Raw genomic sequence first — 144,179 nt, 5'->3', positions numbered from 1 at the left:
GAATAGCATCCAAAATCCAGCGAGAGAGGAAGAGGGCAATAGACAGTAACTTAGTAAGAAATGGGGCTTTTGTATTGAAAGTTGGAAATTAATGCTAATCAGGACAGATGAATTTTTTTAAAACATAACTTAATCCCAACATTGAGAAATACTTTAGTATGTATGAATACAAAGTCGTATGCAAACAAACTTAGCTGTATTATAATATATATATATATATATATATATATATATATATATATATATATATATATATATATATATCAGGGGCGGAGATGGGACTAAGCGCCACTCGTGCCCGGCACGACCAATAATTCGGTTAACGTTATTCAAAATGGATTAAAAAATCATACATTAATTTCAAGCAAACCTACTTAGTCTGATCTCAATTAAATTACATATCTATTCAAGTTTCGATAACTAAGTAGCAAAAAATTCATAAATATATCTGGGAATAATACAAGGATGCTGTTTTGAACGGGTTGTCTTTGTCCGGCCACCGCCAGATTCATTGAAAACTCCATAACAGCGGCTATGACGTTGAACGTCCGTAATTCGTGCCAAGCCAAACCTTTACTCGTAATAATCATAATGTTAGAGAAATCCAGATTTTTCTGTAATCACCCGCAAAGTGAAGCCCACTTATAGTGCCTAAAATATTTAGCACGATCGAGCCTGCTGATGTCTGTTTTAGGAAGAGGATGAGGGACCGAGAGAGAGAGGGGGAGAGAGAGATCTCTAGACACATATATACGCATAAACACATGAAGAACGATTACTACTACTGTTGCAATATGTAGTAGCACGAATAGTTCTGTGTAAACATAACCACGCGTGTATATCAGATTGTAAATAAATATCAGTGATGAAGTTATTGTTTCATTAATTAATAAAGAACAGGTTTTGAATAAGAGTGAATTTGTTTTTTTGAGGAATTCTTTTTTCGTGAATTTTGAATCATAGAAATCTACGAAAAATACGGGTTTTAAGTCATTTTATATTAATACTTAGAAACCCGTCAATCCAATAAACCTTCGTAGAATTCCGTAGTGATACGTAAATACTTTGTAATTTTTTTTCATAAAACCCCTGTATGTAACTTTTCTTGCTGCATCCATCATTTCACAGCTATTTAAACCCAACTTTATTCATCAATATTACCTTTTATTCTATGGGAAAATTTAATCGCCGTTTTTGGAGAACATTACTTCAGTTGCCGAAATATTTCAGTCGCTTCACTACATTCAATTTTACCACGGACTTTATTTACGAATTCTTTGTATCTATTGCTAACCTGGTTAGTTGTCATTGTCATCAATTTCTTTATTCTAATAAACATATTTTTCTACTCATAGTAATGAATATCACTTTTCTTCTATACTTTTGAAAGGGAATAAATATCTTATCTACTGTATCAACAAGACCACAAATTATATAGTATCTTGATTGTTCACAAAAAAACAAAAACAGACACCATGCAAGGTACGTTAGTCAATCTGTGCTATGCAATGGAGAATCACGCAATAGCAACTATGATTACTTATTTGGACCACGGATTGGGAACTAAAGTTGACAAAGGGCAGGGGGGCGGCACGACAAGCAATAATAGGCTAGAGTCGCCACTGATATATATATATATATATATATATATATATATATATATATATATAGGCATCCACATACAGTACTGTTTCGCTGTATCACAGCTCATTATTGCAGATAGACAGGCAACTACCTTAAGCCAGGGTTGAAACCCGACCGTCTGTACGACAGTCAAGGCTTCGAACCATTACGCCAATCAGCAGCTACTATACGGACAGTGAATTAACGATGTTGTGATATCGTCCGAATACCTAAGCTCGATTTGTTTACACAAAGAGCATCGCTTAATACGCCAATGGTAATTCGTGTATCACTTCCCAATATGCTTAACTCGAGATAAGGAGCATTATAGTCATCTCCATATAGTACTGTTTCGCTGTATCTCAGCTCACCAGTGCGGTTAGATAAGCAACTACCTCAAGCCAGGATCGAAACCCGTACGACAGTCAGGCTTTGAACCATTACGCCAATCAGCAGCTGCTGTGCGGACAGTGAATTAATAATGTTTTGACATCGTCCGAATACCTAAGATCGGTTTGTTTACGCAAAGAGCATCGCTTAATACGCCAATGGTATATCGTGTATCACTTCCCAATATGCTTAACTCGATATATATATATATATATATATATATATATATATATATATAATTAACTTGATAATAAAGAGCATTAGGTTGATATAAAATGTCGTGAAAATAACTTCGCAGAAAGAAATTCGTAATAGTTTCAACAGAAAACAATTTCGCACACAACCATTCTAAAAAACGTAAAGAACGTCTAGCAATGGAATTAGAAAAAAAAACAATAATAGAGTTTTGTAAAGCAGCCCAGTCCTAATAAACACACGCAAAACACAAAAACGTGGGAACATGAGAGAGACTTCAATTATCACCGTTTTATTCAACATGGTGACCGCCAGATTTAGTGGAAAGGAGAAAAACGAATATATCGTTTGAAAGCGTTTTTGAAGATTATCACGTAAGTAAAAAAAAATAATGAATCAGGTTAAGAAACGTCTGACTGATTAATGTTTGTAGCGATGAAAATCAGCTGATTTTTTTTTTTTTACTTTTGTGTAACCGCTTATTAAAATGAACAGTTATAACACGATCAGCTGGTCACTGGCATGTGACTAACTTCACGTGTTACACTAAATGTCTTAGAAACAGTCCCACGAAGATGCGAACACGGCCAGTCATCAGGGTCCGTATATCAAGAGGAAAATCATACCGGAGATGCTGGATGTGGGTGTGGCTCCCTCATTCTCCCAGATGACCTCTTCACCCTGGTGGCACTCTGGTTGGGATCTCATTTCTTCGCCCTCCGGACCGCTTCGTTGTTCAATGTCGGCATTCATGACACACACACACACACACACACACACACACACACACACACACACACACACACACACACACACACACAAACGGCACAATCGTAATATTTATTAAACATAATTAACTATTTATTTTACATTATGTATACACTATATATTACAAAAACAATTTACAATTTACGCTTAACTACGTGCTGAGGGGGAGAGGGTCGCCCCCCCTCTCGTTCACAAAGAGACAGAAACACGCGTGCTCTCTACATCAATGACGTCCCTAAACATATACTTAAATCATTCGTTGACATCTATGCTGATGACACGACCATCTACGGCAACACATCAAAGGCTGCAAACGACAAAGTTCTCTCTGATTCTCTCTCCTCTGATCTCGAGCGCGTGGTTTAGTGGGGGAAGATGTGGCTGGTTACCTTTAATGCATCCAAAACCAAACTCATATCCTTACATCATCAACGCTCTGATCCCCATCTGGCATCAATTGTGATCGATGGCTCTCGTCTGGGTGAGGCCCCGTGTTTTGACAAGCTTCTGGGGTTGACCTTTACTCCTGATCTGAAATGGAACACGTACATCAAGTCTGTTGCCAAGGTCACTGGAAAGATGGTGGGATCCTTCTACCGCTCCAGAAGATATCTCACTACTGATGCAATTCTCTATCTATATAAAAGCCAAGTACGTCCAAGGATGGAATACTGTTACCATATCTGGGCAGGAGCTGCTAAAAACAGCCTATCCTGCCTTGACAGAGTACAAAATAGAGTTCGTGGCTTAGTGGGGGATGCCCTTTTCTCTACCCTGCAACCTCTCTCCCACAGAAGAGACGTTGCGAGCCTATCCTTGTTTTATCGTTATTTCCATAGCAGGTGCTCGTCTGAACTCCAATCTCTGGTCCTCCTAGCCAATCTTTCACGAAAAACACCCGTCTAGCTGAATCCACTGTGAAAAATTTCCCCCACTCTATATCTGTGCCTAAATCAAAACGCGGATTCCATGAACAAAGCTTCTTTCTTAGAACTGCACGCCTGTGGAACTCTGTTCCGTCTGCCCGCTTCCCTCCGGACTACAACTTGGATGTGTTCAAGTCCAACGTTAACAAATTCCTAATGAACCGCCCCCTTAAGTAAACACTTCATCAAATCTCCACACTAACGTAATGTACTTGACATAACCCTTATCCCTGAGTGGCTTCCGGGCCTTGATAAGTGGTGATCACTGTGTAAAAAAAAAAAAGGTCGATAAAAGGGAAAGGAAATTGTAGGCTTCATTTCTGTGTATCTCTACGCTTATGGCCAAATCACCAATCGGCCATGTTGTAGAGTGTGTTAGCAACCGTAGCACTGAGATATAGTGCCACACAGTCACTCTAGGATAATCATTTATGAGATAGATGAATGGTTTAATAATAGTGAATATTGTAATAGGCTTGAAAATAATAGACATTGTTTCGACAATGTATAAGCCGCTAAAGCCCCGGTGATGTTTGTTATCTTGCTTATTACCATGTTATATATCAGATCCCTACGCTACGATTATGTAAACTAGTGTGAATTTCGGAGTTACATTAAGTACATATCAAGAAAACTTGGCGGAAAAGGGAAACAACTCTAGTGCACATAACGTGAGTGTGACGAGCGGGTAAAAAGTTAGCTCTCTCCACAAAATACGCTAGGAATGAGGTATCGAATTATATTGAATAAGAAATGATCACGTGTTTAAGAGACGGGACAGAATTTCGACTTTTTTTTTGCATTTTCATCCCGAATAAGACACGATGCAACTTTGATGTAGGGGACTTCTATCTGGAACATAATTCGCAGTGATACTATCTAGGAGATTTAGCAGCAGTCATCCGGAAAGGAATTCTAAAATTTAGTAGTCCGAGGGGAGAAACTATTAGATTAGGAGGCTTCCTTGCATCCAGCAATTTCTACTGTGTAGGGGTGGGATTTTGCTGCTTATAGAGTTTTCGTCGGACCACCTACCATGAAAACACTTGTAAAACAGGCAAAAGGATACAACATTTCGACGTAGTTCTAGTCGAGTAAGCGGCCAGACAAGACGTGCATTAGAATGTCGAAATCTAAGTGAATATTTTCTCGAAACCTGTCTGCTTGCCGACACTTTTAATTCTAAAAACATACCGTAAGAAGGAATGAATTTTAGCCTTTTTTTCTTAAATCATCGCACTCTCCATTATACCTTTATCCGCTTTGTCAACTGAACAATTCTAAGAAATATAATTACGGTCAACCTTCAAATTCCCCATCTCCTATATCTATGCGTAATATTCTCAATAAATAATTCCAAACATAGTTATGCGCAATATTCTCCATTAAATCTCCAAACATTTAAAAATATAATTATGAAACCTATGTAGTGGAAAATTTAAATGTCCAAAACTACTACAAAATCGCACTTTCCTAGAAATTCCACAGCTTTTAATATTCATCCTCTGATCACCTTTAACACTGCCCTGTATCTAACAACTCTATTCCCAATTATTTTCACAGCCCTTTTAAGTCTAGGCAAACTCAACACCGTTTTATTAGTTTTAAGCACCCCATTTATTCTTATTTTATTCATTTATTTGTTATTTATTTTTGTCTCTGTTTTCCCTACATTCTACTTCAATTCTAAAATCTAAAATCTATAACTTATTTCTCATCCAAAGAGATTTTATATAAGCTATATTGGACGCATCTGTTTACCGATTTGAACTGGACGCTTTTCAGCTCTTTCTGCGTACACTCACCACCGTCCTCGTAGATAATAGCTGACTTTCTAACTCCGTTTCGGCTTTACGACAGTGGCATGTTATAATCCAAAATCAAACAAACTTTTTTTTAGACACGCTCACTTATCTATTTCCCTTCTTTCTTTTCTCGTCGTCTTCCCATCTCTTGCTTTGCCTTATCTTCATAATTTTACAATTTTTTAAATTTAATTTTATTGCCTGTCCCCTCCTTTCCTTCCTTCTTTTTCTTTTTCCTCATTCTCTCCTTTCCTTCCTTTCTCTTGGTTTTTAATATCTATATGTAATCACTTAAAACCATAGCTTTTATTTTTATTTTTATTTTAATTTGAATCATCTACCGATATGGACAAATAATTTTTATCTTGTTTATTGAAACAATTTGTAACGAATTCATTTAACTCATGAAATAACCCTTTTCTCCACTCTATTCCCTCTGCTTCACTTTTTGTTATCAAGTAAGATCTTTGACTTACTTGCAGTTTTATCAAATACTTTTGCAAGCAAAATCCGATCCCGCATTTTGCTAATTCCTGCCCTCTTATGAGAAGTAAATTATTTCTTCGAAACTCCGCGTATTAAGGACTATCCACTTATTTAATGTTTCCTTTTCAAATTGAATATGTTTTTAACCAATTTTCAAAGTGTTTTTAACATGTTTTATTAACTATTTGCTCTTATTATATATATATATATATATATATATATATATATATATATATATACATACATATATATATATATACGGGGAGAATATGAAAATGAAACGATCTCTTGGTTTGAATGTGTGAAATAGTGGGTGAACGACTGGCATCCGGTAGGATGCCTCATTCCCAACAAAAACAAAATAATAAGAAAATTGAAGAAAGATAGAATGTATAAGAAATTAATGAAAGAGGAAATTTAAGTGTGAAAAAAATGGCACAAAAAATGTTATTTAAAAAAAAGCACGCCCAATTAATCTGCTCCATTAGCGATAAAATACCATTTTAAAAATATGATAAGCAAATAAAAACACTACTTCCAACTAAGATGTTACAGAGCAATGGATACGCGTTTTTACACTTATGCTTGACAGACTAATGAAATGCTATTTTCAAATCATTTTCAAGTATGATAAGCAACATATATGCCTTTTTAAAGCTTAATCTTGACAAACTAATAACATCGCTATTTTTTTATGGTATGTTTGACAGACTAATGCAATTTTATAATCAAGTAAAACTTAAATTACAAAAAACATTTATTAAATTTAACTCTGACAGATTAATAATTAGCATGGCACGTGGAACTCCACGCAATGAGAAATGGAACATCAACCTGAAACAAACAGTTGGGAATTACTATATATACCATACATTACGACCATGTAATTCCTACAGTCTCCTACCTTGAAAATGCTGCTGTGAAACCTGACATAGTTATATGGAATTAGTCAGAGAGAGTTGCAACCTTCCTTGAAGTGAGTGCCCCTAATGATGGAGGTCGAAACAGATCTGAAATGGAGAAACAGACCAAATATCAAGGTCTAATGTATGCTGTGAAAAGAAACTGGATTCTTTGAGAGATATCAATTATACCAGTTATCATAGGTGCCACAGGGCTTATGAAGAAAAACCTGAAGTCCTACCTAACTAATATTCCTGGTGAACCAAGTGCAAAAGAGATTCAGACAATTGCACTTAAGGATACTAAAAAGAGCTCTCGGTTGGTTTCAATAAAAAGCAGGGCAATATTGGGAGCTGGTTTGGTTGCCCCATACCCGGCGCTACAATTTTGAAAGGAAGAAAATTTAAAAAAAAAGAAAAGAAAAGAGAAATATATGTAATGAACACATATGTTTCAATAAGCTGATATCATTTTGGATATCACAAAAAATAGTTTTTGGACAGAAAAACCAATAACACAGAGCAATATGAGTTTATTAACATTTCTATGAGAATAGTGTTCATTGTATTTTAAATATAAAACTGACCCAAATGAGATAAATTAATAAGTACTAATAAATATTACAGAAAGTAATATTGTGCTACATAGTTCAATACGCATAATACAACTATATTGCAAGAGACAGTGACTTAATTTACTCTTTCAGTCCAGAGCCTTTTGGCAGACAATGTTATTTTTCCCCTGTTTCTTTCTAATTTTCCTTTTTTTACATAGCATTAAGGTTTATTCTTTCTTTGGCGAAGAGCCACTACACGGGTTCCTTTTTCACACCATACAACAATGATACTATATTATCATATATATTTTAAATCGAGGTTACACCGAAAGGGGGGGGGGGTCACTATTATATTCTTGTCAAGTGTTGTCAGAGATGCCTTTTTAAATACATTTTTTTTTTAATTTGACCTCTTTTTAAGCAGCTACACTTCAAAAATTATAGTCGGCCCTTGTCAAAGCGTAACGTACAGACTACCTAATGTGAAACTAGCAAAATAGTATATAGATGTTATTTTGAATACAAGATCGAAATGCTATTTGATATTTAAGTGTAACAACCGACATGCTGTTTGAAACTTACTCTTCACAGACCACTGCGAATGCTATTTTATATTCCAGCATGACAAACTAACAAAAATCAAATATCAAGTGTGAACGACCAACTAGAATGCTTTTTTTGAATTTAAGCTTGACAGAATTTCCAAAATCAAATTTAAGGATCAAGTGTGCCAGACGGACAAAAACATATCACTTCCGATGCAATCATGTACTTATTACGTCAAATACGTTATAAGATTGACTACTTATCCAGATCTACTTATGCCAACCTTTCCTGCTTTGGCAAAGTACAAATCCGGCTTCGAAATCTACTGGCCAATGTCCTTTTCTCTTTTTGCTTTCCTCTTCATCACAGAATCTTTTCGCTGTTCTATCGGTATTTTTTATAACAGATGCACGACTGAACTTCAATCCAGTAAATCCCTCACAACAAGCACTTGTGTTTTTAACATATGTTTTGTCGTATCTATGATCTGTCAAAAATGTCCAATAACCTTTATTTGTGCTTAAAACCAAACGAAAATTCAATTAGCAAAGCTTTTTCCACAGAGCAGCCCGTCTGTGGAACACTAACTATATAACGTGATCGATTTCAAGTTCAATATCACTATATAACGTGATCGTTTTCAAGTTCAATGTCAACAAGTTATTATTAGATCTAGGGCAACAGCATATTCTTTTCGTTGTTTTGACTCTCGAGTATATATCCGTTCATATATATTATATTATAATTATATATATATATATATTTTATATGCAGTGTTGTGGTCTTAGATGATTAACTGTGTCTGTGTCAGATGTATACTCAAGAGTCAGCAGGATGATGAGAATATTCTGTTCTCCTAGCCCTGATTATTATTAAATCGTCATCTGATTTATAGGTTAATTTCTTCAAATTGACGGACATAGCTATTTTAGAGGTGCGTGGTCGTAACTAAAATTTAAAAATAAAAACGAAGAACAATTTAAATGCTTTTCTTTATGGTTTAAAACACTGACAAAAATTTGGCAACCGTACAAGATCTTTTGGAGTAAGAAATGGAATTGGAATAAAAGGAGAGGAAAAACGTAAATAAAATTAATGTATTTCAAAAAAAAAAAAAAAGGGACGAACAGAAAAACACTTACATTATTTCATACATTTTAGGGGGAAAAAGGACAATGTAATATTATGAAAAAATAGAAACGTTGAGAATTGGAAGACAGACATTTTCATAAAAAAAAAATCTAAACATCAAGTGTTTGTTAAAGGATCATAAACATTTATATATAAGCAATATATAATGTTTCTTAATTTTTTAGATGAGCATTAATACATTGTATCAATTGGATCATTCGGATTACTGTTCTCATCTTGAGTGTCATTTTCACAACGTTTCAGTCGATGTAACCTCGAAGGAATTAGCTTTCTCCATTGCATTTTGTCACACTAACGAATCATAGACACGGCGAAACACATGTCTTGCATATTTTGCTTTATTATGATCATTTTGACAATTGTAAGCACCTTGAAATTTATTCTCATAACGTTTCGACCGATGTAACCTGCGACATTCTTCAGGAGTATGCTGTCGAACACGGCAATATTTGTGTCGGACTCGGGAAGTCGCACAGAATTAAATACTGGACCCTTTATTTTATCCACTGGTTACAAACACATACTTGTCAGGCGCGGAACTTATAATCAATAAAGTAAAACTGGCACCGTTACTTTTACGCCATTACCTTGAGTGTTCCCCAACATCGCAGTAAATCTTGTTGAGCTGTTGTACGCTTAGCGTTGACCAGGTAGATATCTTAAGCAATTTGCAATTGTATTTTTAGCATCGGTTGAATGTTTACCCCACAGTACCGGCGATACTAGGAATACAACTGCGAATTACTTAAAACTTCTACGCGGTCATGGCTGACGGGATAAAATCCCATGGATTAAATAACAGGTCCGGTTTTAAATTCTGTGCAGATTTCCGAGTTAGAAAGAAAGATTTCCAAATTCGACAAAATATATCTGATGAAAATTGTATATTACATCGAGCGTCGTGAAAAGAAAGCTGACGGTTACATAATGGAAATACGCGATATATTAATGCACATATGTTTTGTCGTATCTATGATTCATCAGTATGGTTAAATGTAACAGACTAAGCACTCCTTCTCCTGACGTAAACGATAAAAAAAAAAATAAGATAATAACCTGTGCAGTGCACGGAAATCTGAAAGGGAAGCTACTAATATCGTCCAGGCAAACTGATAAAAAAGAAAAGAGCTAAGAATAAATATCGAACAAACTGGAGAGCGATAGGAAAGGTGCATTTGTTTGCGTTGCTTTCTTGCGCTGCATCTGACGAGGTACGAAACCGGGATCCCGCAGTGGCAAATTCCTAGTGCTCTACAAATTATATCGCATATAACTGAAGCTATTCATTTATGCATTAGATCTGGTCTTTGATGATGAATCAAGTATTAAGTTGCTTCCCCACGAAAGAAAATGTGACACAAGGTCGTTTTTAATATGGGGTGAAAACTAGCTCTCCTAAAACAGGGGCAAAAAGGGGGCACTCTGGAAGTATTCCCCCAAAATAGTAATTGTCTCAGTATGAAGGGTTTAACCGACATTGACCAAGGACTAATTTACTTAATTTAAATATGATGCCTCCGTTGAGTCTCGAAAAAACAAAGGATACCCTCAATAGGGGCAGCTGCGCATGTAATTATGAGGCAAGTGTTGCGCAATCGCCAATCACAACTTTCCTGAATCGGCACTGCTTGAGTCCAGTGGCAAGGAGAAGTCCAGAACGGCTGGAAACAATGCCGAGATAAGCGGAGAGAACATACAGCATCTGGAAGTCCCAAATGGTCACCCATTTAGTACTGATCAGGTTCAATGTTGCTTAACTTCGGTCATCCAGCGGGAACTGGTGTGCCAACGTGATTATGCCGCATATTAACTTATCAGAAAGATACTGCACTTTGATCTTGGCCCGAAGGCCAATTGTTTTTGATGAGGATTTATTATCATTAATTAATGTTGGTTGGATTATTCGGACTACTATGTTCATCTTGGATAATATTCTCAAACCGTTTACATCGATGTAGCCTTCGACTTTCTTGAGGTGCATCTCAACGAACGGTAATTTTTAGGCCGTACTTCGTGATATGTATACATTTTTAAACAGAACCCTTCATTTAATCGATGAGAGTAAGTCTTCAATAATTCGTAATTTATTCTCAGTGTCGGCCGTGCTGAGCATTGAGAGTATTCGTTGCGCAAGGTATACAAGTGCTTGGTTATAATTTTAGAGATTGAATGTTTAAGGTTCGTGGCTCAACAGATATACATGGTAAGTATTAATAAGCTTTAAATTGAAGGTTCATGATTCAATCCTCAGTACAGACGATGCTAAGAATACAATTCTGAAATATTTATGGCTAGTTGAAAGAGAAGAAGCTATTTTGCATATTAAATAAAGGATTTCGTTCGAAATTAATCTATATGAATAGAATAGTAGACATTAGCGAAATCCGGGATCGGATTTTGCACACAAAAATATTTGATGAAACTGCAAGTAAATCAAAGATCTTACTTGATAACAAAAAGTTAAGCAGGGGGAATATTTAGTGCCCAGAAATAAAAAAGAGTCGAATTATAACTGATTCTAGGCCTCTTACGACGTAGACTGCATACAACTTGTGGGTCCCATGAGTAATACGTTGCATAAGTAATGCTTCATTATTTTCTTGCATGAAATAATAAATAAAATCTTATTGTGTCACTGTTTTGTAAAAATATATTAATTTATGAAATTATTTACTGCTTTCTTTATTTTTATTTTAGAAAAATAGAATAAAATGTTGGGGTTTTTTTTTCAAAAAAGAGAATAACATGTTTTTTTGAGAAAAATGGAATAAAATGTTTTTTTTTTTTTTTGCGTTAATGTATTTTTCGTATTACATGAAAACAAAATCTTTGACAAACATAATATACGCGAAACGGAACTGTCATATAAATGCGGATTTTTATCTGACACAGTTTGCTGCGGACATCGAGTCGCCTGTTTCTCTGATTCACCAGGCGACCCAACACTCCGGGGAGCAAAGGTTGGACGTTTGAGGGTTGATGTTTCTTCCCGACAAACCATTGACGTTAATTGCCATGTGAACACTTTCTCACTCGTATGCTATTCTTACACATCGATTCTCCGAGCGTTTTCACACTTTTAGACATCATGCGCCTGTGTTATTTTTTTTCTGTTCATTTTCTATCATTATTAATTTTAAAATGTTACGCTTTGGCTACATTAAAAAAAAGTCTCATGTTAACATACGGTTTTTTTTTCTGTGCGACAAGAAAAATTCTTCTTGTTTAATCTTATTAAGTTTTCTTGTAAATGTCACCATTTTTTCGACATTTTCTGTAAAACGTAAGTTGAAATAAAAAAAAAGACAATTTAAAAAACTAAATGTTAAAACAAGAAACGTGAAAAAATCGCAGGTTAATGGTAATAAACGAGAAAGCATGTAAAACATAAGCGCTATTCGAAAAAAATAAAATAATAATAATAATAATAATAATAATAATAATAATAATAATAATAATAATAATAAAATACGAAGAAGAAGAAGGAGACAAAGAAGAAGAAGAAGAAGCCAGAGGAAAGAATAAACAATAAAGAAGAAGTAAAAGAAGAAAGAGAACAGCAAGAATCAAGACAAGAAGAAGAAAAAGAAGAAAAAGAAGAAAAAGAAGAAAAAGAAGAAAAAGAAAAAGATAAAAAAGCAAAGCAAGAAGAACACAACAAAAAGAAGAAAAACAACAACAACAACAACAAAAAAGAAAACAAAACAAAAAAAAAGCAAACCGAGAGAAGAAAACAAGAGAAAAAACAAGAAAGAAGAAGAAGAAAAACGAGAAGAAGAAAAAGAAAAAAGCGACCAATTCTCGTGATCTTTTCAGAACTCAAAAGAAAACATTTCTTACTATTGTTGGAAACCTTGCCAATTTTTCAAATTTCTTTCGTGTTAAAAAAAAAGAAATTGATAAAATTTTCACAAAATAAAAAAAATAAAAAATGTTTAGTTCGTCTTTTAATAGAGTCATATGAAAAAAAAGTATTTGTTATGTAAATTTTTATGACAATTTGTCGCCAAAAATTGATTTCGAAAGACAGCGCGAACTAATCACACAACTTAATTAACACTGCGTTTTCTGTTGTCCGTGTAACACGAGCAAAATGAACAAGAAAACTTAATAATTTTAACATTTATCGTCAGAATCTATTTGTGAAATCTGTATCGTAATATTTCTGTCACATTTCGGAGATTTTTTTATTTATTCATTACTTTGTTGCTTCCTATTTTAATTATTTCTACTCTGAATTTGTTCTTATTCTTAGTGGTATATATATATATATATATATATATATATATATATATATATATATATATATACATATATATATATAGTGATTTAAAGGTTATGAGGGTTTCTTGAAGCATGAATAACGATGTTACTTTTTGTATTTAATATTTTTATTGTTATTTTTTATATTTCAAGCGGACATCCGCACTTGGTCACAAAAAAGTATCGAAATGAAAATGAAATTCGATACTTTTTTGTGACCATGAGCGAAGGCCCGCTTGAAATATAAAAAAATAACAATAAAATTACTAAATACAAAAAATAACACACATACACACACAAACACACACACAAACACACACACATATACATATATATATATATATGTATATATATATATATATATATATATATATATATATATATATATATATATATATATATATAGTAAGTTATGAAAATATATATGACAAATAAGGTACACAAAATATTCCACGTATAATTTTCGTGAAAATTTCTCAGGCTTATGCTTAATAAGCTTGGCGAATGAAACACGGAATATTCTGTGTAGCTGTATTGCAATATATATTTTCATAGCTTACTACCTAGCTCTACATATGTATTGAGCACTATGGAAGTGAATACTGAAAATTTACGCATCAAGTTATATATTCGTATATTTATTTAAGTGACTAAATAAAGTAGTCATTTATCGGGACCCCATGGTAAGAAGCCTAAGATCCTACCACTGGACTATCTCGAACGACTGTTTGGATATATCGTGATTCATGTAGATGTTATTTAGTTGTTTTTGCGATACGTTTTAAATGAATTCAATTATTTATACAAAAATGACTCTTTGCCTAAATGCTACTTGGGAGTAACTTTCCCTTGTACCAGTCTGGTGCACCCAAACGGTATATATATATATATATATATATATATATATATATATATATATATATATATATATATATATATATTGATTTTAAAATATCATTATCCACGGACGTGTGTTACGTCGTTCACGACTCATCAGAGTGGCGGAATATAGCGAGATTTGAAATCAGGACACCATGGTAAGAAGACTAAACTTCTACCACTGAAGCATCTTGCACAACTATATATATATATATATATATATATATATATATATATATATATATATATATATATATATATATATATAAAGCTGAATGTTTGTGTGTGTATGTGTCTTGTCACGAATAGGCTCATATATGGTTGACTATTTTAAAAAACTGATTACATATAATGAAAGAAAATGTATCGAGACACAGGAATGGATATGTTTGATCTGGCAGAACGGTGGTTCATTAAAATTATGGGGTCTGCATTCGCGCCTGGTCAACAAAGTATGGAAATGAAACATTTAAAAATTAAAAACAAAACGTTTACAAGTGTTTTTGATATAGATGTACATAACAATGCTTTGATAAATATGTTTTAACTTAAATAGTGATGGTATGATTAAATTGTGGGGTCTGCGTTCGCGCCTGACCTCCATAGAATGGAAATAGGCACAAACTTTAATAAAGCCTTTTCATATCTATCGGCGTAAGTATATTTGATAATTATGTTTCAGTTTGAAAAACTATGGTATAATAAAATTATGGTGTGTTCGTTCGCACCTGACCTTCATAGAATGAAAATATGCCACAAAGTTTAACAAGGTTTTTTAAATATAGATCCACAGAATATTGTGATAAGTGTTTCAGTGTGAACAGGTATGGTATAATAAATTATGGGGTTTATCTATTTTATTTTTATTTTCATTCTAGTTTGCTTTGGTTTTGATACTCCCAAATTCAACCCAAATTTACAACCCTTCCTTTAACCTATCATCTATATATATATAAAATCGAAAATCTTCCCACCCCCGGTTTCTTTTTATTTAAGAGCACACACACCTACAAACACCCGGAAAACGCCGGGTACCCCCGCTAGATTTTCATAAATCAGAGTCAATGTATGTATGTATGTTTGTATGTGTGTTTGTGTGTCCACTAAAATCTTTCGACAGACACAACGAAAATTCACAAACTCGTTATCATATTGAAGCTCCATCCTTCGCCCGAAAAATTGGCTAAAAACGTTAATTTTTCACCCCGAAATCGACAATTTTCGACGGGTGGAGGTCAACAAAAACGGTCCTCTCGTGACGACGACCGGTTCTACGCATGCTTCAGATGACGTCATGACCTGCTTTACTTTAAATAGTTGAAGAACTGACTAAATTTCATGTACGTCCTGTTAGCTTCGTTGGATCATTATCTAAACGTTTTGGGTTCGAATCGTGGTGTGAGATGTCTTTTTTTTTCGATTTTTTAAATTTAAACATTGAACCAGTGTTATTTAAGCCATTTTTAGGTAACCTTCGTTTTTCTGTTTTTTTTTTTTTTTTTTTTTTACTCCGCTTATACACCCCAAAACACACCCCAAAACACCCGGGTACCCACCGATTTTTTTAATTTTAATATCGAAACAGGCTTATTTAAGCCATTTTTCACGTGTTCGTTTTTCTGTTTTCTTTTTTTGCTTTTTCTAGTTTTACATTTAACATCGTTCGTTTGCCTTACGTTAGTTTGTTTGTGTTTTTTTTCGATGTTTTGATTACCCCCCTTAAGTTTTAACGTTCGTTTTTATGTTTTCTTTTTTTTACTTCGCTTATAACAAACACACCTGGTCATTGACCTCATTTGCTGAATAGCTATTGCTTACGTCGTCGTCGTCGTCGTCGTCGTAACGCTCTACAACTTCCGTGCGGGCACCTGTCAATTTTGTTCTTACTTAAATAAATTCAAACATCTTTCAGTTATTCATTCTGGTTGGCCGAACGGTTCATGTTTTTTTCACATTTCATTTTCCAACTTCGCCTCAGGGCTTCGGGTTCGATCCTACCAACTTCCCAACCCCGGTTTCTTTTTATTTAAGAGCACACACACCTACAAACACCCGGGCAACGCCGGGTACCCCCGCTAGTTTTTTCATAAATCAGAGTCAATTTTCTAAAGGCTGTTTTTGAACCCAGTCAACGACGTGTACTTTTGCTAGTATATATATATATATATATATATATATATATATATATATATATATGTATACATTATTCTTATAATATAATTATCCACTGATATATATATATATATATATATGTTGTGAATTACGTGGATGTTATGCATTTGTTTTTGCTTTTGCCGTACGTTTTAAATTGTTTATACGAAAGCGCACTTTGACCTTTGACCTTTGACCTAAATACTTTCCCTTTGTGCCAATTTTGTACCCTAAAATGGGGAGCGGCTTACATATATTAAACATATATATATTCATATATATATATATATTAATATATATATACATATATATATATTTAAAATATATATATATATATATATATATATATATATATATATATATATATATATATATATATATATATATATATGTAAATTTCTATATGTGGCGGGGTTGACCGTTTGGGAATTTCAAGTGCTATATGTGCTCTCCGCTTATCTCGACATTGTTTCGAGTCAGTCTTGAGCCTCTCCTTAACACTGGATTAAATCAGTGCCGATTCAGGAGAGGTACTTCAATGATATTGTGTTCACCGACTAGCGGCTCTGAGTAAGGAACTGTGCATCGAACTTTCGCTTAGATTTAGGCACAGATAGAGCGTAGGGGGAATTGCTGATAAATTAAGTATTTGCTTCACAAAACTTACCAGGGGCGGCCATGGGGTGAAGCTTAGTCGAGCGCCTTCTATAAAAATAAAGATATAGCAGAGTGCCTGGAAACGTCCCTTCCATACGACAGAGGCTTAAAAAATGAGAAAAGGATCTCAAACACCAGATGACAGACTCGGCGATTTCTCGAGAACAATGACCTTCCTTGACAGGTTACAAAACCACGCTGAGACTTTTGTACTCTGTCGAGAAAGGAGAGCCTGCGCTAAGCAGCTCCGCCCCAGATGATATAGGAGCAGTGTATCCTAGGACGTACTTTACCTGTATAAATCGAGAGGATTGTATCGGCAATGAGATATCTGCTGGAGCAGTAAAATAATCCGAAAACTTTCCAGGAGATCTTGGCTACCAATTTGGTGTAAGCATTATATTTCAGGTCAGGAATTAAAGTCAGTCCTAGAAGTTTGTCACTAATGTGCCGCGGCACACAGGTTGGGTATAACTGATCTAATGAGCCGAGATGCAAAAATATATTTCCTAATTCATGGCAGACGGAGTGAAAATGGAAAAGTTGGAGATTACATTAAGAATTGGCCATAAACGAGGGTGTAGCTACGAGATTGAATAATCGACAATTGGGACCGGAACTAATGATGAAAAAAATCCGGAAGTAGAGGGCACAAAAGCGGATGTCAAGAACACAGGATAGAGTAGCATTCTACTTGATCTTTTTTCAGTTTCATGTCAGACGGTTCGCGTATTGCTAATAATGAATTGTTGTTGTTTCTGTTATTCTTCAGACTCTGCATGGTGTATCTGCTTGCAAAGAACTACATGTTAGAAACAAAGTTCTGTGGACAAATTATCAGAAATGTAGAAGAAATAAAAAAGAAATGGTCTTTGTTACCAGTCGGAATATATATATATATATATATATATATATATATATATATATATATATATATATAGTGGATTCATCCAGAATAAGGCTTACAGTAAAGACGAAACGTTGATAGATATGTTACTATGTTTGTTCCTTTTTTTACTAAATATCTCGTCTGAATACTATTTCTATTACTCTCAACCTCTATTATATATATATATATATATATATATATATATATATATATATATATATATAATATATAGTAAATTAATGACATTATCTATTACACACACACACACACACATATATATAATATAATATATATAGTAAATTAATGACATCATCTATTACACACACACACACACACACACATATATATATATATATATATATATATATATATATATATATATATATATATATATATATAGTGACTGCATGACAAAAGTCTATATTCCAAAGTTTATGATACCTTATAATATGTTTCCATTACGCCATTTTCAATTGTTGAAATAAAGTCACTGAACCCATCTATTCATACTTACAAATTCTATTTATTTAGGAATATTCTGCCAAAATGTTCTATTTAATAATTATTAAATTTATTAATTAAATTATTAAATTAACATATTATAAGGTATTTACAGCTTCTTTTCAAATTTTAGGATTTTAATAATGTCAAAACGTACTTTATTTCCTTTTGACGAATTCATTGTTGCTATTTTTTTAGATGACTTTAGTGCTAAATAAATTCACTGATTGATATAATAATTAAGTGATTGAGTTTGCGCTACGAAACAGATACCGTCAAGAATAGAAAATGTAAACTGAATTAAAAGAATAAATTATGAGATGATCAACATCATGAACTTTGGAATATAGAAGTTTCTCATTCATTCACTATTTTGCTCTGTGATTACAGTGAGCTTCTTAAATAGGGATTGGTATATATTGTAAGGAAATAAAATATATTTCCACAGAAATATATATATATATGTGTGTATATATATATACATATTTAGTAGAAATGGTAATTAATAAAAACCTGAAGAAACTGCTCAATACTGTTGTAGAGCAAATATGCGTTTTATTTTTATCACCGTATTTTTCTGTTAAGTTACATTATTGTTTCGGCTACCCGGCTGTTTTTTTGGCCGTCATGTAGCTTCCTCAAACTTTTACAGAAAGCTACATGACGGCCAAAAAACGGTCGTGTAGCCGAAACAATAATGTAACTTAACAGAAAAATACGGTAATAAAAAATAAAACATATATATATATATATATATATATATATATATATATATATATATATATATATATATATATATATATATATATATACTGGCTGTACCCTGCCACGCGTTGCTGTGTCTTAATTTCGTGTAATGGAAAATTCTAATAAAAAGAGGAAATGCATGTTTCTGATATTCTTAGTACAGCAATCCACTCCAAAAAGTAAAAAAAAAAGGCGAAAATAAAAAAATATGGTACTCTTGCAGAATTGGATCCGGATCTTCGGGAGTTACCATCAATCATGGCTTGGGCTCGACCAACATTCAGTGGATTAAGCCGAAAGTTGCTAAACCATTGAAACGCTTAATAGTTTTCTTTTTTATTGTATTCAAAAATGTGAGTTTTTAATTAATATTTGGGTAAGGGGGGGTGTTACTATACACAGATTCGAAAAAGTTGTTCAAAAACGAATAAATGAAAGCAAAAGTAAGGTAAGTTACGTTTCTATCTAACTGGATAATTTTTTAGTGTTTTTATTTAATGTAAAATGTTTAATCGGCTGAAAAACGCAGTGTTTATCTATGTATTTGAAAAAGACGAATGGTCGCGGACTCTGTTGAATACGTTAAGTTTGGGAAAATCAGTTAAATACTATACAAAACAATGCCAGACACCTACTGATTATATGTTATTGTGACATAGGCTGACATATGCGGTGGGTTTCTGATAGTATTTTGTATAGTTTTTTAGTTTTAAATCATTTTCTCAAACTTAACATCATCAACAGTGTCCATCACCGTTTGTATTTTTCAAATACACTGATAAACACTGTTCTTCGAGCTGACTAAACGTTATAGTAAATAAAACGGGTTTGTTTTACTAACACAGAAACGAAAAAGTTGTTGAAAAATAAATATAACAAATAAATGTTATCAAAGGCAAGATAAGTTACTTTTCTACCTAACTGGATAAGATTTTAGTGTTTTTATTTAGTGTAAAATGTTTAATCGGTTTGAAAAAATGTAGTGTTTATCTGTATATTCGAAAAATACAAATGGCAGCAGACTGTTGAACACATTAACTTTGGGAAAATGAGTTAAAACTAAAAAACTATACAAAATACTGTCAGGAACTCACTCAATATATGTTACTGTGACATAGGCAGACATGTATTCAGTGGTTTTTAACAGTATTTTGTATAGTTTTTTTTAAAGTTTTAACTCATTTTCCCAAACCTAATGTGTTAACACAGTCTGCCGCCATTTGTAATTTTCAAATATAACATTAAACGCTGTGTTTTTTGAGCCGAATAAAAATTTTGCATTAAAAAAAAAAATCCATCTCGGTACTAAAGTAACATATCTTGCCTTTGATAATATTTGTTAATAAGGTCACGTGAGTCGATTAATGGGTGCTAATGCACTTACTGATCCGCGCTATTTTTTAAATCGTATTTCCAAGCTTAGTTAAAGTTTTATGTTTTTTTGGTATTTTTTTTAGATTAGGTCCACCTCCACAATAAGTAATTATCGAGATATAGATAGTTGTTTTATGCATTGTATTCTTTGGCGGCCATCTTTGTTACGCGCATAGATTTGTTTATGACGCGCAAGCAAGACGGCTGCCAGAGATTACAATGCATTATACAAATTTTTAATATCTCGATAACTACTTATTTCTGCAAAATTTCAATGCGATTTCCGTATTCAGCATAGTCGAAAACCTACAAAAGTCGTCATTTAAAAGAAAATTGTGGAGGTGGACCTAATCTAAAAAGTTACCGTTTTTTTTTCATTCAATTGTAAGGTTAAAGTACAGAATTGGTACAAAACACCCTCTTCTCCCAATGTTAAGAATGACTTTTTAAATAATAACGTTATTATTTCAGCATGGATCAATAAGTGCACGAGTACCCAATTTCTTTATAAGCATTAATATTTTCTTATATAAACAACTTCTGTAAAAAAAAGAAAAAACGTACACTTTCAATCTTTGTTAAAAAAAGGTTTTCTTGAAAAAGATACGGTAAAAAAGCAAAGAACAAAACGTTAATCGGTATTCATGTAGAGAGTGATCCTTGCTGAAATAATAACGTTATTATTTAAAAAGCCATTCTTAACATGGGAAGGGTTTTTTTTACCTATTCTGTACTTTAACCTTACAATTGAATAAAAACATATCATAAAACTTTAATTAAACGTGGAAATGCGATTTAAAAAATAGCGCAGATCACTCTCTGCATCAGCACCGAAAGTACAGAATAGTTAGAAAACATCCTCCCTCCCCATGTTAAGAATGGCTTTCTAAATAATTTTAATGATTCAGTACTGTTCCTTGTCTGCTTAAGTTTAACTTTTGTTTATTAAATTGTTAGGTGAAAGTCCATAATAGTTACAAAACACCCCTACCCCCATGTTAAGAATGGCTTTCTAAATAATAACGTCATTATTTCAGCGGGGTAGCTTCTCTGCATAAGTACCATGTTTTGTTTTTAAATTGTTAGGTGAAAGGACAGAATAGTTACAAAATACCATCCCCATGTTAAGAATGTCTTTCTAAATAACATTATTTAAGCACGGTATTTTCTATGCATACGTACTATCTGTTTTTGTTTATTAAGTTGTTAGGTGAAAGTATAGAATAGATGCAAAACTCCCTCTCCATGTTAAGAATAGCTTTCTAAATAACGGTATTATTTCAGCACGGTACCTTCTCTGCATAAGTACTATCTTTTGTTTATTAAATTGTTAGGTGAAAATATAAAATAGTTACAGAACACTCTCTCTTTCCCATGTTAAGAATGGCTTTCTTAATTGCGTTATTTCAGCACGGTACCTTCTCTGCATAAGTACCATCTTTTGTTTATTAAATTGTTAGGTGAAAGTATATAATAGTAACAAAACGTCCTCCCCATATTAAGAATGGCTTTCTAAATAACGTTATTATTCTATTATTATATTATTATAGTACTTTCTCTGCATAAGTACCATGTTTTGTGTATTAAATTGTTAGGTGAAAGTACAGTACTCATGCAGAGAGCGATCCGTGTTGTAATAATAACGTTAATATGTAAGAAGGCGTTCTTAACATGGGGAGGGGAGGGTGTATTTTAACCTTACAATTGAATAAAAAACATATAATAAAACTTTAATTAAACCAGGAAATACGATTTAAAAAATAGCGCGGACCACTTATTTAAGCAAGTTACCAATCCGTAAAAAAAAAACTGTACTTTTACCTACCAATCTTATATCGAAAAACAAAAAAAAAACCTCAAAAATCAAGCGACAAACTTTTTTGGGGGCCTTATATAATAAAGAAAAAATGTGCAAATTAAAAAATTTGGAAGATAAACAAATGAATTATGTTTTTTTTTTTTTTTTTTTTTTTTACTCATCGAGTAAACAGAAATTGAAATCTACTTCTTTTTCGTCAATTCGTGGCTGTGAAATGAATCGAAACAGAAGTTCAGTTTTATCAACAAAGCAGGTTCGCACTAACGGTTAAAAAATATATTTATTTTATTTAATATTTTAATAATTCGCGAGGTAAATTTATTTTAATAGCATAAAAACATCCCTCGACTCTAAAGATGGGTTGTCTGAAAATTTCAAATAAATTGGTAACGTAGAAATATGTTTTTATTCACTTGTAACAAACCAAGAATTACATTTTTATATATGTAGATATACGTTTTATTTTTTAACTCATTCAGTATATATATATATATATATATATATATATATATATATATATATATATATATATATATGCACTAAATGTGGGAAGGTTAATGTATCAGTACTTCATAAGGTAAAAAACACTGGAGGATAAGATTAGTTCGATTTCAATATAATGATGGAAAAGTATTGTGAAATGATTGACGATGTGACAGATATTTCGTTATATTTGAATTAAAATTCTGTTCTAAATAATGCTTTATTTTTCCGATAATATCAACTATGCGAATTCTTTAAGGTACAACCAATGCTTTCTATTCCCTTATAATATTACATGTTTTATCGTTATTTCCATGGCAGGTGCTCGTCTGACCTCCAATCTCTGGCCAATCTTTTACGAAAAACATCCGTCTAGCTGAATCCACTGTCAAAAACTTTCCCCACTCTTTATCTATGCCTAAATCAAAACGTAGATTCCATGAACAAAGTTTCTTTCTTAGAACTGCACGCCTGTGGAACTCTGTTCCGTCTGCCTGCTTCCCACCTGACTACAACCTGGATGTCTTCAAGTCCAACATAAACAAATTCCTGATGAACCGCCTCCTTAAGTAAACACTTTATTAAATCTCCACACTAACGTACTGTACTTAAAATAACCCTTATCCCTGAGTGGCTTCCGGGCCTTGATAAGTGGTGTCCACCTTGTAAAAAAATGTATATAAGCATGAACTAGTTGGATCACTTTTTTAAAATTGTTGTTCATGAGGTCGGGTTGTTATCAATTTCGATGAAATTGTTGTATATAGGGTGTGCGTTGTATTAACGTTATAATAATTGTTGCGTATTAGGTTGTGCTGTATTAATATCATTATAATTGTTGTGTATGAGGCTTGTTTTGTATTGTTATTACAGTTGTTGTGTATGAGGCATGTGTTACATTAACAACATAATAATTGTTGTGTATGAGACTTGTTTTTCATTAACTGCATTATAACTGTGGTGTAGAAGCTCGTGTTGTACTAAGTTCATTATAATTGTGTAGGAGGCTTATGCTACATTAACGGCATTATAATGATTGTGTATGCGACTTGTGTTATATTAACGGCATTATAATTGTTGCGTATGAGGCTTGTGTTGCATTAATGCCATTTTAATTGTTGTTTTAGTAATTTATAAACTATTAATATAGCATTTTCAACCCACCCTATTACTCCAGCAATAATTTATCCATTTAAGATTTCGTGAAATAGTTATAGTTGCTCGTAGGGTGTCTAATTATATAGCTTTATTGCTAAAATTTTTGCTCATATAAACCGCCTTATATTTTTTATATTAAATTTTAAAAGTTTATTATTTTTCGGCTGTAATCAAGTCTGTTGTCAAGGTCGCTGGAAAGATGGTGGGATCCTTCTACCGCTCCAGAAGATATCTCACTACTGATGCAATTCTCTATCTATATAAAAGCCAAGTACGTCCAAGGATGTAATACTGCTGCCATATCTGGGCAGGAGCTGCTAAAAACAGCCTATCCTGCCATGACAGAATACATAATAGACATCGTGGCTTAGTGAGGGATGCCCTTTTCTCTTCCCTGCAACTTCTCTCCCACAGAAGAGACGTTGCGAGCCTATCCTTGTTTTATCGTTATTTCCATGGCAGGTGCTCGTCTGAGCTCCAATCTTTGGTCCCCACTCGCCAATCTTTCACGAAAAACACCAGTCTAGCTGAATCCAGTGTCAAAAATGTTCCCCACTCTTTATCTGTGCCTAAATCAAAACGCGGATTCCATGAGCAGGGCTTCTTTCCTAGAACTGCACGCCTGTGGAACTCTGTTCCGTCTGCCTGCTTCCCACCTGACTACAACCTGGATGTCTTCAAGTCCAACGTAAACAAATTCCTAATGAACCGCCACCTCAAGTAAACACTTCAATAAATCTCCACACTAACGTACTGTACTTGCATTAACCCTTATCCTTGAGTGGCTTCCGGGCCTTGATAAGTGGTGACCACTGTGTAAAAAAAAAGAATGATTTAATTTAATTCTCATTTTACTCAAATCTATTTTTCCACATTTTCCATTTGCACTTTTTATCGCCACATATAAACTAACTTCCCTCTACTGCCTTTGACCGATTTATCTTTCACTTTAAGCAGTCTGTCGCGCTCAATTATATACTATCCTTACCCACGCGTTATACTAAAAACAACTTTCGTTATGGTTTTCTTTATTTATTTATTTCCTCCTTCCTTCTTATTAAAATACTTAATAATATGAGGCTTTAATTTTTTCTCTTCATTTTCTTTTTCTTCATTTCATTTGGAGCGCCGACAAATATACCGAAACGCTTTTTTGTAAAACATATTTTTTATTTGTTTAAAGTCTCTATTTTTTATTTTTGTTTTTATGTTTTTTTTAAGTTTTTTCTTTATTTTAAATCTACTTTTAAAATATTAGATTTGACCTCTTATAAATTTCAACTATCTTGATTTTATCAAGAATATTTACCTAATTGAAATATTCATTTTGAACGATTGGATTTTACTTTATAAAGAAGAACGTCTTTCTTTGGATGTTTTCTACGGATACCACACTACTAAAAGATGAGGCAGAATAAATCTAAACCTCTCAATTGCTTATTACTCTATATGCTACATCGAACTGAATTGAAATTTACATTCAATGGGGAATGTTTTAACCAATTTATAATCTATAATATCATCCTATTCCATGCAAGGGCTATTATCCCTTTCGGATACTAAAATCTCATATCTTTTTTTTTTTGTTGCAACCCTTATTTTCTTTCTTTATGTCCCTACAAAAATAATTAATCTTTAATATATTTTTTACGTATGTGCTGGATAGCAAAATTATATGAAACCATATTTATTATTTAGTTAATGACTTTCCTCTGAGGAAATGGACGTACATCAAAATTACTTTAAACATATTGTATTCTTTGTTTAAAGAATAACAGGTTTTTTGAAAATTATATTTTTCTGAATGAAATTTAAATATAAAAAAACTATAAATTATATATATATATATATATATATATATATATATTGGTGTGTGTGCGTTTGTTTGTGTGTGCCTGTGTGTGCATTTGTGTGTGTGTGTCTGTGTTTGTGTGTGTGTCTGTGTTTGTGTGTGTTTTCTTCTGCAAAACGAACTAAAAATATATTTATATATTTATTTATATATAACATATGTACATCGATATATCGATGCTGTAACTCAGATTATTGTCTTCGGTTGATTTACTTGTGTCTTGGTTCTCATCGTCTTAAAGGTTTTACAGAACCGGGACAATGACTGATGCGACGGATGTTGCGGAATAATTGAATCGATTTCATGTTAAACCAGAAAGGGAATATAGGAAACAATAGTTGTAACAACAGCGTAATTGTTTGGTTGCTTTGTTTTACTGCAGGTTAACCCCTTTCTGGCTATTTTATGTTGAATCCTGAAAAAAGAATTGGTTATGTTTGAGAATCAGAATTGTAACTGAGACAATTGTTCCGATTAGTTGTTTTTGTTTTACGGCATATCAACCATTTTTAGGGGGTTACATAATGCTGAGTCCAGTAATTTTGGGAAAAACATTGTATGTTTCAAGTCCTTTATATCTTCAAATATTTATTTATAGTGTTTTGTTTGGTTGTTTTGTAGCAGATCAGTGTTATTTTCGTTTTTGATTTTGCAGAACATGCTTGAGTTTTGCAAAGAGAAAAGACAAAAACAAGAACATCAATGTTTGGTGCATTTTTAGTTGCTAGCAAGCGACTCTATAAGTCACTCCGTCGTTCCGTCGGTCAGTCTGTCCGTAACACTTTTGTGCTTGGCCTTTTTGGTTAAGATCAAAGATCTGTCGTTAATAGATGATGTTCTTAGCTTTTTAAGCTTTTCTTGGCCTTTTGGCGAAGATCAAAGTGTGTGCCTAAGTTTTTTGTTCAGTGTTGATTTTCAATGTATTTTTAACATGAATAAAGGATTTAATATCTGAAAGTGTAGTATCTGTTCCGGCAGATACTGCTAGCAAAGACCATATGTGGGGGCGACCCCACATATAAGACCTTGGTCAATGTAGGGGCAACCCTTCATACCAATTGTCACTATCCAGCTCCCCTACTCCCCGGGGAGTTTGTCCCCATTTCCCCTTCACTCCTTACTTTAAAAATCGGCCTTGTGCCTAATTTGCTCAGTGGGGGAGCAAATGAATACCTCAAAGTGTAGTATCTGTCCCGGCAGATACTGCAAGCAAAGACTATATGTGGAGCAGCCCCACATATAAGACCGTGGTAAATGTAGAGGCAACCCTTCATACCAATTTTCACTATTCAGCTCCTTTACTCCCCAGGGAGTTGTTCCCCATTTTCCCTTCACTTCTCACATTAAAATCGGCCTTGTGCCTAATTTGCTCGGTGGGGAGCAAATAAATACCCTTTTCTTGGCCTTTTGGCCAAGATCAAAGTGTAGTATATGGTCTTACTACATGCTGTACTTATTGTGATTTTTCCACTTTTCGTAATTAATTTAATGTAAAATTGTCACCCACTTTACAACCAGTCAGTTTAAAAACCATTCAAGTCATTCTCCAGATCATTCAAGTTGTTTTTTAAGGATTCCAGTTGTTTTTTAAGCATTCAATTCATCCTTAAGTTCATTAAAGTTATTCTAAGTCATTTACTTTTTATTTATTTAAGTCATTTCAGCCCATTTTTCGGTCATTTTAGTTTTTCTTTAAGAATTTCATGTCATTCCTACATTCACGCATTCATTCATTACACGAGAGCATGCGACTAATGACTATCGGCCTTGTTAGTCAGGAAGCCAGTATATTCATGCAGCCTGATCTGGTAGCACCAGATGCCCTAACAGATATTATCACTTCAGGCGAAAGTGGACCTGGGAGTAGTGGCAACTACGGGGCAACTTTTTCCATAGTCCCCAAATGAGGTCTCACAATCGGATGCCTTTTTAAATCATACCAGGGCTATTCTCATTTCTGAAAACAGAACAATTTTACTAGGAACAAAATGTAGTATCTGTTCTAATTCTACGTTTCATTTTTTTGTTTTCTATCAATAAAGAACGCCTTCTAAACTGAGGTAGCTTTAATTTTTGTCCCATCACAGAGTGCCACTTCTTTATATCTTTAACTATTTATTTATAGTGTTTCGTTTGGTTGATTTGTTTTACCGCATATCAGTCTTTTTAGTGTTCAGTTATTTTGATTAAAGTTTTAAGGTTCAGCCGATTTTATATCTTCAAATATTTATACACGGTGTTTAGTCTAGTTATTTTGAAGATAAAATTGTTTTTGTCTTGTTTTCGGCTGTGTATAACATGACTGAGTTTTTCAAAGGGAAGTACCATAAACAATACAATCAATGTTTGGTGTATTTAAGTTAGGAAAGCTTTGGACAGCTTGATCAGTTACCGCCAGCGTAATAGAAAGACAATAGGAAAATGCCGTTAATAAGAGTAAAAAAACAAAACAATGATGTAAATAGCTCTGAGAGAGAGAGAGAGAGAGAGAGAGAGAGAGAAAGAGAGAAAGAGAGAAAGAGAGAGAGAGTACTAGAAGATGCTGGATGAAAAAATAGAGTAAAATGAAGTAAATAAATAAACGATGTAAATAAAGAAGAAATGATAACTAAACGTAGAAGCAATATATTAGAAAGAAAATAGTGGATAGGCTAAATTAAAGTACAACATCAAAAAAGAAAAATAATCCAACAATAATCATAATAACAGTAATATCAGCTTTACAGAGGGGGATTACAACGAAGAAGTAAATAAATAGACGATGTAAATAACGAAGAAAAGAAAATTTGAAATTTATATAAAATAAATAATATACAAAATTTGCAAAAACGGTTTAAACTCGGGAAACGACATATCGACCTTCTCGTATAAAATGCATATTGTCTTGAGTGCAAATTGTATTCACCTGACTAAATTTGACTTTGGTTTTCCTGCGACTATTGTTCGCGCCATAGATATTATTATTTGATTTATATTTCATCCGATGTGTGCTTCGGTATTCTCCAGGTTCATTGTTCATTTACGCTGATGTTTTCACCTTATTTTATATTAGTTTATCTTAAGTTTATTAAGAATTTCCACACGTTAAAACACGCACATACACACACAAATCTGTAACAAAAGCAATATCTCAATACGGAACTGAACATCACCGTGGATGATTTGCAAATAGATCGGAGAGTGCGTCGACCAAAATGGAAAAAACATAGAAATATAGTTACTGAGGACAATAGTACGAAAAGAAACTCAGAGAAGAATAAGTTAACTTTATTTAATGTATCTTCTCTTTGACTAGAAAATAGTATCGAGGTTGCATTTTATGGGCATTGTTTTATCCAGCATTCGTACTCAAATCAAAATATCTGATCTGAAGATGAGGTTATCATCACAGGCGTTATCATAATCTAATTCGTAAACGGTTAACTGTTGGTTGCCTTTCATCTTCAAAGCAAAGATTTTTTTTTCTCTCTAAAGATGAAAGAAGAAATTTCCACCCAGTCTATTTTTGCAATCGGACCAGAGTGCCTCGATTTTTACGGAGGGTGATTCCCACAGAACTAAACCCGGATTCTAAATAGAACGAAACTTTACTAACTGCCCGATTTTTTGTACCAGGCAGTATTTCCTCTATTTGTAATTAGGGTGGATTCATATATATATTTCTTCATCCGGTTGTGTCTGTCAGGCTGTTTCACATTTCCCCGATAACTACTGATCCAAAGTTTTGTATAAATGTTTTTTTTTTACTATGAGGTGCAGAGAACAAAGTATTATGGTATCTGTTCGATGCAGAGTAAGGTATTAATAGGGATTAGCATTTAATGCAATAATGAAGACAAATTTAACCTATTCAACGATAAATTTGGCATGAAGTACTATTTCTAAGTCAACGAACTATAACTTTTCCACGGTTTAATATACATGTACCGGTGACGCTCAGATCAGTGATTAGACGCCGACAACGTTCTACAACACTTCGCGAAGCCAGATATTACAAATCTCATCCATTCAGTTTTTACACACACACACACACACACACACACACACACACATATATATATATATATATATATATATATATATATATATATATATACTCGGGTTTTTTTATATTCAAAAGTAATGGACTAATGAATTCAACGAGGTTGTTAGATAGTGCTCAATAAAAAGACTTTTGAATAGTCAAATCGCTGCCTGATGATATCTGTTGTTTGATTGAAACAAGCGGCTATTTGTAGCAGCAGGATGTGAGCATGTTTATATAACAATAAACAAGTAATATATATATATATATGTATATATGTATATATATATATATATATATATATATATATATATATATATATATATATATATACCAGATTTACAATAAAGTTCTTGCGCTTTTAACTTTTTAATTTTAGATGAACGTATCTAGGCTCGACCAAAAAATAAGCACCGCTAGAATGAAAACACTTTTGCGAATGCAAAACAAATGTATTCATGTCAGTAACGTAAAATTCTTGCGTTCTAGTGGAGATGAAGTCGCTGAAGTGGTTTTTAATATCGCTTAGTTTTTTATAAGCATTTCTTACGCAGAAAGTTGTTAAAATGCTTGATAAAGTGGTAGTCGGTAGGTGAGTAGTCTGGAAATCATAGCGGATGAGGCAGAGTTTCGTAACCCAATTTGTTCAATGTCTGCTGGATCGGGTTACAAATAAGCGGTCGGGATTTGTCGTTAAAACAATTTGGTCATTTTCTGTTGACTTATGTTGGATGTTGTTGCCGAAGTTTCTGGTGCATTTCGTCCATTTGTTGATAGTACTTCTATATGGTAATGGCTTCATCTGCATTAAAAAAAAAAAAAAACTGAATAGATGAGACCTGTCCCAGACAGCTCAATCATAGACCTACTGTGACACACTTAAGAAAAGCTTCAGATGTCCCCCCCTAGTAACATACTCTACAATATAGTGTACATTGCACTGTAGAGAACTTGCTGTTGATTCTATGGAATGTTTTTTTTTAATCTTATAACTTAAATTCAAGTTTCGAAAGCAAAAATATAGTATCGTGGCTCAGTTGTGCTGTAAACAAAAATATTAATTTTGAATGCGCTCTTGTCTTATCGAAGATCATGCTGTTTATTTAATATAGCGGACCTTTCTTCTTGTGATTAAACTTCTTAAATACACATGTGATGCAACATTGCATAAGGCTGTAATCGAAATTAGACTTCTCCTTTTAAGATCGGGCTTTTTTCTATTATCGATTTTCGATTCTTATCGGAAACATTGTGATACATAACTTAGCTAATAATACTTCTAGACACACGAAGTACATTTGTGAGAAAGTAAAAAAAAAACAAAAAACATTGGCCGAGCTGGTTTTCGTTCATGATGAATGAACTCACACACATACAGAGTGTCTTCTGTATATATATATATATATATATATATATATATATATATATATATATATAAATGTATATATGTGTGTGTGTGTGTGTGTGTGTGTGTGTGTGTCCAGTTGAGGGTAAAGGAATTTATTTTTTAGCCAATTCTTCAATATTTGTCGTCCAAAGGGTTGGGCTTTAATACGATACTGATCTCGTGAAAATCCGTCGCCTATGTGGAAAATTTATGGCATACATACATACATACACACATACATACATACATACATACATACATACACACATTTAAAGAGACAGGTGAGATTTATATTATAGTTTATATTGCACCCACTATATAGTAGTGATTTAAAAAAAAATGACTCATGCGCCACCATCGAGAATCGAAACCAAAACATTTAGCGTACGATTTACTTTTTCTTTTGGCGTTAATACCTGAGCTGTTAAGCCATTTTTGCTGCAAGGCTAAAAATTAAAACAGGAACCAATAGCAATTACGTTACGCATACATATTTTATAATGCCATCATTCTACCTGCACTTTCCGAATTCCATTCTTTTTAATTTTCACAAGTTTGCAACAATTTCGCCAACTAAAACCAAAATATAAATTTTTACATGGGTCTGAATATTTATATAATAAGTTTCATGTCTGTAGATTTAAAAATGACAGAGACGTTTTGTAATCAAACTTTTAAAACAAATATGTATACGCATATATAATTATATATAGAAAAAGATTTATGTTTATAAAATATTACGCAAGTATAAATCATGTAGAATATCTGCATGAATATGATTACACATAATAGTTAACTAAACATGATCCTCCCATAAGAAGGCTGAAAATCTAATAGGGTATTAATTAAAACGAATGTTGAACAGAATTTGCAAATTAGCTAGATCTTTTGCAGATAAATGTAATTCCACGACTCATATATAACAAAGTTGTATTTTGTTTTTAAATAAATAGAAAAAATAGTTGTTTTTGTTTAAATATGAATATTAATACACAAAATAAAACAAAAAATTCATAGGAGTATAGATAGATAGATAGATAGATAGATAGATATACTACTAATCTTGAATACCCATTCTTAGCAAAAACTACCTTGTGTCTAACTTGCTCATTGCGATCGAGTATTCGTTGTGGCGACAGCCATGTTTGTTTTCACGGCAAACGTTTACTACTTTTTGATAGTAATCGGGAACAATTAACACAAGAGGAATCCATGGGTAATGTGAGGATCGTTGCAGCATAAAAGATGAAGTTCTATGAAGTAAAGAACTTATCGTCGCTCTTCGATTTATTTTTTTAAAAATTTCAGCATTCCTGTACTTAAAAAACAACAACAACAGCTATAATTATAGATTAAGTTAACGTACATTTATAGCATATTTATTAGATATTTGTTTGTTCTTTCTTCTGGACATGCATTTAAGTAGTTATTTCGTTTTTATCCTTTATAGATATTACGTCTTTTTTTTTTTTTGCTGTTTTATTATCTATATGTGTTTTCCCGTAGATAAGGGATGGATTTCGTTCTTGAACACATAAAAGAAAGTAAAAAAAAAAATACTCACTAAAAGAACACATTATGATAGAACTTCTGGCTTATTCCCCCATTTTATCTCTTGTGTAATACTATGCTTATTTTTTCTCTGACTTCCAAATGGTAATTAGAACAACGTTCCCCAAACAACAGTGCAAATATAAGATGAAGATAAGCTCGAATAAATAAAGCCAATAAAACATATAGGATAATATACAAACAAATAAACAACATACTGGAATAAGTATAGTGTATATATATATTCCTATATTTTTTTTTTTTTTTTTTTGGTTTTTAGTTTTTGGCGGGGCTTTGGCTTCGCAATATCCCTTGTCGCGTCTTATAAATGAGCCGCCATGTTTTTTTCTCTTCCGTTTGCCGCTCTTTTTATTTATTCATTTATTTATTGTAAGCGAGCAGAAGGAGGTGCTGATGCGATTATAGTACGCGCTCCTTATTGTCCGACTGACTCTTAAGAATTACGAATGTTATTTTCTCCCCCCCCCCCCCTTAACTTTTTTTTTTTTTTCATTTTTTAGGAAAATGGTGAACACAATGACCGGCCCTTTTAAAGGGGCTATTTGTTGACAGTAATAAAAAGCAAAGAAAATGTAGCGAGAGCGTTCAGAAGCTGAGAGATAAAAGGGACGACAGGGGAAAACAAGGAAAGGAAAGAGAATACGTGGAAAACAGAAAAGTAAAAAGAAAAGAGATAGAGTGAGAAGAAAGTGAATGGAAAAAGGTGACGAAAAAGAAGAGGAAGAAATAAAACGCAACAAAAAATACGAAGTAAATGATTAAGACGAGAAATGTGTAAAATATAAATTAAAACAGAAAAGGACAAAGAAGGAAACGACAAAGGAAGAAAAGAAAAAAGGAGAAGGATTGGAAACATAAGAATTATGTATATAAATATATATATAAATATATATATATATATATCTGTAGAAATATGCTTTATTTCCTTATATTATATACAAATCCTTACTTAAAAAGTTCAATGTAATTACAGAGCAATATAATGAATGAATTGTGCTACGAAACAGATACTGTCAAGAATTTTAAATGTCAACTGATTTAAAAGAATAAACTGTAAGATAGTCACATCATGAACTTTGGAATATAGACTGTTGTCAATCATTCACTATATATATATATACATATATATATATATATATATATATATAATCATTCACTATATATATATATATAATCATTCACTATATATATATATATATATATATATATATATATATATATATATATATATACTAGAAGATGGGGCCGAGGTTGCCCGGCATAAAATGATGACTTAGGAGTGCTTCACACTCCCATATATTTATTGCCATCAATATCGGTGAAATGGACAATTCTTCTATCAAATCGATTAATTCCCTGCTTTAGTTTAGGAGACATCGCGGTACACAGGGAAGAAACCTCACATGCCCATTGCAGTGATTTAGTCCACAAGACATTGTAATTTAATTTGCACTGTAGAGAACCTACTGTTGATTTCAGTAAATTATTTTTATTTATAATGGCTTGAATTTTAGTTTAATGCAAAAGTTACGCATCATAGTTCAATTCTACTCTAAACAGAAATATTCATTTCGAAAGCGCCCCTATTATATTAATGAACCTACTTTTGATTTTATATGCCTTGTTCTACCGCTTGCGCCGTGATAATGGCTTGGATTTAAGATTATAATGAAAAAGCCAAGTATATTCATTTCGAACGCCCCCTGTCATATCAAGGAATCTACTGTTGATTTTATATCTTAGGCTTTTCAGCTTTTCTCAAATATACTTGTGATGTTAGGCTGTGTAGGGTGTTAACTTTGGTCAAAATCACCTGTTCCTTTTTTCATCGCATTAATTCGATTAGCGATTAGCGATACTTATCGAAGATATTCCGATACACAGGAACACTGCCAGGCGCATGAAATACCTTTCTGTTACATTTCATAAAAATCTGCCTAGTTGTTTTCTGAGTCTATCGGGGACGAACTCTTTCACATGCATACATACACAGACACCCACATTGAAAAGTTATATATATATATATATATATATATATATATATATATATATATATATATATATATATATATCTGAAGATGACGCTTCATAAAACGTCTGAAACGCGTTAAAAACTATTTCAATGATTTAAAAAACATTATTATAATGATTTAAATATGATACCTTTTTTAAAATGGAAAATCCAGACACGGAATAATAAAATAAAGTTAAAAAATACATACCAATTGTTAGTGACCATTCTCATTTACACACACACACACACACATATATATATATATATACATATATATATATATATATATATATATATATATATATATATATATATAAGTAGTATTTGGATCATTCAAACTATGTTTCCGACATTGACTGTCATACTAACAACGTTTCGGCCAATCTATCATATGACTTTTTCAAGTGTACACTTTTCCGCAAAAGCAGGTCGTGTAGCAGATAATGTACTAGGTAAAATTCATACCTAAGTGCAACTCGTCTGAAGGTTGAAGGTTTAATCTTCAGTGCTGGCGATACTAAGAATAAAATTACGAGTCACCTGAGGTTTTTTCAAACTCATGGCTGTCAGAACTTAATCATGCTATCCCCATGAATTAAATAAAGAGCCATGTTCGAAAGTTCGTGTAGACTGACGAATTCGACGAACCTTCGCTACAAAGGGCTGCTGTTTGCATCATCCGACTCGGTGTGAGAATTAGAATCCAGATAAGAACGGTTGTCTGAATAATCGAAATAATACAAAACGTTGAATTCTCATCTAAAATTTAAAAAAAAAAGTGACGGCTAATAAGAATACTAAATTTTTAAAAAGACGAAAATAAATCATTAGATTAAATGAGTCAAGAAGAAATACAACAAAACACATTAGAATAAACAAAAAACAAGAAAAATAGATTTAAAAAAGAACAGAATAAGGAGGAGGAGGAGGAGGAGGAGAAGGTGTGAATATGTAAGAAAATGAAATAAAAATGAAAAACATCTATATATCTATATGAGCGAAATTGGGCGTGTGACTCAATTTTTAGTCTACAGACTCGAGATTTAATATAAAAGGCAGTGAGATTAAGGAAAACATTTTTAATTGGTTTTCGGCCAGAAATTTGCCTGTTGAGGGGTCAAAGTTCAACGATGTGACCTGTGAAGACTCTACCAAACTCCTCCGCGAATGCGGGGCCCTAACACTTTGAATTTTAGATGTAGGTCACCTGGACATGGATCAAACATTTAATTTGATTTGAGCCCAAAACACTAAATTTTAAGGGGTCAAAATTGAGGTCAAATGTATATAATAAAAATGACCTCAGCGGTGTCTACCAAATGACTCAGCCAATGCTTAGTCTATAGATATTTGAAATATTACAAAAATGTATTCAGAAACAGAGCAAGATTTTAGTCGCCTTTTGGCCGAAAATTTGGCTGCCAATGATTTGGCCTTTGCAGTCTCTAGCAAACTATTCAACAAATTTTGGATCTAAACATTTTAAATTTTACATAAAGCGTATTCAGACATGCAACAAAATTTGGCTGCAAGAGATCAAAGTTGAAAAAATTGACCTTTGCACATTCTACCATACTCCTCCGCCAATTTTGCACATTCTACCATACTCCTCCGCCAATTTTGAGTCTAAATACTTGAAATTTTAGATGTAGGTTATCTGGACATGAGTCAAACATTTTAATAAATATATGCATGCGCACAGGAAGCGAGCAAAGCCGGACTGAACTGTTTGTAATAATAAAGATAAATATGCGAGAAGAAAAAGTGATTAAAAATGAAAAATATTACACAATGAAGAAAATAATTGAAGATAAGACGTAAAAAACAAATGAGAACACAATAAAAATAAGATAAAAGAGGGGACGAAGAAAAAGAAATAGACAAATAAAGTAAAAAAGAAATAGAACGATGTAAAGAAAAACATAATGTTGAGCAACAATAGCAAATCAAAAGAATATAACAAAAAAATGTTGAGCAACAATAGCAAATCAAAAACATATAATAAAAAAATAAAAAAAAATGTTGAGCAACAATAGAATATCAAAAGCATATAATAAAAAAATAAAAAACAATGTTGAGCAACAATAGCAAATCAAAAACATATAATAAAAAAAATAAAAAAGAATGTTGAGCAACAATAGCAAATCAAAAGCATATAATAAAAAATAAAAAAAGAATGTTGAGCAACAATAGCAAATCAAAAACATATAATAAAAAAATAAAAAAAGAATGTTGAGCAACAATAGCAAATCAAAAAGCATATAATAAAAAAATAAAAAAAGAATGTTGAGCAACAATAGCAAATCAAAAACATATAATAAAAAAATAAAAAAAGAATGTTGAGCAACAATAGCAAATAAAAAACATATAATGAAAAAATAAAAAAAGAATGTTGAGCAACAATAGCAAATCAAAAACATATAATAAAAAAATAAAAAAAGAATGTCGAGCAACAATAGCAAATCAAAAACATATAACTCAATATTTTTATTGAAAAAAATGTTGAGCAACAATAGCAAATCAATAAAATATTTAAAAAAAAAATGTTGTGCAATAATAGCAAATCAAATGAATATAATAAAAAAATAAAAAATGTTGAGCAACAATAGTAAATCTAAAACATACACCAAAAAAATAAAAAGAATGCTGAGCAAAAATAGCAAATCAAAAACATATAATAAAAAAATAAAAAAGAATGTTGAGCAACAATAGTAAATAAAAAACATATAATGAAAAAATAAAAAAAGAATGTTGAGCAACAATAGCAAATCAAAAACATATAATAAAAAAATAAAAAAAGAATGTTGAACAACAATAGTAAATAAAAAACATATAATGAAAAAATCAAAAAAGAATGTTGAGCAAAAATAGCAAATCAAAAACATATAATAAAAAATAAAAAAAGATGTTGAGCAACAATAGTAAATAAAAAACATATGATAAAAAAAAGAATGTTGAGCAACAATAGTAAATAAAAACATATAATGAAAAAATAAAAAAAGAATGTTGAACAACAATAGTAAATCAAAAACATATAATAAAAAAATAAAAAAGAATGTTAAACAACAATAGCAAATCAAAAACATATAATAAAAAAATTAAAAAAAGAATGTTGAGCAACAATAGCAAATAAAAACCATATAATAAAAAATAAAAAAAGAATGTTGATCAACAATAGCAAATCAAAAACATATAATAAAAAATAAAAAAAGAATGTTGAGCAACAATAGCAAATTAAAAACATATAATAAAAAAATAAAAAAGAATGTTGAGCAACAATAGCAAATGAAAAACATATAATAAAAAATAAAAAAAGAATGTTGAACAACAATAGCAAATCAAAAACATATAATAAAAAAATAAAAAAAGAATGTTGAGCAACAATAGCAAATCAAAACCATATAATAAAAAATAAAAAAAGAATGTTGAGCAACAATAGCAAATCAAAACCATATAATAAAAAATAAAAAAAGAATGTTGAGCAACAATAGCAAATCAAAAACATATAATAAAAAAATAAAAAAAGAATGTTGAGCAACAATAGCAAATCAAAAACATATAATAAAAAATAAAAAAAGAATGTTGATCAACAATAGCAAATCAAAAACATATAATAAAAAATAAAAAAAGAATGTTGAGCAACAATAGCAAATCAAAAACATATAATAAAAAAATAAAAAAGAATGTTGAGCAACAATAGCAAATCAAAAACATATAACTCAACATTTTTATTGAAAAAAATGTTGAGCAAATCAATAAAATATTTTTTAAAAAATGTTGTGCAATAATAGCAAATCAAATGACTATAATAAAAAATTAAAAAATGTTGAGCAACAATAGTGAATCGAAAACATACACCAAATAAATAAAAAGAATGCTGAGCAAAAATAGCAAATCAAAAACATATAATAAAAAATAAAACAAGAATGTTGAACAACAATAGTAAATAAAAAACATATAATGAAAAAATAAAAAAAGAATGTTGAACAACAATAGTAAATAAAAAACATATAATGAAAAAATAAAAAAAGAATGTTGAGCAACAATAGCAAATCAAAAACATATAATAAAAAATAAAAAAAAGAATGTTGAGCAACAATAGTAAATCTAAAACATATAACAAAAAAATAAAAAAGAATGCTGAGCAAAAATAGCAAATAAAAATATAACAAAAATGTTGACCCAAAACAATAGCAAATACAAAACATTTAAACAAAAAAATAAAAAAAGAATGCTGAGCAACTATAGCAAATAAAAAACATATCACAAAAAAATAAAAAAATGTGTAGCAAAACAACACCAAATCCAAAATATATGACTAAAAAATAAAATAAAATGTTGAGCACTAATAGTAAATAAAAAATATAATAAAAAATAAAAAATATGTTTAGGAATAATAGTAAATAAAAACATATAACAAAAAAATATAAAAGAATTTTGAGCAACAGTAGCAAATCAAAACATATACCACAAAATATGTTGAGCAAAAAATAGTAAATCGAAAACATGTAAGAATAAAAACTGAAAAAGAATGTTGAGCAACAATAGCCAATCATATAACAAAAAATGTTGAGAAAAACAATAGCAAATTAATAAATACAACAAAAAATAAAAAAGAATGTTGGACAACAATAGCGAATCAAAAAATATAATAAAAAATAGAAAATGTTGAGCAAAACAATATCAAATCAAAAACATATAACAAAAAATAAAAAAACATGGTCAGCAACAATAGCAAATCCAAACCATATGACAAAAACAAAAAAATGTTGAGCAACAATAACAAATCAAAAACATATAACAAAAAGAAATAAAAAAATGTTCAGCAAAAATAGCCAATCAAAAACATATAACAAACAAAATAAAAAAAAGAATGTTGAACAACAATAGCAAATCAAAAACATATAACAAACAAAAAATGTTGAGCAAAACAATAACAAATCAAAAACATATAACAAAAAAATAAAAAGAATGTTGAGCAACAATAGTAAATCAAAAACATATAATACAAAATAAAAAGAATGTTGAGCAACAATAGCAAATCAAAAAATTTAACACAAAACATAAAAGAGAAGGTTGAGCCACAATAGCAAATCAAAAACATATAACAAACAAAAAATGTTGAGCAAAACAATAACAAATCAAAAACATATAACAACAAAATGTAATGTACTTGCAATAACCCTTATCCCTGAGTGGCTTCCGGGCCTTGATAAGTGGTGATCACTGTGTAAAAAAAAAATAATAAATAAAAAATAAAAAATAAAAAGAATGTTGAGCAACAATAGGAAATAAAAAACATCTAACAAAAAATTTGGTACTTGTGCATTAAACGAACCAAATGTAACTCAGCATTTGCTCAGCTTTGTCCGGCGCATGACGTCAACAGCCGGATAAAACCGAGCGTTGGCGATAAAATAAAAACAACGCTACATGAAAATAACTGTACAATGAAATTGTAAAATGTAGAAACAAAAAAATTAAATAAATAAAAAAGCAAAAACCTACCGTTCATTCATGTTTTTTTTTAAATTATTGTTTGGAATTGTTTTCTGTTTTCAAAATAAATACATATAAGACAAGTTTTTTTTTTTTGTTAACTTTTTTGTCTGAACTGTTTTTTTTCCAATTTTTTACGTAAAAAAGGATGGGGCAGGAACAAGGATATACAACAAAAAATAAAAAAGAATGTACATTTTTTTCGCCAGAAACAAGGATTTGTAGAAAAGTTTGATAGAAAAGTAACTTATCTTGCCTTTGATAATATTTGTTATATATTTGTTTTTTGACAACTTTTTCGAATCTATGTGTACAGTAATACACCCCCCTTTTTATTTATATGTGGAAGGTGGGTTTCGGCCTTCCTATTTGGTACAGTGACCAAGAAACCCTCCTTTTCGGCGGGGTCGTATCCACCGAAGACCCAGACCGGTGTCACAAGTCTGCCGGCGGTTAAAAACGGACTCGTCGATTTCTACCGTATGGCCTGGGCCTCCAATCTGCCGGGGATTCCTAAGAAAATAGTCCCTGCATATATCACGCAGCAAATTTTCCAATCCACGATTGTGTGGCGAGAACGTAACCCACATTCGCGATGGAGATTTTTTGTAGATGCCATTTCGAACGCCCATAAGTATATTATTTTTATGATACACGCGATGGTTAGTCGGGATTTTGAGAAGGTCCCAATCCTAATGGAGGTCCATCGACGACATGTTACACTTCTACACCTCCAACCGTAACCGTCGGAAAGGCTTGTTCTCTTTGCAAGTACACAATCCTGGCCAAAATGTAAATAAACACCTTTTCTCTTCTGCCAACAATTTCCGTTACTGGCAAAAGTTTAGTGCAGCCTCTGGGGTCTGGAGCTAGTCCGCAAGGTTTGTAATATTCATTATTATTTCGTCAGTTATCTTTTTAAAACAAATTTTTTTAAAACTCTTCAAATAAGCGTTTCTTGAGTTGTGGCACTCTTCCAATTGATAGCGAAATTCTCGTCTGCTTAATCGGCAACGCTCGGTTGTATCCGGCTGTTGACGTCATGCGTCGGACAAAGCAAAGAAAATGCTGAGTTACGTCTGGTTCGTTAAATGTACAACTACCAAAAAAATTTTTTAAAAAATGTTGAGCAATAGCAAATCAAAAAAAAAAGTCACAAAATATGTTGAACAACAATAGCAAATCAAAAAATATAACAAAAAATGTTGAGGAACAATAGCAAATCTAAAAATATAACAAAAAATGCTGATCAACAATAACAAATAAAAAAAATATAACAAAAAATGTTGAGCAACTACAGCCAATCAAAAAAAATCAACAAAAAAAATGTTGAGCCACAATAGAAAATCAAAAAAAATAACAAAAAAATGTTGAGCAACAATAGCAAATCAAAAAATATAACAAAAAATGTTGAGCAACAATAGCAAATCAAGAAATATAACAAAAAAATATTGAGCAACAATAGCAAATCAAAAAAATCACTAAAAATGTTGAGCAACAATAGCAAATAAAAAAATATAACAAAAAAATGTTGAGCAACAATATCAAATCAAAAAATATAACAAAAAATGTTGAGCAACAATAGCAAATCAAAAAATATAACAAAAAATGTTGAGCAACAATAGCAAATCAAAAAATATAACAAAAAAATGTTGAGCAACAATAGCCAATCACAAACATATAAAAAATAAAACAATGTTAAGCAACAAAAGCAAATCAAAAACATATAACAAAAAATAAAACAAAGTTAAGTAACAATAGCACATCCAAAACATATAATAAAAAATAAAACAATGTTAAGCAACAATAGCAAATCAAAAACATATAACAAAAAAATAAAAAAAGAATGTTGAGAAACTATAGCAAATCAAAAACCTATAAAAAATAAAGAAATACGTTGAGAAAACAATAGCAAATCCAAAATATAGAACAAAAAATATAAAATGTTGAGCAACAATAGCAAATCAAAAAAATATAATAAAAAAATAAAACAGAATGTTGAACAACAATAGCAAATCAAAAACCTATAACAAAAATAAAAAATAATTTTTAGCTATAATAGCAAATCAAAAACATATAACAAAAAAATAAAAAATAATGTTAGGCAAAAATAGCCTATCGCATAGCCAAAAGCATATAACAAAAAAATAAAAAGAAATATTGAACAACAATAGCAAATCAAAAACATATAACAAAAAAATAAAAAATAATGTTGAGCAAAAATAGCCAATCGCATAGCCAAAAGCATATAACAAAAAAATAAAAAGAAATATTGAACAACAATAGCAAATCAAAAACATATAACAAAAAAATAAAAAAATAATGTTGAGCAAAAATAGCCTATCGCATAGCCAAAAGCATATAACAAAAATAAAAATAAAAAGAAATATTGAACAATAGCAAATCAAAAACATATAACAAAAAAATAAAAAATAATGTTGAGCAAAAATAGCCTATCGCATAGCCAAAAGCATATAACAAAAAAATAAAAATAAATATTGAACAACAATAGCAAATCAAAAACATATAACAAAAAATAAAAAAAGAATTTTGATCAACAATAACAAATCAAAAACATATAACAAAAATAAAAAGAATGTTGAGCAACAATAGCAAACCAAAAACATACAACAAAAAAACAAAAAAATGTTGAGCAACAATAACAAATCAAAAACATATAACAAAAAAAAAAATGTTGGGCAAAACAATAGCAAATCAAAAACATAACAAAAAAGGAAAATAAAAAGAATATGTAATGAAAGAAAATATACAACGGAAAATAAAAACAAGGCGAAAGCAATTAGTCGCGTGCTCTCCTGTAATGATGTTACATGATAAGGGCTGTCCCCTTTTCATGTAAGTATAAAAATAGAGAGATTTAGTTAAAATGAAAATGAAATAGAATAGACGACATTCGAACCTCGTAGTTTAGGTTTAGAAATAGATTGCGAGAGAGAATTAGCAAATGGAATGTAAAACCAAACATTGTTAAGCTTAGAGATAAAATAGTTTTAAGAAAAGAATATGCATTGTCAATTCTGTTATGAAATTAAATTGAAGGAATGCAAATATAGGATAATTTAATAAACATGTTTTTAACATATTAGAAATATATGTTACTGGGAATATAGGTTAAAATTCCTTTTGTAAACAAAGGAAAAAGTTTTGGACACGCATTTCCAGAACACGTGAAAGAAGACACATGCTTTAACATGTGTATGACGTCATGTAAAATGGGAAATTCTCGATATAGTTAGAAACTTTAGAGTTAAGGAGAAAGAAACTGGGAGAGTTTGAGAGAGAGAGAGAGAGAGAGAGAGCCTGAGGACGAGAGACCTCAGTCTGGGGTCCAGACATGGGATTCGAACGTCTAGAAGCGAGACGGTCACCTTTGAAACTTAGAATGTGAAACTTGAATTCTTGACTATGAAAACCACGACCGGTTGGAAGAAGAAATAAACCCATCATGTGTTTTTATAAACGTCGTCTTTGTGTTGTAATTCTACCAAAAAGGTAAAGTGAAATTGTAATTATACGTGTTATAAAATGTCTTTACGTAAACAATGTCTCCTCACTCAAAGAGCTTCTACACTTCTAAGTATGAACATTTAATATATATGAATCTCTTATAACACGATCAATCTCTCTTACAACATCTCTCTCTCTAAGACACAACAACAAACTCTTAATAAGACTCTCTAAGACTCTAAGACTCACACTTATAATAAGACGTCCTAACAACGAACAATAAATATAACAACAAGAACAATAAGAATAATGATAATAATAAGACTCCTATATATAACAATGAATGAATGCGTTAATGTAGGGTTGACATGAAATTCTTCCAGATAAACTAAAAAGACCGAAAAATGGGCTGAAATGACTGAAATAAATAAAAAGTAAATGACTTTGTATGACTTTAATGAACTTTAGGATGAATTGAATGACCTTAAGAATGAATTGAATGCTTGAAAAATTACTGGAATCTTCCAAAACAACTTGAATGATCTGGAGAATGACTTGAATGGCTTTGAGACTGACGCCTGTAAAATGAATTATCATTTTACATTAAATTAATACAGAAAAGTGATACCCCACTTTATATCACAAGTTACAAACATAAGTACATAATGTAGTAAGACAGATACTACATTTTGATCTTGGCCAAAAGCCAAGAAAAGGGTATTTATTTGCTCCCCCACCGAGCAAATTAGGCAGAAGGCCGCTTTTTAATGTGAGGAGTGAAAGGGGAATGGGGGCCAACTCCCCAGGGAGTAGGGGAGCTGGATGGTGACAATTGGTATGAAGGGTTGTCCCTACATTGACCAAGGTCTTATATGTGGGGTTGGCCCCACATATGGTCTTTGCTTGCAGTATTTGCCGGAACAGATGGTATTTATTTGCTCCCCCACCGAGCAAATTAGGCACAAGGACAATTTTTAATGTGAGGATTGAAGGGAGGGGGAAGGGAAAAAGGGGACCAGCTCCCGAGAGGTGGGAAATAGGAGCTGGTTAAAGGTCAGGCATGTGGGGTTGCCCCCACATCTGTCTTTGCTAGTCATAGCTGGTCTTTGCTAGTCATAGCTTGTAGCATCTGAAGAACAGATACTACACTTTGATCTTGTCCCGAAGGCCAAGTGTATCTGCCGGAACAGATGGTATTTATTTGCTCCCCCACCGAGCAAATTAGGCACAAGGCCGATTTTTAAAGTGAGGAGTGAAGGGGGAATGGGGACCAACTCCCCGGGGAGTAGGGGAGCTGGGTAGTGACAATTGGTATGAAGGGTTGCCCCTACATTGACCAAGGTCTTATATGTGGGGTCGCCCCCACATATGGTCTTTGCTTGCAGTATCTGCCGGAACAGATGGTATTTATTTGCTCCCCCACCGAGCAAATTAGGCACAAGGCCGATTTTTAATGTGAGGAGTGAAGGGGAAATGGGGACCAGCTCCCCGGGGAGTAGGGGAGCTGGATAGTGACAATTGGTATGAAGGGTTGCCCCCACATTGACCAAGGTCTTATATGTGGGGTCGCCCCCACATATGGTCTTTGCTTGCAGTATCTGCCGGAACAGATGGTATTTATTTGCTCCCCCACCGAGCAAATAAGGCACAAGGCCGATTTTTAATGTGAGGAGTGAAGGGAGGGGGAAGGGGAGAAGGGGGCCAGCTCTCAAGAGGTGGGAAATGGGAGCTGGTTAAAGGTCAGGCATGTGGGGTTGCCCCCACATCTGGTCTTTGCTAGTCATAGCTTGCAGTATCTGCCGGAACAGATGGTATTTATTTGCTCCCCCACTGATCAAATTAGGCACGAGGCCGATTTTTAATGTGAGGAGTGAAAGGGAAATGGGGACCAGCTCCCCGGGGAGTAGGGGAGCTGGATAGTGACAATTGGTATGAAGGGTTTCCCCTACATTGTCCAAGGTCTTATATGTAGGGTTGCCCCCACATATGGTCTTTGCTTGCAGTATCTGCCGGAACAGATGGTATTTATTTGCTCCCCCACCGAGCAAATTAGGCACAAGGCCGATTTTTAATGTGAGGAGTGAAGGGAGGGGGAAGGGAAAAAGGGGACCAGCTCCCGAGAGGTGGGAAATGGGAGCTGGTTAATGGTCAGGCATCTGGGGTTGCCCCCACATCTGGTCTTTGCTAGTCATAGCTAGTCATAGCTTGAAGCATCTGCCGGAACAGATGGTATTTATTTGCTTCCCCACCGAGCAAATTAGGCACAAGGCCGATTTTTAATGTGAGGAGTGAAGGGAGGGGGAAGGGGACCAGCTCCCGAGAGATGGGAAATGGGAGCTGGTTAAAGGTCAGGCATGTGGGGTTGCCCCCACATCTGGTCTTTGCTAGTCATAGCTAGTCATTGCTTGCAGTATCTGCCGGAACAGATGGTGTTTATTTGCTCCCCCACTGTGCAAATTAGGCACAAGGCCGTTTTTAATGTGAGGTAAAAACCAGCTCCCCTAAAAGTAGCCAAAAAGGGGGCACTCTGGTTACCAAAAATAATAATTGTCCCAGTATAGAGGGTTTCCCCTCCATTGACTGGTACAAATTATCTTAAGTGCAGCATCTGCCGGAACAGATGGTATTTATTTGCTCCCCCACTGAGCAAATTAGGCACAAGGCCGTTTTTAATGTGAGGTAAAAACCAGCTCCCCTAAAAGTACGCAAAAAGGGGGCACTCTAGTTAACAAAAATAATAATTGTCCCAGTATAGAGGGTTTCCCCTCCATTGACTGGTACAAATTATCTTAGGTGCAGCATCTGCCGGAACAGATGGTGCTTATTTGCTCCCCCACTGAGCAAATTAGGCACAAGGCCGTTTTTAATGTGAGGTAAAAACCAGCTCCCCTAAAAGTAGGCAAAAAGGGGTCACTCTGGTTACCAAAAATAATAATTGTCCCAGTATAGAGGGTTTCCCCTCCATTGACTGGTACAAATTATCTTAAGTGCAGCATCTGCCGGAACAGATGGTATTTATTTGCTCCCCCACTGAGCAAATTAGGCACAAGGCCGTTTTTAATGTGAGGTAAAAACCAGCTCCCCTAAAAGGGGTCACTCTGGTTACCAAAAATAATAATTGTCCCAGTATAGAGGGTTTCCCCTCCATTGACTGGTACAAATTATCTTAAGTGCAGCATCTGCCGGAACAGATGGTATTTATTTGCTCCCCCACCGAGCAAATTAGGCACAAGGCCGATTTTTAATGTGAGGAGTGAAGGGAGGGGCAAGGGAAAAAGGGGACCAGCTCCCGAGAGGTGGGAAATGGGAGCTGGCTAAAGGTCAGGCATGTGGGGTTGCCCCCACATCTGGTCTTTGCTAGTCATAGCTTGCAGCATCTGCCGGAACAGATGGTATTTATTTGCTCCCCCACCGAGCAAATTAGGCACAAGGCCAATTTTTAATGTGAGGAGTGAAGGGAGGGGGAAGGGAAAGGGGGGACCAGCTCCCGAGAGGTGGGAAATGGGAGCTGGTTAAAGGTCAGGCATGTGGGGTTGCCCCCACATCTGGTCTTTGCTAGTCATAGCTAGTCATAGCTTGCAGCATCTGCCGGAACAGATGCTACACTTTGATCCCGCTCCGAAGGCCAAGGAAAGCTTAAAAAGATAAGAACAGCATGTATTAACAACATACCTTTGATCTTAATCAAAAAGGCCAAGCACAAAAGTTTACGGACAGACCGACCGACCGACCGACCGACGGAGTTATTTATAGAGTCACTTGCACGCGACTAAAAATCGAGCCCACTTATCAATAAAATCACCCCTCTTCACTGAAGAGGTTCCAGATGCCGGGATGCCTTCCACTCGGACAGAAGTTGGAAATTCCTTCATGCTGCCTGCTTCCCTCACTGTACGGATATGCAGAAGTTTAAAGGTAACGTAAACCAACGTCTTGCTCATATCCCCTAAATATGGTCCGAAATACAAGTCCAGTTGCGATATGCCTTGTTTGAGATGAACGTGATAAAAAAAAGAAGCGCCATGAAAGCATTAAGCGAGGCACAGAGGAGAATGACGAGAAAAAGAAGTATAATTATTGGAACAAAAAGAAAATTAGAAGTTGAAAAGAAGAAATAGTATATATATGTATAAAGTTGAGTTTTTCCCGCTCTTACATTGATATTAAAAGACTTCTTTTTTTCTATTCAAACATTTTTAAAACGGAGAGTTTTAATATATTCAGTCATGAATATGCGAGCGACTACATGAAGGTTAACCAATTTTAAATTCTTTTTAAAGAAAAGTTGAAGAGAAGAAATAGCGGAAGATAAAAAAAAAATGAGGAAAAAGAAAAAAATGACGACGAAAAGAATAGTAGATTAAATAGAACAAGTTGAAAAAAGAAGATAATGAATACGTAATAAATGGAGAAGAAAAATAAGAATGCGGGGGAAGAGTGTAGAATGTAAGAGGTAAGTAAATAGATGAAGAAAGACAAGTCTAGAATTGTAAGCCATGTTTAGTTTCAGAACAGTCGTTTTTCTACACAAGTCCTGGGAGGTAACTGGTTTGCAGTAGACAGAACAGTTTCCGATGGTTCGTTGTTCTACACGAGTCCTGGGAATTGACTGGTTTGCAGTAGACAGTTCTCGAGTTGCAATCCACAGAGCAAAAGATTCTTCCTCTGTTGACAGGAAGAAGAAAACATGTGCGAGATTGCTAGAGAAAGGTTTAATATTTATGGAGCAATTCTGGTTTCTGATTGGTTGGTAGCTGGACATGAATTAATTCGATTCGCCAGTTCCTAGCAACATCGTTTGTAAATAGAATCTCTCCGACCGTGCGAGATCATATCCCATTATAGTAAAAAATATTGTAACAACAAGAGAATAAGATATGACAAAAATCGAAAGGATAAGAACAAGAAAGAGAAAGGAAAAAGGACACGAAGAAAAACATAAAATGGAGGAGACAAAAGAAATAAATAAATTTGTTAGAGAATGAGAAATAGCGAAAAGTTTCCTCCGGAAAGGTTAAACAATAAAACTAAAAAAAAAACCTATCGAAGGCACAAAATAGAGTGGAATAAGTATATATATATATATATATATATATATATATATATATATATATATATATATATATATATATATATATATATATATATATACATATATATATATATATATATATATATATATATATACATATATATATATATATATATATACATATATATATATATATATATAAAAGTGAACGTGTCTGTCTGTGTGTCTGTCTGTCTGTGTGTCTGTCTGTCTGTGTACATTTCCCTACGCAATAACTCTGTCAATTTTTAGTCTATAGACTCGAAATTTGAAATACCGGGAACTGAGATTTGGGAAAATCGATGTGACGGGTGTCAGCCAGAAATTTGGCTGTTAAGGGGTCAAATTTCAACGATTTTACCTTTAAGAACTCTACCAAACTCCTCCGACAATTTTTGGGTCTAGACACTTGAAATTTTAGATATAGGTTCCTTGAACATGGATCTAACTTAATAAAGTGATTTGAGCCCGAAACAATAAATTTTACGGGGTCATAATGGGGGTCAAAGTTTTAAAAAATTAAGCATTTTTTTTGTTTTTTTTTTGCTTTTTTTGCACAGCATACACCTCCAAACACCCGAGCAACGCCGGGCACCCCTGCTAGTATATAAATATATATATATATATATATATATATATATATATATATATATATATATATAAACCCAGACGACACTACATGAAATATAACAAAAACAAAATACCAAAACTAAGCAGAATGTAATTGTTCTCCGTAAATACTAAGGTTCTGATGACTCCGATATTCCGTCAGTTTTGAAATCTCGTCTGCCTGTGAATGTTGTCATCTTGTCACCATGCTACTTTACAGGTACACAGAAAAAATCTCATTTGTCCAAATATATTCAAGTATTCGTCTTTTACATTACGTCACGTCGAGAAAGAAGCAAAAACAAATGTTATAAAACAACCGTTGACCCTTGAAGTGAGAGCAGGAGAGATCTAGACATGTTGCACATTTGGGTCGAAAGTGACAAGAAAAGACGCGTCCTGAATAAGGCCAGACAAAGAAAGAGTGCCACGTGTGATATATAATATACTAGCAAAAGTACCCGTCGTTGACTGGGCTCAAAAACAGCCTACAGAAAATGAACTCTGATTTATGAAAGTACTAGCGAGGGGTACCCGGCGTTGCCCGCGTGTTTGGAGGTGTGTGTGGAAACTCCGGGGGTGGGGGTGGGGTTAAAAATGTTTTGGTAGGACAATATGAGGATCGAACCCGAACCGTTGAGGCAAAGTTGGAAATTAAAGTGTGAAAAACAGAGTCCGATGGTTTTAACCATTGAGCCACCGCGAGATGCTACGGAAACACGTTTGAATTTATTTAATTACTTGGATTTGGTAGGTGCACGTTTTAATGACTTAATGAGGTCAAGTTTGACTGCGGGATGGTATTTCATTTACTGCGGGAACGCTTCCCAAGATGTTATAGGAAAAAGACTAACCCACATGCGGCGAGCGACAAATGTTGAATATTTATCTTCCCGAAGTCGAGCAAATTAAAAAGACAGGCGAGCTTCGTTGTTAACTGTGAGATATTACGATTTATATGTGATATAAAAAGTTTTCAAAAGTTGTGAACCGACCGACCGCTTCTCTGAAAAAAGCCTTTTGTAGACATACAGAGAAAGTGAACACACATACAAATATACATACATTTTCGCTTTTATATTTATAGATACCGGGTTCCGCCGACATATCGGAAATTGTGAGTTGCTTTGCAGTTTGGTTAGTGCAAAAAGAGTTCAAATTGTTAAGAATGTATGTCAAACGCGGTAGCAAGGTGAAGCAGTGACGCCTGTGGTGTTATTCAGTTCGTGTGAAAGAAAACGCTGCATGAAAAAGAAAGAGAGAAAGATATATTTCGACTCGCATGCAAATGCAGTTTGCCTTCCGATTTTGGATGAGATAAGCGTGTCGATGAATGCAGAATGGGTCGAAAACGAAACGGAAGAAAGCTTAAATCACAATGCGGGTGCTTCTCCCTGTTCACTCGTAAAACGAATAAAAAAAATCCATGCCAAAACCTCAGCGTTATGTTTTCGTGAGATGTTCCTTTCCAGCATCGACCAGTGACGGGAAGAATTGCATCCCCTAAAAGAAGAACAAGAGGGAGAAAGAGAGAGAGAGAGAGAGAGAGAGAGAGAGAGACAGAGAGAGAGAAGGTATGGTTACTTTATCGCAATATATATAGGCATACTAGAAGTGACACGACCACATCAATAATGAATACATAGACAGACGATCATGGCTGCACACATACATACTTAGAGACACGTAATAATAATGTAAATAATAATAATAATAATAATAATAATAATAATAATAATAATAATAATAATAATAATAATAATAATAAAAATAATAACCGAACAGACGAAAACCTCCTCCCCCTCCGAAATACTACCCTTGTTCAACACGGTAGAATCTTGTTTAGCACATTTGAACCAGCGAGGAGGCGTTATTCTGTAAAGTACGTGTAAATTAATGTGCGTTGGTTAAACTTAAAAAAGAGAGTCAAATTCTTTCCTTGTTTTGTTTCCATGCGAATGTCTGCATACAATGAGTGGCTCCTGAATGTGGACATTCACGACTAGTTTACATTCGAATTAACGTTGAATTTCTCTTCGAGGATTCCATACTGTAAGTTATTATCTACGTTTTTGGAGGTGGGCAGAAGTAAATTGTCTTTCGTCTATTTTCTAAAGCAGGGTGGCTTTTATATCATCATAACGAGAAATTGATTATAAAAGTGACAAGGCTGTATTTTAACACATGAGCCCACTCTCTTTACGCACTATAAACGGCTCGAGTCTTACTTTTCTAGCGGAAGATGACAGAGAAATGAATCGATTTCTCTGCACTTAGAAGAGATATGTAACCTGCCCATCACCAAACAAAACGTACAAAACGTTAACGAAAAGAAAAGAAAAAAAAACATATGAACATTGTGGGTAGTTTTAAACGTTTTATTGGGGAGATACAGTGTCAGCAAAAAGAAATTCCGCACTTGTATTTTTTTTTTTTTTTCAAAAACTGAAAATTTAAGTTAAATTAAATGTAACAGTTTAAACGACCTATACCTCATTCAATCACGATTAAAGATGATTTGTTGCATGTTTGTGGATATTTTAAACTGATTTAGAGGCGAAGATTTAATCTGGCTTTAAGCGAATTTGTTGCTGCGGACCTACTTTTTGCCTCCTCAATTTGAAGTTATTTTTTTTAAATTGATGTGAACACTAGAATATTTCAATTAAAAGTCAAATATGAACAGGTGAAATTATAGTAGAATAAAAGGCCAATCAAATGAGGGATAGTTTGTTTAACCAGTTACATTAAATTTAGCTTAAATTTGCAGATTTTGAAAAAAATTACAAGTGCGGACTTTCTTTTTGTCGCCTGTGTATGTACGTTCAAGACAAGGTTGGTTGGTTGTTTTTGTTTTACGGCATATCAACCCTTTTCGGGTTATTTAATGCCAAATCCAAAGATTTTGAAGAAAATTTTTTTTAATAGAATATACTTGTTGTTTTCACGTCGATTTCTATTCAACCCATAGTTGGGACCCTAACAGGTACTACCACTCCGGGTCAGAGTGGACCTGGGAGCAATGGTAATTAAAGGGTGGCTCCACACTCCCCAAAGCTCACAAGCTGGGGCCTCACCACTGGATATAGTTTAAGGTCATATCCAGGACCCCCATTGAGGGACTTTTACCCTCTGCAGGGGGGGGGCAGTCGGCGTATTCTAATGCCCTACCGACAGGGCCCGTTCAAGACAAGGAAAACCAAACTTAATTCCTTCTTAATGATAAGCTAAAATGAATTCCTTCTTATTTAATTGTCTTACTTAGCTTTATAAAATGGTCGGCGAACTCACAGTCTTGGGGACATTGACTAAGATCCTTACATTGCTTGGCACTTCTGGTATCGCCGCTTCTTCATTAAAGAAATTCCTTCGAAACTCTGTGTCGAACACGTGATGTAAGATCAAAGTGTAGTATCTCAAAGACCATTTGTGGGGGCGACCCCACATATAAGACCTTGGTCAATGTAGGGGCGACCCTTTATACCAATTGTCACTATCCAGCTCCCCTACTCCCCGGGGAGTTGGTCCCCATTTCCCCTTCACTCCTCACTTTAAAAATTGTCCTTGTGCCTAATTTGCTCAGTGGGGGAGCAAATAAATACCTCAAAGTGTAGTATCTGTTCTTCAGATAATACACTTCAATTTCTTGTTCTCTGTCAGTGGAGGAGAACTCCTTCAAGACTGAGACAATTTTTATTTTTGTTCCTTTTCTCCACGTTAAAAAATGACCCTGGTGTCTAACCCTGTCCCGTGGGGAGGCATTATAAATAGGAACACGTGATGTAATTTCTCGCTCATAATTCGACACATGCTTCAAGCGTGTTTTGTCTAGAGAACAAACTACTCGCAATATGTTATTGGTCTATTTCCGTTAGCTGCCAGGCCGTCGTGACATGCACTTCATGACACACTTCTGAAATTCATGATGAAGATGATCTCTACTTACTGGCGTAGGGTCCCAATATACCAGCGGTGTTCAAAAATGCCTCCAATATATTCATTTTGATCAGAGAGAATTCAACATTCCATTGTAATAATGACTACACTCATGCATTTATGATCTGAAATTACCATCTCTCTGTTGTAGATATTGATAGTGTGAGACTAAGTAAGCAACTCCTGTCAAAAACGTGTGTCAGAAGCATAGATGCGTCATTGAATTGTGGCAGAATGCATTTTGATGAATGGTGACAATGTAGAAAAGTAAATTCCGCTGAATAAAAAATCACTCGTTTAAACGGTACCACTCCCGTTTTCCTTATTCTTTAATGTTTTGCACCAAAGAGCAATAGAAGTCTTTACTTTTCGAACGAGACTTTTATGAGAGAGTGCGCTGCGGATTCCCATGCACAGTCATCGGCCACCACCAACAAAACTGCATTTACAAAGGTAGTAATTATATAAATAAATAAAAATTCTGGGACCTAAACAGTCGTTGGTTTTAATGGTACCACTCCCGTCTTCGTAGCTCTTCAACTTTTTGTCGTTAAAAATAAGAAACGTTACGTTTGGAACGACTCGTATATTTTATCATGCATGCGAACGATTTTTAAATAGTAAAAAGATTAGACATGTGTTTGTGAATCGAAATATCTCGGATTCACTGGTTTTGACAGATCTTTGAGCCAACCATCGGGTAAGAAAATTACGAACACGCACAGTTTTCACTAGTATTCTTACGTTGTTTAACATTTAAGTTTTGACTTTTAATATTTAATGACCTGGTCCGTGTTTCTTTACATTTTCTTTTGGCAACGATCGGCATTTTGTGATTAGTGAAAAGCAACATTGTCGTCTGCAGTCGAACGATATCATTGTTTTGAACATGGAGGGTTATTGAAATATTTATATCGAAACTGGGAAGATTACTTTCGCTCATTTGTACTGACTGCTCCCCACTGGGACCGTACTGCACTTTTAACCTGTATTCTCCTCTAATGGCGGCGGCCATACGCTTTTCAGAAAGAAAGTCGACGTATTCACGATAGTCAGTATGGGAATGTTATTAATTTTGCATTTGGCGATACTAATCAGGCAAAAATGATATAAATAGAGAAATGGAAAGAAAACATCCAGGGAAGAGGAATCATAAAATGTAGCAGGTATATATATATATATATATATATATATATATATATATATATATATATATATATATATATATATATATATATATACTAGCATGGGTGCCCGGCGTTACTGGGGTGTTTTGAGGTGTATGCTGATCAAAACAAAAAAAAAGGTCAATTTTTTAAACTTTGACGCCTATTATGACCCCTTAAAATGTATTGTTTAGGGCTCAAATCAAGTTATTAAGTTAGATCCATGTCCAAGGAATCTATATCTAAAATTTCACGTTTTTAGACCAAAAGTGTAGGAGGAGTTTGGTAGAGTTCTCAAAGGTCAAATCGTTGAACTTTGACCCTTAATCGCCAAATTTCTGTCCGAAAACAAATCACCTCGATTTTCCCAAATCTCAGTACACTGTATATCAAATTTCGAATCTGTAGGCTTAAAATTGACAGGTTTCTTGCGTAGGGAAATGTACACAGACACACACAGGCATTTTACTTATATATATATATATATATATATATATATATATATATATATATATATACATATATATATATATATATATTTCGGTAGGAATATATTTTCTTATAATATATACCAATCCTTACTTAAGATGCTCAATGTAATTACATATATATATATATATGTATACTAGCGGAGAGGAGTTGCCTGGTTTTTCCTGGCCATTAAATACGATTAAATGTGATATTTTGATTTGTCCAGATTTCGTATACATTATAATAGAGTCGTGAAATCAAAAGGGGGAAAATTGATTGCAATCAGCTAAAATCAAAACCAAAAGCCAAACTGTCGCATTCAAAGCTGGTGACGTTACCACTGTACCAATGTGACACGCATATGAACTGATTAAAAATCTATTATATCAAAGCCTATACGTCTGTTTGTCTGTCTCCGTATTTTTAAACTCTATCTGCTACGAAACTAAAAGTCGTTGAACTGCGCTAGAGGCCTCAAATGATTGGGGGGGGGTTACGAGCTGTGTCTATATGTTTCTATAATCGGTTAAAATAGGGGTTTAAAAGGTCAAATTTGGACAAATTTGTAAAAAAAAATCCTTATACATTGTCATTCATCCCAGTTTAACTTGAATTTTAATTTTTAAGCAGTTAATAATTGTGTCACGTTGGTACAGTGGTAACGTCACCAGTTTTGAATCCTATAGTTTTAGTTTCGATTCTAGCTGATGCCACTCAAATTCTTTTTTTTTTCTTTTTACGTTTGGAATCACGACTATAATAATATATACGAAATCTGGACGAATTAAAATATCATATTACTTATTTCACGCGCGGACAAAGCCGCATCTCCTTCACTAGTTAAAAATTATAAATAAATTAAGATGAATTTAAAAAAATGTTAAAGGATTTTTGAGACTTTGCCCCATTTTAGACCCCTATTTTAGTTGGCGAGCGATCCATAAAAGAGCGGTCCGTAAAAAAAAAATCCAATCATTTGAGACCCCTTGTACCGCTTTGCGATTTTTAGTATCGAAGGAAATAGAGTTTAAATATATGGATACAGACAAACAGACATATATCCTTTTATACATTAGAGTTATTTATTCATATATATTTATAAGTATGCGCGTATGTGTGTTCGTGCGTGTGTGTAGTAATATATGATACTAAATAGTGATATATAATGATAAGTAGTAAGAATGTGTATATAGAAGCAATATAGGTTTTTACGCGGGTAAAATTCATACTTGAATGGTTTGCAATGGCTCTTGGCCTAATGGATATACACTTGGTAATATTCAGTTGTAAATTTACACTCCTCTGGATGGTGAAGCGCCAATCCATAGTGCGGGTGACACTCAAAAATACAAATGCGGATTACTAAGAACTTCTACCCAGTCATGGCTGACAGAACGAAGGCATGCTACCCATGTGGATTAAATAAAGGTTCCGTTCGAAATTCCGTGCAGATTCACAAAGCCAACATTAAGATTCCCGAGTTTGACAAATTGCACATGAAGAAAATCGGAGATTACATAGGACGAAACGTTGTGAAAATAACACACAAGATGAAAACCGTAGTCCGAAGATTCTAATTAATACGTGTGTATTGTTGCATGAAACTGTATATAGTTTCAATATGCACGAAATTCGTCAATATATTCATTAATGTTTGTATACATTTGTTCATAGAGGAACTTATAATATACTCGACCAAGTTAACTCATGATAAAAAAGTTGTTTTGTATACAAAGAAATGATCTCATGGTAGATTTGTCCGTTCTTTCATGGATGGTTTAATGTATTGCAAATCATCCGAACCAATCTATCCCCGGGGAAAGAGCTAGGGTTGCGTTATTCATTGCAGATCTCCCTGGCTTCGTTTTCTTGTTCGTTTTATATTGCTGTATCTTCATTACCATCTGTTCACACACAAAAAGAAATGCTTCAACTTATTTTCATGTTTTTTTCCTCTTGCATACATTATCTATATATATAAAAGCGAAAATGTATGTATGTATGTATGTATGTACGTATGTATGTATGTGTGTTCGCTCTTTCTGTATGTAAAAAAAAGGCTTTTTTCAGAGAAGCGGTCGCTCGCTTCACAACTTTTTAAACCTTTTTATATCACATATAAATCGTAATATCTCACAGTTAACAACGAAGTTCCCCTGCCTATTTAATTTGCTTGATTTCGGGAAGATAAACATTCAACATTTGTCGCTCGCCGCATGTGGGTTAGTCTTTTTCCTATAACATCTTGGGAAAATAAAAATCCCGCAGTCAAACTTGACCCCATTAACTCATTAAAACGGGCACCTGCCAAATCCAAGTAATTAAATAAATTCAAACGTTTTTCCGTAAGCATCTCGCGGTGGGGCAATCGTTAACGTCGCACTTGTTTTTTCACACTTTTATTTACAACTTTGCCTCAAGGGTTCGGGTTCGATCCTCATACTTACTTTTTTTTACTCCACCCCCACCCCCGGACTTTCCACACTGCCCTCTTAACACCCGGTCAACGCCGGGTACCCCTCGCTAGTATATTATAAAACAACAATATCTTCTGTTATTTTTATACAAAATCTATCCATTTATAATTAGTTGGATACCCAGCGTTATCTGGTCGCACAATCCACTTAAACATGATATTTTTAATTTATGCAGATTGCGTATGTATTATTATTATTGAATCAATCCTCTACTGATTATTATACATTACGAGGAATAATATGTCCGGTGGACTAATTCGCGAAAAACTGAAATTAAAATTAATTAATAATAATGATAATGTCGTTCATCAAATTCGGTCTATGTTTGTTTATAATATAAGGTCAGCTGATATTTCGGCTAGACCTTGGATGCCCTGAAAAAGTCACTTTTGGTTAATGTTTACTTTTAAGATATGCAAACGAAGAAATGATTTGCGGCGATTTTAAATAGTACATCTTCTTTTTTTATCGTAAATTGAACTCATTAGTAAGGAAATTAAATGCTGAGGCAGACCCAGGCTTGAACAGAGGATCGTTCGATCTGTAGTCGAATGATCTACCACTAAACTATATTTCTAGAATATAATAAACTGCTTTTTTTAGAGGATATAATTTGCACGGATTTTTTTATTATCTCCCTTGGTCGGTGTAACATGAAATATTTCCCTTTAAAAAGTCTTTTTTATCTATAAGAGAGAAAAACTTATTTAAAGATCGGAGTTTTTTCGATTTTCGATACCTATTGGATTAATTTCTGTAGAAAACATATCCAAGAACACTGCCAGACATGTGAATTAGCTTTGTGTGAAATCTTCAAAAGATAGACTCAGCTATTTCGGGACTTATAAGGAATGGAACTCGACTTTTATGCAATAGTAGAGATAGAGGGGGAGAAAAGATAAAGATAGAGATGGGCATTCTATGTATGCGTATATATATATATATATATATATATATATATATATATATATATTCATCTAATTCATTTAACACACTTCTATATATATATATATATATATATATATATATATATATATATATATACCGATTAATCTGCGTGTCTGTGTATCTGTCAATTTATTTACTCATATATCTACTAATTTTTCCGTTTGCCTGTCTGTCTATCTATCTATTTATCTATCTATCTATCTATCTGTCTGTCTGTCTGTCTGTCTGTCTGTCTGTCTCTATCAATCTATCTATTTATTTATTCATCTTCTGTTGGTTGGTTGGTTGGTTGGTTGTTTTTGTTTTACGGCATATCAACACTTTTGGGTTATTTAATGCCAAATCCAGTGATTTTGAAGAACAATTTTTTAATAGAGTATATTCGTTTTTTTTTTTTTAAGTCGGTTTCTATTTGACCCATAGTTGGGACCCTAACAGGTACTACCACTCCGGATCAGAGTGGACCTGGGAGCAATGGCAATTAAAGGGTGGCTCCACACTCCCCAAAGCCCACAAGCTGGGGACTCACTATCCGATATAGTTTAAGGTCATATCCAGGACCGTTCATCTTCTGTCTGTCTGTATATACTTATATATCTTTATCACGCTATTTATTAATTCATCTATCGATTTATCTAGCAGTTTATTCTATTTATCCGTTTATCCATCTATAACTGTCTGTTGTCATGGGACTAAATGTTCCCCATGAAAGTATTAAGTTATTACAATGTCTTATAATATTAAAAATGTATATTTATTCCTATTAAAAATACATGAAAGTTATAATATAAAATTGTTCTCTTTAAGAGTTTATAGAGAGTTCGAAATATAGAATGTAAACTGTTCTTTTTTTGAGAGCTTCTGGAATGTGTGCTGTAGTTTTGCATGGAGCGTCTCTGGAACTTTCCATTCACTAAAACGATATAAAGAAGGCTGCTATCATTAGCTCTTTTAGTTAGTCAGCTAGTGAGTCAGTTTGAGTCGTCACACGGCTCCAGGTTGTCAGACGCTGACTAAATTAACGCCGGACGATATGTCCTGCGATCCAAATCCGGTCGAAAGGACTCATATAAAAAAATATTTCTCAAAGAAAACTGGACACATTTGTAATTACAAATATTTTCTGACCTTTCATTCTGACCTAAGAATATGGTTATTAATTCTCAAAACTCGGTTTTCTAAACGTAAACTAAACTGAATTTAGAACTTGCTTACATCCTTTCAGCCATTTGTGAATAGTTTCGTATTTGAAGTATGGCGTGGTTTGCTTGAAACATACTTAAATAATAAAAGGTATTTTGAAGGGTTACAATCCAGGAATTTACAGTCGTTATGAGCAGATAAAATGAAATAAGTGCCATCCACAGTTGAAAAAAAAATTCAGGTTTATATATAAATAAATAAATAAATAAATATATATAAAAATATAAAAATTAAAAAAAAATATATATTGAATTAGTTATCATTCATTTATTTTTATTTTATTTATCTGCTCATAACGATTGTACATTCCTGCATTGCAAGCATTCAAAAATACCTTTTAGTTCCGTGTTTCTTTGTTCTTATGTACAATACATACTTTCCTAAAATGTTTCTGGTCCTGGATATGACTTTAAACTATATCCATTGGTGAGGCCCCAGCTTGTGGGCTTTGGGGAGTGTGGAGCCACCCTTTAATTACCGTTGCTCCCAGGTCCACTCTGACTGGGAGTGGTAGTACCTGTTAGGGTCCCAACTATGGGTTAAATAGAAACCGACGTGAAAACAAAAAATATATTCTATTAAAAAAATTTTCCTCAAAATCTTTGGATTCGGCATTAAATAACCCGAAAAGGGTTGATATGCCGTAAAAAAACAAAAAAAAAAAACAACCAACCATCTAACCTAAAATGTTTCTTTAACTCTGAGTTTAAATTTATTCTTAATATGTGCTGCATGTTTAATACTCTTTGACTCAAACACATAACACTATTTGTTTTTTTTGTGTGTATATAATCATTTATATGTATATATTTCAAGGTGCATAGATACTACAAAAGAACTGTCTAGGAATTCGCGCCAGAAATTAAATTTTTCATCTCTCTTGCATAACATGTGCAAACGAAGAAGGCATTGAAGCGGGGAAATCTAATATTCAACCACTCTCTCCACAATAGTTCACTTCAATCTGCGCAGCTTCTTTTGCGCATGAGCTAAAAAGAAACTACTGCTTCAACTTCGAAAAGTTTGATGAAAATAGAACAACTATCTTATGAAAGAAATCGTTGCAAGGCTGGAGTAATAGCAGCTTAGTAAAAGTATCCCAAGTTGACCAGAAAACGCATTGGTTTACAAAAAATTAAGAACCCATGATTACATTTGTGTTGATAATCAACAAATCACTCATCTATTCACCCACCATGATGTCACATGCACGACATATACTAAAACTGAATTGCTTGCCCAGCGGTTCACCATGAACCCCACCTTGGATCCCGCTAATGTTTCAATCCCTTAACTTTCTACTGGTGACCAAAAACAAAATCCACCATCTGCTTATCACCCCTTCCCATGTCCGAAATATCATTTAAAAAAATAAACCTTTCACACCTCCAAAACATGTGAACCTGTTTTTATTCCTATTATTGTCTTAATAATAACTAGTGGGACCTGTGGAAATTCCACAGGGACTCATTCATATGTAATATATTGATGTTGGCATTCTGTAGATGTTCAGTGTAAATGGAGACACTCTGATATTATTGTAACTTTTTTGTTAAAACTGCAAAAGTGCTTATCTAATCTACTACGAACGCCCGTAAAGTACGCTTAAATATGCTATTTTAATTTTAGCATATTTCATATATATTATTATAAAGTTAATGTTCTATCGATTTTTATATGTTATAAAGTTGCGATTTCAAAAATGACATACATCCATATGACTTGGGTGCATTAGCTTGAATCGAAACCGAAATAAAAACTTATGATATATATATATATATATATATATATATATATATATATATATATATATATATATATACATAAAACTTGATTTCCCTCAGCCATAATCGAAATCGAAACCAAAACTTATGAAGAATTCGTGATAAATTTATTTATTTAAAAAAAAATAGATGATTTAAATGCTATGAGCTATAGTCGAAACCGAAAACAAAACTTATGAGAAATTCTTGTTAAAATTAATTATTACAAGAGATGGAAGAACATAATTAAACGACCCGGATATAAGCGTGACACACAAAAGAACACACATGCTATCGTATTAATATATAAATCTTCTGCTGAACGGGTTCCTGCTTTCTCTAAATTTTATAACAAATGTCTTGCCGAATCTTATTTCTCTCGTGGTTGAGAAATTACTCGTATGAAAGAATGGATTAGCAAAAGCATCGCCTTGCTAGTCTCTTCGAACCCTTCGTTATATCTTTGAGTTGCTAATCAATGCAGAGATACTTCACCACTTCGTTTATGCTAAAAATCTTCCTGACCAACGGAATAGATTTAGAGAAGCCAGTTCTGCTACCGATATCTTTAAATAGTCATTTCGGAAAACGTTTACGATCTACTGGAAAAAAGCCATTGAATCTATGGCAGTGGCGCTTTATATATTCAAGTCTTTTTTACACGGGAATCAACACTTATCAAGGCCCGGAGGCCACTTGAGGATAAGGAGTAATGGGTATACATTAGTCAATGTCATAATAGAGTAGTAAAAGTAAGTAGTGGGAATTTTGTAAATTGGATTACTTAGGGAGACGGTTCATCAAGAACTTGTTTACGTTGGACTTGAAGACAATCAGACTGTAATCAACTGGAAAGCAGGCAAACGGAAGAGAGTTCCACAGGCGTGCAGTTCTAAGAAAGAAACTTTGTTCATGGAATCTACATTTTGACAGGGTTTACTATAAAGGTCTTCACATGAAAATTCATTTGTACAATATTACCGGACGAATAGTAAGTATAACCAAACACTTTGCCAGAAGAAAAATCCAGATAACTTTTGATGATCGACCATTTAAATAACATGGCGGTATGTAACAGAGCGGCTATATTCAAATGCCGAGCGAAATGACATCACGGCAAGGAAAAAGAAAAATATTATAAAAAGGAGGGAGAGCACGATAGAGAAGACGATTATGTTAGAGATGTCACAGCCGTAGCGAGAAGTCACGCGTGGCGAATAATTAAGAATAAAATTCAGATGCAGGAGTTTACGTTCTTTCCTCTTTCCTATTATTTGTCTCCTTTGCGACTGAGTCTACAACGCTTGGGTCCCAGATGTCTACAGGTGAACGCGTGTATAAAACATGTGTACTACGTTACAAGTAATATGGTGTGTTCCAGAGGTCGATCCTTTGATCAAGTGTAAAATGCCCCACTTTATAGAAATTCATATTTCGGAATTAAATGCTTCGGATGTAGTTTTTTTTTTTTTTTCATAAGCTTTTAGGTTATATCGGTAACCTTAAGTGGGAAGAGTTTTAAATCTATCTTAAAAAAGGTTTCTTTTTAAATATTTTCACATGGTCTTAAATTTTATATCAAGAATATATATATATGAGAACAAGTAGTTAATAAAACATGTTAAAAACACTTTTAAAAAGAGTTTAAAACACATTTAATTTTAAAAACGAAGTACAAAATAAGTAGAGTGGGTGTATATATATATATATATATATATATATATATATATATATATATATATAGTCATTAACATACAGTACTATTTCGCTGTTTCTCAGCTCATCAGTGTGGCTAGACAGGGAACTACCTCAAACCAGGATTGAAACTCGACCGCCTGTACGACATTCAAGGCTCCTAACGGAAGTTGCTTGAGGAGTCTTGAGTTTAACGATGTTTTGACGTCGTCCGAAATAACTAAGTTCGATGATTTATTTATAAAAAGAGCATCGCTATATATATATATATATATATATATATATATATATATATATATATATATATATATATATATATATATATATATATGTATATATATATATATATATATATATATATATGAATTAGAAAATAAAGTAAACGAATGAAAGAGCAAAAAAAAAAAAAAAAACAACAAGTTAAGCGAAAGAAATTGAAAAAAAGAAAAAGAAAGACATTCAATAAGAAATCATTTTAATCATTTGCCCTTAATGAACTCAGATTGCTTCGAAATGATGCGCGTCGATAGATTTGGAGTCACCGAAAAAGAGAATTAATAGGAACTAGATCGATTTCAAATGATTTTAATTACCCGTTATTGTACTTGAAGACACGCATTCAGATGTGTACCGTTGTTAACTCGATTATATATATATATGTATATATATGTATATATATATGTACAATATCTATGTAAATATATATATATATATATATATATATATATATATATATATATATGTATTCAGAGAGAATGAGAGATAGACAGAGAAAGAAAATATTAATCCCTCAATGATAAAAAGATTTCTGTAGAAAATCCCAACTGAAAGAGCTCAATGCGTAGTAGAGTCTACATAAAAGTAAAAAAGAGAAAGCTCAACACGACTTTAGCTTAATTTTATCATAAATTTGTTTCAAATCGCGGTAGTTCTATCGAATAACTATATATTGTTTTTGAATTTTTGAGATGAGGATTGGTTACTCGTGTTATTTGGATTCATCGAAGTAATGTTCTCATCTTGAACATGGTTTTCACAACGTTTCTTCAGGTGTATCTTGTCGAACTCTGGAATGTTTCTGTCGAATTCGGGTATACATCTGAAGAAGGTCGGAAATTACATCGACCGAAACGTTCGAAAAACCACACTCAAGATGAGAACCGTAGTCCGATGAATCCAAATAACTATATATATTTATTGTATATACCTTGTATACTAACCTATTACATTATACATCTAATTATTGCATATATATATATATGTATATCATATTATTACATATGTATAACATATTAATCCATATATTTTATTATTGCATACATCCTCTATCCTAACATATTATTTTATATATCTTATTATTGTATATATATATATATATATATATATATATATATATATATATATATATATATATATATATATATATATATATATATAAAAGAGATTTCGAAGGCTGTCAGAGTGCGAGGAATGAATTATAGTCGCTGTTGGTAAGAGGAGACAAGAACAAGTGGCGATTTACAAATCAATAAGTACATGCATATATATATATATATATATATATATATATATATATATATATATATTAAATGTTTTTATATATATATATATTTATTCAGTTGTATGGTAAAATGTCTTACTTGTAAGCCTCTGCGACGTATTCCATTATTAATTTCGGAAAAATTTTCCATTTTCAAATGGTGTGCGCAACAGGTCGATTCAAAGCATGCTGGGTGAAGGACCGGAAGTTGTGTAGCTATGTGAGGCCTCGGGGCAAATGTGAGTAGGGGATTTATGTATGGTATGAGTAGGTAATTAACATGTTTATAAATATGCTATTTTTATTTATTTGCCTTTATTTGTTATTTTATTTATTTATTTATTTATTTTTTGGTTAATAACTTGTTTTGGCGTGAGCTTTTTTTTATTGTTCTCTGTTATGTTGTCTTTATCACCATTACTATTATTTATTTTTTTTTCTGCTGATGTGTGCGGTGTCTCTGCTTTTCTGGGTCACTTAAATCGCTACTGGGCTGCGTCCGGTCGACTACTGTACTACGTACAGACTAAGGTCTTTTCCATCAGTTTCTTATGCGTCATGAATTGCAACAACCTAATCGGTGAGAAATAATATGGCTTCCAGAGTGCGAGATCTAGAGCTGATAAGCACATGATCTTGGAATCTATTGACGTGACCCTCATTTCTAGTGTAATGTGCTCGTGACATAGCTAAAGCATTCAATAGGGTTTGGTATGAAAGAATTAATTCAGAAGTTTTCCCGCAACGGAATAGCTTGAAATATCGTTTCAACAATAAACTCCTTTTCTCTTTGTCCTTGATAAGCAGAAGTTTGAAACTCACAATATCACGCTGGCGTATCTCGAGGATCAATCCCAGGCCCGACTCTCTCCTGATCCTTATTAACGATTTTCCTAAATCATATTTTACAAACATTTGTCGACATTTATGCAGATGACACTCCCATATATGGCAGGACTTACAACGGCCGTCCAAGACTAAAATCTTTCTGATTTTTCCCCCAATCTTGAGCGCGTGGTACAATGAGATTTACATGGTTAGTTACTTCTAATACTTCAAAAAACAATCTTTTCACTACCTGCGCTCTGACATTTATTTGCCCCATTATTTAAAATGAACGGCTCTAGTTTTGATAAAGCGCTGTTTCTTGACAAACTTTTAGGATTGAATTTCATTCCTTAGCACTAGTTAGAAATAGCTAGATAGTCAGCTTATGATTTAAAATTAGTTGCTGATTGTTGTCATTTTATTTGTAAAATAATGTAATACATTTATGTCAAAAATGAAGATTTATATATGTATATTAAAATTGTGTTGCGTTGTATTTACAAGTTTTAACTTACGTGAACGTCACGTGATTTGGTCTACTCTGCTGACGTAATAGGTAGTTAGCAGATATCAAAGTAAAGAGATGGCGATAAAACGCGTTGGTGAATAGACGTGCAGACGAATCTGTTGGAAGCGGGCAAAGTACCAGGAAAATGTGGAAAGAGACCAAGCGAGCCAAACGCTTACAAGGGAATCCATAAGACAAATGGATAGCATGTAAATATAATTCTTTGTTATGGCGTTATTTCGGGGTTTAACCAAATAAAAAAAAAGTATGTGGTTCCTTTTTTCTGAGATGAGCAGACATTTATATATTGGTAACTAAAAATTTTCGACCAAACCGATTAAAACTTGCCCTATCTCTGAATACCCTTTATGTAAAATTTCAAATGTTTAGATCAGAAAGTGTCTGAGTAATTTGGTAGAGACCGCAGATGTCAATTTTTTTTTAATTTGACCCTTATTATGACCCCTTAAAATTTATTGTTTTGGGCGCAAATAAAGTTATTAAGTTAGATCGTAATTGTATCGGAATCGGTAAATATACTGGAATCGTCCCATCCCTAAACACACACACACACACACACACACACACACACACACACACACACACACACACATATATATACATATATACATATACATACATATATATGTATATATATATATATATATATATATATATATATATATATAGAGAGAGAGAGAGAGAGAATTGATATGTAGTTTGCTTGAAGCATTGTGTGGGATAGGTATGTAGTAGACATTTAGAAAGCTATCACAATGCGAGGGATGAGATACAGTCGGTGTTGGTGAGAGAAGACGAAAACAAATGGCGATTTACAAATCAATAAGTACATACATATATGTCTATATATACATATATTTATTTAGTTGTATTAAATACAAATGTCTTACTTGTTATGTCCGTGACAATATCCATAATATATTTCGGGGAAAAATTCCCCTTTTCAAACGGTGGATGTGACAGATCAATTCAAAACATGCAAGATGATGAAGCGGAACATTTTGAATCGATCTGTCACGTCCACCGTTTAAAAAGGGGAATTTTTCCCCGAAAGACAATTGAATAAATATATGTATATATAGACATGTATGTACTTATTGATTTGTAAATCTCAACTTGTTTTCTTCTTCTCTCACCAACAGCGACTATCGCATTGTGATAGCCTTCTAAATCTCTACTATATATATATATATATATATATATATATATATATATATATATATATATATATATATATATATATATATATATATATACTGTTTCTGTTACATGAAAAGATAATAAGAAAAAATCCCTTCGAATCTTCCGGCCTTAAAAAAAAAAATTAAAAGAAAAAACATCTGAATTTAAAATATATAAATACATATAATTATATACATGTTAATTTATCTAACAATTTCAGGTTAAAAAAATGACTCCTTTCAAATCTTTGGAATTTGCGACCATCAAATTCTTTCAGGAACTTTGTGCAATTAATATGGGTATTAATCTTTTTAATTCAGATTTTTATAAAAATAGGACTCTTTTTTGACACTTCATTTTACGAACTTTAAGAAGACAGTAAAAATATCTTTCTAATCCACAAACATTTAATTCTGAACTTGTTGGCATGTGTTCTTTTGCAGGTTAGACTGCCATTAACGCTGAAAAAAAATAGAGCTTTTGATTTGATAACATTTTTTCTTCTGCTGTCAAAAGATTTTTTGTATTGATTTTTTTTATCTGTTTGCAAAATGGTAGTGATAGAGTTTGGAAAAGGTATCTATTGGGAGAAACAGTTTGATTGAGAGATGTTGAGAAATTTGGTTGGCAATTTTCCATAGAAAAAAAAAATCACATGGTGACTTGATTCCACCCCCAGTGCACATGCGGGGGTTTCACTAAATGCCGTAGAGAACTTTTGAAAAAAATTAGGTGATTTAATTCAATGCAAAAATGTAAATAATATGAATGTTTTTAGGAGCGCCTCTCAAAATTGAACAGAAATAATTTTATTTATTTTATTATTTTATTTTTTTTAGCCCGTAGTTTTAAAAGTTGGGTTTCCGCCGCTATTAGCCGGAGTTTCACGCGTCTATCATTTTTTTAAACACTGGCGCAGACATGGGGCGGTAGTTGGATGGGTGAGAGTTAATCTCGCTATTGTTCGCTGACCTTGCGTAATGATGTTTGTGAGGAGATGGTAGGGGTGTAATAAAACCATGCTGCCTGTCTTGAACCTCTAGAACACTCTCTCTCTGTCTCTCTCTGTCTCTCTCTGTCTCTGCCTCTGTCTCTCTCTCTTTCTCTCTTTCTGTTAAACTTTTAGGTTTTTGAGGGCGAGAGAGAATTATGTTTAAAAATTATTGAATACTATTTTTATCGGATGGTAGTTGTTATCATGAGGTGATGGTGGGAAGTTGTAGTAAAAAGTCTCGCTCCCCCTTCTTTTTCTTGTATTTATGCTTGTGTTGAGTGTTCATAATGGCGGATTGCAAACAAAAAGGCACGATTTAACTTTGGTTTCTGAATTTTTACCAGGTTTTAAAGAAAAATAAAAAAATTACTTATGGAGTAAAGCTTAAACGGTGTCCTTGGTTCGTAGTAATTTTAAAGGATTGCGAACATGGTACTTAACATGTTCTCTGAATTTTTAATAATTTTTTAAATGAATGATTATTGAGCATGGTACATTCAATGTCTCCTGATTTTATATATATGCATATTTTTAAAGAACAAGTAAAGCATCTATGGTCCCCCGTGAATGCATTGAACGAGACATAAAAAATGACAAAGTTCAGCAAATCCCCCCCCCCCCAATTAACCGCAAATGTTCCCAGGCGACGTCAAATCCTGGTGAAAATGAACAGTGTAGTTTTAGGCCTTAACATATGTAAAATTAAGTCCTGTGCCATGCAAAAAAAAGAAGAAATGACTAAGTCTATCATTTGCCCCCCCCCCCATTTAACCCCAAAAGCCCCAAACTCTTAACATATTTAAATGAGTTTAGCACCATGCACAACTGCTTAATAGACAAACAGAAAACTTTGGACAAACCTCGTAAAATACTCCCAAAAATGAAGTGTTTTTATTAACCCTTAAAGAGTTCCTGGGGTACACCCAAGAGTTATCGCGAAGTATAGACAAAGAAGATTATGTAGAAATCAGTAAGTTAATATTTTCCAGAAAGTTTTATAAAAATCCAAGGCACCATTTTTTTTTAATAAGCACAAAATGTCAATTTTAGTCATCTTAACCCGAAAGGCACCCCCTACGGGGGCAAACGGAGTTTTCCCGGAAAATCAGTTCTGTTACATTTTACTCATGTCATATTTAATGGGGTGCAAACATTCAAAAAGATTCCAAGGCGTAGTTATTTAGAAAAGTGTGGACACACAAACGGACGAACGGACAAGAGTGAATTTACAGGTACATCCCCCTTTTGTTGGGGGGAACAAAAATTATTCGATTACGTAAATTCTCAGAGATTTGAAGACAAATTATTCGATTAAGCATAATGGCTGATATGTGTTTTGACTTTTTGATAATTTCATGAAACGAGAAATTATTCGATTGTAATGCTTGAAATGTTACAGGAGTTTTTCAAGATTTTTAAGAAAAAAATATTCGAATATAATGCTTTACATGTTACGGGAATTTTTAATAATTTTAAAGACAACATTATTTTAATAACTCTTGAAAGTTTACCGAATTTTTAAAAATAAATTTAAAGGAAAAATTATTCTACCAAGTACCTTAATTGAAGATTTATTTGAAATGAAACCGAATTATAAATGTTACTGAAATTGATTCTAGGAAAAGATTTTCTCAGTCTAGAAGGATTTCTCCATCATTGAACGACGACAGACTAGGTTAAGAGTAACAAGAGAACAGATGCTGCACAGTGATCTTAACAGAAGGGCCAATGTTAAATGGCTATTTTCTAAATATTTATTTTCTATACAAATAAATATAAATGAAGATTAACGATTGATTTGGACTGAATGGCGATCACACATAATAGAAATCAAATTTTCGCAAGCTATTATATTATACAGAATGAACCATTAACTAATTAAGCTTCCAGGTGTGGTGTGGATGAATTAATTCGAAATGATCTTTGTAATGATATTGTAAGAAGGAAATTGCTTTTAATTGTAAATGAAATACTTTGAAAAGAAGTTTATTAACTTGAAATGTTTTCTTAATTTGAAATGAACTTTAATGATCTTTTGAGAAAATAGTTATTTTGATAAAAAATTACATATTTTGAAATGTACTCTGAATTTTAAGAAAAGGTTTATTATAGATGAAATATCTTGGGATGTTTTCTTAATTTTATTATTAAGGGACAATTGATTCGAAATTATTTTCTGATGATCTTTTGGGAAGAAAATATATTTTAATAACACACCTTTGAGACGTTCTCTGGATTTTAAGAGAAAGCTAATTATGAAATTAAATTATTTAGTTTTTTTCTAAATTTCATTGTGAAAAGTGGATTAATTCGAAATGAATTTCTGATGTTTTTTTTGGGGGGGATGTTTGTAATAATAAATCAAATACACGAAATGTTCTCTAAATATTGAAAGAAAGTGGATTACGAATGACATAACTTGACATGTTTTTTTTTAATTTCATGAACTAAATCTAATTGTGAATGAACTAATTCTAATTGTGAATGAACTAATTCTAATTGTGAATGAACTAATTCTAATTGTGAATGAACTAATTCTAATTGTGAATGAACCAATTCTAATTGTGAATGAACTAATTCCAATTGTGAATGAACTAATTCCAATTGTGAATGAACTAATTCTAATTGTGAATGAACTAATTCCAATTGTGAATGAACTAATTCTAATTGTGAATGAACTAATTCTAATTGTGAATGAACCAATTCTAATTGTGAATGAACTAATTCCAATTGTGAATGAACTAATTCTAGTTGTGAATGAACTAATTCCAATTGTGAATGAACCAATTCTAATTGTGAATGCACTAATTCTAATTGTGAATGAACCAATTCTAATTGTGAATGAACTAATTCCAATTGTGAATGAACCAATTCTAATTGTGAATGAACTAATTCCAATTGTGAATGAACCAATTCTAATTGTGAATGAACTAATTCTAATTGTGAATGAACTAATTCTAGTTGTGAATGAACTAATTCTAATTGTGAATGAACCAATTCTAATTGTGAATGAACTAATTCTAATTGTGAATGAACTAATTCTAATTGTGAATGAACTAATTCTAATTGTGAATGAACTAATTCTAATTGTGAATGAACTAATTCTAATTGTGAATGAACCAATTCTAATTGTGAATGAACTAATTCCAATTGTGAATGAACTAATTCCAATTGTGAATGAACTAATTCTAATTGTGAATGAACTAATTCCAATTGTGAATGAACTAATTCTAATTGTGAATGAACTAATTCTAATTGTGAATGAACCAATTCTAATTGTGAATGAACTAATTCCAATTGTGAATGAACTAATTCTAGTTGTGAATGAACTAATTCCAATTGTGAATGAACCAATTCTAATTGTGAATGCACTAATTCTAATTGTGAATGAACCAATTCTAATTGTGAATGAACTAATTCCAATTGTGAATGAACCAATTCTAATTGTGAATGAACTAATTCCAATTGTGAATGAACCAATTCTAATTGTGAATGAACTAATTCTAATTGTGAATGAACTAATTCTAGTTGTGAATGAACTAATTCTAATTGTGAATGAACCAATTCTAATTGTGAATGAACTAATTCTAATTGTGAATGAACTAATTCTAATTGTGAATGAACTAATTCTAATTGTGACCGAATGCTTCAAAATGAGTATTTTGTGTTTAATAAACAAAAAACAAATCGTAAACACCATATTTGATTGATTTCGTGTATATCCGGGATCCTTAATTCATTCAGTTCATGAAAAAAATTGCCGTAATTTGATACACCGACTCATTGAATCTGAGTGCACTTCTTCTTAATTAATCCTTAAATCACTATTGATTAGACGTAAAGAGTATATTATTTAAAATAAGGATATATAATAAAACTTAACAATCATGAAATAGTTCGTGGTTGATGTTTTCTGTTTGTTGTTCAGCGGCGGACCTCTTGCTCTGTCAAATTTAAATCGGACTTAAGTCTCTGAAGACCGAAATATTGGTAGTTGAAAAACGTAAACCCAGCGAACAACACCCCAGCTAAACAGGAAGGAGTGGTGAGTGGTGATCTGTACCGAGGTTTTACTAAACCATGTTGATCGAAGTCATCATCTTACCCGATATGAAGTCACGTAACTCCGGCTGATTAAAAATAATAAACTGATTGCTGAAGGGGGCGTAATACCAGTGGTAATAGATGTGTAAAACCTTTTCTGTCTGTTACAGAAATAAACTGAAGTAAAATTAAACTGGTTGCCCAAAAGGAAGCGTAATTGTTGCAAAATAAATTGAAATATGTATAGGCCAGCGTGATCATCCCGCCACAGATAAAGTCACGTAACCCCAGTCTGATTTAAATAAATTATACTCGTAGCAACGAGTCGTAAATCCAGTAACTTAAATCGGTATTAGACCGGTGGTAAGGTCTGTCATGATAGAGGATGGTTGAAATTCCGCCATCTTTTTGTTTCTCTGCCTAGATGAAGGGCGAGGAAGATTATCCTCTCTGGTATTTGAAGCTGACAACAGGAGCTTGGTGGAAAAAAAGAATGTCTCATTGAGTTTCTGGCGAAACGATGTACATGAGAGCATTGATCACAGACGATTGGTTGAAGTACTATCCACGGAAAATTTACAGAATTCTGAAATTTATGAATCCTCATGAATTTCAGAGTTGGCATAGAGGAATGTGGCACTATTTTGTTCCAATGGTTATTGCTGTTGTGTTGTTTGCCACCGCTACAGCCAGGGGTGATTTGGTCGCGCGGAGCGATATACTGAAAAGGGGAACCGCAATGCAATTTCACGGTTCCCTTTCTATTGAATCGCTGGATGCCATGGCGTGAGCATGTTTTTTTGCCTCTCTGTAAAGGGAGATGGGGCACCCCTTCTCCTTGAGCACTAGTTAGGAGTAGCTAGGTAGTTAGCGTAAAGGGTGATAATTCCAAATTAAATGTTAATTGTTGTAATTTTTTAATTGTACAATATTGTAATATAAAATGTGTAAAATAAACTAGTTAAGATTTATATATCACAATTATGTTGCGTTGTTGATCTGTCTTAAATTATAAAATGTCAAAACTGTGCCTGAATACGATCAGTAAGAAGAACTCCAACATTAAGAACATTCGAGTCAGAAGGACTCCACGATGAAGACGTCATCCTTAGAGAATGAAGAACGCAACCACGCCCAAATCCCAGCTCTTACAAAAGGACGTCTAACCAACTAATACTCACATTCTCATATATAATCGTTACAATCTGCTACCGTTTCAATACATTTACATAACACGCGGGTCAGTCATACTATTGACCAGGCCATCGTGTTACACCTGTAGAAACCCATAGATACCCTAGTAGCTTATTCCCCCTAATTGTTAGACTTCAAAATTCAATCCCGGGTTTCTTGCTTTCCTGACTGTACAGATATGCAGAAGTTCAAGTATGTTCAACTCCATACATAGTGTCTCCGGAGATATGATCCCAAATAGTAGCACAATACGTCTAACTTGTATGGTTTAATGAGAATTAAAAAAAAAACGATATAAATAGAATTTAATTAAGGTGAAAAAAATAAATGAAAATATAATAGGGAATATGTTGTTATATAAATATATATATATATATATATATATATATATATATTACAAAACTTTGATGAAATTCAAACGCTTACATGTTTTCATTTGTTGTAACTTTTATTTATTTAATCTTGGATTTTTTCATCACAGCCGTTTCGTTAATTGGATGGCAATTTTATGATTTTATATGTTCATAAAAATTTCCTGATTCTCATCAACTCATCAAATACTGTTTCCATTCGATGTCACCAACAAAAGTTGATTTTGTATATATACACACACACCCACACACACACACGCACACACACACACGCACACACACGCACACACACGCACACACACACACATATATATATATATATACATATATATATATATATATATATATATATATATATATGAAAATGCTTATATACCCTTATTGAATAAATGAACCATCCTATATTTACCAATATATAGTTTTTGTGACTTCATTTTCCATCCTTATTGTTCTTCCTGTATAAGCTCTAACGAAACTTCTTGAGGTTTATATTATCCCGATAAGTATCCTCTTATAGAATTGAACTTACTCTCTTCTAACTCACTAAGCTCTCTCTCTCTCTCTCTCTTTATATATATATAATATTTTAGCAGAATCAAGACAACCAAATACTAAATAAGGACATCATATGGTGCATTTTCTTTATGCGTTACAATTATCTTATAACCATTTTGACAAATTCAAATATTATATCATTTAAAAATATTTCAAAATAGCTATTCTGCAGACGGCGAAATACATTTGTTATACATATATAAATACATTTATGATCCTTATTTTAAGAGATTTAGGAGTTGGACTCACCTTTATACCAATTTTTATATTTTATTTATTTTTTTTTCTATTGTCTTTAATAGATTATTAACCAGCTTTCGTATTTCTATTTTTATATGAAACTTCAATAATTTCCTATTTTTATATTCAATTAATCTTTTAATATAAAAAATATAATTATATTTCCCAATTTATTTATTTTATTGATTTATTTTCCAAATACTAATCTAAATAGCTTCAAATTCTAGTTTCTATTTATATGTTTTACTATTCTTTCAATTCGTATAAATTTTATTGACATGTTACGATGTATTAGTTGATGCTTTGTTTTCGTTATACATTATTTGCAAATAATAGCCCCAGGAACGCATCCACACACATAGTAACATTTATATAATGATAGATAGATTCGAAAATAAGGCTACATGAAAAGTGTCACTTTCATATTCGTGTCTATGGTTGCAAGATTTGCTTTTTCAAAGCAAAATTTCGTAGAACGTGCTCTTTTGAAGCAGTTGGGCTTTCAGAAATTGTATTTTGATTTTATCAAAGCGTAATGTACAGCATAACTAATGAATAAATAAGCAGATTATTATATTTACAAATTATCAATTTCCATTAAAAAAAATCTAAAACATTTCGTCTTCTCTTTCTTTTATATTAACGTTATTTTCTAACTAATTTACAAAGAATACATTATTTTATTCCTATACTATTTTAAACGGAGAATTATAAAACTTTATTTTATTTCTTTTGTGCTCTCTAAGAACGGATTTGGGAAATTTTTATTGGATTTAATGCCATTCAAGCACTGTCCTGTTAAATCCAATTATCTCCCGTTTACTTTATATTACTGTATCACTTGGATAAAATATTCTAAAAGTTGATTTTTAAAAAAAAAATATTTTGTCTTCCTATGTATCCTACGGTCAAAAATGAGTGTATTTGCTAGTTTGAAAGTAGCCTTTCTTTTCATAAGTTTTCAACACTTTTAAGCGATTAAAAAATATTCTATAAGTCTGAAGCGGCATAATATCGGTTTCTAAGATTTCCTCTTAAAATTAGGCTGATTATAATCGCAGACAAAGAAGAATGTAAGTAAAGAAAGTATTTTCGCTTAGAATTAGTATGTCGTGTAAAATGAGGAGGCACATGGTTGTTTCTGTTGTTGTTGTCGTGAATTCTTTTTGAATTTGCTAACAAGATTTATTAGTTCATTTATTCCCCATATAAATGGCCATACAAAAATTACTGTTCATGCTTTTTGTTGTTATTTTGTAAAACATGGAGATGTGACGACGCACATTTGAAAGCAAGGGGTGTGCGCACAGGCACATTCAAGATAAATTTTGATCTACATTTTTGTGTCCCATAAAATGACCGGAATTGTAATTATCACAAAAACAAATGTGTAAACACATTCCATTCAGGAGTTATGGATTGCACAATGCAAGTAAAAAGAAGAATGTAATATCTTAATATTTACATTTTCAGGAATGTCGACTGGTAGCTATATAAGAGATACCATAAACAACAGAACAGAAAAGAAAGCCGACCGACAACAGTGAGCTTGATCGACATCTTTGACACCTCTCCTTCGCTGACACACCAACCAACCCCTGAAACTAACATATCTCTCTTTGTTGATGAGCAAAAAGCTTAATTCTAAATAACATTTTATGTGTTGACAAATTCGTCTCTGTGTTGATTTTGGGAATAACAACAAAAGAATTGTCAGGTGTATATATGATTTTAGCTAGCATTTTAGTGCAAGCTAGAAAATGATGTATACATTCAACAACACAACATTTTTAAAAACATATGATCCTATAAAATTACTGATACGACATTTTCGCAAATAGTGTACACGTGATACTATAAATGTTCCTCCTTAAGTGTAAGGAAGTAAAAACTGACTGAAAAAATCCATATCAACAGAACAAAATTATAACAAATTGTTGACCAAAACACACTAAAGAATACTGAAACAGGTAACTCAAGGTGTTGCATGGATTGGTACAAATGAGGTCAGTATGTTCGGATTTAGTTAATGGTCACATTTACGAAGGCAGTGAGTTTGGAGATATTTTACGAGAGTTAGGGACATATGCGGACAGTTTTGTGTTTGCCACGTTTGACGACAGGATCCAGTTTGTGACACTTTGCGGCTCGGCAGTCTCTCTCTTGAGAATGATGAAATTGTAGTTGAAGCCGGGCGAGTTTAGATTGGACCAATGAAAAAATCGCTGAAGGCTGACGCTGGTAGACAGCTAGCGAGCGACAAGGTTTGGGGTTACTCTTTCTACACGACGTGACGGCATCACGCTCACAACCAGAGAGCTTAACTGAGATGCATCATGTTCTTGATTTGTGTTGATTCACGTAAAACACACAGAGAACTTAAATCCCTATGGAGAGAAATTGAATGCCTACATGAAAGAACTTGAATGCTTATTGGAGAGAAATTAAATGTCTACTGGAGAGAATTTGAATGTCTATATATAGAGAATTTTAACGTTTATATATAGAGAACTTGAATGTCGACCGTAGAGACTTTGAATGCCTGTGATGTACCGTCCAAAGTTCCCTATGGGTTGGAGGTCAAGGCTCCCGAAATTCTGGAGAAGCCGGACAGATATGTTTTGTTTTATTCTTTGATTATCATTAGTGTGCCCGGGTGACGGCAAAATACCTTGTTAAGAGAAAGATTGAATTTGTAGTTTTCATTGTTATGAAAATCGACGATAATATTATTATTTATTTTTTTGTAAATTGTATACCGAAAATGGAATGACTCAGGGCTGAAGACTAAGGATGTTTATAGTCTGGGTATAGTTTGATAGAACAGAGGGTCGTGGGGAATGACTTTTCAGGGATTGAGAACGCTTACAGATTCACAGGTGCACTCGAGGAGGATAGGACCTCCACTGGGGTACGTTACTGGATATGATTGGTCCTGGGACCAACCCCGGTTTCACCCCTCTCCTGAGTATATGAACGGGGTGCAGAGTCTAACCGGGCAGTTGAAGAATTTGCAATCCAAGTTGTTGAGAGTCTAAGACTGTATCTCAACTTGTAAAGAGTCGCCACACCCCCTCTTCCCGCATCAGCCCTTCCGTAATACCATGAAAAATTTACCTGTCGACTCAGTGGAATCTGTCAAAATCAACATTGAAATATGGACAATTGTATATAACTATATATTTGTGTATTTTTCTTGAATTTAATCAGTAGAATAGAGCACCGAGTTGTTTTCCTTTTATGTGCATGTAATTGCTTTTCTTCTAGTGCGGCAGATCGACGAAGCGGCGACATATCAACCCAATTGCGAAATTAAGATCAACCAAATTGATTGACGGGTCTTGCCACATTAAGACACGTTGCTGACCTGCGAAGGACGGGTCACACCCAATCAGGATAACTTGAATGCCTACTGGAAAGAACTTGCATGACTACTAGACACTATCATCGAATGTAACCCTCTCTCTGTACATGGGTTGCCGGAAAAAATCTGGCATGAGGATATTTTCCCAAGGAATATGCCACGGCTAAATATTCCAAATCATAGATCTCGCAGCCCAAATAAGATTTCGGCATCGCTAATCCGCACTAACTTTTACAGAAAAATGTTTCACTGTCTCCTAGTGATGTTACCTCAAGTAACAACACGAAGATGGATATTATATCAGACTACATGAATTTTTCTCCTAGAATCTGGTAAGACCAAGTGACCAAAGAAATATATACTATATCATATTAGAATGCTCAAATAATAAGAAGAAAGGGATTTTCTCAATTTCTTTACTGTCTGTTTGAGAGATAAGAATATCTATATACTTCATATCAAATTCAAGTGTTAAACTCAGGAAGAGAGCCTCCTTTATTTCTGAGAACACTGCACATCAGTTCGGTTAGACAGGCAACTGCCTCAAGCCAGGATCGAAACCCGACCGCCCAAATGACAGTCAAGACTTCTCACCATCACGACTGATGCTGTGTGGGTAATGAATTAACGATGTTTTGACATCGTCCAAATGCCTCCGCTCGATTTGTTTACACAAAGGACGTCGCTTAATACGCAAATGACAGTTTGTATATCATTTCCCGATATGCTTAACCCAAGATAGCGAGCATTATAGTCATCCACATACAGTACTGTTTCGCTGTTTCACAGCTTATCAGTGCGACTAGACAGGCAATAGTGTGTTTATTATACAAGCATTATTGATTAAATATATGCATACATGTTTCGGTGGAATCCTAATTCAAGGAGGCCACTTCATCTGACCCTAAAAAAGAAACAATAATGAAAAATTATTCATTTTTTTTGTTTGTTTGATGAAGTGGTCTCCTTGGATTAGGATTCCACTGAAACGTGTATGCACATATGTAGCCAATAATGCCTGTATAATAAACCGACTACATGCCACCTCTGTCTTACATTAAACACTCTTTAATAATCACACGGTTTCATTAGACTTACTTCTAGGAAATCAATATATTACAACTATTATTCATGCATATATATACTATTATGAAAATATACTAATGCTATATCCGTTACACTTAAACATATCCGTTGAATTACTCGGGGAAATACAGGCTAATTTCTAAGATCTGCAGTTTACGAATTTTTTTATATTAACATATTTTTATGTATGATTGAATCGAAACCCGTTGCTGAATTCGCTGAAAAAAATATCTGCAACGTTCTATTGCTTCAAGACATACTGCATTGTCGACGCAAGCCTATTCTTATCAAAACACACCATAAAGCAAAAAACACTGTTGCCAAATCTGCGGATATACCGCTCAGAGCAACCGTTCATGTTTTGAAAGAGTCCAAGACCGAATTCGAAATATAGTTCTTTTCTCTATCGTTACTATCAGCGAAAGCTGACTTCCAATTTATTGTCAACCTTTAAAACATTTTCAATCTACTTACAATCAATGTAAATCACGTCTTTTGTTGTTTTGTTTTTACCTGGGGATCACCACTTATCAAGGCCCGAAGTAGTAGTAGTAGTAGTAGTAGTAGAAGAGAATAACAACAGAAGTAATTGTAGTATTAGTTTATTATGACTATACTAAATTCGGTTAATTCTTTAATTCTTTCTATCACCAGTAAATTATAATGAACTTTAAATTTGTAGCCCGCATGTTTTTTTTTGTTTTTCTATATGGATACAAACTTTACTCTCCTTTTTCTGTCTTTTTCAGATATAATAAAGACCAGTATGTCTGTATTTTTGAGATGAGGTGTTTTCATTTATTGAGATTGTCGGACTGATTTCCTCATCTTGCTTGTTATAGTCACAACGTTTCGGCCGTTTTGCCCTCCGGCCCTCATCAGGTGTTGATACAACGTCTAGGACCACTCGGCCATATGTCACTAGGACATATGGCCGAGTGGTCCTAGACGTTGTATCAAAGTTTACAGTTACCTAAAGGTGCTGAGTTCAATCCTGAACGAAGGCAGTGAAAAGTAACATTCAAAACAGAGAATCAGCAACTATGTCCCAGAGCCTAGCCGGAGTCCGAACACGGTACCCCCGTAATACTAATAAAGGGTTTGGTTCGATACTCCTAACAAACGGTGCCCCATTTCGATACAAAACACCTGATGAAGGCCGGAGAGCAAAACGGCTGAAACGTTGTGACTATAACAACCAAGATGAGGAAGTCAGTCCGACAATCTAAATAAATAATAACGACCATTCTTTTTTTTTATTGTGATACACACGTGATCTAATCTGCCGATTAATCTTTGTATCCGTGAATCTCTGAATAAATTTAATTACGTACTAAAAATTTATTTAAGTAATATCGCGTTAATGAATCTGTATTTACTCGTAACTGGTTGACCGAAACATGCCCATAAATGTGTAGCAACATATTAATGCTTATGTAAAACAAAGAAAAAGTACATCTTGTCCAACTTCGGTATCGAGCACTCTTGTATGAACCCCGTTTAAACTTCACTGGTTATTTTACCCCTTGAAAATATTAATCTGAAGGTAAATATATATATATATATATATATATATATATTACTCCATTTAATCACATATATTTATATACGCACGTATAAATTTATGTGTGAACTTTAAGTATTTACTTCGACAGTGCTCAATACGTAGGTAGAGCTAGGTAGTAAGTTATAAAATATATATGGCGATTAAGCTACACAGAATATTCCGCGTTTCCTCCACTCTAGGATTCATCAGACTTCCCAGCGTGGATGAAACGTAGAATATTCTGTGTAGCTTAATTGCGCTATATATTTCATAACTTATTATATATATATATATATATATATATATATATATATATATATATATATATATATATATATATATATATATATGTGTGTGTGTGTGTGTGTGTGTATATACATATATATATATATATATATATATATATATATATATATATATATATATATATATATATAACTTGGGACATGACATATTTTATTTTGTACATGCTGAGTTGAGTAGCAGTATATCCACGTCCAGGAGTGTTTCCTGTGTTTCTTTTTCCTTTGATATGTCTAAGTTTATGTTATATTTGAATTATTTTTGTCAATACATTTCGATGAAATATTAGAAAATACTATGTAATATTAATATTTAGCAATTTTGTTGATGTTTATACTAGTTTCATTTTAATAATGCGTATTTCTTGCAGTGTTAGTTTTCTTTGTTGTGTATACTGAAGGCGTTTTATTTAGCGCTGTGGTGAAACATTTAGGTTATTTTGTATGTATTATTGATATAAGCTTCTTTATTGAAAGGTAAGTGGTTTTAAGTGACCTTATTATGAACGAGTCTATTTACATCCCGTATTTTATTTGTTGTTGTTGTTGTTGTTGTTGTTGTTCGACTAGAAATGCACGAGAGGATTGGTAATTCATATTACTTGTATTGATCGGTCTATTGTTCTAATCCTGGCTGTTATTTGTTCAACGTTTCAGTGGGATTGTCCCTTGACCGTCCTCAGGCATATTATTGTTGTTTGGAAAATAAAATAGAAATGTTACTGGATCCATAGATATGTTCGTATTGTGCGAATTAGTCTCTAGTTTATAGTTACTGTTTCGACTCTGTGAACAAAATACCAAACAAAAATCAACATGCTTGAGGATGAAACATATTGAAAGAAAAAGAATGAAACATATTGAAAGAAAAAGAATGAAACATATTGAAAGAAAAAGAATGAAACATATTGAAAGAAAAAGAATGAAACATATTGAAACAAAAAGAATGAAACATATTGAAAGAACAAGAATGAAACATATTGAAAGAAAAAGAATGAAACATATTGAAAGAAAAAGAATGAAACATACTGAAAGAAAAAGAATGAAACATATTGAAAGAAAAAGAATGAAACATATTGAAAGAAAAAGAATGAAACATATTGAAAGAAAAAGAATGAAACATATTGAAACAAAAAGAATGAAACATATTGAAAGAACAAGAATGAAACATATTGAAAGAAAAAGAATGAAACATATTGAAAGAAAAAGAATGAAACATACTGAAAGAAAAAGAATGAAACATATTGAAAGAAAAAAAATGAAACATATTGAAAGAAAAAGAATGAAACATACTGAAAGAAAAAGAATGAAACATATTGAAAGAAAAAAACTGAAACATATTGAAAGAAAAAGAATGAAACATATTGAAAGAAAAAGAATGAAACATATTGAAAGAAAAAGATGAAACATATTGAAAGAAAAAGAATTAAGCATATTGAAAGAAATAGAATTAATCATATTGAAAGAAAAAGAATGAAACATATTGAAAGAAAAAGAATGAAACATATTGAAAGAAAAAGAATGAAACATATTGAAAGAAAAAGAATGAAACATATTGAAAGAAAAAGAATGAAACATATTGAAAGAAAAAGAATGAAACATATTGAAAGAAAAAGAATGTAACATATTGAAAGAAAAAGATGAAACATATTGAAAGAAAAAGAATTAAGCATATTGAAAGAAAAAGAATGAAACATATTGAAAGAAAAAGAATGAAACATATTGAAAGAAAAAGATGAAACATATTGAAAGAAAAAGAATTAAGCATATTGAAAGAAAAAGAATGAAGCATATTGAAAGAAAAAGAATGAAACATATTGAAAGAAAAAGATGAAACATATTGAAAGAAAAAGAATGAAACATATTGAAAGAAAAAGAATTAAGCATATTGAAAGAAAAAGAATAAAACATATTGAAAGAAAAAGAATGAAACATATTGAAAGAAAAAGAATGACACATATTGAAAGAAAAAGAATGAAACATATTGAAAGAAAAAGAATGAAACATATTGAAAGAAAAAGAATGAAACATACTGAAAGAAAAAGAATGACACATATTGAAAGAAAAAGAATGAAACATTGAAAGAAAAAGAATGAAACATTGAAAGAAAAAGAATGAAACATATCGAAAGAAAAAACTGAAACATATTGAAAGAAAAAGAATGAAACATATTGAAAGAAAAAAAATGAAACATATTGAAAGAAAAAGAATGAAACCAATTGAAAGAAAAAGAATGAGACATATTGAAAGAAAAAGAATGAAACATATTGAAAGAAAAAAAACTGAAACACATTGAAAGAAAAAGAATGAAACATATTGAAAGAAAAAGAATGAAACATTGAAAGAAAAAGAATGAAACCTATTGAAAGAAAAAGAATGAGACATATTGAAAGAAAAAGAATGAAACATATTGAAAGAAAAAGAATGAAACATATTGAAAGAAAAAGAATGAAACATTGAAAGAAAAAGAATGAAACATATTGAAAGAAAAAAAACTGAAACATATTGAAAGAAAAAGAATGAAACATATTGAAAGAAAAAGAATGAAACATATTGAAAGAAAAAGAATGAAACATTGAAAGAAAAAGAATGAAACATATTGAAAGAAAAAGAATGAAACATATTGAAAGAAACAGAATGAAACATTGAAAGAAAAAGAATGAAACATATTTAAAGAAAAAACTGATACATATTGAAAGAAAAAAACTGAAACATATTGAAAGAAAAAAAACTGAAACATATTGAAAGAAAAAGAATGAAACATATTGAAAGAAAAAGACTGAAACATACTGAAAGAAAAAGAATGAAACATATTGAAAGAAAAAGAATGAAACATATTGAAAGAAAAAGAATGAAACATATTGAAAGAAAAAGAATGAAACATATTGAAAGAAAAAGAATGAAACATTGAAAGAAAAAGAATGAAACATATTTAAAGAAAAAACTGAAACATATTGAAAGAAAAAAAACTGAAACATATTGAAAGAAAAAGAATGAAACATATTGAAAGAAAAAGAATGAAACATATTGAAAAAAAAAGAATGAAACATATTGAAAGAAAAAGACTGAAACATACTGAAAGAAAAAGAATGAAACATATTGAAAGAAAAAGAATGAAACATATTGAAAGAAAAAGAATGAAACATATTGAAAGAAAAAGAATGAAACATATTGAAAGAAAAAAAATGAAACATATTGAAAGAAAAAGAATGAAACATATTGGAAGAAAAAGACTCAAACATATTGAAAGAAAAAGATGAAACATATTGAAAGAAAAAGAATTAAGCATATTGAAAGAAAAAGAATGAAACATATTGAAAGAAAAAGAATGAAACATATTGAAAGAAAAAGATGAAACATATTGAAAGAAAAAGAATAAAGCATATTGAAAGAAAAAGAATTAAGCATATTGAAAGAAAAAGAATGAAACATATTGAAAGAAAAAGAATGAAACATATTGAAAGAAAAAGAATGAAACATATTGAAAGAAAAAGAATGAAACATATTGAAAGAAAAGGAATGACACATATTGAAAGAAAAAGAATCAAACATATTGAAAGAAAAAAAATGAAACATATTGAAAGAAAAAGAATGAAACATATTGAAAGAAAAAGAATGAAACATATTGAAAGAAAAAAAACTGAAACATATTGAAAGAAAAAGAATGAAACATATTGAAAGAAAAAGACTGAAACATACTGAAAGAAAAAGAATGAAACATATTGAAAGAAAAAGAATGAAACATATTGAAAGAAAAAGAATGAAACATATTGAAAGAAAAAGAATGAAACATAATGAAAGAAAAAGAATGAAACATATTGAAAGAAAAAGAATGAAACATATTGAAAGAAAAAGAATGAAACATTGAAAGAAAAAGTATAAAACATATTGAAAGAAAAAAACTGAAACATATTGAAAGAAAAAAAACTGAAACATATTGAAAGAAAAAGAATGAAACATATTGAAAGAAAAAGAATGAAACATATTGAAAGAAAAAGAATGAAACATATTGAAAGAAAAAGAATGAAACATATTGAAAGAAAAAGAATGAAACATTGAAAGAAAAAAATGAAACATATTGAAAGAAAAAACTGAAACATATTGAAAGAAAAAAAACTGAAACATGTTGAAAGAAAAAGAATGAAACATATTGAAAGAAAAAGAATGAAACATATTGAAAGAAAAAGAATGAAACATTGAAAGAAAAAAAATGAAACATATTGAAAGAAAAAGAATGAAACATATTGAAAGAAAAAGAATGAAACATATTGAAAGAAAAAGAATGAAACATATTGCAAGAAAAAGAATGAAACATTGAAAGAAAAAGAATGAAACATATTGAAAGAAAAAACTGAAACATGTTGAAAGAAAAAGAATGAAACATTGAAAGAAAAAGAATGAAACATATTGAAAGAAAAAGAATGAAACATATTGAAAGAAAAAGAATGAAACATTGAAAGAAAAAGAATGAAACATATTGAAAGAAAAAGAATGAAACATATTGAAAGAAAAAAAACTGAAACATATTGAAAGAAAAAAAACTGAAACATATTGAAAGAAAAAACTGAAACATATTGAAAGAAAAAGAATGAAACATATTGAAACAAAAAGAATGAAACATACTGAAAGAAAAAGAATGAAACATATTGAAAGAAAAAGAATGAAACATACTGAAAGAAAAAAAATGAAACATATTGAATGAAAAAGACTGAAACATACTGAAAGAAAAAGAATGAAACATATTGAAAGAAAAAGTATAAGCATATTGAAAGAAAAAGAATAAACATACTGAAAGAAAAAGAATGAAACATATTGAAAGAAAAAGAATGAAACATACTGAAAGAAAAAAAATTAAACATATTGAAAGAAAAAGAATGAAACATATTGAAAGAAAAAGAATGAAACATTGAAAGAAAAAGAATGAAACATATTGAAAGAAAAAACTGAAACATATTGAAAGAAAAAAAACTGAAACATATTGAAAGAAAAAGAATGAAACATATTGAAAGAAAAAGAATGAAACATATTGAAAGAAAAAGAATGAAACATATTGAAAGAAAAAGAATGAAACATATTGAAAGAAAAAGAATGAAACATATTGAAAGAAAAAGAATGAAACATTGAAAGAAAAAGAATGAAACATTGAAAGAAAAAGAATGAAACATTGAAAGAAAAAGAATGAAACATATTGAAAGAAAAAACTGAAACATATTGAAAGAAAAAAACTGAAACATATTGAAAGAAAAAGAATGAAACATATTGAAAGAAAAAGAATGAAACATATTGAAAGAAAAAGAATGAAACATATTGAAAGAAAAAGAATGAAACATATTGAAAGAAAAAGAATGAAACATACTGAAAGAAAAAAACTGAAACATATTGAATGAAAAAGACTGAAACATACTGAAAGAAAAAGAATGAAACATATTGAAAGAAAAAGAATAAGCATATTGAAAGAAAAAGAATAAACATACTGAAAGAAAAAGAATGAAACATATTGAAAGAAAAAGAATGAAACATACTGAAAGAAAAAAAATGAAACATATTGAAAGAAAAAGAATGAAACATATTGGAAGAAAAAGAATGAAACATATTGAAAGAAAAAGAATGAAACATATTGAAAGAAAAAGAATGAAGCATATTGAAAGAAAAAGACTGAAACATATTGAAAGAAAAAAATGAAACATATTGAAAGAAAAAGACTGAAACATATTGAAAGAAAAAAAATGAAACATATTGAGAGAAAAAGAATTAAGCATATTGAAAGAAAAAGAATGAAACATATTGAAAGAAAAAGAATGAAACATATTGAAAGAAAAAGAATGAAACATATTGAAAGAAAAAGAATGAAACATATTGAAAGAAAAGAATGAAACATATTGAAAGAAAAAGAATGAAACATAATGAAAGAAAAAGAATAAGCATATTGAAAGAAAAAGAATTAAGCATATTGAAAGAAAAAAATGAAACATATTGAAAGAAAAAGAATTAAACATTGAAAGAAAAAGAATGAAACATATTGAAAGAAAAAGAATGAAACATATTGAAAGAAAAAGAATGAAACATATTGAAAGAAAAAGACTGAAACATATTGAAAGAAAAAGACTGAAACATATTGAAAGAAAAAACTGAAACATAATGAAAGAAAAAGAATAAGCATATTGAAAGAAAAAGAATTAAGCATATTGAAAGAAAAAACTGAAACACATTGAAAGAAAAAGAATGAAACATATTGAAAGAAAAAGAATGAAACATATTGAAAGAAAAAGAATGAAACATATTTAAAGAAAAAGACTGAAACATACTGAAAGAAAAAGAATGAAACATATTGAAAGAAAAAGAATGAAACATATTGAAAGAAAAAGAATGAAACATATTGAAACAAAAAGAATGAAACATATTGAAAGAAAAAGAATGAAACATATTGAAAGAAAAAGAATGAAACATATTGGAAGAAAAAGACTCAAACATATTGAAAGAAAAAGATGAAACATATTGAAAGAAAAAGAATTAAGCATATTGAAAGAAAAAGAATGAAACATATTGAAAGAAAAAGAATGAAACATATTGAAAGAAAAAGATGAAACATATTGAAAGAAAAAGAATAAAGCATATTGAAAGAAAAATAATTAAGCATATTGAAAGAAAAAGAATGAAACATATTGAAAGAAAAAGAATGAAACATATTGAAAGAAAAAGAATGAAACATATTGAAAGAAAAAGAATGAAACATATTGAAAGAAAAAGAATGACACATATTGAAAGAAAAAGAATGAAACATATTGAAAGAAAAATAATGAAACATATTGAAAGAAAAAGAATGAAACATATTGAAAGAAAAAGAATGAAACATATTGAAAGAAAAAAAACTGAAACATATTGAAAGAAAAAGAATGAAACATATTGAAAGAAAAAGACTGAAACATACTGAAAGAAAAAGAATGAAACATATTGAAAGAAAAAGAATGAAACATATTGAAAGAAAAAGAATGAAACATATTGAAAGAAAAAGAATGAAACATAATGAAAGAAAAAGAATGAAACATATTGAAAGAAAAAGAATGAAACATATTGAAAGAAAAAGAATGAAACATTGAAAGAAAAAGAATGAAACATATTGAAAGAAAAAACTGAAACATATTGAAAGAAAAAAAACTGAAACATATTGAAAGAAAAAGAATGAAACATATTGAAAGAAAAAGAATGAAACATATTGAAAGAAAAAGAATGAAACATATTGAAAGAAAAAGAATGAAACATATTGAAAGAAAAAGAATGAAACATTGAAAGAAAAAGAATGAAACATATTGAAAGAAAAAACTGAAACATATTGAAAGAAAAAAAACTGAAACATGTTGAAAGAAAAAGAATGAAACATATTGAAAGAAAAAGAATGAAACATATTGAAAGAAAAAGAATGAAACATTGAAAGAAAAAAAATGAAACATATTGAAAGAAAAAGAATGAAACATATTGAAAGAAAAAGAATGAAACATATTGAAAGAAAAAGAATGAAACATATTGAAAGAAAAAGAATGAAACATATTGAAAGAAAAAGAATGAAACATTGAAAGAAAAAGAATGAAACATATTGAAAGAAAAAACTGAAACATGTTGAAAGAAAAAGAATGTAACATTGAAAGAAAAAGAATGAAACATATTGAAAGAAAAAGAATGAAACATATTGAAAGAAAAAGAATGAAACATTGAAAGAAAAAGAATGAAACATATTGAAAGAAAAAGAATGAAACATATTGAAAGAAAAAAAACTTAAACATATTGAAAGAAAAAAAACTGAAACATATTGAAAGAAAAAACTGAAACATATTGAAAGAAAAAGAATGAAACATATTGAAACAAAAAGAATGAAACATACTGAAAGAAAAAGAATGAAACATATTGAAAGAAAAAGAATGAAACATACTGAAAGAAAAAAAATGAAACATATTGAATGAAAAAGACTGAAACATACTGAAAGAAAAAGAATGAAACATATTGAAAGAAAAAGTATAAGCATATTGAAAGAAAAAGAATAAACATACTGAAAGAAAAAGAATGAAACATATTGAAAGAAAAAGAATGAAACATACTGAAAGAAAAAAAATGAAACATATTGAAAGAAAAAGAATGAAACATATTGAAAGAAAAAGAATGAAACATTGAAAGAAAAAGAATGAAACATATTGAAAGAAAAAACTGAAACATATTGAAAGAAAAAAAACTGAAACATATTGAAAGAAAAAGAATGAAACATATTGAAAGAAAAAGAATGAAACATATTGAAAGAAAAAGAATGAAACATATTGAAAGAAAAAGAATGAAACATATTGAAAGAAAAAGAATGAAACATATTGAAAGAAAAAGAATGAAACATTGAAAGAAAAAGAATGAAACATTGAAAGAAAAAGAATGAAACATATTGAAAGAAAAAACTGAAACATATTGAAAGAAAAAAACTGAAACATATTGAAAGAAAAAGAATGAAACATATTGAAAGAAAAAGAATGAAACATATTGAAAGAAAAAGACTGAAACATACTGAAAGAAAAAGAATGAAACATATTGAAAGAAAAAGAATGAAACATACTGAAAGAAAAAAAATGAAACATATTGAATGAAAAAGACTGAAACATACTGAAAGAAAAAGAATGAAACATATTGAAAGAAAAAGAATAAGCATATTGAAAGAAAAAGAATAAACATACTGAAAGAAAAAGAATGAAACATATTGAAAGAAAAAGAATGAAACATACTGAAAGAAAAAAAATGAAACATATTGAAAGAAAAAGAATGAAACATATTGGAAGAAAAAGAATGAAACATATTGAAAGAAAAAGAATGAAACATATTGAAAGAAAAAGAATGAAGCATATTGAAAGAAAAAGAATGAAACATATTGAAAGAAAAAAATGAAACATATTGAAAGAAAAAGAATGAAACATATTGAAAGAAAAAAAATTAAACATATTGAGAGAAAAAGAATTAAGCATATTGAAAGAAAAAGAATGAAACATATTGAAAGAAAAAGAATGAAACATATTGAAAGAAAAAGAATGAAACATATTGAAAGAAAAAGAATGAAACATATTGAAAGAAAAGAATGAAACATATTGAAAGAAAAAGAATGAAACATAATGAAAGAAAAAGAATAAGCATATTGAAAGAAAAAGAATTAAGCATATTGAAAGAAAAAAATGAAACATATTGAAAGAAAAAGAATTAAACATTGAAAGAAAAAGAATGAAACATATTGAAAGAAAAAGAATGAAACATATTGAAAGAAAAAGAATGAAACATATTGAAAGAAAAAGACTGAAACATATTGAAAGAAAAAACTGAAACATAATGAAAGAAAAAGAATAAGCATATTGAAAGAAAAAGAATTAAGCATATTGAAAGAAAAAACTGAAACACATTGAAAGAAAAAGAATGAAACATATTGAAAGAAAAATTATGAAACGTATTAAAAAAAAGAACTGAAACATATTGAAAGAAAAAGAATGAAACATATTGAAAGAAAAAGAATGAAACATATTGAAAGAAAAAGAATGAAACATATTGAAAGAAAAAGACTGAAACATATTGAAAGAAAAATAATGAAACATATTGAAAGAAAAAGACTGAAACATATTGAAAGAAAAAGAATGAAACATATTGAAAGAAAAAGAATGAAACATATTGAAAGAAAAAGAATGAAATATATTGAAAGAAAAAGAATGAAACATATTGAAAGAAAAACACTCCCTGTTGTGGAACGACAACAAAATATTTGACAGGAATGCAAGGGGAAGAGTCAGGAAACTCATAGATGCAGCATATATTGTAAAAAAAAAAAATTACTAAGCAGACAAATCCTTGAAATTAGTAGCATTTGGAAACCTCTGATTGTTGAAAAAACAACAACATTATACACCCTTAAAATGTAGGCGATGGAAGGAAAATAATCTCCTGTCGGTCTTTATTAGAGTTGCCTCCCCTGTGTCAACCGATTTTTACAAATACGAAACAATAACCATAAAATAGAGACTAACTCAAAGAATGAGTGAATATTTACGGAGCCAGTAACTTTTCCGCGTTTCTTTTCCAACAGCAATAAACATGCTTGAGGACGGTCGAATGACAATCCGAATGAAACATTGCAGAAATAATACTCAAGACGAGAACTATAGTTCGATCAATACAAGTAATATAAACAATCAATCATCATCTAAAATGTTCAGAACTTTAACATCATTGTTTATTATTAATCTTTTTAAAGACTAGGAATCTTAGTTCAGCAAGCGTATTGTTTAGCGTAATATCAAGGAATTTAAGGATATGATGATTTTCTACTATATATATATATATATATATATATATATATATATACATACATAGTAATATATCTAATACAGACACACACACACACACACACACACACATATATATATATATATATATATATATATATATATACGAGCATGTTCGTGGGATGCGTGGGTGTCCAATTCAAAGTGTTATGAATAACTTAGTTTTGAATAGAGGCCACACAAGTTGCTGGAAGGGTCATATTCAAATAGACCTTTATCTTTATGGCTATACCCGTGCTCCCCCTGTTGCTAACTCTGTCCGCACACTCATGATTTCTATCATTAACACCGAGAAATATCGAAGGATCGGTCAAAAATTATGCTCTTTTGAAGGAAACTTGCTTGTTTTTTTTTCAAAAGACTTTTTGTATTCCTACACGTCAACACACAGGAAATAAATACAGAAAAAATATAAACATTCATATATTTTTCGTATTGATTTTTTATTCACACACACACACAGACAAATACACACACACACACACACACAAAATATATATATATATATATATATGTATATATATATATATATATATATATATATATATATATCAGAATTAACCGTAGAGTAATAGTGTTTTATCGTAAGTTTAATGGCTTCTATTTATATGCTCATTTCATCAGAAAATTTGATCAGTTCCAACTTATCTGATCTAAACATACTTCTATCAGATGTGTTAGAAGGATTATTGAGCAGCTCATAATATAAGAATTCTTGTACAGAAACTAAAGAATTTTTAGGACAGAACTACGTACACCTCTGTTATAAACTTTATAAGGACATGCACGCATGAGCACTTTTATTCTGCGTAAAGAGCTTTTGTTTTATGTATATTTAATGTTTGATTGCTTTTATATATTTTGTGTATATGCATATTCTATATTTCCTTCTCTAAACACGGCATGATCACGTTGACACACCGGTTCCCATCAGAATACTAAAGTTAAGCAATGTTGTGCCTGGTCAGTACTAATATGGGTGATCATTAGGGAATTCCTAGTGACGTATGTGCTGTCTACTTATCTCGGAATTGTTTCCAGTTAATCTTTGGCGTCCTTGCCACTGGATTCAAGCAATGCCGATTCAGGATTAGTAGTGTTGCAGATTGCGCGATTCATGCCTCACAATTACATGTGCAGCTTCTTTCACAGAGCTCTCCATTATCTTTTGAGACTGAACGGATGCATCGATTCTCTAAATATATAGAGGAATAGATAATTAGAAAAGGATATATATATATATATATACATATATATATATATATATATAGAGAGAGAGAGAGAGAGAGAGAGGGAGAGAGAGAAAGAGAGAGAGAGAGAAAGAAATAAAAAGGGGCTTACATAGTGAAAGTTAATTAATTATTTCAATATCTATAGAATTAAGTGATCTGTTCCATATGTAAAATTCTAAAAAAAAAAAATGGCCGTTGATAATATAGTAAACTAATTTCGAATCTCTTTTTGTCAAACAAACATGGCTGATATTATCGCCGTGAGCGCTTCTTGTCTTACACAAAAGATCGCATCACTCCTTAGATGTACACACGAATTGGATCTATCTCCATGACGTAATACGCAGCAAATTAAGAACCCATCAATTTTTTGGTCTCTTTCATAATCTAACTGCTAGGTAATATATTATCAAATTCTTCACAGAAATCATTTTTTTCTGATCTGATAATTTCTACGTGGAAATTCTTTTTCGACCGACTTCATCCAGTTTCTTTATTTAATGAGTTTTCTTTTTTTTTTAGGTTGTTTTTTTTTCTTTCCAAAGTTCTGTTCATATTGATACATGTTCAAGTTTTTTACTAACTTTTCAATCGTTTTTATTTTCTTATTAATTTAACTGTTTCGTCTTCGTCTTTTCTTTCTTTCCAATTTCTTCAATCAATTTCTTTCTAGCATTTGTTCATTCAGTCACTTTATTATTTTTCTTCCTTTCGTTTTTCGCTTTCATTATGACATCATTATTACATCATTATCACATGATTTACAACATTATTTATTCATATTTGTGTATTGCCTTATTTTTTTTTCTCTTTTAAACATTTATCCTTTTTTATAATTTTTGATTTACTTTTCTTTCTTTCCGCTTTGTTCAATCAATTTCTTTCTAGTATTAGTTTTATCAATCGCTGTATTATTTTTTCTTCCGTTCGTTGTTGCCATCCTTCATTGCATGATGTACCGCATCATTCGTTATTATTAATTTATTACCTATATTTTTACATTTAATTCTTTTTTAAACACTTGCCCTCTTTCGCCTTTTCTTTTTCATTGGTTTTTCTATCTTTTCTATGTTTTATTTAGTTTTTTAAATTGTTTTCCGGTTTATTTTTGTTTCTTGTTTTCGTTTATACAATGTTTCCTCTTATATTTCGTTATTTTATTGTTTATTGTGTTCTACCTGACATGTCCTTCTCTTTTCATTGTGTCTTTTCTATCAATATCTTGTTGTTTTTTTTAATACTGTCCTTCCTTCCTTCCAGGTCCTTGTTTTTTTATTGTGTCTTTTCTATGCAAATCTAGTTTTTATTGTGTCTTTTTTATCAGATCCTTGTTTTTATTGTGTCCTTTCTATCAATTTCTTGTTTATTTTATTGTGTTCTTTCTATAAAGGTCTTGTTTTTTTATTGTGTCCTTTCTATCAATTTCTTGTTTATTTTATTGTGTCCTTTCTATCAAGATCTTGTTTTTTTATTGTGTCCTTCCTTTCAGGTCCTTGTTTCTTTTCTTTTTTTTTCTTTTCAATCAGTTACTTGTTATTTTTATTGTGTCCTTTCTATTAAGACCGTGTTTTTTCTCTCTCCTTCCTTTCAGGTCCATGTTTATTTCATTGTGTCGTTTCAATCAATTTATTGTTTTTTATTGTGTTCTTTCTATCAGGTCCTCGTTTTTTATTGTGTATTTCCTATCAAGTTCTTGTTTTATATCGTGTCTTTTCTATCGCGATCATGTTATTTTTATTGTGTCCTTTCTATCAGGTCTTCGTTTTTTATTGTGCCTTTTCTATCGAGATCTTGGTTTTTGTGCTTCCTTTTAGGTACTTGTTTATTTTATTGTGTCTTTTCTATCACGTTCTTGTTTTTTTATTGTGTCTTTTCTATCACGTTCTTGTATTTTATTATGTTCTTTCTATCAGGTCTTTATTTTTTTATTGTGTCCTTTCTATCGAGATCTTGTTCTTTATTGTGTCTTTTCTATCACGTTCTTGTATTTTATTGTGTCCTTTCTATCAGGTCCTTATTTTTTTATTGTGTCCTTTCTATCGAGATCTTGTTCTTTATTGTGTCTTTTCTATCACGTTCTTGTATTTTATTGTGTCCTTTCTATCAGGTCCTTGTTATTTTATTGTGTCTTTTCTATCACGTTCTTATTTTTTATTGCGTCTTTTCTATCACGTTCTTGTATTTTATTGTGTACTTTCTATCAGGTCTTCGTTTTTTATTGTGTCTTTTCTATCGAGATCTTGTTTTTTATTGTGTCTTTTCTGGTATGCTGAAAACGAATAACAAACTCACGCAGGCAGAAATACATCAAAAACTTGTATCTAGTCTACTGAAGCTTAATTTCACAAAGTTATGTACAAATGTTTTTACAAGTATCAATCAGATTTTTGTAAGTTTTTTTTTAAGTCTCAAATCTCTTCACAGACAGCGACAGACGATTGGATGAGGAAGGTGGAGGGGTCCCCTCTCCAGGGAACGGCGGTTTATATACGATCTGTTCTCTCTGAAATCAACACGCAATCTGACTAATTTTTTAGCGTATCGACCCGATGTGCGTGGGGGGGGAGTCTCCCCAGCCAATCAAATCACACTAAACCCCAACGATCTGATATACAGTTCAAGATTAAAGTCCCATAACCTTGAGGTCGTCACCCATCACTCAACCAGTAGAATATGTCTTCTAACCTCCTCACATTTCATGTTGTTGAGTTTTCCCAAATAACAAAATATCTCAGGTTTTTCCCAACCAAAAAGCAAATATGTCTATTTCGAAAATGAATTAAAATATATCTACATTTATCCACTCTAAATTACCGAGGTACCTGCCGTTACCCGTGATCGGTCAAAAGCTATCTTAGCATAGCTATTCGGCCCTCCCCGGGCCTCTGGGGGATCTAAAGCTCCCCAATGAGGGATTACGTCACATATATTCATTTATTGCCCAAGTTTATTAATTCCCTTTTACACTTTTGTGCTGTTTTGTTTTTGTTGTTTTCCATTTCTGTCTTATTTAGTTCGTCTGTTTTTCTTCGCTTCTTGTTTGCAGTTTCATATATTTTTTTCTCATATTCTCTTCTTGCTTGCATGTTTTTATTTTGTATTTTCTCTCAGTTTTCTTCTGTTTCATTCAAGTTTTTCGTCTCGTTTTAAAACGAGGCGAAAAAAAATACTATTAATATAGTATTTTTGTTACCCTCTGTATTCTTCTTTGTAATTATTTTCTTACATTTTATCCAGTTTACTTATTCTCTTTTTTTCTTTAATTTAAAACAATTATAGTTTTATGCTCCATTCTTCGTTTTCATTATTTCCTTATTATTTTGTGCATGTGTCCGTTCTCTTTAATCATTATTTTTTTTTCATTTGGACTATTTGAACCTTGTTTTTCTACTAATTATTCTTTTTATTGTCAATTTTTCTCTCTTTCTACTCTATATTTATTTATGGATTGATTTTGATATTGTTTATTTCTTTTTTTTTTCATTTTTTTGTGTTTTTATTCTGATTTCCTTTCTTTACATTTTTAGTTTTCTTATTTATTAATTGTCTTTCATTTTATTTTTCATTTGCATTTCCTTACTTATTTGATAAATTCGTTCATTTATTTTTCGTTATATTAATTCAAATGTTGTGCGTAAATTTCTTTCCAAATTCTGATTTAAAAAATATTATTTTTTTTTATTTCTATTATTAATTTATGCAGTTATTTTGCTCTCCTTTGTTTTTTCGTTTTTTTTATTACGTCATTTACCGCATCGTTTTTTTTTTTACTTCATTTTGTGATTTTTATTCTTGTTTTAACATTTATCCTCTTCTTTTTTTCATTTTGTTCGCTTCTCTGTCTTATTTAATCCTTCAATTTTTTTTTTGTTTTCCGTTACTTCTTGTTTCCATTTTCATATAATTTTCCATTCTACATCCTCCCCCCCCCAAAAAAAACGGGCCCCGACTCTAATTAGGCCCCGTTTCTTAGTGTTTTTGTCCGAATGAAATGAAACTTTGGTCATAACTAGTTTATTATATTCAAAACATCACATCAAAACACTAGGGTCTTTGGCCTTTTTTTTATTTTTTACTCCGTTCTACAGCATATGTTCTAGATGGCCTCCATTTAGCTTTTGTTTTCTTTGTTTTTTTTTGGGTCACCCTGTATATATAATCTGAGGTTATTGTTTTCCAGAGGTAAAGTAACCAGTGAAGTGTAACGAGGTTAATACAAGAGTGCTCAATACCTTTGCTTTCGTATAAGCTGTATCGCCTGAAGAGGTCTCTAGTTTATAGTAGCAATCTGATCGAAACATGCTCATGACTGTGTAACAACATATTACTGCTTATATAAAAACAATTTAGCTTTTGTTTTGTTTTTTCGGTCACCCTGTATTCTAACCCTTCTTTCATGTCTTTATTTTGTTTTTTTTTTTGCTCCCCCGAAAATAGGAGGGCGGACCTGTAAATTCACTCTTGTCCGTTCGTTCGCTGGTCTGTCCGCAATTTCTCTATAACTACGCCTTGCATTTTTTTTTTTACATTTTGCACAAACATTAAACATGATATGAGTAAAAAGGTAACAGAATGGATTTTCCGGGAGAACACTGGTTGCCCCCCCCACGCCTTAGGGGTGACTTTCGGGTTAAAATTGCTAAAATTTACACTTTACGCTCATTAAAAAAAAAAAAAATGGTGTGTTGGATTTATATAAAACGTTTTGAAAAGTTGTAACTGATTTTTTATATAATTTTGTTTGTCTATACTTCGCGATAACTTTGGGAGTGCCCAGGAGTCTTTTTTAGGGATAATAAAAACACTCACTTTTTTTGACTGTTTTACCGTATTCTTCCAAATTTTTTTGTGTATATAAATTTAGCAGTTTACATGGTGCTGAACTTAGTCATTTTTTATGCCTCATTCGCTGTGCATTCACGGGGAACAATGCATGCTTCACTTGTTTTCTTTAACTTTATTTTCCTACTAACCATTCTCTTCATTATCCATCCTTTCAAGTTTCAGTCTTTCGATGACTTTCGTTCTTATTGACTTATTTGTTTTCATTCTGTTCTTCTCTTCTCTTTCTTGTTTTGTTTTCTTTATTCTTTTCGTCTTTATTTTCATTCCTTTCCATTTTTGCTTTTACTATTTATCATCCTTATTTCATTTATTTTTTCGCTTCTATTTCCTGCTTAAATAAATTCTTTCGTTAAATCTTCGTCATACTAATTCAAATTTATTTCATCATTTTTGCTTTTCAAAATTCATTCAAATTTTTGCCTTGTTTTTCATATACAACACGATCACGTTGACACACCGGTTCACGCCAGATCACTGAGGTTAAGCAAGGTGTTGAGCCTAGGCAGCACTAGATGGGTGACCATTTGTTGAGACGATGCGAGGCGAGGCGAGGCGAAGAGCTGCGTTATATGTACCGCTAGGTAAACTACCAGGTAGAGAAACTGGCGCGGTCTATCCTTCTCGCGGGGGTAGATGGACCTCTCTTAAGGGGTGGTAGGCAACCCATCTACTGATGGCGTCACGATAAAAAATACCCTTGATAGTCCTGGCGAAACATCAAGTATTCAGCTACCGACAAGATTTGAATTTCACTACAAACTCATATAGTGAGTTCAATCTCAGCTGCGGCCGCGCTGGGTGGATGGTCTCGTTTTTATTGTTATTTTCTTGTTACCCTCCGTTTGCTTATTTTAATTCGCAGTTCAGTCCGGCTTTGCTCGGGCCCTACGTACTGTTCATAACTTCATGTGCATGTATATATATATATATATATATATATATATATATATATATATATATATATATATACTAGAGTTCAGCCCGGCTTTGCTAGGGCATTATGTACTGTTCATAACTTTATGTGCATATGTACATATATATATATATATATATATATATATATATATATATATATATATATATATAAAGTATAACTCATGTCCAGGTAATCTACATTTAAAATTTCAAGTGTTTAGACCCGAAATTTGCGGAGGAGTTTGGTAGAGTTTTCAAAGGTAAAATCGTTGAACTTTTACCCCTTGACAGCCAAATTTGTGGCCTAAAACCGATTAAAAAGATTTCCCCAAATCTCAGTACCCCTTATGTCAAATCTCGAGTCTGTAGACTGAAAATTCACGGAGTTATTTGGTATGAAAATGTATACAAACAGACACACACACACAGACAGAAAATTTTACTTTTGTAGATATATATATATATAGATTATTTTCTTACATTGTGTTCATTTTCCTCATTTTTTTCTTTCTTCTTCCATTGATTTCAAAAAGCTATAGTTTTGTCCTCCATCTTTGTTTCTATTATTTTCTTTTTTATTTTGTGTATTTGTTTTTTATCATTTGAACTATTTTTAAGCTTATTTTTCTTACTAATCATTCGCTTTATTGTCTATATTATCAATTTTCTCTCTTTCTATTTTTTTCAAGTTTCAGTCTTTCTATTATGTGTTTTTTCAATAGTATCTTTGCTTCCATACCTTCTCCTGTCTCTCTTGTTTTCCTTCTTTATTCTTTTTTTATCTTTATTGTCTTTCTTTTTCATCTTTGCTTTTACTAGTTATCATCTTTATTTCATTCTATTTTTCGTTTCCATTTCCTTCGCTAATAGATTCCTCCTGTTAATTCCTCGTCATACTAACTCAAATTTCTTTCATCATTTTTGCTTTTCAAAATCACATTTAAAAGGTAACATGATAATTCTTTTTTTTTTTATCTTTCCGACTTTATATCTGTATCTCCCAATTTGTTTGTTTTTGCAGATCAAAACTCATAAATTATTTCTTTCTCTCCAACGTCCTATATTCCCTCTTTTCAAATTACATATTTTTGCATTATTTTTTTTTTTTTGCTATTCTCTTTTCGAACATTTTCTGACAAGAATTGATTTTTTTCTTCTTTTAATCGAACGGATAAACAAATATGCGTGTCACAACTTATTAAATTCTTGCCAAAACTAACCGGTAAATATCAGTTCAAATAGGCATAGATTGATAGAAAAACACCAGGAAAACATCTTACTTTATTTGTGTGTCTACGATTGCTATTTTCTTTTTAATCAACCTGAAAAACGTATATATATATATATATATATATATATATATATATATATATATATATATATATATATATATATATATATATATATATAGGATTACTCCAAAAAAACAGAGGACATTCAATTGTTTTTCAGAGCATTTTACAGTCAACGGAGAAAAACGGCCAAAGACCCTAGTGTTTTGATGTGATGTTTTGAATATAATAAATTAGTTATGACCAAAGTTTCATTTCATTCAAACAAAACACTACGAAACGAGGCCTTATTAGAGTTGAGGCACGTTTTTTGGGGGGTCACCTTGTATATATATATATACACACATGTGTATATATATATACACACATATATATATACGCACACATATATATGTGTCTGTATATGTATATTTACACATATTTTTTATATTTATCTATTAAAATGTTTTTTCTATGTATGGTGTTTCACCGTTACTTCGGTTCTACAGCGTGGTTAATTATGACAGATGTACAAAAACTCGTTCACAAAGACGACACTAAAGTGCGCTAAATGACAAACCTATGTGATAATTTGTTGTTACTTTTAACGGCACATGGCCATGTTACACCTATTGTAATTATAAACAAAGCCCTATACCAATATCTTGAACACATTTTTTTTAGAAGAAGGTAACGAAGAATTGTACAGGTAAGTTTATTATCAATTTTTTTTAATGAGTCATACATTTCTATCTCGGCATCTTAATTGATACAAGACATTCGAGGAAATGAACATTTTATGAACATTTTATGTTAGCTTGCTTTATTTATAAGTTGAAAATTCGAATATAAAAACGAGCTGATGAGGGAACATATTTCTTTTCATTCATTCTCGGGCAATTCAAATGCTGGCATGTATCTTATAGTAATCAATTTTATCTACATTCTTTCACTAGAAATTGAACTCACTAGGTTTAAATATTATTCCGTCTATAAGTTTCTAAAAATTTAAAAAAAAACACACATTATTTTTTATCTTTGAAATGAGATAATTTGAAATATTTTGATTATTAAAATACCTGCTATCATCTTAAATTGTATTTTCACAGCTTTTTGCTCGATCTAACCTCCGACCTTACTTAAGAATCTTTCTATTTATCTTAGGAATCTGCGCGGATTTAAAACCCAACTCTGATTTGGTTGGTTGGTGGGTTGGTTGGTTGTTTTACGGCATATCAACCCTTTTCGGATTATTTAATGCCAAATCCAACAATTCTTTTAATAGAATATATTTGTTGTTTTCACGTCGGTTTCTATTTAACCACTAGTTGGGACCCTAACAGGTACTACCATTCCGGGTCAGAGTGGACCTGGGAGCAATGGTAATTAAAGGGTGGCTCCACACTTCCCAAAGCCCACAAGCTGGGGCCTCACCACTGGATATAGTTTAAGGTCATATCCAGGACCCACTTTTAGGGACTTTTATCCTCTGCAGGGGGGCAGACAGCGTATTCTAATTCCCCACCGGAAGGGCCACTCAACTCTGATTAATGATGATTATATAATTCGCAATAGCGTTCTGAATATCACCCGCAACGAGGATTGAACTTTAAACCTCTAGCAAAGTTTAGCATAGAACTGACTTTTTCTAAATGCTTTAACCGGACAATCTGAATACGAATTATAGGAGCCGTAAACCTATTTATGTTTTTACATGTATAGTCTTACTACTTACCGGCAAAATTCCATACTTATTACTATATATATATATATATATATATATATATATATATATATATATATATATATATAGTAACCTTAAGTATTATCAATAACTAGTGATTGCACCGCGTCGGCACATACAACGCTAAGTCAAACACAAAATCGAGTACACTCAATATCGTCTTACCATCAAGGCTTACCTTGTGAACTCGGAGTATGGGAAATTCCCATATGCACAAAACAAAATCACTGAAAAAACAAAAAATACCCTAAGGGTAAGGATAATGAGTAAACATTGGATAAAATAGTTAAAATTATTACGAACTTGCCAGGATTCGACCCTGGAATCTTCTGATCTGTAGTCAGCCGCGTTATCCATAGCACCACAAGTCCTTTCCGTGTGCGAAATATGTTACCGCGACTGTATACAGAGAGTGCTAAATTCCGTTGACATAGCAGATAACTTTTTTGACAAATCAACGAAACGGCCCAAAACCCCTTATTTCGGACTTTTTTTTGTGACTCGGCGCTGTTCGTTACGAACCATATATAGATAAAATAAAATAAATAAAATAAAATTAATAATAATGATTATGTCCTATATATAATTCCTTCGGTGTTTCTTTACGATATCATGTTAGCTTTTACGTTACGCGGGCTAATGTTACACCTGTGTAAGATTAAATATTCCCCTGTAATAATATTTTTTTTTATAAGAGAATAAAGTTTTTTTTTTTAATCAGCTTTTTTCGATTTTTGAAACTATTTCTGTACAAAACATATCTTAGAACGCTGGTACATATATAGATGACCTTTGTGCGAAATTTGCAAAAGAGAGGCTCAACTATTTCGGAATCTATGAGAAAGGAACTCGTACACACATAGTGACTTTTATATAATAGTAGAAAATAAATATTATACTAACTTTTAACTATTCTCTATCTCTAAATTTCTACTTATATGATTTTTTTCCCGCCATATGTGGTTAGCCATACCCAACGTTCAATATATCAATGTATTATAGGTTTTCGGTGTTCTTTATTGACGTGTGTTTTTTAGCTGCACAACCCGTGGTTGTATGCGCGTTGTTTTTGTGTTTTTGTGTTTTTGTCCGCACCTGAATGAATATGTCCAGTGTCTTAGTGTCAATCTTGTGGTCTTGGCTAGTGCTGCACATGATGGTTTATCCACTCAAAATAAAACAAAACTCTAGTTCTAAACAAGCAAGGATGTTTCATTTTTGAATGTTTTAATGATATTTCTCAACTAAACGATAGAACTGCAATCCGGCCAAATAACTCTTTTTTTGTTTTTTGGCTTTTCTTTGAGGCATGCTATCAGAATAATTTCCCCCCATTTTTACACAGTCTTTTGCGTTATTGTTGTAATGTGCACATTTCAACGGCTAGGCATTAGCGGACAGACAAAGTGGTGTTGCACTGTTGCATCGTGTGGACATCCTTTCCACAGTCGCAGATTGTTGGACCAGTTTTGGAGGCCCATCTGGTCATAGAAATATTTAATCTCCTAATTGCGGTTCTGACCGAATAATACTATGAGTCCGAGCAAGCACAAACAGCCAATCAGCTTTGAGCCAAAGGTCCATCTGTTCCTTACAATCATAGAAACACAACTAACCACCTTATTTAATCTAGTAGAATAAATATGGATATTTTTGTCATTTGCAGTTGATCACACACCCGTCCGTTTTAAAAGGCTAATCTGTTTCAATATTGAAAAAAAAAAAAAAACAATAAAAAAATATATATATGGACTTAACGGGAAGAGCATCTTGGATTATAGTTACTTTTGAAACGTGTAAATTACCATAAAAACAACATCATTACTTGTATCGGAATTAACATTATTATTTCAAAGTGAAACCATTCCTTGGGTTGAGTATCTTCTCTTAATATTTCTCATAAATATTTTTTTATTGTATGCCCATCGTATTTTATTGTATACTCATGTATAGATTGCAACCGTGTACCTTAGTAAACATAAATAATTGATCATGTTGACCCACTCTCTAAATGTGATATCTAATGACTAGGACTATGACAAGAGAATATTCTTTTCATTGTTTTGACTCGAGTATATATCCGGCATTGTTAGACACAGCTAATCGAGAACCACATAACTCTATCTGAAAACATATAAGATATAAACTGATATATACTCGAGTCAAAATAATGAAAAGAATATTCTCTTGTCATCGTCCTACTAATTACTACTGGTACTCGAGACGTGCCACAAAATAGATAATCACATTGCCGAATGTTCTATTGGACATAACATACGTCTTTACCCAAAGCATAACTGTGACCCTGACAAAGGAAGTGCAGTTAGAGATTGTGTAACTTTTGAATACTATACGCTTTGAATTAAGAGAGTTATATTTTCAAAGATTATCCATCATTTCCCGGTATAGGAACAGTGGATATCTGAAAAAAATAAAATATAAATACGGGTATCGTTTCAAAATAAATGTTGAACGGCTACGGAGATGGGAGCTGTACCATTAAAACGAGCAACCTATTGTGTCCTAGAATTTTTTTTTTTTACATCGAAAACACCATTATCAATGCATTTTGATGACGCTATCCTGCATCTGACGCACGTTCATGACAGATATTGCACACTGTCAATATCTGCAACAGAGAGATGAAACTTTCGGGTTATAAATGCATAAGTTCAGTCATCAATGGCAATGTAATTTGCAATCTTTTCTAATCCATTCGGGTAGAATAAAAAAATATGAGGCATTACTTTTGGAACGCGCGTCGTATGTATGCCTTTCCCGTCTTATGAAGATATATGCGTTTTGAGTGAGTCTGTTTTTAAGGGAGCGGTCCGCATATCGGTCGGCCATCAAATGCGTTGCGCCCAACATTATCATTAATTAACGTAATTAGATTTCTTTGTGTCATGGGTAAAAATATAATTAATAAAATACTGGTTCATTGCTGAATGTTTAGGGCTTGGGTTCTGAAGGATACTTCATACTACATAAGACAAACATACAATCAAATGTTTTTCATGCAATTAAGGGAGTGTGTCTTCTTATCAATTATCTATTTTAGCCAGATAGTTAGAATGGGTTTTCCAACATCAATTTATTAAGTGTCCAACATTTCCTCTGTTTTATTTCGTTGTTCCTATTTACCCTCAATCTTCGCGAGAGAACAGTTAGATAAGATATCGGTTTTAATTTTTTTTTTTTTTTACACAGGATTAACCACTTATCAAAGCACGGATGCCACTCGAGGATAAAGGTCAATGACTATACATTAGCCAATGTAATTACAGCGTACTAAACATAAGTAGTGGGAATCTTGTAAATTATATTACTTCTCATTAAGAACTTGTTTACGTTGGACTTGAAGACAATCATATTGTAGTCGGCTGGAAAGCAGGCAATTGGAAGAGAGTTCTACAGGCGTGCAGTTCTAAGAAAGAAGTTTTATTCATGGAATCTACATTTAGGTTTAGGCACAGATAAAGAGTGTGGGAAATTGTTGATAGTGGTTTTGGCTAGAGGAGTGTTTTTCGTGAGAGTTTAGCGAGGGGGGACCATAGATTGAAGCTCAGCTGAGCACTTGCCATGAAACTAACGAGAAAGCCGACTACCTCGCAACGTCTCTTCTGTGCGAAAGAGGTTGCAAGGAAGAGAAAAGAACATCCCTCACTAAGTTATGGAGTCTATTTTTTACTTTGTCAAGGCAGGATAAGCTGTTTCTAGCAACTCCTGCCCAGATGTGGCAACAGCAGTCCATTGTTGGCCGTACCTGGCTATTATATAGGTAAAGAATTGCATCAGGGGTGAGATTCAGATAAAATTCAGTAAACGCGCTCTGAAGTTGGACAAAACTAAAAAAAAAAAAACTGCCTTAGTTTAGATGCATTTCTTCTGCTTTGATCAAAGACAGAGATTATATTACACATTGATCCTTGTAGAACATCAAGAGAGTGTTTTTTTTTCTACGTAAGCTTCTCGCTTGTGTTATGTCAACACCAATATACACAAATATAGAATGATATTTTATACAAACAGGGTTTTCCAAAAGTAATGACTCCTATTTTTATTCCGTGTTGATCAGAAGAGATTTCAAATTGCATTGAGTTAATGGCTGAACTTATGCATTCATGACCCGAAAGTTCCATTTTTCTGTTGTAGATATTGACGGTATAAGACTTTTGAACAGTAACCCCTGTCATGGATGTGCGTCAGAAGCAGATATGCGTCGTTGAATTCCTGGCAAGTGTGCATCGAGGATAGAAGTGACTACGTAGGAAAGTACATTTTGCAGAACAAAAGATCGTACGCTTTAATGGTAACGCTCATGTTTTCCTAGTTTCTCAACTTTTTCAGTAAAAAAAAAAAAAAATAGCAGATTTTACCTTTGCAACTACTCTTGTATGAGAAACTGCGCCTCGGACACCCATGCACAACCGTCATTAAGTCTAAAAAAATAAGAGGCGTTAGTTCTGTAACTACCCCCGATCTAACACCAGAAATTATCCCTTTCCGAATAAAAACACAAACCGTATACACTTTCTCAACAAAAGACTGTTTTCAGGAACGTCCTGTGAAAATCTCTTACTAAATACAAATTCTTATCAAACTAAAAGAAAAAAAAACAACAACAAAAATTCTATTCTTTCGAAACGGGAATGCAGCAATGCCAACATCGGTGAAATTCAGTGGCTTATTAGCAAAACGATCCTTTAAATAACAAAGCAGTTCATATATATTATACACACATACGCATATATATGCATTTATACGAAATAAATTGTAATAAAATGGATGTAAAATTGTTGGTTTCAGTTTTTTTTAAATTATTATTTACTACCTTGCTACGTATCTTATTAAGCTCTCTTAGCCAAGATATCCTATTAAAACTGTCTCAGCATGAAACCGATTATACATACACGCGCACAACATACACATATATACTATTAATTAAAATTCTTTGATATATATATATATATATGTGTGTGTGTGTGTGTATATATATATGCATATATATATATATATATATATATATATATATATATAAAATAAAAATTACAATTAAATTTACCAAAATGATCCAAGATGGTAAAATTAAAGTATTTTATAAATATTAACGAGTTAATATTTATAAAATTATCTCAGCCAGATGTAAAAGCTCGATAAAACCAAATAGGAAATAGAGCTTATAATATGAGCAAACGGTTAATAAAACATGTTAAAAAACACTTTGAAAAAGAGTTAAAAACATATTTAATCAGAAAAGGAAACACTAGATAAATGGATAGTCCTTAATCCACCGAGTTTCGAAGAAATACTTTCCTTCTCATCAGAGGGTAGGAATTAGCAAAATGCGGGATCGGATTTTGTGTGCAGAAGTATTCGATGAAACAAACATTACTTTCTTGAAGTTATACATTTGGATTTTAACGTCACTGGAGATTTTATCTTCCACCAGACTATCCATTCATGTGTAATCACCTTTTTCTTCACCATATTCCCTCTGCTTCACTTATTTTGTTTTCAAGTAAGATCTTTGACTTACTTGTTGTTTCATCAAATACTTCTGCATGCAAAATCCGATCCCGCATTTTGCTAATTCCTACCCTCTGATTAGAAGGAAAGTATTTCTTCGAAACTCCGCGGATTAAGGACTATCCATTCATCTAATGTTTCCTTTATGTAATATTTCAAATGATTAGACCAAAAATTGCCTGAGTAATTTGGTAGAAACCGCAAAAAAAAAAAAAAAACTTTGACCGTAATTATGACCCCTTAACATTTATTGTTCTGGCCTCAAATTGAATTATACAGTTAGATCCATGTCCAAGGAACCTCTATCTAATATTTCAAGTGTTTAGACCGGAAATTGTCGGAGGAGTTATGTAGAGTTCTCAAAGGTCAAATAATAAAACGTTGACCCCTTAGTCGTCAAATTTCTGTCTGAAAACTGATCACATCGATTTTCCTTAATCTCAGTACCCTGTATATAAAATTTCGAGTCTGTAGACTTAAAATTGATAGAGTTATTGCGTAGGGAAATATACACACAGACACAAAGACACACAGATACACACACAGATACACAGACAGACAGACACTTTCACTTTATATATATATATATATATATATATATATATATATATATATATATATATATATATATATACACACTAGCATTTCAGCCCGGCGTGGCCCGGGTATTTGGAAGTGTATGTTGAGCAAAAAAAAAAAAAAAGCAGTCAATTTATTTAACTTTGACCCCTATTAACATTTATTGTTTTGTGGCTCAAATCAAGTTATTAAGTTAGATCCATATCCAAGGAACCCATACTAAAATTTCAAGTGTTTAGACCCAAAATTGGCGGAGGAGTTTGGTAGAGTTCTAAAAATTAATCGTTGAAGTTTGCCCCCTAAAAGCCAAATTTCTGGCCGAAATCTGGTCACATCGATTTTCCAAAATCACAGTTCCCTGTATATAAAATTTCGAGTCCTTAGACTGAAAATTGACAGAGTTATTGCGTAGGGAAATGTACACAGACACACACACACATAGACACTTTCACTTATATATATATATATATATATATATATATATATATATATATATATATAATGGTTTTTGCATAAAGTTTAGATGGGAAATGACATCAGTACTGTCGGTTTCAAACCTGATAATTAGGGACAGTTTTAGATAACCATATCAAGTTCTCTCCAGATAATACTTATCTGCTGAACTTGATATGAGTACTAAAACGATCCATAAATATCAGATTTGAAACCGACGGTACTGACGACTCATCTGATCTAACTTTTCTCTAAACAAAACATAAATAATACGCTCTTATTTTCAGATTTTCCTTCCTAATAGAGCACTCTTCTGAAATATTTTTCCAAAAATATATTACTAATTTATATATATATATATATATATATATATATATATGTGTGTGTGTGTGTGTGTGTGTGTGTGTGTGTGTGTGTGTGCGTGCATGCGTATGTATGTATATATATATATATATATATATATATATGTGTCTGTGTGTGTGTGTTTGGGTGTATGTGTGTGTATGTGTGTGTGTGCTTGTCAATAAGATTATATATGTCTGTTAATCTAACTAATATTCTGTTATCTGAAATTTTCGGACTACTTTTTTTATCTTTGATCTTATTCTGTCGATGAAATTTTCAAGTCGATGCTGCCGAACTTGAGAATATGTACAGAATTTCGAATAGACTCCCATATTTATTCAATTAGCATAGCTTGCTTTCGGTTGGTCAACCATGATCGATTAGCCGTTGTAAGTGGTTCAAATTTGTACTCCTATTACTGCCCTTACCGAGGATTCGACGGTCTATTACTATTTTCGTTCTCTTGTATTTATTCTCTTTATTTGTTTACTCTATAAATGTGCATTTCTTGTAAAATTTTTCTTTTCTGTTCATTTGTATCGCTCTCCTTTTCAACCACTTTGCACAAATCATTCTTTCATTTATTCTGTCTCCCCGGTGACGTTTGTCGGTCTTGTCTTTTTTTTTTTTTTTTTTTTTTTTACTTTAACCGATCTACGTACATACGTTTACTTGAAAAAAATATGACAACCTCCCAGAAAGCTGCAAATACATTGAATCAATTAGAATTATTGCAACGTCATCATTTACGACCTTACACCCCCCCCCCGGAACGCGCCAACTTCCTTTGTTTTATTTATGGCTGAAGTCGTTCGTCCACGATTGTAAACGGCGCCCCCAGGCGACCAACATCAACGTGCAAATGATTGAGTCAAAATGGCGACCAAAGATATAAAGCAAGCAGACGACACGCTGCTTGCACACAATGGTATTGAAAAAAAAAGGTTTGTTGAAGTGTTACTTTACCTGTTTTTATTCTATGTTATGTTACATATGTTGTTTTTTTTTCATTTCTGATTGGACACATGACAATAATGCAGGACAGACATTTTATGAGTAGAAAAAGACCGTGTTTTTCAGCCCGTATAAAACAATGTCGAAAAATATTAAAAAAATAAATGGTTATAACAAAGAATACCTATGACGAAATCTATTCCATAGAGAAATATGTCACAAGAAAGTGTACAGTCACAAGTAATGCTTAAAATTCATCTGTGTTTTTTTTATACTAAGCTATATATGTAGACACTGTACAGAAATATATAAACCATGATATATATATATATATATATATATATATATATATATATATTAAGTAATGTGATTGATAATTTAAAATTTAAAAATCAAATCATAGTTAAATTAAAAATCCGTTTCATAAGAAGGAACAATAACAAAATCAATTATCTGTACGATCGTTTCGGAAAACAATGCTTTTTATTGTGGTATACATCAAGTTATGTACAATAATTACATATAGTTTTTTTAATAAGCAAGGTCTCCTCGTCAGCAAATTTTGAAGGGTTTTTATTGAATTAAATATATATATATATATATGTTTTGAAAAAAGAAAAACCGAATGAATTTATGAAATGATCAACGTTTCGTCCCTATTGCAGAGGACATCTTCAGGATATTAAAAAGAAAAAAATGCAAGAAAAGAAAACGATCATAAACCATACGCAAATGAAAAGAAAACAGTGTTAGAATCCTACCCATATCGGGAAGGAAAACTATGTCTGTGCATGGGAAGGTTCGGTTGTTTAATGTCTATATATACACTTTTAAAAATACGATCATTCATTTAATTTAGATCATGCGAAAATTATAAAATACGTAATAGATAGAGCTAAAAGAAGAATTTTAGAGTCAGCACTAATAGTAAACGCTAATACTATTACGCAAAGAAACGGCTCCTGCCATTTAGCCACTAGTATAGGGAAAATAATAATCAAAGAACAAAATATCAAAACAGATTCTGGTTAACCGTTTTTTCCTTAATCCTTAAATAATTCAACAAAATGAATAAGTTTCGAGAAAAAAATGTACATATTTATTTAACGTATCAGTTTTTTTAAAATAGTCAACCATATAGGAGCCTATTCGTGACCAGACACACACAAACACACACACACACACACACACACACACACTCACACACACATTCAACTTTATATTTTATATATATATATATATATATATATATATATATATATATATACATAACAACTGTCCACAAAGAATGCAACTACTTAACCCGCATGGAACCTGTTTGCGACCTTATATCTCCAATAAGATTCACTTTGAAAAAATAAAGGCATACATGATGATTGCAACGTCTTGTCAGACGAGTGCCACTCCCTCAGACATTTTAAATCCATGAGCCCAAATGCCTGAGGGAGTATCTATACAAAGATGATGTTACAGAGTCTTAGCTTTGTACGACAGCTAAGTCTCTCTCTCTCGGTTCAAAATGTTGAGATCCAGCAACAAGCAAGAGCAAGATAGCCAGCAACAAATTAAACTGCATACCAGCTTAATGCGGGTAGTGGTCTTCCGCTTTATGGTTTTTGAAATCAGAGATTTGCTTCTCCTAGAAAGGTTGCCTTCTCCACCCCAATACACATATACACACACACACACACACACACACACACACACACACACACACACAAATATACACGGTGCTAGTTGGCCGTTGACCCAGAAAAAGAGTTCATTCGCCCTTTGGAAGGTCTTGTTTTTAATCCTTCAGGGAGACTAGCCGCCCTCCTCACCAAACAAGTCTGGTGGGGGAACCAGTTTAGTCGCCGGTGACCCGACCATGAGGCAGGTAGTACTGGGTTACATGGTACCGGTAGAATATGACATGACCTGACATAAAGGCATACATACATACATACATACTACGTACGTACATACATACATACATACATACATACATACAAATTGAGTTTTATAAATAAGATAAAAAACAATACTTGAAAAAGGAATGCTTTACGTTTTGAATGTTCTATGACCTTTGGTAGAGCAGGATGGTTTCCTCGTTAAAATCAGATCATGTAGTATTACTTTTTTTACGTGAAAGTCACCACTTATCAAGGCCTGGAGGTGTACAGTAATCAACGGGACAAGATCGTAGTAATCTCAAGTCATGGAGATCTGATAAATTGTCTTACTTAAGAGGGCCGTTCAACAGAAACTTGTTTAATTTGGACTTGAAGATATCCAAGTTGTAGTCAGGTGGGAAACAGGCAAACGGACAGAATTTCACAGGCGTGCACTTCTAAGAAAGAAGCTTTGTTCATGGAATCTACGTTTTTATTTAGGCACATATAATGAGTGGGGAAAATTACTGAGAGTGGTTTCTGCTAGTTTCTTCGTGAAAAATCGGCGAAGGGGAACCACAAATGTAAACTCAGACGAGCACTATCCATGGAAATAACGATAAAACAACGACAGGCTCGCAACGTCCCTTCTGTTGGAGAGAGGTTGCAAGGAAGAGAAAAGGGCATCCCCCACTAGGCTACGAAGTCTATTTTGTACTCTGTTAAGGTGGGATAGGCTGTTTTAGCAGCTCCTGCCCAGATGCGGCAGCAGTACTCCATCCTTGGACGTACTTGGCCTTTATATAGATAGAGAATTACATCAGCCGTGAGATATCTTCTGGAGCGGTAGAAGGATTCGACCATTCTTCCAGCGATCTTGGCAACATACTTGATGTACGTGTTCCATTTCAGCTCAGGAGTAAAGGTCAAGTCAAGAAGCTTGTTAACACATGGCGCCTCCCCAAGACGAGAGCAATCCATTTCAATTCATACCAAATGTGGATCAGAGACTTTATGATGTAAAGATAGGAGCTTGGTTTTTTGATGCATAAAAATAAACAGCCACCTCTTCCCCCACTGTACTATGCGCTCGATATCAGAGGAGAGAGGAACAGAGACCCTTTGTCATTTACGGCCTTTGATGTGTTGCCATAGATGGTCGTGTCATCCGCATAGATTCCAACGAATGATTTAAGTATGTGTTTTGGGAAATCATTGATGTAGCTCAGGAAGAGAGTTGGGCCCAGGATGGACTCTTGAGGGACACCAGCATTAATACTGTGGGCTTTATATTTCTGCCTATCAACCACTACTCTTATGAGCCTATCAGAGAGAAATGATTTGATAATTGAGAAAACATTTCCAGTTATACCGTAGCTGGAGATTTTTTGAAATAGGCATTTATACCATACCTTATCGAAGACCTTTGATGTGTTAAAAACTATTGTCCTAGAAAGGGAGCTTCTCTTCGCGTATCCTATGAGATATAACCGTTGGCACATCTGCTGTAGATCTAGCAGAACGAAAACCATATAGCATGTCAATAAGAAGGTTATTTCTGCTGAGGTGGTTGGCTACTTCTTTATTTAATATGGATTCCAGCAATTTACTCATGGCACACAGGAAACATATTGGTCTGTACTGAGAGGGAGATGACCTGTTAACTGAATTCTTAAATACAGGGCATACCGATGAGGTTTTCCAGGGTGTGAGGAAGCAATTCTCCTTAAGACTTGTTTATGTTGGACTTGAAGATATCCAAGTTGTAGTCAGGTTGGAAACAGGCAAAGGGAACAGAGTTCCACAGGCGTGCACTTCTAATAAAGAAGCTTTGATCATGGAACCTACATTTTGATATAGGCACAGATAAAGAGTGGGGAACATTACTGACAGTGGTTTCAGTTAGACGGGTGTTTTTAGTGAAATACTGGCCAGGGGGGCCAAAGATTGGAGTCCTTCTAAAATAAGAAAAGAATCCAGGTTGTCCTCGATGGCCGTACTGTTACGTTCAAGAGATAACAATTAAAAATATGAAGGATATTAAGTATGATTTTGGTGAAACTCAGGTCAAACAACAGGACTAGGAAGTGACGGTTACGAGGGAGAAGGAAGAGTAGTCAAAATTAAGAACAGCGAGCAGGAATGGCTTCAAGTGACTATTCACTCTATTAATACGAAATCCGGGTTTGTATTACTGTACACATAGATTCGAAAAAAGTTGTAAAAAAACAAATATATAACAAATAAATGTTATCAAAGGCAAGATAAGTTACTTTTCTACCAAACTGGATATATTTTTCGTGTTTTTATTCAATGTAACATGTTTATTCAGCTCGAAAACCATACAGCGTTTACCGATGTATTGGAACATTCAAGATGGCGTCTGATTCTCTCTTTAACACGGTAAGTATGGGGAAAGATGTTATAAATAAGAAACCGGATAAAATACGGTTAAAAACTCGCTATATAAATGTTACCGTGACATAGGTTGACATATATTCGGCGGGTTTTTAATAGTATTTTGTATAGTTTTTTTTATTTATGACACCTTTTTTCAAACTTACGGTGTTAAAGAGGGTGTGAGACGCCATCTTGAATTTTCGAATACATCGGTAAACACTGTATGTTTTTCGAGCTGAATAAATATGTTACATTGAATAAAAACACAAAAAATATATCCAGTTTGGCAGAAAAGTAACTTATCTTGCCTTTGATAACATTTATTTGTTATATATTTGTTTTTGGACAACTTTTTTGAATCTATGTGTACAGTAATACAAACCCCGAAATCCAATGACAATAAGATTCCCTTTTTGTTTTTCTTTTAAATGTTTGGTCAACGAGAAAATTTCAAAATTCTATTTACCATTGGTCCAGAAGGTATTTTCCTGCAGGCTTTCCGTGGTTTGAGGGGATGTATTTTCCTTTTTTTTGTTGTTGTTTTTGTTTTTGGATTCTTTCGGCTGGACTTATCCACGAACCAGGGACCGGAGTTACCTTATCAGTTTCGAGCTGATAACTGATCTGCTTCCCTTTCCACATCTATTTATATGGCACCACAACCCATTCTAGATTATTGCAGAACCTTCTTGTACCTTCTAGATCATTCTAAAACTTCTAAAATTTCTATGCCTATACTCTGCCTTTTAAACTACTTCGTGAATTAAAACCTCTTGACATTTGATTATTAGAACGGTCTAGAATACTTTAGAACACAGTTTAAACTGTTTTATTTATTTATTATTATTATTTTATAGAAATACTCCCTCGTAACAGTACGCCAAAGCAATATGATATAAATGCGTGTGTGCCTCATGAGTTCACCCTTGGACCGTGATTATTCCAGATAATCCTAAATTACCTCCCTGATAAAATTGTCCGTTTCAGTAGAAATATGTCTGCTTTTTAGTGAAGGAAAGTACAAATATTACAACTTGATTTATTCTCCCTTAGCTACTACTGTATATTCAATTATACACCCGTGCCCTCGCTGTGAAACCACGTACAGGTAAATTAATTTGTCGCTGATGTTTATACTATGTTTATTTAAAGAGACAGTCACATAAAACAGCAAACCGATGAACTACTTGAGTGCACATCTGATATAGATAGATAGATAGATAGATAGATAGACAGATAGATAGATATATTGATGGCTCGTCTCATTACGCTTAGTCACCCTTGATCCACTTAATGTTCCAGTTGGAAATCGACACTTTACTTTTTTCTCTTAGCTTTTGCTTGAAGTCTCACCAGTAGATAGCTAGATAGAAAGAAACAATAGAACAGACAGATAGACAGATAGATAGACAGATAGATAGATAGAAAGAAAGAATAGAACAGACAGATAGACGGATAGATAGATAGATAGATAGAAAGAATAGAAGCGATAGATAGATAGATATATGGAGGAGATAGATAGAAAGAATAGAACAGATAGATAGAAAGAAAGAACAGAATAGAATAGATAGATCGATAGATCGATCGATAGATAGATAGAATAGAAAAGAAGAGATAGATAGATAGATAGATTGATAGATAGATAGATAGATAGATAGATAGATGTAATAGATAGATAGATAGATAGATAGATAGATAGATAGATAGATAGAAAGATAGATAGACGGATGGCTCATTTCATTACGCTTAGTCATCTTGGATCCACTGTATGCTCCAATTGGAGATCGACGCTTTACTTTTATTTTATTTTTTTTTTTGCTTTTGCTTAAAGTCTCACCAGCTAAATGATCGTAAATATCCGGCCGAATATTACACGGCTCTTGTTGCGTATTATTATTATTATTATTATTATTATTATCATCATCATCATCATCATCATTATCATTATAATTATCATTATCATTATCATTATTATTATTATTATTATTGATGACTGTTATCCTCATCTTCATATTTATATCTGTTCCGCCATGTTTCGGCCAAGTCATCCTCTGGCTTTTTTTTTTCAGGTGGTTAATCGTGACGTGATAGAAATAATTACTGGCGATACAGTTACAAGACTTGATACATTCGTATCAAGTCGCGGTTAACCACCTGAAAATGAGTATAGCAGTCCGAAAAACAATGGACACACAAATTATGAAACCTCATCTCAATAGCTTCAAAAATGCAAAATAATATATGACATCTTTCGTTTTTACATCAGTTGTTTATATCAAGGGCACACACTAAATCTTCATTGTAATAAGCATGTTTTTCTTTTATGCGCCCTTTATGTTTCACGTGTAATTTCCCTCGTGGTTACGTGAGTATATGAAATAATAAGACTCACTTTTTAAAAATTTTGTATTTTGTTGCTGTGTTGGAGTTCAAATTTATCTGTGTAACATTTCGAAAATGTTTATTACAGAAACACAAAAGAAATGACATTGTTTATAATTCAAGAAAGCGAAATATCTTCAATTTAAAAAAAAACAGAAATAATTAAATAATTCTATAAACTAATCATATATCTAACGAATAGATAATCAATGGAATTTAATTTTGTTTATTATTATTATTGTTATTGTTATTATTATTATTATTATTATTATTATTATTATTATTATTATTATTATGCTGTCATTAATATGTGCTACCGAGTTTCAAATATGGACCATGCTGTGTCTCCCATGATTAATTATCTACACTTTTGTAAAATTTATTTGAAAAAAAGAAAAATTAAAACTTTCTCATCAATTTAGTTTTTTTTATTTTGTTATTTTTAATTTCTTTGAATTCTGTGCTGTTTTCACTGCTGCGGTATGTAAGTAAATGTATGATTGAGAACGAGGTGTCTAACGCAATTTTTGTTTTGTTTATCTACATCGCGAACAACAAAAGAATCGTTCGTGCTTGCTGTACGCGAGAAAAGCACGAGCAAAAACGACGGTGTGCGATGTTTTCTTTTGTGGATCCGCCATTTTGTTTTCTGCGAAAGTCACAACCGAAACCATGACGGGGACAAAGAATGCCGGAAAACGAAAGCTTTATTTTCACAACAAGATGCATAACGTCATCTAGAAATGCATGACTTTTTGGGTAGTGTCTCTACGTTCCCCACGAAGACGGACAAGAAGAGAGAAGTATTTCAACTTGAAGCGGGGAGCAGCGCGTACGTGTGTTGGAAAGAGAGAAAGAGAGCGAGAAAAAAAAATAACAACCTATGTTGTTTATCTCTGTGTTCCTGGCAAGGGGTATAAAACGCCAAGGATCACTTTCTTTTCTTTGGTGCATTGATGGCGCGATTTTACCACGACAGGATTGGCGATGGGAAGGTAGAAATGTTATCTTTAACAAATATGACTTTGAACTGAGAGTAAAAATATAATAAAGTAAAAAAAAAAAAAACCCCGAAAACAAGCATATTAGTACTATGTTGTGATTTTAAACGAAGTCTCTCGAGGTGTGCAATTTGTTGGATTATAACGAAATCCTGTCACGTGGTTTACGTCAATTACATTTCTTCCCTGTAAAAGTACTAACCGGAAAGAAAAAAAAATAGCAATAGATCTTTCTATAACTTTTGTATTTATAATTTGGTTAATTTTATTTAACCTTTTAGAGCTTGGCTTAGTTAAGCAATAGTTGGCGAGCACACACAATAAGAGATTAGCAAAATTATTTAATAACGTATTATCAGAAAGCCGAAATATCGGCTGTGTCGTCTTTTTAGCTATGCTGCTAGAGGCGATATATATCTACCGTGCAATGTTGAAATGGTTTAAAGCCAGCATTTGTGTATCTCACACTATCTACCAAGATGCATTCCTATCCAATGTTCATAATATTAAATACCTGGGCTCGTTTTAGAAGAACTTTCACGGAATGTTCTCTGCTCTTGTATTCTCTCAAGAAAAATGCCCCCACCCCCTAAAAAAGAAAAAGAAAACACACACTGATAAGCGCCAAAATCCAATCCCTATATTTTATCAGGATCTAAAAGCCTGAAAATTTTCTACTTTAATAACGTATTTATTTTAACCTGTTTTCTTTTGAAATTCCCTCTCTGCCCTTTAATTTCTCGACTGAACATGGAGCAATTTAAACGTAATGTAAACAAGCATCTTGACTTAAAACTTCTTAGCTATAATACCTATATAAACCGACACTGTAATTACAGTCAGCCTATAATTACGGCATTCTCAAATGCACTTGTGATGTTAAACTGTATAAAAGTGTTATCTTTGGTCCAAATTTATCTGTTACTTCTTTAATTGAATTTTGTTATGATTATCGATTTTAGATACTTATCGGGACATCCTGATACAAAACCTACTTGAGAACATTCTCAGGCAAATAAAATGTATTCGTTTGAAAATTTAACAAAAAAAAAATAGACCCAGCTGTTTTGAAATCTATAGGGAACGAAATCGCACACACATGCAAACAAACTGTCTTTTATATATAAATACTATTTGTAACAGCGGAAATTATATTGTCGAATCTTAAACGCATTCCGAGTTAGGATTAACAACGATATACCGCCTCGTAATCACTGCTGGTTCTACTAGCCAAGTAAGAAACTATTATCCAACAGGATACACACAAAAAAAAAAAAAACATCAATTCCAGTAAACTAAATTATGCAAATGACAAAAAAATCAAATCGATTCTCAAATTATGTCTCTGTAGAAATGTACCATAATTAGGGTAAATGAAAGTGTTTTTTTTAAATAGACGTCAAATTACTTTTTATCCATTCTTCCATTTGTGATTACATTCGATAGTATGGCTGCTTTTTTTTCTTAAGTGAGTCGAACTACTGCATAGAACTCAAGAAGATACTGTCTCAGGAGTATCTGATAAGCATTAAGTTTGTAACGCTAGTCGCAACTATCTGTTTATTTTAAACCAGACAAAATAAGGTATTATGAACCTGCAAAAATAAAAAAATAATAATTAAAAAAAACCCATCGATTTTTACCCTTTCCGGTGGTAAAATCTGTTAATGTTTACAAACCTTGCAGAATCGCGTTAGCAACTGAAACTGTTAACATCCTTGAATAGCGGCAGATAAGGACGTGGTGTAGTATGCGTTAGTAGACGTTATGTTAAGTAACTGCATTGATGTAAAAGTTGAAGTAATCAACACTTGTAAACATGATTCTAATCAACTCTGAAGAATGCGTTTTATTCTGAACATTTAAAATTAAAGATAAAATAAGTTCATATTGCACCATTTTACTCCAAACCAGGCATATTGTCACATGGAACGTGAGAGACCAGATCTAACATAGGACTGTGGGGGGGTGTTCAGCTGCGAGATGTCTGTTCACATTACATTTCTGCAGGTTAGTACAGCTTGGCAAGCAGGAAACAGGTAGCGGATTAAAATGTCTAGTAGTCTGAGGAGAGAAACTATTAGCATGGACGACTTTCCAGCACTTACAGACATCAACAGAGGAGGGGGTATTTTGCTACTTGTCGAGTTACTCGGAAGTATTTAGTATTCAGGAAGGGGGACAAGTGCTATTAGTTAATCCCAGCACAACCTATCAAAGTAGATGTAAATAAGCGCAGGGATGCGACACTCCGGCGATAAAACAGAGGTTTGAGTTTGAACGACAGTACGAGACTAAATAGATTTAAGATTATCTTTGCATTCTGTCTTATATTGCCACTAATATGTTAATTTATCTAAATTAAGAATGCTTTTTTATAAACGCATACTTCTTCATAGACCTGCGTGTCAGGTAAAAAAAAATATTTCCCATTAAAAAGGCTTCTAATGTTCAATTATTTAAATATGTTAACTATATCTTCGGGCAGAAACGTCGGCTGCCCGAAGAAACGCAACATAGACTGCATTATTTTACACGTATGTAATGCAGGTTTCATTTTGTGTATAATTGCCATCATGTTTGTTGTTTGCATGTTATGAACCAAACTTGCAGAGAGATGCACTTTAATCAACCGAATTACAACAGTACAAAACTATATACAAGCGCTGCAAAATCGCATTCAATCCTTTTGAGACTCCGGCAGCGGAGAGTGACACTTGGCGCTCTATATATGATAGCGGGATGGCTTTATTCAACAACGAGTATTAGTGAGCAGCTACGGAGTATCACCAACTGAGAGACCGACGAGCGGGGCCACTCACCATTAAACACCAACTCCTGTCTTCCTGTGCTCTATTAGGCGCAAAGTAGTGCAAACCACGCATTGTGCTTTATATATAATATCATTAAAAATATCAATCATAGTCCTTTTATTGTTAATATAACAAAGTTATTGCCGCAACTATGCTATAATGAAACAAGGTTCGAATTTGTAAAAACATCGAAACAATAAATACATATAAATTTTCATCAGAAAATACTAGGAAAAGAAGGCTTGTAACTTGTAACCCAGGAACAACATCCAAACAATAAAGATATATAAATTCTAATAAAAAGCATACACCGCCAATAAAATAAATTTAAGGTAACAGCCAATTCGACAGCGATTCTCATCTACGCACAAAAAACCCACAGTGAAAATCCTCCAATGCGGTAATTACAATCGAACCAATCCACTTGTCGCGTGAATTCCACCCACCCTTTTTAGCATACCAAATTCAATATTCAACTCTAACCACCACACGTGACATGACAAAATTTACTGTTATATTTGTGATAAGGTAAATTATATTGGCGAATCTAAAACGCATCCTGAGTTCGACTTATCAACCTATATACCGTCCATCTGTCCGAAATCACAGCTAGTTTTACTAGCAAGACATTATTCACTTTCATCACACACACAAGATCCAATGAATTTTGTTAAACAAACTGTGCAGACGAAAAAAAAAATGAAATGGATTCTAAAATTCAACACACCCACATAACAGGATTTAATACATAACTAGGTGATCTAATACCCTAAAACTACTTCAACAGCAAACAACAATAAAATATCCAATTTAATATATTCTATAATTAAAACCCAATTTTAAAACTAATGCAATAAAAAGTTATTTTTTAAAGAAATAGTTAAAATTTATATAAACATACACAGATTAATAGACATAGAATATCCAGTCTCAAGTACGATGCAATTAGAAAAATTAATTTTATTTACTTAAAAGTCAAACTGATAAAACACAGTACAAAACAAAATCCGTCCCGCTTTTACCCATCGTGGTAGGGGCGGTGCCAACCTCTTAATAACAGATCATTCCAGCTAACAGGGTTCTTCTTAACATAAATAAAGAGTCAAAGCATAACTCGTCTTTCTCTGGTCGTTTTTGCCTTTATGTGTGGCAAGCTAAGACTAAGGCAAACACAGTCGAGTACAGTAAAAAGAATTCAGTAACAACCGCTCGATGTAACATTAAATAGTGTTATTTAAATAAGCGTGTTTTTATTTATTTGACAAATATTCGACGAGATAACGTACCGCAATAATCATAAAGAGGTATTGATATTCGAGCACATGACATATCAGTTGAACATCTATACGATTGAATTTAAAACCTAGTGCCTTGAAAGTCTGCTTGGAACCTTTGAAGCTTGGAGACGTATCATATTGTTGTCTAAATGCTTATAAGAATTAATATTATTAATAATTAAGGTATGCCCTTATAAGCTAAATAATGTCTCTCTCTCACGCTTACTATTTTTGATTTTCTCTTTTTACTTCCTACTTCCATTATTTCGTGCGTTAAATTGAAAACGAACATGACCAAAATAAAAGCCTAAATTATCCTGTAAGTTTATTAGAAACAATAAATTCCATCAAATTGGATTGTATCTTTTTTAATAATTCATTTTCGTCACAAACACTTCACATTGTTACTAGATACTATTTTTATACTCTGTCGAACAATGAAAGACTCATAGCAGATGCATCGTAGCAATACTCCATGCATCGGCGGCGGTAGCGTGATGGTTTCTCTAAGAATATCAGACAATATAAATAATATAAATAATATAAACAATATAAACAATATAAATAATATACGCAATATAAATAATATAAACAATATAAATAATATAAACAATATAAATACTATACACACTATAAATAATATAAACAATATAAATAATATACACAATATAAATAATATAAACAATATAAACAATAGCAGATGCATCGTAGCAATACTCCATGCATCGGCGGCGGCAGCATGATGGTTTCTCTGAGAATATCAGACAATATAAATAATATAAACAACATAAACAATATAAACAATATAAGCAATATAAACAATATAAACAATATAAACAATATAAATAATATAAACAACATAAATAATATAAACAATATAAATAACATAAACAATATAAATAATATAAGCAATATAAATAACATAAACAATGTAAACAATATAAACAATATAAAATAAACAATATAAATAATATAAACAAGATAAACAATATAAACAATATAAACAGTATAAATGATATAAACAATATAAATAATATAAACAATATAAATAATATAAATAATATAAAAAATATAAACAATATAAACAATATAAATAATATAAACAATATAAACAATATAAATAATATAACAAATATAAACAATATAAACATTATAAATAATATAAACAATATAAACAATACAAACAATATAAATAATAAAAATATAATTTATAAAAGGCTATATGTCTGTTTGTCTGGCTCCATGTTTTCAAATTCTATCTCCCTCGAAACTAAAAGTTGCAGAGCTGCGCTAGAGGCTTCAAATGATTGGATCTTTTATGGGCCGTTCTTTTATAGGCCATTGTTTTATAGGCCTTCAGCCGATTAAAATAGTTTTTAACGGGGGTCAAAACTGGGTTAAAATTGAAAAAAAAAACCCAAAAAAAACAATCGTTCAACATTTTGTACATTCGTCTTAGTTTATTTTAATGTTTAATTGGTTCATGTAGTGTCACTTTGGTACCGTTGTAACGACACCAGCTTTGAATGCTACAGCTTTGGTTTCGATTCTAGCTGATGGCACCCAAATGTTTTTTTTTTTACTTTCTAAATCACGACTCAAAACGAAATCTGTACAAATAAAAATATCATATTTAAGCGTATTTTACACACGGGCAATCCCGGACTCCCCGCACTAGCAAAAACTATGATTATTGAAGAACAGATATTCGGACGTAACCAGCTTTAATTATTATTCAGGTTTAAGTAACACTTTATGAAAATGACATATGTAACGGAATCGCAAATAACAATGAAATGCATCAAGAAACTCATTTGTCTATTTCATCCACTAGATAACATCTAGTTAATAGATGACCTAACAGTAACCGTAAATGGACACCTAAAGATACACACACACGGTGTACAATTAAGACTTTATCTCATCAAAAATTACACGACATCTAAAGATCATTTCGGAAATGGCTTTCATTCAAAATATGTAATGGATACATGCAGAATTACTTAGATCACAACATAGCAAATACAAAACAGTTCCCTCGATGTTCTTTTTTTACAATAATGTCTCAAAACCGTCCCGCAGATTTATTATTTGTAAAGAATGAATTACCACACCAATTTTTAAACAGCACTTTACCTCCCCAAGATATGATCATTCAAGTCGCAGTATACTAATACTATGCATATAGGCGGCCTTAATCGCGCTTTTTTAAAAATCATTTTAATCATTGTCTAAAAAACTCACACATTAAATTATAATATTAAAATTATGAACACAACCGACATAGTGTGAGGTTTCCAAAATGACACACACAGACATATATATATATATATATATATATATATATATATATACATATATATATATATATATATATATATATATATATATATATTCCAGGTTGAAAAATATTGAAAAGTTAAGATTAATTGAATTTCAACAACTGTCGTTGATAGTGCTCAAGCAAACAGAGAAAATTATATATTTTTTATTATTCTTTATTTAAATACGGTCTGCACATCGTAGCAAGATATGACCGTATTTACAGAAAGATTAATATATATATATATATATATATATATATATATATATATATATATATATATATACACGTAGTTGTATTTTGGAAAAAAATAGCAGAGTGTTTTATTATGAGGAAAAATATTCCAAAAGTAAGATCATATTATTTATTTATATTTTTATGTTCAAAACTTTAGATGAGATAAGTATCGGCCAAAGAAAGTTGGATATGGGGGACTTAAAACCGTTCCCTATAATCAGGTTAGAAACTGACGGTAGCGATGACTTATCCCATCTAACTTTTTCAAAAGATATAAACTGGAGATCTATGTATTTTGCAGCTGTCCTGTTTTTAAATCTCCGAAACAGCTACATAGAAGTCAGCTGATGATACCCGCTTTCTATTTAACAATTGTAATTAATTCAAACCAGCTTAAATTGTCGCCCCTAAATCAGTTTAAAATATCCACCAACGGGCAACAAAGCATCTCTAATCGTAATTGTTGTTGTTCCAGGTTATACAACGTAACATATTCAACGAATTTCTCTTAGTGATCCTCAGGAGCTCATTAATCTAAACCTTTCTGGTTTATCCAATCGAGAAATCGGTCGCAGACTGAAATGTGTTGAGAAAACGGTACGAAAAGGTGTGCAAAAGCACCAAAACGCCGGCAGTGTTCGTGAAGCCCCTAAATCTGGTCGTACTAGAGTACGTTCTAATAGTGAAGACAATGCTATCAAGATCCGCAGCCTAAGAAACAGATCTGAAATGGCTCCCCAAATCCAACAACAGTGCAATCTTGTTAAAAAGTGCTCTCTTTCTACTGTCAAGAACAGATTAAAGGAATTAAATTTGCGAGAATATGTTGCAAGACGCAAGCCAATGATTTCTGTAAAGAGCAGAAAGCGCCGTCTTGACTTCGTCAGATGCAATGAAGATCGTGACTATTCATATTTGTCAAAAGTGTTTTTTTAGCGACGAAAGCAAGTTCAATAGGCTAGGCAGTGATGATAGGCAGTACGTCCGTCGGAGAAAAAACGGAGAATTTAATCCTAGGTGCTCAGTTTCAGCGCTGCAAGGTGGTGGAGGTTCAATTTTCGTGTTGGGCATTATTATTACCAATGGTCCAGGGCCTATAGTTCTCTTGCAAGGTCGAATTAATTCGACCAAGTACATTAATATGTTGACTGAGCATTTTCTTCCTTACTTTGGTCTGACTTTGGATGATAATTCCATCTTCATGCAGGATAATGCTTCCATTCACACAGCTGGCAATGTCAAAAGGTTCATGGAAGAACATGATATTCCGTGTTTGGATTGGCCTGCACAGTCTCCAAGCCTCAATCCTATCGAAAACGTATGGCATTACATCAAACAACAGCTACACAATGATAACATTTCAAATTTGGAAGAACTTTGGACAAAAAATAAAGAAAAGTGGAATGCCTTCTCTCCGGAATATTGCTGCAGTCTAATTCAAGGAATTCCCAAAAGATTGCAGGCTGTTAAACTGCAGAAGGGTTATCCTACTAAATATTAACTAGTTCCTTGTGTTTCTGTGGTATTTGTCTTGCTATAATGCCCTAAAGTCACATTTAAATAACAATTTTCCATTGTGTGGACTTTCTTTTTGCCTCCTCAATTCGAAGTTATTTTTTTTTTTAAATTGACATGAACAATAGAATATTTCAATTAAAAGTCAAATATGAACAGGTAAAATTATAGAAGAATAAAAGGTCAATCAAATGAGGTATAGATTGTTTAAACAGTTACATTAAATTTAGCTTAAATTTGCAGTTTTTGAAAAATAATTACAAGTCATTACTATCTTTTTGCCGCCTGCATATATACAGGGTGACCCCCCACCAAAGCTAAATGGAGGCCATCTAGAACATATGCTGCAGAACAGAGAAAAAAAGACCAAAGACCCTAGTGTTTTGATGTGAGGTTTTGAATATAATAAACTAGTTATGACCGAAGTTTCATTTCATTCGAACAAAACACTAAGAAACGGGGCCTAATTAGAGTTGGGGCCCGGGTTTTAGGTCCTTCTCTCTCTCTCTCTCTCTCTCTCTCTCTCTCTCTATATATATATATATATATATATATATATATATATATATATATATATATATATATATATATATATATACTAGCAGGGGAGGCTCGACCGTAAAATACGCGTAAATATTATATTTTACTAATACACATGTATTATTTATTATGAACAGAAATTCTACATGACTTAAACGTAACGTTAAATTGTTTAATTCGTTAAAATATGAAGTAAAAAAAAAACGAAAAAACTGACAGATGAGCATGCGAATATTATGTGTGTTTTTCTTTTCTTTTCTAAACAGTTCACTTCTTGTACGTAAAAACAAAATAATACTCGAGCTGAGATCGAAACCTAAGGAGAGTGAGTCAAGTGCGGTAATCATTAGACCAGCTGGAGATGATCTTTGAATGTGTTATCAACCCTTCGTATTTTTAACATAATGGACGCTGTTGTGTTTCATGACGGCTTATGCGCAGTCCTAAAACAGTTGACAAACAGATAAAAATCCGACGACCAACCAGGTAGCAATTTTCAATTATGATCACTTAGAAGCCCTTTTTTTCGGATGAAAACCGATTAAAAAATTATCCACCTGTTTGAATATCCTATATATAAAGCTAAACGTCTGCAGATAAAAATGTTATTGAGTATATAGGTTGGGAATTGTTTTCACAGACATGATTCTCATTTTAGGGGGAAGGAGGTTTTGGACCAGCGCTAAATCGTCTTCGTTGAATCGGCAAAATCCTGGATTTTGGTGAATCAAACTCAAACACGAAACTGTGTGACCTAAATATGGACTCTTTTTACAAGTTAAACCCTTTTTCAAATAATACTTCAAATAAAGTGTATATTCAGAAATCTAGTAAGGTTACAGCTGTTTCAAGACAATGTTTAATATACTGAAATATAAAAATATATTTTCAGGACCTACAGTTTCATCAAAACAATTTTTCTAAAATTTTGTTCTGATGAGGTTTGAGGTTTTGAAAAAAAAAATGAAACAAAATACAACCATGTCTGCAAAAGTTAAATTTTGACCAAAAACAACAATAATATCACGTTGTTTTATGCGGCCATTGTCTTTAGTATTTACAAGACTTTCTTTCAGTGAAATCTAAGGTTCTGATTTAATTTAAGTGTGTAGAGGGCAGTGCGGCGCAGAGGTGTAACATAAACACAAAATATAGCAATTTTATATTCGCCTTTTATTATTTACAATATATATATATATATATATATATATATATATATATATATATATATATATATATATGAGCAAAACAGTTAATAAAATATGTTAAAAAAACACTTTGAAATAAGTTAAAAACATATTTACTCTGAAAAGGAAATACTGGATAAGTGGATAGTCCTTAATCCGCGGAGTTTCGAAGAAATACTTTCCTTCTACTCAGAGAGTAGGAATTAGCAAAATGCGGGATCGGATTTTGCATTCAAAAGTATTTGATGAAACAACAAATAAGTCAAAGATCTTACTTGAAAACAAAAAAGTGAAGCAGAGGGAATATGGTGAAGAAAAAAGTGATTACACATGAATGGATAGTCTGGTGGAAGATACATAATCCAGTGAAGCTCTATTTCTTATTTGGTTTTATCGAGCTTTTACATCTGGCTGAGATAATTTTATAAATATTAATTCTTTAATATTTATAATATACTTTAATTTTATCATCTTGGATCATTTTGGTAAATTTAATTGTAATTTTTATTTTATATATATATATATATATATATATATATATATATATATATATATATATATATATATATATAAGAAGATATTTATGGGTACGTAATATTAGAAAATATTTGAATAACACCGAACGTAGTGCCATTATTAATTGTTGAGGGTTTAGTTGTTTTTTTTTTGTTTTTGTTTTTTTTAGTTTTTTGCTGTAGTTTTAACATGAACAATTAAAGGAGAACATTTAAAAAGAAAACAAAAATACACTTATAAAGTATATTGTTCCTAAGCTTTAATTTTATGTTTAATAAACCTAAATTAGATAAAAGGAATAAGTAAAGGGTGGACAGAAAAAACCCTATCGAGACGTCTTTCAGCCAACTCTTTTCAAGATAAACGTTGACAACGGGGCAGAAAACATCGTTTATAAACGTTATATATATATATATATATATATATATATATATATATATATATATATATATATATATATAAAAACAGAGATGTGTGTGCCACAGACGATTTCTGATTGGTTAATCCAATAATCACATCTCCTAAAAAACGATGGTTCGTAGGCTCTTAACTTTACCATAAAATATTATGGCTTTATTTATTGTCCATCTTGGAAGGGTTTAATTTTTTTATAAATTGTTATTTACAAATTAAAAAAATACGAAACCTACACAATCTTACAATCCAACCTACGACATCACGGCCGCCATTCTGGTGTAGCCGCAGACACGTACACAACACGAAAACAATGTTTGAAAATCTAGCAAAAATTAATTTTCCTGAAATTTTTCAATATTTAAAAATAAATTATGCCGGCTGATAAAATTTTTAAACTTTTTTTTAAAGCTAGAAAGATAAAATTTAAAAATACTTATTTTTATGTAAAACGCGCGTTCGCTCGTGGTCTTTTCATTTCGGGTTTGTATTACTGTACACATAGATTCGAAAAAGTTGTCAAAAAAAAAATATAACAAATAGATGTTATTAAAGGCACGATAAGTTACTTTTCTACCAAACTGGATATATTTTACGTGTTTATTTTCAATGTAACACATTTATTCAGCTCGAAAAACGGGTTTGTATTACTGTACACATAGATTCGAAGAAGTTGATAAGATACGAAACAATACAGCACGAAAACACGCGCACACACGCACACACACTCACGTCCACTACCGTCCTTGGCTACGTCACGTTAAATACACAGTAAATTTGATTTTCTTCATTTCTACGCAAATATTACGCAAATATAAATCATATAGAATATCTGTATGAATATAATTACACGTAATAGTTAAATAAAGATGATCATCGTTAGAACCGAAAAAAAAAACTAATAGGGAATTTGTAAAAAGTTGTATTTTCTTTTTCAATAAATAGAAAAAAGGGGTGTTGATAAGACTATCCATACTTATACAGTTTAGTGACGACATTAAAAAATGGAAATATTGAAAAAAAAAATTATTGTATGTAACTGTTATAGACTGAAGTTCTCCGAAAAAAATTTTCACTTCATTTGATCAGGTAGTTTTGTTCTTACAGCGAAAAACAATTATTTATCACGACGACGTCAACGTGGCCATTTTGGAAATGTACCTAGCAAAATACCTCCATTTTAGGCCAATTTTCGCTATCTAGCCTTTTTTTCTCGCCATATTGAGATGCGCAGTGCGCACAACATATCTGCAATTTTTTTACGTTTTTTTTTTTTTAAATCTGCAATTTTTTTGCGTTTTTTTTTTTTAAATAAGAATACTATTGAATATGCAAAGAAATTGAAGAATGCAAAGAATTGAAGAATTTTTATACGAGATTATTTTCAAAACATGCTCAGTTGGACACGCATGGATAACTTCGAAACTTCTTTTATTTACTTCTGTTACAAATTTAAAAAAAAAAAAAAACACCCCAAAAATGGCATCTGTCTTCGAAAAAAAAAAATTAAAAATCTCATTCTGGTGGGGAATAAAGGGCTAGATTGGCCTAAAATGGAGGTATTCTGCTATGTACGGCAGTTACCTGCCCTTGGGGAATTCCTGGGCCTGCAATAACATTTCCAAAAGTGCCACGTTGACGTTGCCGTGATAAATCATTGTTTTTCGATGTAAAAAAAAAACTACTTGATCAAATGAAGTGAAATTTTTTTCGGAGAACTTCAGTCTATAACAGTTACGTACAATAAATTTTTTTTTTCAATATTTCCATTTTTTAATGTCGTCACTAAACTGTATAAGTACCAGACTATCAATACACACAAAAAAATATAGATTTATTTTTGGGTAAAGTTCCCCCGGGTTTTCCTTTCACTTCAGTAAATAATGGTCTTTTGTTATATATATGGCGTACTATTATCCTTATATATATGATGTTTATGTTTATATATATGTATAAGTGATAGTGTCTGTGTGTGTCTGTGCGTCTGTGTTCATTTCCCTACGCTAAAACTCTCAATTTTTAGCCTACAGATTCGAAATTTGATATACAGGGTACTGAGATTTGGGAACATCGATGTGATAGGTTTTCGACAGAAATTTGTCGATTAAGTGGTCAATATTCAACAATTAGACCTTTGAGAACTCTACCAAACTCCTCCTAAAATTTAAGGTCTGAACACGTGATATTTTATATATAGATTCCTTGGACATGGATCTAACTTATTAACTTTACTTGATCCCTAAACAATAAATGTTAATAGGTCATAAAAGGGGTCAAAGTTTAAAAAAATTGACCGTTTTTTTTTCCTCAGCATACACTTCAAAACACCTGGGCAACGCCGGGCACCGATTGCTAGTATATATATATATATATATATATATATATATATATATATATATATATATATATATATATATATAGTCGGGTGGGGTTATCTGACACATTTTTAGGTTTAGTGGCGGGGAGGCGAAAATGTGTTTTTGTTTTTGAAAGGTGTATATGATGACATGTTTTTCATTAGGTTTAAAAAATTAAATCGGTACATGGGATCACTTATTATCCACATACTGTCAAACATGTTCACGAAAGTTGACTATAAATGGGCGATTATTTTGTGTAGAATAGCAGTAATTTCTTAATGAATTGCGTCTTTAATTCGCTCAAAAGATAGAGGGCGATTAATGCGTCCCTTTCACTTGAGGTATCAAAAAAAAATCACATAGATGTAAATAAGGTGAACGGGCAGGACAACCAGTGTCATTCCGCAATGAGATCAAATGACCAGGAAACCTCTCCCTCCAAATCGAAAATATGGGCTGTTGCCCAATCCTGCTGAAACACAACATTGTCATTATCATGGAGAATATTCTTATATATATATATATATATATATATATATATATATATATATATATGTTAAATATATATATATATATATATATATGTTAAATATATATATATATATATATATATATATATGTATATATATATATATATATATATATATATATATATATATATATATATATATATATATATATATATATATATATATATATATATATATATATATATATATGTTAAAATTTTGTTCCTTAGAAGCGCCGGTTGAGTTTGAATTAAATAAGATAGTATTATATACGTTTGAAGCGAGATCCAACGCGTTGTTTATTTCGTTAGAAATTTATGTTAAAGTCCATATTTGGACGGAAACCGTCATCTTCAGTATGGCGTTTTTTTTTGTTTTTTTTTTTGCCATGTTGTTGTTGGAGTAAAGAATTAGCCGTTATATATATATATATATATATATATATATATATATATATATATATATATATATAAGCATAAGAAATGCACACAAATGTGCGAAAACTAGTAAAGAAATTGAAAATGAATACACAATAATCGCTGGAATTACAATTATGTTCTGAATTTATTGACAGATTTTAAAAGCAAAATAAATCATAAATCCCTTTGTATGTTTTACTTTTCTGTTTGGATATTCCGTAGACAATCTTTGGGAAACATTCCTTCATTCAAACATTCAGTGAAGTGCTCTTGAAACCGACAAACTAAAATAAATATTAATATCTGGTAATCAGGACACCATGGATTTGTTATTGAGATTATATGTGGACGTTATTGTTGTCTGTTTCATTTCTGGTACAATTAATCGAACGAAAGAACGATTAAACTTGGTATCTTTGTTGGCAAAGTATCCTGTTCTTTCTGAAAACGGCAAGTATCGATGGATTATCACATTAATGTATAACGTGCTTCGAAATAATAAAAAGCTATGCTATAATACGTAATGGTCACATGCGTAATTTCTACTGTACAAACTATGTATACGTATTGTATATTGATAATATTTATTTATATGAATATATATATATATATATATATATATATATATATATAATTTTTATTTGTTTTACATAAGCATTAATATGTCGCTACACAGTCATGAGTACGTTTCGGCCAGCCAGTTACAAATAACTAGCGACATTTTCAAGCGATACCGCTTATACAAACATTTGGTCCATAGGAAAATTATTCACTTATTTACAAGAACAAAAACATTTATCGGGAGGTCACATCACGTGTCATTCAGGAAAAGAAATGATAACGGATTTTTGTATGTAGAGATATATAAACGATTACGTAAAACAAACAAAAAATATATCTGGCTCCAGTTCTCTATTGAGCACTCTTGTATTAGCCTTCTTAAAACTTCATTGGCTGCTTTATCGCTGGGAAACATCAACCTGGAATTATATAAATATATGCCGTACGTTGGAATAATTGCGCCAAATCCGGGGGTAATTGCGCCAAATCCGGGGGTAATTGTGCCAACTAAAAAAAAGTGCTTTTTGTATGTGTTGTGGCCAAAAGAGTACTTTTAGCAAGTTGACGCAATTACCCCGGACTTGGCGCAATTATCCCAAAATACGGTATATATATATGTGTGTGTGTGTGTGTATATATCTATATATATATATAATATATATTTATAATTATATATATATGCAGACATAAATATATACATATATATGCACATAAATATATACATATATATGCACATAAATATATATATATATATAATTATAAATATATAATATATATAATTATATCTATACATATACATACATTTATATATATATATATATATATATATATATATATATATGCTTATCCATTTCTATCTACGTATATATCCATGCATAATTTTACATATCTTACTCCCAGTAGTGTATGCTTCTTTTTGTTTTATAAGGAACAATTTTGCGCTGCAATGAATTCTTTGTTATTTTATTTATTTTTTTTATTCATCATTATTCCAATCTTTTTCGTAATTTTCTGATCGCGTTAAATTGTTAGTTATCCAAAATTTTGATCAGATTTCTTCAAACCGAAACTTTTATCTTTCACACTACGTGTGTTTTTTTTTCACCCATTCTTAAAGACTGGTATTTAACGCACCAACACCCAGCAACGCCCGCATCCATTTAATTACTATGCTGAAGACAGAACCGTTCTTTGATAATTTTCCTGTTACAAAAAATATTTTTTCTCGAGCAAGATTTTAATTTTAATGTTGAATAATACTGACCATATTCCGTGACAAGGACAATGTCGAATTATTGCGGTGATTATGAAGAGCAAAAGAAGAGAGCGAAATTGCTTAAGATACGTCTTATCAAACTGTGAGATATAATATCACTAAACGACGGACGTAAGCGATATCATACGGACCCATCAGCACAGTAAAAGGTGCGTAAAGGTGTGATCTTTAAGCCTGGGCGTATCTAAAATAAACCGTGTCCTTTCAATCTTATCGGAAATACCGAAAAAATAATATTTCGAATTTATGCGTGACAGTTAAACCGACAAACATAAATTTCTTTAATAAATATTGGACTCATCAAAAAATTACATGCATTTAATTTGCACGTTTAATGATGAGAGTACACTTTCAAATTTTAACAAGATAAACTAACGTATAAAATGTATTCACGAATTAAGCGTAACAGACCGATTTAAACGTTACTTCAAAGTCAAACGTGACAGACCAACAAAATAATATTTTGAACGTAAACAGAGGCAAATATTAATTATGATTGACGGATTTAGATTTTTATAAAGATGATCAGACGTATGTAACATGAGATGTGTCCATTAAACCTGTACATTTAGCGAGGGAAATAATACTTTAAATCGACGCCAGAAAAGCACAAAATATTTTTTTAACTTAGGTGTGACAAAAATAGGAAAACGCTATTTCAAATTTATCGTGACAGAAAAAACGGACATGCTATTTTAAAACTGAGCGTGACAGAAAAACGAAAATACTATTTCAAAAGAACAAAAATGCTATTTCAAAACTGGGCGTGATAGAAAAACAAAAATACTATTTCAAAATTGAGCGTGACAGAAAAATGGAACTACTATTTCAAAATAACAAAAATGCTATTTAAAAACTGAACGTGACAGAAAAACAAAAATACTATTTCAAAATTGAGCGTGACAGGAAAACGAAAATACTCTTTAAAAATAACAAAAATGCTATTTCAAAATTGAGCGTGACAGAAAAACGAAAATACCATTTAAAACTTGACCGTTACAGAATAAAGAAAATGCTAATTAAAGGTTGAGCATGACAGAAACAAACGCAAATGCTATTTCAAGGTTGAGCATGACAAAATATTGAAATGTTATTTCTGTCTGGAGCGTGACAAAAACGAGAATGATATTTTAAAATGAAGCATGACAGATTAACGAAAATTAATTTTAATCTGAGGCATGACAGAGACAACCGAAAATCTGTGTTAAACTAAAACGCGACAGACAAAAAGAAAATGTTATTTCAATCAGAAGCTTGACAAAAAGATAGTGTTGACAAGAAAATTATAATGAACTAATTATATTTAAAACTGAATCGCGGCGGACAAACTAAAATTATACTACAAAATTGAGTATCCCCAAACAGGAAAATACTTTTATAATATTACTTGAGACAACAAACTATAACTTCGGGTTAAGATCAAAGTGTTGTATCTGTTCTTCAGATGCTGCATTTCAATTTCTTGTTCTCTGTCAGTGGAGGAGAAATCCTACACGACTGAGACAATTTTTATTCCTTTTCTCCACATTAATAAACGCCCCTTGTGTTTAACTCTGTCCCGTTGAGAGGCATTGTAAATAGGAACAAAAACGATATGGGTTTTCACACCTGAGCGTGACAAAGAAACGAAGATGTTATTTTCAACTAAAGGATGAGAGACAAATGAAAATGCATATTTCAAAGTTGAATATTACCGAAAAACACAAAATTGTTACTTAGATTCGAAGCGAGACACAAATGAATAATGTTATTACAAACTTATGAGTGACAGAAGAAAAACGAAAATTATATTTCAAACTGAATTATAAGAGACAAACGAAAATAATATTTCAACCTTAACTGTAAACAAAGGTACAAAAAAAACTACTTCCAGCTGAAACGTGAAGGGAAAAGAGAAAACGCTATTTAAACTTATGCGTGATAGATGAACAAGAATGTTCCTTAAAATTTACTCGCGGCAGAAAGCTGAACCTACTGTTTCCAATTTATTTTTTACAAGAAAAAGAAAAATACTATTTCCAAGTTAAATCTGAAATGTAACTTAAATGTTACATTACTGATTTTTTTTTAGATGAAGATTGGTTATTCGTATTGTTTCTATTCATCGGACTACTGTTCTCATCTTAGGTGTCATTTTCACAGCATTTCGATCGGAGTAACCTCCGATCTTCTTCAGGTGTTTCTAGTCGAACTCGGGGAATGTTTCTGTCGATCTTTGGGAATTCTGACGCAATTTCGACCGGTATCATTTATTTACTTCACAGAGGTAGCATGTTCTTGTTCCATCAGCCATGAATGGATAGATGCCCTAAGTAATTCGCAATTGTATCTGGGCGACCGAAAAATACAGTTGCGAATGACTTAGGACCTCTATCCAGTCATGACTGACGGAAGGATAGCATGTTACCTCCGTGAGGTAAACAAAGGGCTCCGATCAAATTTCCGTCCGAATTTCCAAGTTCAACGGAAACACTCCTGCGTTCGACAAGATACGCCTGGAGAAGGTCGAAGGTTACATCGACCCAAATCTTATGTAAATGATACACTCAAGATGAGAATAGTAGCCCGAAGAATGCAAATAATACTTAAATTTTACAGACCGCTCGACGCATATAGGATCTCAGACGGTTTTCCTTACTGCATCTACAGTAAGTCACAGTCACTCAATCTGGATATCTAACTATGAAAATTTCTTGTAAAAATAAAGCGTGACAACTGGACAGGCCGATAAAGTGAGGTTACTTTCTAAAAACTGTACATAAAAAATGAAATGCAACGCGGTAAAGTGAATTGTGGAATTGAATAGAAAAGTTGAAATTAACGGGTTTTTAAAGTGTGAAGTGAGTTTGGCTGATTGTTCTGTGTGGTTATGCTAAAGAGTATAATTTTTGGTTGCGGTTGGCCACCAGGTGGCGTTGAGAGAAACAACGGAATAATTATTGGAGAGAAAGAAAATGGAGAAAATCTGCTTTATAAAAAAAAACATGGCGGGAGAAACATGAAAAGCGATCAAAGGGGGAAGAAACGTGAAATTCAGTAAAACTAATATAATATAAATAAATTGCAATTGTTACGTGGGATAAATGAAATAATGAAAACATATGAATCGAAACAAAAGAAATGAAAAAAAAAATAATGGAGTTAGAATATGATGACGCCCATCTGAAGAAAAATGTGAAAGAATTAATTTGAAGCGAGAAGAGGAAAGTCGAGAGATATTAAGAAAATATAGCGAAAGAAATGCACAATGAGGAATTCAGAGATAAAGAAAAAGCAGAAAATAAAAGAAGAATGCAGAAAAAAGAAGAGGTGGAATAAAAAGCAAAGAAGGCAAGGATGGATAGATAGATAGATAGATAGATAGATAGAGAGAGAGAGAGAGAGAGAGAGATGGGGGGAGAGAGAGAGGAAAAAGACAGAAGAATAAGATAAAAGTAGAACGGGGAAGAAGGTGAAGGAAAAAGGGGAAAAGAAGAAGAAGAAGAAGATCAGAGAGGAAAAGAAGAAGTAGACGAAAAAGGAAGATAAGGAACAGGGAGAAGAGAAGAAGAAAAGAAAAAAAAAAACTAGGGTGAGAAATAGAAGAACGATGCTGAGAAAAAAATACAAAAAAAAAGAAGAAAAAAAAGGTTATGGACGACGCAAACAAGAATGAGGGGAAGAATATAAAGGAGAGCAAGAAAGAGGAGAAGTTGGGGGAAATGAAGAAGGAGAAGAACAATAACAATAATGAAAAAAGAAAGAGGGGAGGAGAAGAAAAATGAGTAGGAGGGAGAGGAGAATAAGAAGGAAGGTAAGGAAGTAAGAAAAATAATGTGGGAAACAAACGTAAGATAAAAAGTAGAGGACAAACCAAATCGTAATACATGAAGTGCATATCTCGATCATATTCCTATATGATCGCCCAGGTCGCCTGAAAGTTGGTTGTTTTTGTTTTACGGCATATCAACCCTTTTCGGGTTATTTAATGCCGAATCCAAAGATTTTGAAGAAAGATTTTTTAATAGAATATATTTGTTGTTTTCAAGTCAGTTTTCTATTTAACCCATAGTTGGGACCCTAACAGGTACTACCACTCCGGGTCAGAGTGAACCTGGGAGCAATGGCAATTAAAGGGTGGCTCCACACTCCCCAATTCCCGCAAGCTGGGACCTCACCACCGGATATAGTTTAAGGTCATATCCAAGACCTCGCTTGAAAGAGAAGATTCGAGAAAATAAAAAGATAAATTTTAAGAAGAATAAGACTCGTATTAGTTAAACTCATCTACTAATGTTCTTTATCTTGAGTGTGATTTTCACAACGTTTCGGTCGATGTAACCTCTTCAGGTGTGTATCTTTTCGAAGTCGGAAATTTGGAATGGTACTTTTTATGTACTTCATAGGGGCAGCATGCTCTAGTTATATCAGACAGGATAGAGGTCCTAAGTAATCCGCAATTGTGTTTCTCGATAACCCACACTGAGAATTGAACCTTAAACCTTCAGGAGAATATCATTTTTCCAGGTACTCTAACCACTGCGCCACAGGCCCTTCGGGACAATTCCAGTATGAATTTCAGTACCTTTTAACCTGCTTTTATTTCTACTTGTAAATATCACTATTTATTACAAATTGTTTTTCTTATTACTATGTGTATTATCTATTATTTATAATTAATATGAATAACAAATCTAAATCTCAAAAATTCAGAATCCTCATAGAATAGGATTCGTTGGACAATGAATAATAAGGAATGAGCGACAGAAGAGATATCATAATAATTATTATAGTAAATAATCAGAAAGCAGTCTTTGTTTCGATATAAACGTATAATTCTGTTTGTCAATTCAAATTTAATGAAAATCCTCTAAAAATGAATGCAAAAATAACCAGACGGGCGACTGGCGGAATTTGTTCCTTGGCTGAAAAGAGGAACTCTATTTTATTCTTTTTTTGGAAAAGACAGGCAGAATGTTTGCGTATGTGTATACATATATACATGCGCGTATGTTTGTACTAGAAAGGACTGCTACCTCCTTCTTACCCTTACCCTTTACTGACCAACGACCTGGCATTTAACTCAAGACAGGAGCCCAGAGAGGGTTAGGGATTAGCACACTCGTGACAGAAAACGCTTTTAAAGAAACCAACGAAATGTGAGTTTACGTCTTTAAAAAATGGTTAAATGTTACTTCAAATTTATTTTAGAAAGCAGTTTTTGTTTCGATATAAACGTATAATTCTGTTTGTCAATTCAGATTTAATGAAAATCCTCTAAAAATGAATGCAAAAATAACCAGACGGGCGACAGGCGAATTATCTAGTTAAATGTTAGTTCGAATTTTTACCAGAAACCAGTCTTTTTAACGATATTGGCGTAGAAATTTGCCCCGTCTTTTAAATAGGGAATTAAATACTACCACAGGGGAAAATTGCCGCCCTCCTCTTTTCCCATACAACATGTCCAGCGGCTAAGCAGTATGGTGTAAGGTAGACCTATCTTCAAACGCCCTCTTTCAGATCATGACTTTCGACTTTTACTAAGTAGAATACTGATTTATTTACTTATTTTTTAAATTTTTATTATTATTTTTTTTTTCATGCCCCATATGTATGTGTGATAGTGCACAATACCTCTTGTATACATGGGGGCTTTACACTATACCTGCTTCAGAACCACAGGAAAAACAATTCTGGGCTCGGTGTTGCCACAAACACCAAAATATGAAAAAAATGTCAATTACAAATAATCCAAACCATGGGACCCAGAAGAAAAATCTGGGTGTCATGACCGGCAGGTGCTCCTTCGGTAGCCAGCATGGGTGGCCCGGTCGTCATCCTGCGAATGTCGGCCAACTTTCTATTTTCAGAAACTCAAATAACATGGACGCTGAACAGGTAAGTATAACCTCTAATTTCAGGGAACAAAATGATACCGAACAAGCACAGCACAGCCATGATAACCTTCAAAATGAACATAAAAAAAACGATATATACAATCACAGACTTAAACAACCTAATTTACGCAGCTGCCAAAATAGTAAGTATGAATCTCAAATCAGAAAAACAACCGGGGACAAGCGGACCGACAAAACCTGGATGGGAAATAAGACTAGAAACTCAAATACACAAACATAAAAATGACACCAAACTGATCAACAGGAAGAAAGCAATGTGGTGAAAACGGAATATTGGAAATGTAACTGACAGGGAGAGGCTAAACAAGAAACATGAAGAACTAGACCAAAAAAAATAAAAGTAATAGAAGCGAGATTGAGGCGATATAGATATAAATCTGAACAATGCAAAAAAAAAAAAAACAGAACATTCGAAACTAATGAAAGCCAATTCTACCAAAATGTGAACGGAGGAAAAACATAGAAAGAACAAGCAAATCCGACAGAAACAAAACTCTACTGGAGTAACATATGGGAAGCGCGACGAGATCACAATAGAAATGCCGAATGGCTGAAAGACATGAAAGAAAAATTACAACAAATAGAAGAAGACACAGTGAATGAAATCAACAAGGAAACCCATAAGAAAGCCATAGGAAAAATGGTCAACTGGAGAACACCAGGGCACGGCGGAATACATGCATACTGGTTCAAAATATTCACAACCTTACACGAAAGGCTAGCCCAAAACCTGAGAAGATGTATACAGGAAGCAAGCGTACCAGACTGGATGACAAAAGGTAGAACTACACTGTTACAGAAAAACACGGAGAAAGGAACCGTCCCTAGTAACTATAGGCCAATCACGTGCTTACCAACTATGTGAAAGATACTGACAGCACAACTGAAGGAACAAATCTACCACTCCTTGAATAACCGTGGACTCATCCCCGAGGAGCAGAAAGGATGCCAAAAAGGAAAAAGCGGTACACATGACCTGTTATATATAGATCAAAAGATCCTAAAGGAGGTAAAAAGGAGGAGAAAGAATTTAGCCATGGCATGGATCGACTACAAAAAAGCGTGCGATAGGATCCCCCAAGCATGGATAATAGAATGCCTAAAAATGTATAAAATACCAAGCGGGATCACCAACGTAATAGAAAATGTAATGAAAACATGGAGACTGGAATTGACAGCTGATGGACAACACATAACAGAAATTAACATACAAAGAGGCATCTCCAAGGAGACTCACTATCACCACTGCTGTTAATCATAGCCGTGATACCCTTGAACAGTATTCTGAGAAAGTGCCAAGCCGGATACAAGTTCTCCAATACAGAGGAAAAAATGAACTACCTGATGTACATGGACGATCTGAAACTTTTTGCAAGGACCAGAAAGGGAGCTAGCGACACTAATTAACACTACCAGGATCTTCAGCCAAGATATCCAGATGGAATTTGGAATGGAAAAGTGCGCGTCAACTAGTTATAAGAAAGGGAAAACTGGAAACGACAGTTATAAGAAAGGGAAAACTGGAAACGACAGAAGGCATGGACTACCCAACCAAACAGAAATGAGGGCACTAGGGGAACAAGACAACTATAAATACTTGGGAATTCAGGAAACGGACACCATCAGAGCAACAGAAATGAAAGAGAAACTTGGAAATGAAAACCTCAGGAGAACAAAAAAGCTCCTGGAAAGGAAATTATATAGTAGAAACCTAATAAAAGGTATAAATACATGGGCGGTATCACTAGAAAGATACTCTGGACCGTTCATAGGGTGGACAAAAGAAGAACTGAGACAACTCGACCAGAAAACAAGGAAGCTCATGACCATGCATAATGCACTACACCCAAAGAAGATATTGACAGACTCTACGTGAAAATGAAAGACGGCGGGAGAAGACTGATCTGTATAGAAGACTGTGTGAAGGACACGACAAAAGAACTAGAAAAATACATAATGCAAAACATTGAAAGGATAATTATGGCAGCGAGAGACACTGAAAAAAAACCAACAAAACAGAAAACAGAGAGACAAACGACAAAACGATAAAAGAGAAATTGGAAGAGAAACAACTCCACGGAAGATTCATAAGAATAACAAAAGATGAGAATAACGAAAACACCTGGACATGGATGCGAAAAGGACATATAAACCAAGAAGCTGAATCTCTAATAACTGCAGCACAAGATAACTCGATAAGAACCAACCATATCAAAGCAAGGATCGATAAAACACAAGAAAACAGCAAATGCAGACTATGTGAACAAAGAGGCGAAACGATAAACCATATAGTAAGTGAATGCAACACACTTGCTCAAAAGGAATTCGTAAAACAGGCATGACCAGGTGGGGAGGGCGGTGCACTGGGAATTGTGCAAACGCTGCATTTTGAGCATATGTTACAAGTATAAACCAGCAACTGCACTCGAAAACGAGATCCACAAAATCCTATGCGACATGGACATACAGACGGACAAACCGATCCAAGCAAGAAGACCAGATGTCGTAATAATAAACAAGAAAGAAAAATCCTGTCAAATCGTAGACTTTGCTGTCCCAGCTGACCACAGGGTGAGTGTGAAAGAAAAGGAGAAACGAAGCAAATACACAGAGCTAGCCAGAGAGTTAAAAGGGATTTGGATGATGAAGAAAATCAAAATAGTACCGATAATAGTAGGAGCACTAGGAACAATTCCGACAATCTTTGAAAAAAGAATGTCAGAAATTGGAACCATAGGAATAACTGCAAAAGTACAATGACTAACGATAATGAAAACGACGGAAATATTAAGGAAACCCCTTAAATGCGGAGAATAATACAAGAAGACAATATAAGGAATAAGCGTTACAGGGAATCAAGAACACCGAAGCTGTATATCTAGAAGTTCTACACTCCCATCATGCCCCCCCATTGTTTCATCACTGCTCCCTCCAATAAAAGAAGTGACACCAAAAAGCCGAGAAGGGTCAAGAAGAACTGAAAGACCGAGGAGCGAGCGCCAACCAGACCTCGGCTGGACAAGCGCAAAGAGAACTGGGACCTTGGGGAGGCTGAGTGACACTCAAATTCCAGTATAAACCAATGGCTACTGCCAGCGAGAAATCAATGGTAAGAAGCTGTTGCGATGATGCAAATTCATTTGCAAATGCTATCGAAGGAGGTGGAGAGAGCTGGACGTCTGGGGAGATTTGTTGTCACTCAGCTTCCAGAGAACACCACAGGTTTCCAATCAGATCGTTTGTTGACTTGTATGAAAGCTCTATGTGAGCCAATAATAATAATAATAATAATAATAATAATAATAATAATAATAATAATAATAATAATAATATCTATCTATCTATCTATCTATCTATCTATATATATATATATATATATATATATATATATATATATATATATAGTATGTTTATTATAAAAACATTATTGGTTACATATGTGCATACATGTTTCAGTGGAATTCCATTTCAAACAAACTACTTTATCAGACAAAAAAAGGCGGGGCAATATTGAAAAGAGAGTCAAGATTAAATCCGTTTTTTATAAGATATTCAGATGTGATTTACGCTCTGAACAAAAGTGAGGTGTGTACTTTGTGAACGTGAGCAGTAGGGGTTTTGGAGGAAGAAAGGATAGGGGGATAGAAGAAGGGGAAGCACGATCCCGTGTCGCAGCGGAAGAGGTTTTAGTCTTATTTTAACCTGCGGTTGTTTTTAGCCCAAGTTCTCGCTTTGATTGGAGATAATACTATATCCTAATCCTAATCGCAATAGCTTCTCCATCTTAGGTCTGTTGCGATTATACAATGTCGTGTACAAAATTAACCGTCAGAAATGGAAACTACTAGAAATCTGGGAAGACTTGTTGTCCTCTGAATTCTAGGGAAGGCTGCCGGTTTTTGTCAGTGAATAATCTTTAATGATGACATTTGTGAGAACTCCTAGTTGGTGAATACTACTAGTACTACTACTACTACTACTACTACTACTACTACTACTACTAATAATAATAATGATAATAATAATAATAATAAGAAGAAGAAGAAGAAGAAGAAGAAACAAAAGTAGCAGTAGTAGTAGTAGTGGAATACAAAAGAAACGAAAGTATCTCTCTTTGATGCTAGTATTGAAGTGTGTGCTTACAGAGTTAAGAATAACGTTTAAGAAACACTCGCTATCGACATTCCAACTTGCAAAATATTAACATATCTCGTTATCATATGTTATTATATTATTGGATTATTCGAACTTAATTGTTAATGTTTTGTAATATTTCAATAAACAATCATCAAATGGACAACGTTGAACAATGAAAAGAACATCGGATTTTAACAAAAACGTGCACATGTGCACATGTGTATTAGTGCTAATCAGCGAGCAATAAACACAGATTAATTAATGAAATTCCTTTAGTCATTGTTCTGCTTGAAGGCTATGACAATGCAGTTCGTGGGAAACACAGTGGGTATATATTTGTTTGAGCCAAGACATGTTCATCTGAATTTAAAAGTTAAAAATCGCAAGAACATTCTCATATATATATATATATATGTATATATATATATATATATATATATATATATGTATATATATATAATGGTATTTAGCAATAACCTGAAGAAAGTGGTCAATACTATTGCAAAACAAATGTGTGTTTTATTTTTTATTACCGTTTTATCTGTTTAGTTACACATGTTTCGGTTACCGAATCGTATTAACGACCCAGAAACGTCGTCAGACTTTACAGAAAACCTGTAAAGTCTGACGAAGTTACTGGATCGTTAATACGATTCGGTAACCGAAACATGTGTAACTAAACAGATAAAACGGTAATAAAAAATAAAACATATATATATTTATAATATATATATATATATATATATATATATATATATATATAGTGTGTGAGAGAGAGAAAGAGAGAGAGAGAGAGAGTAAACGTTATGTATGTATATAGAAACAAAGAGAGATAAGTAGATAGAGAAAGGGAACGATAGAAAACCTATTTTGAAAGTTTCCAACGTTTAGGTCGTCGGGTTTATTTTTGAAGCATAGTCGCGATACAAAATGAGCAAACCAAATACGAAATTGTAAAGACTTGATCAGAATTAATGACTTGATGCAACAACAGCAACAACAACAAAAAAATGTCCGTCTAACGAACGATCCAAAAGAGATGAGACAACGAATTGAATTTTATGAATTGAAACCAAACGAATAAAAACCTTCTAGGGGGGGGAGTCAATTGTTGACCTTAA

Source organism: Euprymna scolopes, chromosome 33, assembly GCF_053919585.1.
Source record: "Euprymna scolopes isolate OS-2025 chromosome 33, ASM5391958v1, whole genome shotgun sequence".
Taxonomy (NCBI): Eukaryota; Metazoa; Mollusca; class Cephalopoda; order Sepiida; family Sepiolidae; genus Euprymna; species Euprymna scolopes.
The sequence above is the reverse complement of the archived record's forward strand: the minus strand, read 5'-3'. Positions refer to the sequence as shown.